Source organism: Drosophila tropicalis, unplaced genomic scaffold (genome assembly GCF_018151085.1).
Source record: "Drosophila tropicalis isolate 14030-0801.00 unplaced genomic scaffold, ASM1815108v1 contig_867, whole genome shotgun sequence".
Taxonomy (NCBI): domain Eukaryota; kingdom Metazoa; phylum Arthropoda; class Insecta; order Diptera; family Drosophilidae; genus Drosophila; species Drosophila tropicalis.
The window spans coordinates 84,218-206,113 of NW_027173362.1; the positions used below are offsets into that span (position 1 = coordinate 84,218).

Here is a 121,896-nt window from a genome sequence, read left to right on the forward strand (position 1 = left end):
TGTGGAGTCAGAACCGAAACCGCGGTGGGAGTCCTTTATTGAAAAAGCTGAGGATATCCTGGAGAAATGCTGGTTCGGACTAGCACACTTTGATGGCGAGACGACTCGGTACGTATTCGGATACATATTCGTACTCGGATTCGTATTTGCCTGGATCGTCTTTGAGATATATACGCAGTGGGTAAGTGCAAAGTGCAAAGAGAGAGAGATAGAGATAGTGAGAGACAGAGAGGGATGACACAAATTTGTTATTTGTTGCAGACAGGGAAGCAAATCAACATAAGGAGGAGCTTCTGGTTTCAGATGAACCGTATGTCCGTAGTGGAACTTGACGAGAACCAGGATGCCGTATCGGCCGGAAATCAACGCACGATTTCGGCCCAGACTTCAGTCTCATTGAAGGAGAAGCACTTTTCAATGTGCATTCACAACGATGCGCCACAGTCGGAGGAGCAGCTGGACGACACCGAATGGGAGACTCTGTCGGATACCACAACCAAGCCGACCTTTGCTAAAATGAAGACTGATTTTGATTTCTTTGATGCGAAGGGCAAGTCGAGCAACTCCATGGACAATCAGATCTCGCGTATTCCAGTCATGGTTCGTGAGGCTACTTTCCCCAAAATAAAATTGACGAAGAAGATCAAACGTCGTTTCTATTAAGAATTCACCAGAAGCCATCATCAACATTTTTCTTTTCTTTTGAAAAAAATTATTAATCACACTTGAGCAATGTAAAAAAAACGTAAAAAAAAAAAAATTTAAACTGAAACTAACTTGACTAACTTCAGATTTGGGTCGGAAGGGGAGAGAAAGAGTGTGTCTACGATCGTGAGGAGTTTGATTTCCTTCGAGATGACTCGAAAGATGCTCACTTCTAAGGGTTAATATAAACAAAGGCGAAGCTAAGTAAATTATTAATCGATGTGTTTGTCTGTCGATATTTTTATACCCTTGCAAAAAGGGTATATTAATTTTGGTCAGAAGTGTGCAACGCTAGATCAGCACGACGAGACGAGTTCAAATAGCCATGTCCGTCCGTCTGGATCAACGAAAACTCCTCCTAGACCCTAAGAGCTACAGAGCTGAAATTTAGCATGTAAGCTTGTATATCTCGGATTCAGCTATAGATATAGATTAATAACTTCGTTATTTTCAGAGCTATTGTCGGGAAACTTAATATTAGAGAGTTAATTTCGCCTATAAACTACTGTGCCAAATTTGATCAAGATCGGGTGACTATATCATATAGCTCTTATAGGAACGATCGGTCGCAAACAGTGACTTTTGTAAATAACTTCGTTACTTTTAACGCGATTGCTTTCAAATTAAACTTTTGTCAGTTTTTTGTATCTATATATCTAGATGTATATCTATATCTTATAGCTCCCATAGGAGCAATCGGTGGAAAACAGTGACTATGATCAATAACTTCGTTTTTTCGTATGTAAGCCGTTTCGCAAACATTAGACATTAAAGAAACCCTATTTTTCACTTTGAAGACCATTGGTAAGGATATGCAAGGGTATACAAACGTTGACGCGGTCGAAGTTAGCCCCCGCCCTCTGGTCATACTTTAATTAGCTACAATATTAAAAATCTGTCCAGACTTGGACACAGATTAAATTCGTTGAAAAAACATGGCATTGGCAAAAGACCCGGTGGGTCTTCTATCATCATCTGCTGAGACCGAGGAGACTAGCCCTACCAGCGAGGATCAGGCCTGAAAGGTAGATCCAGAGGATGCAATCTTTCTAGTCTGCGGGGATAGTTTTCATTTAGCAGGTCTGCGCCAGATCTTAAAATCAAATCTATATGTTTGGGATTATAATTTGAGCCATAAGAAGTTGGTGATTCCGTAAAATACATTTAAGGTGAAACTTGATAAGATGTATTCAATCATTTTGATTGGAATTTCGAAAGAAACATATTCCTTGGACTCACGAATGGCGTAAATATGAAGAGAGAGAGAAAAAAGGCATCTTTTAGATACTCCTGACAATGGGTTGAAAAATTGTTAAGTGTGAAGACACAAGGGAAAAGGAAGTATGCCAAGGCGAAGTCATGTGGACTTTCTTCGCCCTGTTATTCACCGAGTCTCTGCATCTCAACCTCCATTTCTCTCTGTCTCTCTGGTGACACCTTTTCTTGTGGGCATATCAAAGGGAACGGAACTATGCGGAACGAACGTGTGCAGCAGCAGCAACAGCAACAACAACCACACGAGGAGCAGCCAAAACATGCCAGACAATAACTTCTTCAACCTGAATGAGGAGCAGAAACAGGAGTTGGAGTTGGGGTTGGGGTTGGGGGCAGCAACTGAGGCACGAAGAACGCTGTATTTTGTAATTTGATGCCACAGGGTGCACAGGACTGGCAGGAGTGGAAAATGTGTGGGGAGTGTTGGTGTTGGATAAACCGGGGCCGGGGGGCGGGATAATAGGCGTAAACCGGAAGTTAAGTGTAAAAATAATAATAAAGGTGTATGTGTGTGTGTGTGTCTGTGTGGTGTTCCATTGTATTGAGACAAGACTTACCTGAGAACCGGCAACCTCCCAACCATCTCAACCTCCCTGCCCCGTAATTTCCCGCACTTTTGACTTTTCCTTTTCGACGCTTGGCTATTGAAATTTATATACATTTCTCTATGTGTGTTTTTTCTCTCTCTCTCTCTCTCTCTCTCTCTACGTGTGAGTGTGCTGCTTCGTTTAGGGTAAATGTCTCCCCAAGGATAATTCGGGCATGAAATTACAATCGAAGTGATGCAAAAGTGTTGGCGCCTTTTGTCTACCTCACAACACCAACAACGCCCATTAAGTTGAGCAACAAACAAAAAGGAACAAAAAATTGAACAATAGCATCGTTCCGGGCCTCTTTTTTTTCCTTGTCGTGATTGTCTATGTTGGTCGGGTGACGGGGGATGGATTCAGGGGAAATGGAGTTTGGGCCTTCACGCCCCCCATGATACAGGTAAGCAAGCGCCAAGACCCACCAGCCCCCACCTCCTCCATATCTGACTCACTGTAACTGCTTTCTCCTCCGTTCTCTATCGCTGATTTCTGTCTATCTGTCTGACTGAGCTTAGCGTTAAAAAAAACGCCGTAAATAAATACCATGGGTGCCAAAACGACAGGAGAGACAGGAAAAAAGAAAATTGGTAGCCCTTCTAGGTTGCTGTGTGCCTTTTTTCCCCCCTCAGCACTTCCGCCAAACACTGCGAAAAGGCTTGCGGGTAATGCGAATAGTTGAAGAAGTAAAAAAAAGTTTTGAGTTGTTCTTCTTTTATTATAGCCCGCTGTACTCGAAGGGGTCAGAGAGAGAGAGAGACAGAGTGAGAGAGAGAGAGAGAGAGCAAACTGATATGGTTTATTCCTCTAAGAGAATTCTTTAAAAAATTAAAAAATTTATTAAATTTTTACATTTTTTGCAATTTCAGTTGGGTTATACTTCTCTAAAATTTTAATTTCCACACGTGTTTCTATAGTACAAGGAGAGAACTCCGAGAATTTCCATACTTTGAAAGAGGAAGAGAGATATTTAAAGGGAATCTATACACATGGATAACAATATATAAGGTAGATTTAAAATTATACCTGGTTAGACATACCGTATATGAACTAATAGATCTTGAACTAAGAAGGAAGGAAGAAACTACACTAATTTTTCATAGCACAAAAGCCTGTGCCTACTTTTAGGCTTCGCCAATCTTTTTCGCTTCATTCAGTTACAATTCCCAACTAGTTTTAGCTTTGACGATGATAAAACTTGGTAGTGCTTGAAATAGGTATACAGACAACCTACTCACCTTTATCGTGTTCTTTTGTAAGATTGAACTCCAGCCGGTTTAAATGCAAGGATTGAGATATAGACTCCTTTAATAAAGCAACCTCCATGATGAAACGGTTGCCGGAGCTAACTTCTGCTAACTTCATATAGTGACCTGACTTGGCTGAGTTTGTGATATTTAACCGCTGCATATATAGAAGCCCTCATGACATTTCTGTGGCTCTTACGGTTTAGAAAGGACAGACGGGTCGACATGAATATGAACTCATCTCGCTGTGCTGGTCAAAAGTATATATACTTTATATGGTCGGAGATGTTTTCTTCCATGCGTTGCAAAGAAATCAATATACCCTTTTCTGAGGGTATAAAGACTAAAGGAATCAGTTCCGTAATTTTTGAGAATTTACGGTCACCGCTTTAAAAAACATGGCTTAAATAAAAAAGCTTAAAGTTTTACAGAATCCAGCTTTATCTCTAAGTGTATATAAATATATACATATATACATTCGTATATAAATATATACATATAAAATGGAAGATTGTCTTTCCTTAGGTAGGTACTTATCCCCTCAAAACAACTTTTCTGGGCAAACCCCTGCAACTTTTTTGGTAAGTCTTTCCTTACCTATTAGCCATCAATGTGGAAGAACGTTTTATCTAAAAAGGCTTATGTTTGCGAAAGAATCATAGGAAATAGCGAATCATAGTCACTGTTTTCCACCGATCGTTCTTATGTGAGCTCTAAGATACAGTCACCCGATCTTGATCAAATGGCACAGTAATTTATAGGCGTAATAAACTCTCTAATATTAAGTTTCACGACAATAGCACAGAAAATAACGAAGTTATTGAGAAAAGTCACTGTTCGTGACTTTGGGGTTTGTATGGGAGCTATATGATATAGTGGTCCGATCCGGCTGAATACAACCCCTGAGATATACAACCCCTGCAGTATATACAAGCCTACATGCAAAATTTCAGCTCTGTAGCTCTTACGGTCTAGGAGGAGTTTATGTTGATCCAGACGGACGGACATGGCTATTTGAACTCGTCTCGTCGTGCTGATCAAGAATATATACAGCTGTGTTCACGAAAATGCTTCCTTATATGCGTTGCACACTTCTGACCAAAATTAATATACCCTTTTTGCAAGGGTATAAAAATATATAGGTATATAATATAAACAAAACAAAGCTATATTGTCTGTCGATATTTTTGATCTTGTCCAATAAGTACATACGGATTCCATCCTTAATAGACAGGATTGGGCCAGGAGTTGCCCTTCCCTGCATGGACCAACTCATGGATCATGGGACCAACTCTGTATAATTTTGATCCGTCGGATCTCTTCTCTCTATGCATGAGCGTCAATAATGTGTGTCTGCATCTGTTCAAGTAGGCGGATGACTAGAGGGAAAAAACAATTTTAAAACCGAAAAAAAACCAAACATCATCCAAGTAGGCTGGTGTATGACCAAAAAGTGTTTCCCCCAAGGCATGCCAGAAAAAAATATTCATTCGTAGTCAAGGAACCAGCAGAGAAAAATCGGAAAAAGACAAACTAAAATATATATTTTATAAAATGTTTAACCTTTTCTCAGTTTTCCGAAGCGCTGTGGAGTCAGAACCGAAACCGCGGTGGGAGTCCTTTATTGAAAAAGCTGAGGATATCCTGGAGAAATGCTGGTTCGGACTAGCACACTTTGATGGCGAGACGACTCGGTACGTATTCGGATACATATTCGTATTCGGATTCGTATTTGCCTGGATCGTCTTTGAGATATATACGCAGTGGGTAAGTGCAAAGTGCTCTCGGTCACCAGAGAGAGAGAGAGAGAGCGAGAGCGAGCGAGAGAGACAGAGAGGGATGACACAAATTTGTTATTTGTTGCAGACAGGGAAGCAAATCAACATAAGAAGGAGCTTCTGGTTTCAGATGAACCGTATGTCCGTAGTGGAACTTGACGAGAACCAGGATGCCGTATCGGCCGGAAATCAACGCACGATTTCGGCCCAGACTTCAGTCTCATTGAAGGAGAAGCACTTTTCAATGTGCATTCACAACGATGCGCCACAGTCGGAGGAGCAGCTGGACGACACCGAATGGGAGACTCTGTCGGATACCACAACCAAGCCGACCTTTGCTAAAATGAAGACTGATTTTGATTTCTTTGATGCGAAGGGCAAGTCGAGCAACTCCATGGACAATCAGATCTCGCGTATTCCAGTCATGGTTCGTGAGGCTACTTTCCCCAAAATAAAATTGACGAAGAAGATCAAACGTCGTTTCTATTAAGAATTCACCAGAAGCCATCATCAACATTTTTCTTTTCTTTTGAAAAAAAATTATTAATCACACTTGAGCAATGTAAAAAAAACGTAAAAAAAAAAAAATTTAAACTGAAACTAACTTGACTAACTTCAGATTTGGGTCGGAAGGGGAGAGAAAGAGTGTGTCTACGATCGTGAGGAGTTTGATGTACACCAAGATGATTCGAAAGATGCTCACTTCTAAGGGTTAATATAAACAAAGGCGAAGCTAAGTAAATTATTAATCGATGTGTTTGTCTGTTGATATTTGTTGATTTTTATACCCTTCGCAAACATCAGACTTCAAAGAAACCCTTTAAAGCGTTTTTCCACTTTGAAGACCATTGGTAAGGAAAGAGTAACAAAAAACTTGCAAGGGTATACAAACTTCGACGCGGTTTTACCGCGACCTAAGGGCAAAGGCGTATTACATAAATTTAACTAAAGGAATAGAAAATATTAAATGTAATAAGATAATAGGTTACATATAAAAAAGAAAACAGGATAGGTTAAAATAAAGAAGGACCGGAACGCAGTTTTTATACCCGGAAGCGAAGTTTCGGAACCGATAACGTGCCACAGTCTGTTGTAGTCACTACATAGCGGGTCCTTATAGATGGAACATAAATGTTAATTTGGCTCAACAGCTCGGAAGAGTCAATCTCCGCATTCAAAAGTTTGTAAAGAAAAGTTACACCAAGCAAAGTTCTACGGTTAGTTAAAGAAGGAAGGTTAATTAACTGAATTCGACTAGAATAAGATGGAAGTTGTACAGTTGGATCCCAGTAAAAACTGTTTTTGTACAGATTCTAATTTGTTTTGATAAAACTCATATTGAGGAGGCCAAGATCCATACTCCAATATGGGGCGGACCAAAGAAGTATGAAGTATTTTGGTAGTATATGGATCCTTGAACTCCTTCGACCAACGCTTTATGAAGCCAAAAACACTCTTAGCCCCACTAACTTTAGTCGATATATGCTGATTAAAACTAAGTTTGCGGTCTATTAAGATCCCCAAATCTTTTACAACCAAAGAAGTATTATTAACTCCTTCTAACGGGAAATTATTTAAAAAGTAACTTGCTGATTAGAGAGAACCTCTATAAAAGAACATCATTTTGCACTTAGAACAGTTTAGCGTAAGCCCTACACCACCCCTGAAAAGCATTCAGGTCAGCTTGCAGGGTATGGCATAAAAGAGAGTCTACGATGCGATTAGCGATTTTTACATCATCGGCATACCAAAGGATTCTGGAGAGATCATTAATAACCAGAGGGCCGGGGCTAACTTCGACCGGGTCAAAGTTTGTATACCCTTGCAACTTTTTTGGTAACTCTTTCCTTACCCATTAGCCATCAATGTGGAAGAACGTTTTATCTAAAAAAGGCTTATGTTTGCGAAAGAATGGCCTACAATCATAGGAAATAACGAAGATATTGATCATTGTCACTGTTTTCCACCGATCGTTCCTATGGGAGCTATGTATATGATATAGTCACCCGATCTTGATCAAATTTGGCACAGTAGTTTATAGGCGTAATAAACTCTCTAATATTAAGTTTCACGACATTAGCACAGAAAATAACGGAGTTATTGAGAAAAGACACTGTTTGTGACTTTGCAGTTTGGGTGGGAGCTATATGATATAGTGGTCCGATCCGGCTGAATACAACCCCTGAGATATACAACCCCTGCTGTATATACAAGCCTAAATGCAAAATTTCAGCTCTGTAGCTCTTACGGTCTAGGAGGAGTTTATGTTGATCCAGACGGACGGACATGGCTATTTGAACTCGTCTCGTCGTGCTGATCAAGAATATATACAGCTGTGTTCACGAAAATGCTTCCTTATATGCGTTGCACACTTCTGACCAAAATTAATAAACCCTTTTTGCAAGGGTATAAAAATATATATATAATATAAACAAAAACAAAGCTATATTGTCTGTCGATATTTTTGATCTTGTCCAATAAGTACATACGGATTCCACCCTTAATAGACAGGATTGGGCCAGGAGTTGCCCTTCCCTGCATGGACCACCTCATGGATCATGGGACCAACTCTGTATAATTTTGTTCCGTCGGATCTCCCTCTATGCATGAGCGTCAATAATGTGTGTCTGCATCTGTTCAAGTAGGCGGATGACTAGAGGGAAAAACAATTTTAAAACCGAAAAAAAACCAAACATCATCCAAGTAGGCTGGTGTATGACCAAAAAGTGTTTACCCCAAGGCATGCCAGAAAAAAATATTCATTCTAAGTTAAGGAACCAGCAGAGAAAAATCGGAAAAAGACAAACTAAAATATATATTTTATAAAATGTTTAACCTTTTCTCAGTTTTCCGAAGCGCTGTGGAGTCAGAACCGAAACCGCGGTGGGAGTCCTTTATTGAAAAAGCTGAGGATATCCTGGAGAAATGCTGGTTCGGACTAGCACACTTTGATGGCGAGACGACTCGGTACGTATTCGGATACATATTCGTATTCGGATTCGTATTTGCCTGGATCGTCTTTGAGATATATACGCAGTGGGTAAGTGCAAAGTGCTCTCGGTCACCGAGAGAGAGAGAGAGAGAGAGAGAGAGAGAGAGAGAGAGAGAGCGAGAGCGAGCGAGAGAGACAGAGAGGGATGACACAAATTTGTTATTTGTTGCAGACAGGGAAGCAAATCAACATAAGAAGGAGCTTCTGGTTTCAGATGAACCGTATGTCCGTAGTGGAACTTGACGAGAACCAGGATGCCGTATCGGCCGGAAATCAACGCACGATTTCGGCCCAGACTTCAGTCTCATTGAAGGAGAAGCACTTTTCAATGTGCATTCACAACGATGCGCCACAGTCGGAGGAGCAGCTGGACGACACCGAATGGGAGACTCTGTCGGATACCACAACCAAGCCGACCTTTGCTAAAATGAAGACTGATTTTGATTTCTTTGATGCGAAGGGCAAGTCGAGCAACTCCATGGACAATCAGATCTCGCGTATTCCAGTCATGGTTCGTGAGGCTACTTTCCCCAAAATAAAATTGACGAAGAAGATCAAACGTCGTTTCTATTAAGAATTCACCAGAAGCCATCATCAACATTTTTCTTTTCTTTTGAAAAAAAATTATTAATCACACTTGAGCAATGTAAAAAAAACGTAAAAAAAAAAAATTTAAACTGAAACTAACTTGACTAACTTCAGATTTGGGTCGGAAGGGGAGAGAAAGAGTGTGTCTACGATCGTGAGGAGTTTGATGTACACCAAGATGATTCGAAAGATGCTCACTTCTAAGGGTTAATATAAACAAAGGCGAAGCTAAGTAAATTATTAATCGATGTGTTTGTCTGTTGATATTTGTTGATTTTTATACCCTTCGCAAACATCAGACTTCAAAGAAAGCCTTTAAAGCGTTTTTCCACTTTAAAGACCATTGGTAAGGAAAGAGTAACAAAAAACTTGCAAGGGTATACAAACTTCGACGCGGTTTTACCGCGACCTAAGGGCAAAGGCGTATTACATAAATTTAACTAAAGGAATAGAAAATATTAAATGTAATAAGATAATAGGTTACATATAAAAAGAAAACAGGATAGGTTAAAATAAAGAAGGACCGGAACGCAGTTTTTATACCCGGAAGCGAAGTTTCGGAACCGATAACGTGCCACAGTCTGTTGTAGTCACTACATAGCGGGTCCTTATAGATGGAACATAAATGTTAATTTGGCTCAACAGCTCGGAAGAGTCAATCTCCGCATTCAAAAGTTTGTAAAGAAAAGTTACACCAAGCAAAGTTCTACGGTTAGTTAAAGAAGGAAGGTTAATTAACTGAATTCGACTAGAATAAGATGGAAGTTGTACAGTTGGATCCCAGTAAAAACTGTTTTTGTACAGATTCTAATCTGTTTTGATAAAACTCATATTGAGGAGGCCAAGATCCATACTCCAATATGGGGCGGACTAAAAAAGTATAAATTATTTCGGTAGTATATGGATCCTTGAACTCCTTCGACCAACGCTTTATGAAGCCAAAAACACTCTTAGCCCCACTAACTTTAGTTGATATATGCTGATTAAAACTAAGTTTGCGGTCTATTAAGATCCCCAAATCTTTTACAACCAAAGAAGTATTATTAACTCCTTCTAACGGGAAATTATTTAAAAAGTAACTTGCTGATTAGAGAGAACCTCTATAAAAGAACATCATTTTGCACTTAGAACAGTTTAGCGTAAGCCCTACACCACCTCTGAAAAGCATTCAGGTCAGCTTGCAGGGTATGGCATAAAAGAGAGTCTACGATGCGATTAGCGATTTTTACATCATCGGCATACCAAAGGACACTGGAGAGATCATTAATAAAAATGGTCATGGGCCAAGGTGACTGCCCTGTGGGACACCCGATTCAACAGAAATGATCTTGGAAAGAGAGGACCTAAAAAGAACCCTCTGCCTCCTATTGCTTAGATATTGTGAAATCCAAGCAAGCAGAGCATCCGGAAAGCCATCTAAATTCAGCTTATGTAATAGTAAGGCATGGTTTTCCGAAACGAAAGCCTTACTGAAATCAGTTCGCTTTTGTTTCCGAAAACCTTGGATAACAAAGGATGTAGACTGAAAAAGGGTAGTTGTGGTAGACCTATTCTTGAAAAACTCATGTTGTGAAGAGGTAAAATAAATGAATCCTTCCATATAGTTGAAAAGCAGGACAGTGTAACGGACAACTCAAGGAGCTTAAGTAAAGGCGAGCACAATGACTCCGTACAGAACGGGAATACCGTCTGGGCCCGGTGAGTACAATGGCTTAATCGTCATTAGTTCCTTAGCTACCAAACCTTCCGTTATAATAGGATTAAGAATGCAGTTGGATTTCGGTATAGGATATGGATATATCTGACTAGAGTCGTACTATGTAAGTGCAAACGATGGAAGGGAGATAGAATTTCGCTTCGATTTAGCAACCAAGTAACGAGAAAGATCCGATGATAGACCCGTGACTTTATACTTTTTGTACTACCTAGACTTAAGATTCTTCAGTTTTGACAGTCCCGCGTAAACCATGGTGATTTTGGCGACACCACAGAAGACGCCACTAGGAATACACAGTCATTAAAGATTGAGTCAACAGTGGTATAAAATAAAACCAGAGGGCCGGGGCTAACTTCGACCGCGTCAAAGTTTGTATACCCTTGCAACTTTTTTGTTAACTCTTTCCTTACCCATTAGCCATCAATGTGGAATTCTTTTATCTAAAAAAGGCTTATGTTTGCGAAAGAATCATAGGAAATAGCGAAGATATTGATCATAGTCACTGTTTTCCACCGATCGTTCCTATGTGAGCTATAAGATACAGTCACCCGATCTTGATCAAATGGCACAGTAATTTATAGGCGTAATAAACTCTCTAATATTAAGTTTCACGACAATAGCACAGAAAATAACGAAGTTATTGAGAAAAGTCACTGTTCGTGACTTTGGGGTTTGTATGGAAGCTATATGATATAGTGGTCCGATCCGGCTGAATCCTGTGCACTATATACAAGCCTACATGCAAAATTTCAGCTCTGTAGCTCTTACGGTCTAGGAGGAGTTTGCGTTGATCCAGACGAACGGACGGACGGACATGGCTATTTGAACTCGTCTCGTCGTGCTGATCAAGAATATATATACTTTGTATTGTCGGAGATGCTTCTTTCTATACGTTGCACACTTCTGACCAAAATTTATATACCCTTTTTGCAAGGGTGTAAAAACATATATTAGCTCTACATACAAAAATGTTCAGGACTCTGTGGTATGTACCTATATTTGCCTTCGACTTGAACATACCCAGGTGAACCAGGTGCTCAAAGTTGTGTTCCTCCTTCTGTTGACAAAAAAATCGAAGATCACCTTCTGGATTCTTGTCCATCTTTCAAAAGAATGTGGATGTGGATTTTTCATCGAAAAAGCTAAGAAAGAGAGAGAAGAATGTTGCTTGTTCCTAGAGAACACTTTATATGGTTTAGATACTTTTACAAACGAAAATGTTTCTTCTTATTAAACTTTGTTTCCGCCAAAAAACGCCAAAAAAAAAAATGTATGAGGACCTTCTTAATGATTCTTGATTTCAACGTTTAAATGTGAGCTATATGATATACATGGGTAGAAGTCTGATCCAGGGCCGCAGATCTGATCTGTCTTATTCCGGATTATGCATTAAATCTTGTCCAATCGCCTATCGAGGGGTAATAATCCCTCCTTTAAACGCGCCATCTCGCTTCCTAACTAACTTAAGGAATAACGGCATGTTTATTAATGCTTATCCGTCCCAGATATACTGTAAAACCAAAAACTGAGATGTTTTTTATTGGACTTTGATTTGAAAATTGTGTGAATTGACTGGCAAACAACAAATTACACACTGAACCTTAATCAGCTAGCATCGACCAAAAACAAAGATCACTTCGAAAGCTTTTCTTGGAGAGCTAAAATGAATTTGTGTGTATACACAACTTAAGATATTTTGGAAACTCCGATCAATCATATACTTATATAGCCTACCATAACTTGACCTAGCCGTGTTAGCCCACAAGCCGAATAGCAACACCTTCTCCTAGTTAATTTAGGACTATGGTTATGCTATCCATCAATTTAGTTGATGGCTTCTAAAACGAACATTTAACGACATTTGATGGGCATTTATAATTAGCCACTGAGCACTTAGAACGAGTCACTACTTTGGTTGGTTATTTTTATCGGTGGCCAATGGCCCAATCTTGTCACAGTTTATGTGAATCTCTCCCTCTTCATACTTTCAAGGATTGATGTTACTGCCGTTGGCTAACGCAATCGATATTTACAAAACTTTTTGGCCATATACATAGACGTAGACATATAAATATCTGTCTGTGTGTGTGTGTGTGTGTGTATAAATAAAATGCAACAGACTTTTAGGCGCAGACATGTTTATGTACTTGTCAGACAAGTTCCGCATGTATCTGCCATTCCCATGCCCATTCGACATACCGCTCCAAACTCCCCCTGCTTGCCCCCCTTATTTCGGGTAAAGCCTTCTCTCGAACACACACAATGAGTGTGTGTGTGTGTGTGTGTGTGTAGATTCAGGTTGGTCATGCAACTTGTAGATATACAAGTTTTCGTGCAACATTTGCGCCCGTTTTCATCTTACTTTCGTTTCGGTTCACTTTTTTATATATGTATGTACAGACATACATACATATATGTATGTATGTATATACTTTGTCTATATATTTTTATATATAAAGTATATATATTATTGTACATAATTTGCACGTGCTACGAATATCTAAAATTTACGAGCAGCATAGACACAGCGAGAGCGAAAGTGCACAGGTCGTCGCTAAGATGAGAATCGAGGACGGAGCATGAAGGATACGGATGAATGGTGGAGGGGTGGTGGTTGCTGGGTGGTATGGCTGTAGGATGGGGGGAGTGGTGTAGCTGTCTGTGGGCTATGGGCTGTGGACGGGAAACCCTCGCTTTTGTCATGTACATTATTTTGCTTTCATCGGACTTTTGAGGTAAAAGTAAAAGTCCCTAAGCTTTAAATGACTACACAGAGCGAAAGAGGCGCATTGCGGTGGTCGAGTAAATCTTGTTCGTCTTGTAGCTTCACTCAACCTGCCCCCCGGGACGCTGGGCGCCCTCCTTTAGCACACTTTTACACGGTTTTATGTTGAAAATAAATGTGAACTAATGCATTTTTATTAATATATACAAGCGTGCTGGGAATAAACAAGAAACAAAAACAGAAGCCATAGGAAAAAAATAAGTAAAGTAGCACGCGGAGAATTAGATGAGCAAACAGAATGAGAGGGGGAAAACCTGGATGCTGCAGACAGACTCAGAGATGACCACCATCCGATGATGCCAATGACGATAATGATGCTCTGGATGATGATGATGATGATGGTGATGATGGCGATGATTAAGCATAAAAACCGCAAATGTTTTTTAAATGCAGTGCAAATGTTTTTGGGGTTCTGCCGGCTAAGTAGTTGAGTTGAATTGAGTTGAGTATGTATAGTGCCTGGACCTGCTTGTTGATATATGTATGTATATGTATTTTGCACATGGCGTACGTGTTAACATCCTTGTTGTTTGATTGGATTTTCAGACTTTGTCCGATGAGTCAGCAGCTGCTAATAGATCCCCCAGATGCCCTGATGTCCAGCGTGGGTTGAGGGGCGTTGACCCCAGTTGGATTGGCTTAGCTCGATTGACAAGACCCAATGAACCAGTAAGCAAAAGTAAAGAGTTACTAATCGAGCACTTGCAATTATACAATTAATTAAACTAACAGCAATTCCAACTGCTGTAAACCACTAATGGCAGAACCAGATGCAGGTGAATGGACACAGGTTATTGGGAGTGAACTTCTCCCCGCTTTTATACATCCATATGGACAGACATTCAGACAGAAGTTAATACATATTATCCACTTCTCTTTCAATGGCGATGAAAATGAAAAGAAAATGCAAACAAATAGAAAACAGAAAAATAGATGAACAGAAACAAAAAAAAAAAAAAAAATGGTTAAAAGAAAATGCAAAGGCGGCACTTTGCATACTAAGAAGTGTAAGAGCTTTGTCAAGGACCAGCAGGGGAGTGGTGGGCAGGAGGGCGAGGGGGGGGGAAAGAGAGGAAATAAATAGAAAAAGCAAATAGCGCGCCGCTTTCCATTGACATTTTTAGGGTTTCATTGTAAAGCAATTTAAATTATTGTATGTATATTTTATTTCCATTCTGTTTTTTCTTGTTCTCGCATCATCCATGGCTCCTTGTCCCCGCCCCCCTTCCTCTGCTATTGTTGGCCTCATTCGTTCCCTTTTCGCAACTTAAGCATTCAGGACAACGGCCCGCGATTCGTATCCCTCGCTTGTTCTGGGTGATTCTATGGCATGGGATCCTGGTCTTTGGATCGTCTTTTCTTTCGCCCCAGCAGCTTGATTTTATTTTGTGCAAATTTTTCAAATGTTATCCTTAATTTAGTTTATAAGTAGATGCCAGGCACGTACCAGGCAAATGACATTTTATTTGTGGATTTTTATAGACTTTGTGTTTGTGTGTGTGTGTGTATGTGTGTGGTGTATAGGCTAGCCGGGTGGTTGTGTGGGTGGTTGGATGTTTGGTTTGCTTGGGACAAAACCGAAAAATAGGTCGTAATTTGGTTTGTGTATTTTGTGTATATTTCTTTTCAAAGTCATTCTCTCTTTCATTCATTCAGCTCCCTTTTCAAACGACTTTCTTCCTTGCCTATGGTCACATGTGTCTTTGATGAGTCATTTGGGTGTCTATATGTATGTATGTATATGTGTATGTCTGTGTAACCGGAAGAATGGGATTGGGGTTGTCCATTTGGAGCATGGCGTAGAGTTTATCAAAAATAACATCAACTCTATAAATATATACATATTTCGTAGTTACAATTCAATGGAAGAATTGCTTTGATTACTTTCACCTATCCAGGACACTAGACAGAATTGGATTTTGTGCAAAACTCTATCATGCCTGGGGGGCTAGTACAAAGTACAAAGATTGGCCCACTCAACGGAAATCGTTACTCATAATCGCTTGAATTGGAAGTGTACAAGGGGATTCCCCTTCAATAGACAAGTCCAGAATTTGAACACGTTGGAACTATGCAAAAATAAGTTCAACAAAAGGGGGGAAGTGGGGAACCGTTGCTTACAAAGGATAGACAAGAAAACAACTGCAAATATCTGCCGTAATACCGCCCATAACTCCCCAAACAGCTCCTCCACACGACATGACCATGATAGATGAATGTAAGCGGAAAACGGGCAAAACAGAAATGAATGAAAACGGTCATATAAATGTATTAGAAAAGAGCAACAACAACAAGGAAAAGAAAATGAATTTAAGCTACCCTGTAGTCAAAGGGCTTATCGATGATGCCAAAATTTGGAAAACTGTTCAAAGCGAACATAGGCAACCATCTAACTTCTCGATTAACAAATTGAGATCCTTTTACCTTAGTGAAATGAATCAGTCCCTTACTTCCCGCTTATATACCCTCTTACTTCCAATAAGGAACAGGGTAAAAAAGGGACCACGATAAAAATGGCAAAGCATTCGCCACGGGAGCATTAGAATTGCGGAGAAGTGGGGGGATATCATGACCCGAGGGGCACTGACATGTTTTTGTTGCCAGCAGGTAACCGCACACACACACACCTGACTGTCTATATGTATGTGTGTGTGTGTGTGTGTATACAGGTTAGAAAATAACTTGCGCACAATAAAGCAAAAATTAAAAAGCGTAAACAAAATTCCTTTTTTTTTCTTCATTTTTGCTGTTGCTTTCGATGTGACTTCATGGTTGAAAGGAAACAAGAAGATGTTTTCCACTAACATCCCTCAAACTCTCTGGGAGCAGCACCCCCAACCACCCCAACATATATACATACATACATGCGTGTGTGTGTGTGTGTGTGTAACCCACTGATCCCTCGTCAACGCTTTATCCATTCGAATGTTTCAATTTGCTGCCCTGGAAGAAGCCTGGAAAAGGGGAGCAAAATAAATAATACATATGTACATAGATTAATGGATCGCTAAAAACAATATCTAATAATAAAATAATTCTGCGATCCAAGTTTTTGCTTACTTATTGTTAGATGGAAATATTTTGCCGACTTTCGGTCCATGTTAATGGGTGCTAACATATAGGCCATTAAGTATATTATGAAAGGAAGTCGTCTTACAGGCTGTTATGGTCCAAGTTTATATTTCGAAGTATGCCCATCGCTCACTCCGTTGGCAGGGGTAGACCCCTGCATCCGCCTAGTGGGCTCTGTACTCCGAACAGTCGTTCAAAGTGGGTGCTTATCATTATAAGCTCTTCCGACCAACGGGCGGCTTCAAATTGTATAATTGCTCTCATAATTCTGGGTCTGGGTTTCGGATGGCGTTTTGCATTTGGTACACGTTTCCATAACCATAACAAATTACTCAGGTCATCAATTATGAGTGTACGGGGCGGGCGACAGACCCGTCACCGTCACCGTCGCCGTCACCTGAAGCTTGCAGCTTCTTTCTTTAATACTCGGTGGGTTTTTTAATATATTTCGTTTGGTTGTTGCTTTGTTTTTTATTTTTGGGGGCAAACTTTTATTGCTTTCATTATGATTTCATATGGCATAAAAGACAGAGGTGTGAGAGCGGAAGGGGGGAATGAAGGCACGTTCTGGCATGGGAAGTTCAGAGATGGGGGCAAAGTTTTTCGCTTTTCGTTTTCCGTATTGGAGCTGACGCCCATTTGTCTAACTTGACTTGGGCTCTTGGGTGTTAATAATGTTATCTTTTATTTATACACAGTTCCGTTTTACAATTTCCCTCTGTTTGTGTTGACTTCAAACTTTTCTTTTACTTTTTCGGGTTCGGTTTCGGTTTCAGTTACAATACCCTGTATTCAATAAGTTGAGCTCAGCATTATCGGCACTTTCAGTGAACTTGCAGTGACAATAACAAACCTTTCCAAAATTAGCTTCAGCTCTCTTTCTTATTGGCGGCAATTTTAAACTAATAACAGCTAGTTTCTAGTGCAGCGGGCTTAGCAGGAAAATGTAGCCGATTTCAGAACAAGCTTATAGCTAATATGATCCGAGCTGGTCTTAAAAGATCTGGCAACACTTGCAGTTTCATTTCATCGCGAAAGTGCGTTCGCTTGTAAATTGGTTTTACATTTTGTGTTTTGTGCTTAAAACTTTATAAATCGGCATTAGGTAATTATCTGCATTGAATTAACAAATCAATCCGTATTGCAATCGGTTGATACTTTCGTCAAATGCACAAAGAAGTCGCATTCTTGGAAATACCCAAGTATAGGCCACAATCTGTGTGACTGTGTGTGTGCGTGAGTGAGCTTTTCATATTCCCATACTGCAATTTTTATATACATACATATGTAGATACATACATATCCAGATAGAAGTGAGTATTTACATGTAAAATAATACAAAAAATTTGCAAATTTAAGATAAAAATATTGAAACTTTAAACTTTTTCTATTCCCCCCTCTCAGGGTAAATATTTACTTAACGCGCTTAAACTACATAAATTTGGTATCAAACGAAAGAAAAAAATTCAACGAACACTTCCTCAGGGGCTTCTTGGCGATTTATTTCGTAGTTTTTGTGCAATTAACAAAAGAACATTTTTGTTTTTAGCGGGACTTTAGTTGGAAGTAGCTGTTCCCGGCTAAAAAAAACTGTCAAATTGTTGAGGTAGCCCGAGCAGCCGAATATTCCTCGAATTTATAATTTAGAGTAAAATATTTGGATACCAGGGCGGTCAAACAACGCGCCAAATAAAAAATAGCGCTTGGCAATACTGAAATCTAGTTTTAGCCAATTTTTCCACTTTTTAACACTGAAATCTCGAGTAGCTGAAGTAAATATTTACCAAAAATTCGTTTTGAAATTATTTTATATCAATTGAACGATCCGTTTTTTTAAATAATTCAATTTTATACTGAAAAATTTGAAACTACGCATAATTGAAAACCTACTGTTGCTCTGTTGATCATAGTTCATAACCTGTGGTAAAAAAATATTGTTAATTTTGCCTCTTTTGAGGTCCTACAGCTTAAAATTTAACTGAAATTTTTCACTAAGTACCCATGCCGACATTTTTGAGGTCATGAAAAAGTGTCCTATAGTAATTGAAGGGTGCTGATAGCGGCCCTATGCTTAGTTTTTGTCCATCACGTTAGGTTTTCGAGAAAAGCGTGTTGAAATTATTCAAATTGACCGCATTTGCAGTATTTTATTGTATAATATAAACACAATAAAATGCTCCAAACAGTTTTATTTTAACTTCTTAATATATTAAGTATAATTTATTGGCAATTTACAAAATATCAAAGAGATACTTCTTTGTTATATAATATCTTACACATGATATAGGTCTATAATGATTTAAATTTGAACCAAAAAGTATTCAAGAATTGTCTGCTTTTCAATTTTTAAGAATTATGGAAGTCTTATGCGTTTTAACAATTCTTTATTAGTAATATTTGCAAACAAGAGCTATTTTTCTTACACAGAATATTCTGAAATCTGCTAAAAAGTTAAAAAAAATGTTATGACTTTCCAACACCAGATCCCCTGATTTCAAAAAATCTGGACATAATAGACAAAAACCATGTATGCAGTCTGAATCAGGGTACCCGAATCAGTTAAAAGTTAGTTACTCAGATCGGTCAAAAGATGGAAAAAAAAAAGCAATAATGACTAGCTAATTTTACAAGCTGTAACAATTATGGCCTTGGCTTGGACGAAAACTACATCCATAGACTAGACTGGTAGAGATCTGAGGATAATTATTTCAGAAATCTGTTGTTTTGCTGAATAGATAGATTCTTCGTTTTATGTTCTTTGGGAAAGTAATTGCATTTTGTTTACCTTTCATGTTTCTGGGGGTGGAGGTGGGGAAAAGAAAACTCAAAGTCATCATAATGAATAATTTACGAAAACGATTCAATATGTATTTAGTTTCTTTTTTCTTTTTAAATTAAACAACAAAATAAATAATATTATAAAGATTTAAATAACAGATTTCTGTGGTGTGGTGTGTTATGGAGTTCCCTTTTAGGGTCTGTATATCAACTTGCCGCCGCAGTTCTTTTGGCAGAGATAGCTGGGACGAGTCCTCCACTTGCGGCAATAGCGGCGATAACAATTGTTGGGATTAGGACTGGGTGGACGGGTGGGTGGGGCATTGGTTGGTGGAGCATTGGTAGGTGGGGCGTTGGTAGGAGGTTGATTTGTGGGTGGTGCATTTGTGGGTGGTGCATTTGTTGGTGGAGCATTGGTTGGTGGTGCATTTGTAGGTGGAGCATTTGTTGGTGGAGCATTTGTTGGTGGAGCATTTGTTGGTGGTGCACTGGTTGGTGGTCCATATGGCGACTCTGTAGGAGGCTGTGTGGGTGGCTCAGTAGGTGGCTGAGTAGGAGGCTCAGTAGGGGGCTGAGTCGGTGGCTCTGTGGGTGTATCGGTAATTGGTTCTTCAGTGGGGCAATCATTTCCAACATTATTGATAATGGAATTCAATAGATCGACATTGGCCAATACATTCAAATCCAAATCGACCACTTTAACGATGCTATTATCATTTCCCACAATCTCTGTATCGGGTCCAGCTGAATAAAAGACAAATGCAACTCAATGGAATTAAAATCGATACTTTTTGGCGATTTGTTAACACTGAAACTTACATTTCTGGCGATTACCAATACAGGCAGCTCCACTACCTCTTATGGAGTTGAGCAAATCGACGTTGGCTAGGATATCGGCATCCACATTAACTAATTTCACAATGCGATTGTTGTTGCCCACAACGATTTGACGAGGACCCTCTGTAATTTCAACATGATTGATCCGCATTAGATGTCCGAATTTTCGTTATTTAAAGTTCTTGCTTACTTGTAAGTTTATTGCCGATCTGTGTACCAGATTTGCCGCTGCCAGATAGTCCAGTCAAGGCCATAACTTCCAGTAGAATATCACCGTCCACATTAACCAACTGTACAATATTGTTTGAATTACCCTTTATCACATCGCCTTTGGTTGTTAAAGAGTTTCCGAGTAAAGTGCCACCACCATTGCTACCCTTACTGACGATGTTATTAGCTGCCAAAACATCGGCTACAACTGGCAGATCAAGATTCAAAAGCTTCGTAATATCATTATTGTCGCCTGTAATCGTGGTGCCTCTTTCTACAGAGAGAAAATCGATATTAGTATGCTTCAAGAGAGTTTGTAAAAACCAAAGAAACTTACGATTAACATCATTGCCAATTAAGGTGCCTGAGGAGGAGGAGGATGATCCACCCTGTGAAGAAGTGCTACCCTTATTGACGATGTTATTAGCAGCCAAAACATTGGCTGCAATCGGCAGACCAACATCCAATAGCTTTGTAATAGCATTATTGTTGCCTGTGATTGTAGAACCTCGTTCTGAAAGGAATAAATCGATATTTGGTTAACCTCGAGAAAGTTTGTGATAACCGCAAAAACTTACGGGTAACATCATTGCCAATTAAGGTGCCTGAGGAGGAGGAGGATGATCCACTCGTCGAAGAAGTGCTACCCTTATTGAGGATGTTATTAGCAGCCAAAACATTGGCTGCAATCGGCAGACCAACATTCAATAGCTTTGTAATAGCATTATTGTTGCCTGTGATTGTAGAACCTCGTTCTGAAAGGAATAAATCGATATTTGGTTAACCTCGAGAAAGTTTGTGATAACCGCAAAAACTTACGGGTAACATCATTGCCAATTAAGGTGCCTGAGGAGGAGGAGGATGATCCACCCTGTGAAGAAGTACTACCTTTATTGACGATGTTATTAGCAGCCAAAACATTGGCTGCAATCGGAAGACCAGCATCCAAAAGCTTTGTAATAGCATTATTGTTGCCTGTGATTGTAGAACCTCGTTCTGAAAAGAGTAAAACAATATTTGGTGAGCCTCGAGAAAGTTTGTGATAACCGAAAAAAACTTACGGGTAACATCATTGCCAATTAAGGTGCCTGTAGAACCTGTTGAGGATGAGGAAGATGATCCACTAGTTGAAGAAGTGCTACCCGTGGAAGTGCTACCAGACGATGTTTTGCCACCAGAAGAAGTGCTGCCACTTGAACTGGTGCTTCCACTCGTCTTTGATTTGTTATTGACAACGCTGGTCACGCTATTAAGTGCTGCGACAAGGGCATTAACTGGTACTGTTCCCTTAACTCCAGTCAGAACCTTATTTCTATCGCCCTTAATGAATGTACTTGGACCGCCTAGGTGTAAAAAAGAAACACCATAAATTAGCTGAAATTTCAACATGCTTTAAGATTACTTACTTTTAATCTCATTGCCAATCACCGTGCCAGCACCGTCTCCAGTCACAGAGCTTACAATATTATTAAGAGCAAGTACGTTTGCATTGGCGGGAACAGCGAGATCGACCAAATTGCCTTCAGTATTGTCATTTCCAATAATGACTGATCTAGCAGAACCAACACCACTGGAACCAGTTGAGCTTGAGGAACTTCCGGAAGTGCTCGGTGTACCACTTGAACCGCTTGAAGAAGTTCCTGAAGAGCTTCCCGTTGAACTTCCTGCTCCCGTTCCAGAGGATCCAGAACTTTCTTTCACTACAATTGTCTGACTACTTGCTACGGGAATTCCAGCATTAAGGGGAACAAGAGCATTGACTAATCCGTTTTGTGAAACGTTGTTTCCTGTGGCCGAGTTGAGATCCCCTAGAATAGGTTAACATCAAAAATTAATGAATGGATCAGTCTCATATAACTGACTTAATCGCTTACCAATAACTGAAGAGCTTCCTGTTGAGGAACCAGAACTTCCTGACACTAAAGTTGTGCCGGTACTTGCTACGGGAATTCCAGCATTAAGGGGAACAAGAGCATTGACTAATCCCTTTTGTGAAACGTTGTTTCCTGTGGCCGAGTTGAGATCCCCTAGAATAGGTTAACATCAAAAATTAATAAATGGATCAGTCTCATTTAACTGACTTAATCGCTTACCAATAACTGAAGAGCTTCCTGTTGAGGAACCAGAATTTCCTGACACTAAAGTTGTGCCGGTACTTGCTACGGGAATTCCAGCATTAAGGGGAACAAGAGCATTGACTAATCCATTTTGTGAATCGTTGTTTCCTGTGGCCGAGTTGAGACTGCCTAGAACATTACCCACCGCTGGAAGACTCGAAGATGTACCGCCAGCCTTGTTTACAATACTGTCCAACAGGGATCCAGGCAAACTGGATCGTTTAAATGGCACCGATGTTTTGGCAAATTTTGCATCGTTGGCTGAAACATCACCACCATTGAGGCTATTGAGATCTGCTACATTGGCTACATTGTTGGCTGTGGGTGGTGGAGTGACTATGGTGCGGTCGAGAGCAGTCATCAGGCCCAGAAGGACCACCTTTCCAACGCCCATATTGAGAAAACGGACTAACCAACTATCCGGTGATGCCGCACAGAAGGCAGTTTGCTCGCCTCGGGCAATGGCTTCAAGACTATCCATTAGTGAGGTGGTCAACATACTGAAAGCTTTCATCTGCACGACATTCATGCCATTAGGAGCCACTGAAATGTACATACATAATGAGCAATGTGAATTTGATTAGTTAATAACTAGTTACTAGTTACTTTACTTACTTTCTGTTAGATTGTTAAGTATATTATTCGTCTCTCTGTTTGATGCGCCGCACACTTTCAAGAGTGTCATTAAAATGGCTCTCAACTCCGGTAGCTTTCTGGCCTGTAGGAAAGCCAAAACGGATTCACGGTCATCTCGGAAAGCGGCGTCATTTATGGATTGGCTATTCGTTGCCGTACGAATATTCCGGCTACCTCCGACACCTTCTTCTCGTAGCATTGCCGACAATTCGCTCTGCGCCGTCGTTGTCTTTATGATTTGGACCACTTCCTTCTGGCTACAAGTGATACTATTGAATGTACAGAGGGCCAAAAAGGATCTCAAGCTCAGTGTTAGGCTATTCTTGTCCATGGATTTCTCGATTTTCTTAATAATTCTGCCGCAGCTGGTTTCGGCTTGACCTCCTATCAGCTGATCGATTATCACATCCATGCCCACATGAAGCCACACAACTCCCGACTCTTTGGGTTCAATGCTGCGAAGTGTTTTCATGGTCGCTTCCTGGAATGGAGTCATTTTGGCATTCCGTGCCTGCACACTGGCCAATAGCAGATCAGCCAGATCTTTGGCCGCCAAACGACCAACATTCGTTACTTGGCGAACCCCAAACGAAGGTATCGCAGTCGGTGATATCGCAGCCGATGTCGATGTCGATGTCGATGAGGTGAATGGCGAACGCGTTGCGGGCTTTGCCTCATGCGGTATGAGAAAGCTGCTGGAGAGCACAAGGAATAGCTGAAGACGCCACATATTGTTGTCCCGTTTTGTGATTGCTCAACTATGCGTTTTATGAGCGATTGATATATCTAAGCTGTATGCCATTCGCTTTTATACCCCCAATCTCGGGCCGATGATTATCATCGACCTATGCGTTGTGTGAGTAAATGCAGGTCCAAAGCATTCGCTGATAACGAACTCTGGCCGAAACAGAGATAATCGTTTTTGGCTTTGTCTCTCCACTCCACATTATTGGCATGCCGCAAGACGTGCTCACAGATGGCTCGTTTGATTTTCAGATGCTGTCAACAGAGTCAACAACAAACATTTCAGCATTCTTTTGCCATGCATTGTCTCCCTCCAGCAGCATGTTTTGGTTTATCTGCCAATCTACACACATGCATTCAATTGATGCATTTGTGTTAGTCGCCCTGAGTTGGCCCAAAATGTTGAATGATAAATAGAATCAACACAGACTTACTAAGCTGATGAACACGACAATCATTAAGTTTTTGTTACCCAGATACTGCTGACGATTTTTTAGGAATATCTGTTATCCATACTTTGCGCCTTGTTTTCATTTTACACAAATTATATATACCTATTCAATATATTCTGTTCAGTTCCATAACAAGATTGGAAAATAGAAAAAACTGTGCAGATTCCTTAATTAACTTAAGAAACTAAATCATAGTACTTGGAAATTTCAACAAAAACTTTGAAAAGACAATTCGTTTTACCAGGTAAACAAATTATTTATATTATTTCTTACTCAAATTATTTAAATCCAAGTATGAGAACTATAAAATTTGCCTTACAGAACTTGGCCAAAAAATTACCTTATCTAACTAAATAGATGAGAATTTGTTGACTTGGTAAAGTCATGCCAAAACTATTTCAAGATGATAGCTGATTACTCATGCTTAGTCTTCATTCACTCTTAAATTTCGTTCACTTTGTGAATTTCATTCACTTTGAAATCATTCTGAAGTATTAGATAAACAATTTTGAAAAAAAAAGAATACCAAAAAAGTTGACTTATTACCATAACATAAGTAACTAACACGTAGTGCTTAATTTGACAAGAATATCTGCAAAGACATATGTATGTATGTATCTATGTATATATAAAGATATATATTTTTGGGGTTTTTTCGTCGCACGTGACTTGACGAGCTTCGTTTGAGTGATTTCCGCATAGAGATATGGGAAACATTTGGTCAGTTTTTTGGCACACATTTGGGCGTCTATATAAATGCAACAAATTGACCTTCAATTTGTCCAGTTAGAACATTTGACTAACAATGAAAGTTGCCGCCTCATCAATGCTGAATCAACACTACGTTCTCTTCTCCATAGTCGCCTTACTATGTAGTTGGTCTTTAATTGGCCCAACGGCATCAGCACAAACGTTTACCTCAGAAGATCGTGGTTCCATATTGAAATTCATGGATGTATTGATGAACTTTTTGGATTTGGAAACGGAGAACTCAACAACTAGTGCTCCAACAACAACAACAACCGCTGTAAATGGCACAACCATCGAGACTACAACATTGCCCATCAATGTAACCCAATCCACGACAACAGTTGCCACAACGACTGCCAATGGCACCACCGTCGATAGTTCCACCTCGAGTTCCTCATCATCATCATCGTCGTCTTCATCATCCTCCAGTTCGACGACTGCCAGCACATCCTCGACAACAGTAAGAACGCGAATTTGTTTTAAACGTTTCTGCTATAAATTCAAAAACGATAAGGGATACATTTACTAAGTCCCTAAAGCAACTATTGTCTTCCTACCAAAAAAAAAAAAAAAAACGGCTTTAGCTTTACCTGTGTGATAAAAGAAATACAAAGAATAAAGTCCTAAAAATATGTCCTCAAACGACTCTAGTGTTTGTACTTGGGATTAGCCCCCCAAACCCTCCAACAATCTTGAATGCTTCAAACCGAGGCCTAAACAAATTATTTCAATTAAAAGTTTTTGAGCCAAAAGCACTTAATGCTGACAACTTGGACGTTTATGTGAGCAAATCTTAATTGTGCCAAAAATACGAGCTATAAATTTTGTATTTGCCCTGATGTTTGTATGTGTAAACACCCACACACACACAGACACATGGAAACTGAAACTCTGACAGACAAAGCCCATTGGCAAAAGCTTTGTGGCTTTTCATTAAGTCGTAAACAAATGAAATTAAATTCGTAAAAAGATTTTCCACAATTTATTTTTGCAAATATGTATATACAATACAATTCCAAATACATATATGTATGTATGTATGTGTGAAGATATTTTGATGGCAGTTGTGGACATTAACGTTGACTGAAAAGCCCATGAAAATAGAATTTCTAACTGTGCGCCTAAAAGGCGGCAACAGAAAAAACAGCACAAACGCTTAGTTATTCAGTATTCTCTATGAGTGAGTGTGTGTATGTAGTTTACACAATTTTCAACCGTAATGAAGCCACAAATATGCATGGTCTGCCAATTGCCATTAGACGTGCTCAATTTTGTGAATTGAATATTGAAAATAAATTAGTTTAGTGCCGAGTGACGAAAAACTTTCCTAACCAACAATTCAGTAAGCAGGACTGCCAATGAGCTCAGAGTATTTACAAACGTAGGATGTAGTATGTATAATAATAATAACCAATAATTCCATAGAACTATACAGATATATATCTATAATTACATGTCAACCAAAATAACTTAGTTTGTAAACAAATTAATTTGTAGTTTGTTGTGGAAATCGAACGTCGGGGTCACCAAAATGTTATTGTTGTACGTGAAATGATGTTATATTGAGAATACTTGAAGTTGGGTGGACTTCAAAGAGATCATTTTATTGGAGTCCAAGAACAGATACAAAATTCCATATACAAAAAGCAGTCGATCTTTTTAATTGAAAAGTGAATTATCTCTTAAGAAGCTAAAGAAGAAAAAGCCTAAAAGTGGGTACATTTGAGTAAAACACTATGAGTAGTATATGCTATGTATATATACTTGTTTAGGCGAAAGAAAAACGACAATTTAAACACAATATGTCACCCATTCAGCTATTCGCTGACAATTTAATTGACTTGTCCTCTGACAGTTGATGAGTTTCTTTTTCCTTATATATATATGTTTTTTTTGGCTTCATTTTGACACGTGGCTCTGCCATTTAATTACTAACTATATTGTTTATTATTTGGCCTCCACATGCGTGTCAACAATAACAACAATAACAAGAACTTAACAAAGTTATCACACAGAGAGAGACGAAGAGGCGGAGACCGACGGCGGATTAAGCGACCGCCGCATGAAGCACTTTAAATTAGTTTCGTTGCATAAACAAGAAGGGCAGTCATGTCATCTCGTCGGAGAAGAGGTTGGTTGTTGCGTACTGGAGAAGATAGGAGTAAATGAGAGCGTGTCCACAACTTTAAAGCCATTCGCGGGATGAGCTGCTTATTAACAACCACCAACCAACACCAACAGCAACACCAAACACAACCGCCCAACCTCCTCTGACACGTGTCTCTAGCTCCTTCCAGAGTCACAATATGTGTGTGTGTGTGTGTGTGTGGGTTTAAGTGTGAGTAAAAGCGACATCACGCATTTTGTTTGTGGCAAAAGAAAAATCAACAAAAAAAAAATTAAGCACAAAAAGGAAAAGTATATCCAATTACAATTTAATTAAGTTGATTTTAATACGTCTTGCACGTTAGTTACAAAGAGAAGCATAAAACAGAGTCAAATTTTGAATACCCTTGTAAAGGTTTTCCAATGCATATAGTATAAGTTATTTAGCAGATAACTGGAAATGGATTAAGAATTAGTGGTAAAATTTTATATCAGCATTTGCGATTCTTTTGGGATAAAGCAAACTTTAATGTTTTTATGTAGTCGAAGATGCTTTCAAATATCTCACATTGACACAAAATACTCTACTCTCAAGGATAACAAAAGTAAATTAATATACTTATACAATGCACTATGGTCTGGATTTCGATTTTTTTGGCATAAACTACAGTTTGAATGCTAGAGAGTTGAAATTTTGCAAGCATGCTGGAAATACTTAAAGAAATTTTCAATTTTTTTTTTTTTTTGGAATTGCACCATGGCTTTACCGCGATTTGTCGAAAACTATAAAATTTGACCCGATTGCATACTTTCAGGCTGCATTTTTAAATATTCGGAACTGTTTTGACCAATTAATAATTATAAACATGCACAAAATAAATAGTTAAAAAATTTTATTTGTCTCATATTTGGTAGTGTAGAAAAGTGGTATGAAGAAAATAGATTTAAAAAATTTTTGTGGTGTTTCATTGGCATCGTCTTCTTCTTCTAGCTCTTTGTCGTGAATGTTCTCCTCAGAATTAGAATCACAATCAGATTGTAAGTCCGATTCATTTCCAGATAAATCTATATCTTCAGTAGACGGTAACTCCAGAAGACTTAAAACTTCTTTGGGAAGAGTTTTTTCGGGTTTTTCCTTTCCCTCTCCTTCAAACAGACACTCTATAGTAATGGATCCGAGGAATCCATGGCTCTATGAAAAATGTCACTCATTGTATTGACTCGACTATCTTTCCTTGAATGTGATCGTCTGTTTATTAAGTGAATTTTCTAGGAGCTAAGCTAAAGCTTCATCTGGAGTAAGTGGAATGGGTATTTGACGTCGGTTTCTCGTTTCAGTTGAGTATTCAGGTGTTGTTAAAGTTTTTTTAGAACAAACGCCGCATCCTTTCTGCATTCTTTGGTAGCAGAAACTGCAGCATGCACAAGAAGATACGTGTTGAGATTAGTCTCATTTGCAAGCTCACAAGCCAGTTTCCTTTTTAATCGTGCCCCTGCATTTGCATAAGATAAAGGTGGACGTCCTGTTGTCTTTGGTGTCTTACAATTTTCATTAACAACTATTGATATTTTAGATTCCAGCCAATTAGAATGCTTGGACATAAATCGTTCCAACATTTGGTTGCATTTCAATAGGTTATTTTAATGAATGATTCAAAATTACTTTTTTTTTATCTATTTCTTTTATTTTTTCGTATTCCAGATGGTTATTGTTGACTTTACTGTAGATCCATTCTGATACAGATTTTATTTCTCGATTGTTGCTGCACCAAATATCGATGAGTTCTTTATGACAAAATTCGAACTTGATGAATATTATCAAATTAATGGAAAAGGGGGAAAAACGGGGCGAAGGCATTAGTTTGCGATCAAAGACGACATATATAGGTACCAACTTGTGTCATTACTTTTTGTCAGCAGGTGTCAGCTCGTTAGTTCTATTCCACGAAACACAGAGAACGCAAAACAATTTTCTAAAAAAAATACACATTTATTGGACATTACACAACACTTAAATCCTAGTACTACACATAAAATAAATATATACATAAAAAACTACATACCTTGACGTATATTTTCCATATTTTAAATTATTTTTATGTGCAAAATTCCACAAATGGTGGCACTTTAAACTTTAGGTTTTTTTTTTACTTTCCAAATGTCGATTACGCACAAAGCACACGTCTGACTTTGAGACCCTGGTACGAACGCAGGGATGCCATTAAAAATTTTTTTTTTTTAACGGTATTTTATGCTCAGGGTATCTACTTTCATAATCAATTACCAAAACCACCGAATCTTTTCATGAAAATTTGGACTTTATGCCAAAAAAATCGACATCCAGACCATAGTGCAATGCTGCGGTGGGGCCAGAGTGGTGCGAGTCTTGGGGAATGGAGGAAATATTGGATTAGGCAAATGGAGTCGAAAGTTGGTTAAATTTAATTTGGTATGGCATACTTTTATGCTGGCAAGTGACCGAATGAAGCTGCATGAAGTACTAAGGCAAAATAATCCATAGCATGCTCCCAGGGGCCCTATGCAGGAGGAACATTGCCCTATCCCAAATGTAGGAAAATCTAGAACTTTTTCTTTAATTGATGTTTTAAAATTTAAGAATTAATCGACATAAAAGAAAGCATCCTTAGAATCGCGAACAAATAGGAATTTATTCTTTCGCATTATTTTTATACCCTTTTAAAAAGAAACATTTAATTTTGATAAATAGTAGGCAACGCATAGAAAAATGTACATTTATTCCTGATAAGCACGATGAGACGAGTTTGATTAGCCATGTCCGGCCATCTGAATCAGCGCAAACTTCTTCTTGACTGTTAAGGCTATAGAGCTGCTTGTATATAGTGCACAGGTTTTATATCTCGGATTCACCGGATCGGGTCACTATACCATCACGAACGCCTTTATACTTTTTAGACAAAACCTTTTTTTTTCTTTGACGGCTATAAGTATAATAGGAAGAGTAACACAAAAAAACTTGCAAGGGTATACAAACTTCGGCGCGATCGAGGTTAGCTTTAAATAGAATTGGTTTCATATTCGAATTACCTTTAAATTTCTTTACATTTGGACCAGGAAATTTTCGTAAATGTAATTTTTAGTCTTTAAACTTTTACTTTTCCATGACCTCTGCGAGAAAAAGTGAAATGCTTAAGGAACGACAAACAATTAAAAGAGAAAAAAATATTGAGCCACACAAAGCACTTTAGAAAACAAACAAATACAATTCATGGATTCAACAATTTAAATATCAAATTCGTCGTCAAGATAAACACAACCAAAAAAAAAAAACATACTAAACCGGACGTGCAGTTAATGTCGAAAATGTTATACTTGAAAAGATGTTGGTTTGGCCGTCTTGCATGGGAATGCAGCCAATGAAAATCATTTATTATTATTTTGTTCTTTGCATTACAAAATAATGTTTCATTTAAGGAGAGGCAACCCTTCTGCTTGTTCGATGAGCGAATGTGCTGAAATTATTATTTACGAGCACTTCCCTTCTGCTTGGAAAGCACCCCTCACTTTAAGCGATCCCTTTCACAGAGAAAGGGCTGAAAAATTTAATCATTTTCGATGTTCCCGCTGCGTTTTATGATGCCACGCGCGACGCACTTGCTTATGCTTCTGCATGGATGTGGACAAAGGACAAAGGACTGAGGACTGAGGGGCAGGCGGGCACACACATAAAAAGCTTTTATCACCAAATGACCCTCATCATTATCAATCGATGACATGGTCGGTCATGGCAAAGTGTTGTGCTCTGGTTTTTCGTGTGTCTTTCCCCGTTTTTATCCCAAGTAGTCGTAGTCGTTTCAATTTGATGGGCAGTGGCAGATGCTGTTCGCTGTGGCGCTGTAAAGTAGACTATGCTTATTAAATTGTTGCAGACTGTACTCACAATTTGATGGAAACATGCTTCTGCATGCCTCAGAGCACTTTTGATAGTGGCTCTTGAGACAGAACAGAGTAAAGCATTTCGGGAAGCATTTGTCTTCTGGTCTATGGAATATCCAAGTGGCTAACGAAATAAGCCTAATGAGTGCATCCAAAAACCGAAAGAGACAGAGAGATAGCGAAATTCAAAAGACTCAAGCAAAAAACTTAAGTTACATTTAACTAACGTCTCGTTATTCCTAGAAAATTAATCAAAATCGCATTGACAATGACCTGATGCAATTTTTATGTATCCGAATGGGCTGTCCCTTATTGTTTTGTAACAAGGATTACAAGCTGCAAATCCACTTGGCACATGACGCTCAAAACCGCCACCGGCTCTTGTCACGCCCTCTCACAGCTGACAATGAACTGAGCCGCCCCGTGTACCTTAGTGTCTTCCCTGTTCCCTTTTTATTTTTTTGTTACGTTAGCCTATTGTGTTGTTGAACTGTGTGTTCTCAACCACTGAACCACTGGCGCATTGCTTCCTTTTTTTTGTCCTTTACACGTTCATTGTAACCTAATCCGCTTAAGCTGTGAAAAGTGGGGAATGAGCGAATTGCAGGGAGTTGTAGGATGTTAGGAAAGGTACAAGTGTTTGATCGATTTGATCCCTCTCCTTCCCCCTCTCGCTCGAACCTTTAAATAGCTGGGCATACTGTCCTCTATGATTGATCTTTAATCTAACCACTTTTCTCTTTAATAAAAATTAATATTTGGAATATACAAACTGGTCAATTGGTCGTCTCCATTAGGAAATGAGCAAAATTGGGAGGCAAACCCAAGTAGCGTGTGAAATGCTGGCCAACGTAATCCGATCGCTAGAACCTAATCTAACAATAAGTAAAACCCAAAAAGCACACAACAGCTATGAGTGGTTCTATTGATGATGATTGTGATGATGATCCAGAGGGGCACAGAGCGTGGCCATTGTTCGATTCACTCAATTTTTGGGAATGGTATAAAGTTACCTATGTACATACCTTTCTCTATTTACACACACACACACGCGCATATGCATACACAGAACCATGAATGTGTCGTTCATATAGGCAACTGACGACCAGGCCCAGATCCGTGCTTTCTCTTTTTGCTGTCTTGGTTTCGGTCTGAAAAGGAAATGTCAATATTTGTAATTACCACGTGGCGGCTTTTTGTTTTATTTTCTGTGCGTTTTCTAGCGAATTTCACGAGGGTCGGTCTGTCTGTGGTTGGTTGGTTGAAAGGTCTGCCGGTCGGTTGGTGGGTATGTCTTCTTTTGTCGGGTCATAAAAAAAATAAGAAAACATATATGTATGGAAGGAATAGAGAACAATCAACATGGTAGAGAAACACAAAGTGGTTTTCCTTCTCTCTATCTTTCTCGCTCTGTCTCTGATTATTATGTAATGCCGAATGAAATTAAGACGCAGCTGAAATTGAGGCTTTTATTTGCTTAAACAAAAGAAAATTATTTACTTTTACAGTTCTCTGTTGCAGCAGTCTTCCGTTTCCGAATAATCGGATGTAAACCCAACCGTGGGAGTGAAAACTTCCCTTCAATTTATTTACATCAACGTGCGATTCATGAGATTATGTTAATTTTTTTGGAAAACCCGAAAATGCCATTCTTTGCAAATATTTGAAAACCGCTTCTTAGTGTTTTGAAATCCTTTGAAGGAATATCTCTATTGGCACCATTGAGATATTGTCACTCATTTAAGTTTGATCAAAAAGTAAATGGCCAAGTTCTATGTTATTAAAGACAGCGCAGTCTGTTGTCTGTTGTCGTGCCATGTCATCCATGATTCCCCATTCCAGCGCCGTGTTGACCACACGCCCAAATTCTTCCCTTCTCTCACATTTTGTCCTATTAAATTCCTTTTGCTCAACCAACTGCCGTCCATTCGGTACCCACATGCGTTTAATGTTGGCGCAATATCCGACACATTCCTGGTTGAATTTTTCCACAAGGGGTTTTCCTTTTTGTTTCCTGTCTGGTCGCCTAGGTCGAAAACTTTTAAGGTTGAAGAAAGGGTATTCAGCTGCTTGTGTGTCATTTTGCCAACGAATCGATAGCTATAAGCTCTCTATTGTATCGTTTGTTCGCCGCTTTATAGAATTTACTTATAATTATAATTCGCGTACGCTTGGCCAGGTATTTCTGTTGCCTCTGTCAACTTCTGATGGGCTAAGCTGATTTTAGAAACTCATTTCATAATGAATATGGTCCAGGTAAGACGTTTCCCTTACCTAATCAAACGGCTCGTACCGAAGCAACTTTCCATCAGGGTGTAGTTCAGGCAGACATACGACATCCGACATACTTTGTGTGTGACCACATGCTATAATGAGTGTGTGCACCAGGCACAATAAGGTTGCATTGGTCAGTCAGGTGTACTCGCCTGTGTTCGTGTGTGGGTGTGTGTGTGTGTGTGTGGATTTGCCTGTGTTTGTGGGTGTCAGGGTGTGTAGTCACTATTAATGTCGTAGTTATCGTTGCCTTCATTGCCAGCAGGATGCTTGCGGTTTGGCAACTGAAATTACCTTCACATTTGCTTGAGTAGGTGTAAAATTGGTTTATTATATATACAAGGAGAGAAATGCTGCAATTAATCCTCCTTCAATTTAGTAAGTACTCATCTACTAAGGCCTTAGATGTGTCAACAGTAATCGAGTTAAACTTGAAAGATTGACCCAATTAGCAAGAGCAAAGATCACAAAGACTTTCTGTTTTTTTTCTCTCAGTGTAACATTCTGTAATCAACAGCAGTTGTCAAAGGAAATTGAAGGTGTTCCAGAATCACTCATGATATTTGTGTAGATGTAAGCGGGCAGTTTCACTTTTGATCAGCCACCAGCGCCATCAGAGAAGGACCATAGATGTTGGCGTTTTCACTTTCCATGCATAAGGACGATGATTTGGATGAGAATGATGATGATGATGGTGGAAGAGCACGCGACATGGCAACCAAAGAACTTAAACACACACACACACAAAACGTGTGACATGGGAGAGGGACATAGTAGATGACGTCCTTCTCGTATTATGTACTCCCAATTTGGGATTCCTTTTGTTTGTGTGGGTTTCTGGCTTTTTCCTTCTCAAATGTCCCTGTGCCCAGCACAGCTCACATTGCACAACAACACAACCACAGCAACAACAACAACGGCAACAATGAAAACAAACAAAACGCAGTTGTCCTGGATTAGTGGGTTCTCTTTTTCGCCTTGGTCTTGGGTCCATCCTGGCACAATATTTGCACCCGAAAGTTAATTAAGGGTTTCACAACGCCTCCTTCACCATCCCCATTCCTACACTCGCCCCCCGCCTGCTCTCCTCTCCTCTCTCCACTATGCGAAAAATGTCAACGTGGAGAAAAAAAGGAAAAGTGAAATTCGGTCCGTGGTGCATTGAACCGCAAGTGAGCCGGGATGATGCCAAGGCTACCATTACCACCACCATCAGTCAGTCTATGGCAGCATCCAAACACATACTAAAGGTACATACATAGTAGTCCTTGGTCCATGGGGTCGTGGTCATTGGCCACCACCCGCGGCTACATGGCCATAATTAGCTGCGGCCGACGCTAATTGTCCTCTACCTCTAGCTAGACCCTCAGTTGAGGGGGCGGGGCGTCCGTCCCTGGCATCTGTGACGCTTGGCCGGTACCTTGACATCGTCCTCATCCGCATACACCCGACACGCCATTGCCAGCCTCGGCATCATCTTGCAGGCTGTCTGTCCTGTCCAATGTCGCCTTCAAATCGCAGCCCAAATGTGTCTGAATGTCAAGATTTGTCGGTTGGCCCAGTTGTGCATTGTTTACTTGAAGTGATTTGAAAAGTGAGCGCTAAACTTTTGGCCGTTTGCTCATTGACCAGGAACGCTTTTAAAAGGGCAGATTTTTTGTTTATTTTTTCTCATCTCAGAGAAGGGCTTGACTAGATCGCCTTTTGATTATTGATGGAGATGGACAAACTAGACAAACCTTCAATAGAAAAGTAATCAATTACCTAAATTCTAGGAAGTTAATGAAAATAAGAAGATACTGAATACAAATCCATGCAAATTTCTGCGCGATTTTATGTTGCCTACAGAGGGGTTTTACTGTACTGACTTTTTATTTGCCTTAATCTGGTTTACAGACTTATTTACATATATTTTGGCGACTTTAATTTGCGTTATTTTCAGCGTTCTTTCAGTTCGGTTTCAGCTTATCTCTGAATTATCAGCAATCATTTCTAAGAAAGCAAACAGATGTATGGATGTCTGTCTCAATATTTGTCTACGACTTTGTTTGTTCTATATAGACCCCAAGACGGCAAAAGATAGGGTACTAAACTGCCTCCAAGAACAATTTTTCGAATCGATCCAATCAGATGATATACGAATCAAAAAGACTAAGAACTCATTAGGCAGCTATAAGAGTGAGGGAGGTAGAAAGAGATACGAATTGCGATCTTTTGTTATTAAAGCAGGACCAAAGATTATTGGGTCATTTAGTTATACAGTAGAATCCGGTTATAATGACGCTCGTTATATTCGAAAGACGTACTAACCGAAGGCCCTTTCATATAAGCTTGTATCGGGACCAACCAATCACTCATCGAACGGACGGACGTTATAAGCGGAGTCTTTATAACCGGATTCTATATTGAGAGATCTGAAATATTTGTGCCTTGGCATCAGTTAACTTGAATCCTCATGTAATCTCATTTTGAAAAGTAAAGTATGGACATCGAGATCGGATGCAGGAAAAAGGAATCGATATATACATATAAGTCATCTGACAAACTGAAAACTATGCCAACTTTCAAATGAAAATGTTCCAGTGTGGCTTAACTTCGACAATCTTCAATTTGTCGCACATTCGCATCGGAACAATTACTCTAATAGGACATCATTTCCGAATATGTATATACGTTAAACAATAACAATTCAAACTGCGTGTTTTCATAAATGAAAGGAAACCAGTATCAGTCTAATATATGTATCTCTCGAATAGGTCTTATCAGTTTGTGACAAACTTGCTCCTACCCAGCATTATCGACTAGGTATTCCGGCATCACTTGACCCGCTCAGGGATTGGGTTTAATCTATCTATGGCAGAAAAGAAATGTTGCTAAACAATTTTTGAATATTTTCACCATAAACAATGTTAGGGGATTGAGGTCTGGAATTCAGTTTGGATCAGTTAAAGTCATTGCAAACTGTCACAACAGTTGTAAACTCTGCGACGCGGCGAACGAGGCGGGGCATAGTTGAACTGTTGACCTTTAATGAGTTGATTAGCCCAAGGGTTTAGGTTCACCCTCATGCCTGCCTGTCTGTCTGTCCGTCCATCTGTCTGACTGCCTCCTGGCATCGACCGCAACCGGAACAGAAATTCACAGCGGCAACAGCATCCGCTTCGTTCCTGTCCCGGTTCTGTTTCGACTTCCGCTGTCCGAGGCGCTGAGGGCGGGGCGCAATGAGGTGACCGCAAAAATTAAAAACTATGCAATTGTTGGGTGCGAATTTTCCTTTTGATTTGTTTTGCCAGCACACACACACGCACACGCACACCCAAGCCCGCAAAAGTAATGACCATTTCGTTAGATTTTGGAATCTAAAGCGAAGAGAAAAGCGACCCTCATCACAGTCTGTGCTGTTTGTCTGTTGACCTTTTGGCTGGCGCGTGACTATGTCCATTTGTCCACTTTTCTGTTTGTTTCTTCTCTCGGGTGTGTGTACGCGTGGCCAAGGCACCAGCAGGAGGTCCTTATAGCCTGCCCCGCCCACCATTTGTGCATTGTTTTAAAACATTTGCCACGAATTGCGCAAAATGGGTCAAAGACGAGGAGGACTACGACTCGACGGCGACATCATCCCTTGGTTACGTTGCCATTTTAGTTTTCAATTAAATTGCCAAAAATTATTGCGCGTTCAACTTTGTTTTAGAGCGGGTGTAAGGGGCAGGAGGGGAAGGCCCGAATGGTATTTCTTTGGATGGGGTTAAACCGGGGAATGGTCTGAAGAACTGTGACCGGGTAAACGTTTCCTGTTGCTTTGCTTATGAATCGATTTAATTAAATGAAATTAACTTGGGTAGTTAAAGTTTTACTTTGTCCTCCATCCACCTCCCACCCTCTGTATCACAGGGAATGAGAATATATCTAACAAATATCAACCAGTCGAACTGTACTTAATTAGCGTCCAAAGAGAATATACTTAAGTAGGACTTTATTTGATGAAACTCCTTTTTCAGTTATATGAAAAGCTTTTTGATCTCGACCGACATGTGGACAATGGAATGGCCATTGGAACAATTGAAAAATCAACTTATAAATTGCATATTTAAAAATCAATTTATTTCTTCTATTCTTTGGCTTGGCACTTTTTCACACATCTCTATATAGGATAATGGATGCTGCATCCTATATAATATGTATTCCTTCCATTGTGTTCAATTCGAAAACAATAATTCATCATTGCTTCCATCCATTTCGTTGGCTCGTTTTTTTGTTGTATTTTTGTTTCCAAATGGAGTTTTATCTGTCGGCATCATTAGTCAGTCAGTCGATGGATGCTCTTCTCGGTCATCATTCCTCCCCGTCCCCTCCATCGTGCTGCTAGATGGAATTGCATTTGTGTGAAGTTAGGATTCCTGGCGCAGACAAAACCTGTCAGTCAGTCAGTCGCTTTTGTGGCTTTTGTGTCCCGAATTCAGATTTTGAACGGATGCAGAAGGAGAACAGAGCAGAGCGGAGCAGCATGGTTTCTTGGCTTCGTTGGTTTTTCTTCATCTTTTTTGCCCACTGAGAAGGTAACTGAGACTACCTACTACACATAGAATATAATGGATGAAATGCGATGAGTGGAGGAACAATAAAGGGAGAGAGAAAGAATCGACATGCCTTAAATTGCTTATAGAGTTATTAACCATTTTATAATCATTAGGCTGATACGACCTCAAAAGGGTCTGTGTAATTTGAGAGTATTTGTCTTTTCACTGATAATGATGATGATGCACCAGCATCATCGTCTTCATCATCATCGTCTCCCTGGACTGACTATGTATGCAGGTGTATTAGATCGCCGCAATCTGTCCAATCACAAATTGGATCAAATATAGAGATACTTTCTGAGCAGTAATTACTGTATGGAGAACACAAACCATAGCCAAGCCGCACCGTACTGTATCGGGGACCACCCGTACTATAATTTTCTGGCTTTAGGCAGGAAGTTCATTTCTTAAAAGCCCGCAGGTGGTCAAGGGTCAAGTTGATTTAAGCTTAAATGATCTCTCAGTTGAGTATATAGGATATATTCCAGCCTAGCAGAGCCCTAACATTTTCCCATCACATTATCTTAACTGAAGTTGGAGCGGGCAAATCTATTAGCAAATTGGGCATGCAGAATTGACAGTGAGGGATAAAAATTGTATTGGATTTTAAGATAAGAAGAATACATTTCCCACACACACACACACACACACGCACTGTTTCGGTTCATCAGGTTTGGGAAATTCGCTACACAAAAAAATTGAAATAAAATTAACACACTTCAGAATCGCGATGGCTAGTCATTTGGCTAGGTTTTCGGCGATGGCAATAAATAAAAGCGCAGCGAAAGTGCGACATGAACGACAAAATAACAATTCTATAAATCACTTATTGCTCATCGAAGGGAAGGCAGGAGGGTGGCGGCGCCGTCAGCGGCGGCGGGGGTGTGAGGATGCGACCGTTGATAAATTGCTTGGCAATGCCTCGAAAATAAAAACAAAACAAAACAACAATGATAACTGCAGATACAGATTCGGATACAGATACACAGAGTTTCTAGCTGCTGTTCCCTCCGTGTGTATCCTTTCTATCCTTGTATGTATCTTCGGGCATCTGTCAGCTCTACGCAATTGCATTTAGTAAATTGCAGTCGAACGCATTCAAACGTAACGCTCCATTTTCCACACACACACACACACACACACAAGATAGCATTTTCCCCATTTAGCCAAAGTTGTTTTTAGTTCTGTACGATCCGTACCCTTAATTGACATGGACGACGATGCCAGCAATTAAACCAGCCGACTGAAATGTTGCCAATGTCGAAATGTTGCTTGATCCACAATTTCGAAAATGGGCAACAAGTGGCGGCCAGAATCATGTGGATAAGTTCTTCATTGCCCAACAAAAACGAGCTCAATAAAAAAAAAAAAAAACAAGACAAAGAAAATCATATTCATCAAGTTAGGAAACTTACTTGCTCATAAAACAAGTAAATACTCGTAATAATTAAAGTGGAGAGACTCTCTCACACACACAAACACACACAGACATCTCACGTAAAGTCAAGAATGTTGCTTAGCAACATGTTGCTAAGGCCACTCAAACAGTTGAAAAAACAATGTACCGTGGTACGAGAACATTCCAAAATGGTGTTCAATTTTAACAAAGCGTCAATACTTAGGCGAAAGTGAAAGACTCTCTGGGGGCTCTTTCTTCTCTAGAAAGATACTTCAATCGTATGTTTCGATCAAGGCTCTATAGTTAATATCCCAAAGTTCTACTCCACCAAGATGGGTTCACCTATATTTCATGATGATTTCAACATTTTGACAAATGTCAAAACGTGAAATAAAGAAATGATATTAAACAACCGCTTGCCAAATGGAATACACTTCTTAGCCTTTCAACTTGCGACCAGTTTAGTTAAAGTTAACAAAACGAAGAGCGGGCCTTTGTTGCGCTAACGGTAAAACACCACCATGCAATGCACCGTGACAATGAATCGTCAGAGCCCCGGCTCTCACACACTCTCATGCTCGCTCACCCACTCTCCGCCCTCAGACACCCCCTTGCCATGTTGTCGGCTTAGTGCTGCGAGCACTGGCAACATGCTTAGCAACATTTTCGAACGTCGTCTCCGGCCATCACCATCATCTGGCGGCATTTCCATTTCCATCGCACGACGCCAACGCGGGCCGCTTTCAGTTGTATTTCAACGGCGAACGTGTCGAGTTGTAGAGCCTCGCATTATCTCTGGCTCACACAGTCTGTGCTGTGTGTGTTTTTGTTGACTCTCTCGCTGGCTCTCCGTTCTGTGGCCGCTCGCTCTCACAGTAGTGTTCAGTTCGCCCGTTCTCGGAGTCACTGTTGCTGGCTAACTTTGGAGTGTTAGTTGTTTGTTAACTTTTAACGGGCGCGCGCGTTCCTCCAACTGCAGTTGTGTGCGGCGCGTATCTCAGTGCCTCGTACTGTACGTGTGTCTCTTTGTCTTCTTGTGTATGTGCGTCTATACGTACGTGTGTGCCAGTTAGACAATTCACAAAATTGGTAATAATTATACTACTACTAAAGAACAACAACAACAGAAACAGATTCTTAATTTTCGCCCCCGTTTTGTTGACACATTAGACAACAAATTTTTTGTCTAAAAATAAGAGACGACAAAAACCAAATACCAAATTCCTGAGATCTATGAAAACCTATGAGGCGAATTACTCATCTATATTTTGTCCCCACTGGGCTAACATTTTTTTTTTTCCTGTTTTTTTTATTGTTATTTCCTCTGTCTGAGTCACGTGCTGGTCGAAAAAAACTCGATCAATTTGTTAGCAATAAAAAACTACACAAAAACAGAATGCAGAAACAGAAAAGTGCAGAGTTCTTTTTAAAAAGCAAACAAAGATGGAAAAATAGAAATACAATTTTTTTTTATACATACATACATTTATAAACAAAGTTAACAAAAGAAAGAAAAATAAAAAAATTAAGTGACGTTGCAAACAGGTTTTTGGACCCCACTCTGAAATGACGCCCAAGTTGCGCCGCTGCTGCGTCTGCTGCTGCTGCTGTGCCGTGTTGTAGTGTTGCCTCTCTGTGCGTTATTAACGTGTTCGACATGCTTAACCCACAGTGAGCCACAAAAAACTATAGACATAATTAACAAAACAAAAATACGACAAAACAATAAACAAAAAAAAAAGCAAATTAGAAAAGGCAACAAAACATTCAAGAGAATTCCGCCGACCGCCCCCCTTGTCGACATCAACAAAATGAAAAATTGTTCGGGGGAAAAACTTTGAAATGAAGTGAAAAGCCAGCCAAAGCGCATGATGACAGTGAATTGATCATTTTTTGTTCTTCCAACTTTTCTTTCTCTTAAATCTTAATGTGCACCCTTTTGGCCCACATTGATTGGCAATCATTCAGTCATTCTTTTTTTTACAGTTTTGTGTGGTTTCAATATTTCTTCTTCGTCTTTTCGAAGAATAGCTGTATGAGAAATTGTCTGTCTTAAGTTTTCTATTAAATATTTTTGAAAAGTTTGCATGGTAATAAAACTAAAAACATGTTCGAAATTTCCCAAGCCTTTTGAGTATGTACTTCCTGAACAGTGTGAACAATTTTTGCCATTAGTTTGGCATTTTTTGCTTTTTAAAATATTTTCGAAAAGTTAATTATGGGAACGACAGACGACACACCTGAATTTCCATGAACATTTTGCCAATGGTTAAAAAATATTTCACATTTGTTTTCTGAATAGTTTTTTTTACTTTTATTTAATTTGAACTAGTTTTCAGTTTTTTCCCCCACCGCCACATGCATATTTCATATTTTTTTCCTCCTGAGGCTGACCACAAAATTTTTCTCACCCATCACACAGAGAGGTGGAAAGTTTTCCCTAACCCAAGACCAATTGTTATTTGTATAAGGCATATTTGGGAAGGTTTTCATTTCCAAGTAATTTTATATAATTTTCTTGACATAAAATGGAAATGAGGAAAAGTGGAAAATGTCAAGGCCTCCAGTGAAATATTGATTAAATTTTTATGGCCAATGATAAACGGGGTAATTGGACGGTTGAGCCACCCAATTGTTGGCCAAGTCAAGGACACTCGCCAAATGAATTTAGATCCAATATACCGATAGTGAGTCACGAAGACGGAGAGCCACAGACTGATAGATTGTATGTAAAGAGCGGGAGAGCCCTTATCGCAGTGGTTCGCTATCTGATAAATACATAAAACAAAATACATATTGAGAAATCATAAAGAATGAAAATATGTTGGAAGAATGCCATCATGTTTTATTTCATTTTCTTCTGTATACATATCTATTTAAGTATGCGTACAGGCACACTTCGATTGCCGGCTCCCTCTGTGTCTCTTAGTATTAGTACTCTCTCTCTCTCTCTATATATATCTCTCTGACACTCTCCAACTTTACCTGTACCTTTGTCTGTGTGCTACTACAACGTGTTTCCGATTGCCAGTCAGTAAGAGAGTCAAGCCAATTTCCGTTACAAAAACTGGCCAAGAAGTGGTAGCATGGCATCAGGTTTTTGGCTTTAGTTCTACTGCCAACTTAAGAATGCAAAGAGTCAAGACAAAGGCAATACCATGCCACAGACATTCATTCATACACACACAGACACACAGAGTCACTAAGACAAGTCGTCACACTCTCGCCACCAAAATCGTTCGAGTGTGACGCAGAGGAACTACAACAACAACAACAACAACTTCTCCACTGCAATGACGCTCCCCAGACAATGCCTGCCTTCTCTGCCACTCTTCAGAGACATAATGCAAAAGGCCAACATTTGCCATTTGTAGTAATTGACTTAAGGTCAACTTCATATGTAAATATGTGCATATGTGAGCTAAAGGCAAACTTTATTGCCCAAGACGAGCCCCTTAACATATGCTTGCATTTCATTTGGACTCATTAACGAGATATCTCGTTGAACATTTACTCGTTCGCCATTTTTTGGCAAGTCATTCAAAGATTGAAATCTATTTTACTTTGTCTTATACCCCTATTAGCTAAATAATATGTATTTCTTGGTTCGACTCGCTAACGAGATATCTCGTTCAACATATTGTACTCGTTACAATGAAACTAGCAATCTCGTTAGGTTTTGGCAACTCATTGAACTCTCTTTTTTGCAATCTATGCCAATCATTTAAATAGTCTTTACTCGTTAGATTAGAAACGTACTAACACCGTTATTTTCTTTTCTCTCAATTGATTCTTGCAGATCGACACGCCACCAACTGAAAACAAAGAAGAACGGAACCAAACATATGGAATTAAAATCATATTAAAGCCAAACTCGACCACAAAATAATTGTTTAAATATTTTTTCCACAACATTTTTTTTTTTCGTGTGCTTCTGTGTAACTGAATTTAATTGTGCAAATAAGAAGGAACAAACACAAGAAACAAAACTAAAACACAAAAAACTCAAAATGGGACAAACACCAAAGCAGCGTGTGAGTCCACTCGCTTTCATCGCCTTTGTGATGTTGTGCGGCAGCTCGTTTATAGGTGAGTAACTCAATAACGTTCTTCTCTAATGCATTTTGCCATTTTTTGCCCATTTTGTTTTGCTCGAGTTTATGCGTTTATAATTAGACACGAACGACGCGTACTACAATGAGATAGGGTTGTAAAGTGTGGCATGGACATGGTGGAGATTGGGACGGGGGGATAATTAGTGGAGAACATTCCTGTTTCATTCGGCGCATAAATTCAAAATTAACAACAAATTGGTCAAGTAGAGCAGCCATATAGACACGATCAAGCCATTTTACACGCCTAAACATATATCAAAAAAGAAATTTAATGAATCCCACCAAAGGGGAAGCCAATAGCTGCCAATACTGAGAATCAGGCCACGCAATGAGTTAGCAGAAAAACAACGACTGCGGGACTTTCATATCTGAAGACCAGAGTGATGATATGTGATGTTCCTTCTCTCTACTACCAACACTACCTGTGTGACCATGAAACGGCCGCCTATTCACGTACTTGGTGCCTGGCACAAAGTAAATACATCCGAAAAAATAACATCCCAAAACAAAAATTACTTATCACACAAACAGAGCCTCGTTGTTGTTGTCGCTGTCGTCGTCGTCGTCTTGTGAACTCTTGTGTCAATATTTATTCCCAAACTCGCCATTATCGTCATCACACCGACGCTTCGTTAGTGTCCAGACAAACGTAGTTTAGATAGAGCCTAGCTAACTAGGCAAATATCATAAATATGTATATGGGTCTCATTAATTTGTAGAGCGATTAGTAGGGCCCTGGGGTAAAAGATATTATACCAAAACAGGAGACAGAGACAACGGCAGACACGACAAGTTGGTACATAATTGTGACATTTGTTGAAAGTCATTTTGTTTGAACTAAACGATGCCATTGAATATGAATACATAAGTAACTCCTACTACCATTTGGGGCAACTACTACCACCTGACTCTTCTCTCAGAAGAGGGCCATAAAAGCAAAAAGTTGTGCAAATATTTATAATCTTCTGGTGCTGGGGCTGGTGCTGGTGCTGGTGCTTAGTGACAAAAATTATGAAACGGCAAAAAGTTTCTAGATAAAGGTTAATGGTGAATCTATGTTACAACAGCGAGATTTCTATCATGGCCAAAAGATTTGACAGATGACTGATTGTGAGAGGTGTCGCAAATACTTGTTATAAACTGGGTTAATTACTAAATAAAAGTTGCCAAAGGTTATTTTGTATCTTCTTTCTGTTCTTTTTGTATATATTGTATAGGGAATAAGACAAGGTACCTACAACACACGTACATATACATACATATATAAAAGTCTTTAATAAATATCAGACCTCTCTGCTCTCTTCTTGCTGCCTCTATGTCTCTCTCGGTCTCTTGGTCTGTCTAATTCACTGCTTATTGTTGACTAATCCAAGACCAAGCCAATGCCTAAAAGAAAATTATCCGTCACCTGATTCATTTTAGCAGCAACCACCCACAACATTGGAAATGGCTCCAAACGCTTCTCCCACAACCCGCTAATCACTCCACGCGTATCGATGCAACCACGAAAATTGAATTGAGCCTTCGGTAAAGTGCAATGATAGGCTAAACGTCCAACCGCCTGACGTTTCAGTATATCCGCCTGCATTTCCACACTGGCACGCAAGCATTTGCCATATGTCTGAGAATAGCACAATTCCAATGAATTGAGACTAATCGATCCCGACCATTGCTTATTGCCTTTCTGATAGCGAGCCACAGCGGATACAACGGCCGCCTGACCGCCCGGCACTGTTTCATCAGTTTGATAGATAAGCTCCACACCGACTGATAGTGGTGGCATCCATTCCTGCAGGTATGAGGCCACTATCACACCGGTACGTTGCCTCAAGTCCACATTGCTCAGTATCAACGAAAAGGTGAAATCGTTGCCCAAGTAATCCGTGGTCAGTTGACTCTGCACTATTTCTGAATCGACCAAGGTGGCATTGAATTTACTGCGTATGCGCGCCGACAAATAGTTGGTAATCGTGGCCGTCAGATTCCCCTTGGCATCGATTTCGCCCGTGAGCACGGGAAAGTTCTCTCCGGTCACAATGTGGTGATGGTCGCCAGTGTAACTGACATTGAGCTGATACGACGAGTAGCCGGGCTGCGACAATGTTACGGCATGTCCTACGCCGAAATTGTCATTCAAAGGATTGTTTTTGATTATCTTCACACCGTCGAATGGTACCGGTTGGATATCACGACAGAGTCGATGTAAATCGGCCACTGTACCAGGATTACCCTTCACTGATTTGTCACTCAATTGATCTGCCCAACGTCTCCAAATCACTGGCTCATCAGATGTGGTAGTAGTCGTCGAAGAAGTTGGTGCTGGTGGCGGTGGTGGTGGTGGTGCTGGTGGTGGTATTGCTGCTGATGGTGGCGCTTTGGTGAAGGACGAACCATAGATACGCAATTCATAGTCATCGCTATCATTGGCCGTACGTATGCCAAGGATGCTTAAGAGGTTATATTTCTTTCCATCGCCGCCGCCCTCAGTCTTCTCGTTAAAGGGATAACTTCCAAATGCATTGCCCATTGCTGGATTGACTCTCTAACTGAAAGATAGATGAAAGAAAGCGTTTTGTTAGTCATTGACCTCTGCACACACACATAGAAAAAGAGAGAAACGGAGAGAGAGAGAAAACCGGCCGACAATTACCACATCCGCTTAATTTGTCGAATCATTTTTTTGTGTGTCTCTCTGTCTTTCTCTAAAAAACACTGAAAAAATTAAGCAGAATTAATTAACGCAAGCGGATTTTGAACAAGAAGAAACTCCCATCGTTGACCTTTTTCACTTCTTTTTGCTGTTTGAATGTTGTTCTTGTGCCTTTGTTGCATTAAACGCGGCCCGCCGTTCCATATATCTCTTTTTTATGGCCGCTATGTGAAAACAGTTTGTTTCAGATTCGACAGCGGAATGTGTCCGTCAGTCCGTCCGTCTGTCCGTCAGAAGGGCAAGTGTAGTAGATGGTTCTAATTAGCTGCCTGCGCCTCAAACTAGCCTAATTGGGCGAAGCTTTTCCCCTCTCCCTCCTCTGTGTGTAGGTTCGTCGTTTGTGCTGGGAAACGGGCAAAACTGACAATTGAAATGCGGGTTCGTTTCACTTAGTTTTAAATGTAGGCTGAATGTATGCATAATTCTAACGACTTGAAAACGCTCCGTCCCCCTCTTCTTCAAAATAGTTGTTAAATCTCAAAATTTTAACTTGGTTTTAAATGGAACTTTCTCTTTTCTGCTCTTATTGACGGTTGTTTCTAAGATTTTACCATTTGTTTCGTCAACTAAAGCTTGGAAAATTCTTCTAGTGACACAGAGGGACAAACGATTTGTACGGGTAAGCCGGGACAGACACTGAGTGATCTGTTGAAAGAGGGAAGTCGACTTTTGACGAAAAAAAATCAACTTGGTTTTCGTTTTTTGTATCTTGACTGCATTTAAATTTTTGTTCTTGGAATTTTGTGCATAACTTTGCCAATTTTTCCTTTCGTTTGGCCCGTTTCTCTTCCTGTCTCTACGTCTCCATTCTCTCAGTTAGGGAGTCTGATAAAGTCAGCGGCCCTTGGGCCACATCAGGTTGCTTGGCTGGGCTTGGCATGGCTCTTCGCTCATTGTATAGAGATGAAGAAGCTTATGGTCAAGCGCCAGTCTTTTGAAGCTCTTAAAGCAGAAACACACACACACATCCAGAGTTTAAACACAGATACCGACAGACAGACAGACAGACGGACACTAAGAGGAAAAAGGAAATTCCAATTATGTTGCAAGTCTGGCCTGGCCGTGCGTAGAAAAGAATTGTTGCTTGTCTCTTTTATAGTCTCCCATCTCAGTCTCTGTCTCTGTCTCTGTATCCACTCCCCCTCCTGCTAAGACTTCTCTCTCAACTCTTTCTGTCGCCTGCAGTTGTTCTTTCTTTTTCTATGCCTGCCACGATTTTCTCTCGTTTTAATTTTAATCCAGTAAAGAAAAAAGGGGCATTTTTCTTTAGAGTCTTTTTTCCCCTCCCCCGCCCCGCCCCACCCCACTCAACCGGCAACAACAAGAAGAGCCACTTGCCGTCGAAGCAAAGGCACAATTGTCTTTTGTAGTAGGTACACATTATTGTTAAGGTTTTTCGTTGTTATTGTTGTTCCTTTTTTACTCTCGGCTCGATTTAAGCAAAGCATTTTGCTTTAATTAAAAGAAAAGTATAACATTATGGATTAAGTTGCTGCTTATTGTTGTGTGGCCAAAAACAAAAGCGAAGCAGAGAGAGAGAGAGAGAGTGAAAGGAGGGGGGTAGTGCCCCCAAGGATTCCCATGATTAACTCACAAATAATGGGAGCCTGCCTGCCTGCCTGCCTGCTGCTACTGTTGCACATGTCTGTGAAGAAAAGAGTTGATCCAAAAGAAATGGAAGGAAAAATTAAACACACAATACACATAAAAACACGAAAGAAGCGCAAAAAAAGTAAAAATAAAAGGAAATACTTGCGCATAATTAGTTAGCATTGTTTCATGCAAATGAACCCAAGCCGAAAATGTTATAATTACAGGGGCAGCACAAATTGGCGGCCAACGTGGCCCTCCACGGCGTCGCCACCGAAGCACTGTGCACCACCTCGAAGTCAAGCGTGTTGGGCTGTTAAAGTTTTCACTGCAAAACTTATTATTATATGTGCCACAGAGAGAGAGAGAGAGGAGAGAAGTGTGGGGGGAGGTAATGAAAGATTTTTAAATGGAAGAAACAGATGTATATAGTTATATGTCCAATGATAGCCCGCCCTCTTTCCCCACACACTCAATCCTTTTGAAACCCGCATAAGCACCAGCCCTCTTCTACGTTCTCCGTTCCCCCCCTTTGCCCCATATCCCGCAGTTTAGTTTTCAATTCAAATTTAAGATGACTTACCCAAAAACTGCTTAGAAACACAAGTCAAACATATACAAATATTCGATTAATGCACACAGCAAAAGAATCGAATCGAATGGATGCGAGACCCGGAGCACGAGGATTAGAAGGGGCCGTATCCAGAGTTGATGAAGAAAGTCAGAGAGAGCTTCGTTGTTCCTTTACTACCACTCGGATAAAATTGAGCCCAAAATTTGCACAAAGAGAAAACAAAACAATTGCAAAAGCCGAAAAATATAATTTTTGTTTTCCTATTTGATTTCCAAATATACGTGTGTTTGTTTTAGTTTAAGATATGCACTGAGTACAAATTTTATAGACGTGTGTATATGAACATGTATTTTGATTGTAGAATCAAAAGCCTACTAAAAAATGTGGGAAATCAGGAGAGTGGGGGAGAGAAAGACAGAGACAGAGAGGGATCTCCACAGGACAGGAAGTTGCCACTGTGACGTGCCAGGCCTTACAAGTGCGGGCTGCATCCCGTGGCATACGAAATTGAGTTATTAGACAACTTCTTGTCTACCCCCTCCCCATCCGATTGTTCGACCCATCGCCTCTGATTGGCATTCATGGCACACAGACACAGACCCATACCCATCGTCCAGACATCGTCCCAGTCCCAGACAAAGGGACTCTACCTGGACAAGTATATGCCGCCTGGCTGCCTATCTATTGAGCCATCTAAAAGACAGTAGTATATGTGTCTGTGTCGTGTGTGTGTGTGTGTGTGTGCGTATGTGTTCAGGTGCAGGTAGGGTAACCTGATGACGCCTGGCATACACAACTAATTGCTAATTGGATTATGTCTTACTCTCTCGCCTCTCCGTCGCTTTGGTGGCTCTTCCTTACTAGCGTTTAGTCTCCGAGTTCGTAAGGTCAATGATATCCGTCGCCAACCATGCAGTCAGCCAGCCATATGTACTAACCATTACACCCATCTATGCCTTTGGCCTTAATCCAAATGGGGTTGCATGTTTTTAATTGACTTGCATTTTGCAATTGCATAACAATGAGATCGACTGCCACCAACCAGCAGTATCTACATTTGCCTACACTTAAACCAAAAGCAGAGAAAGCTAAGCAATTGCGCAACTAAGCAACTAGGTAGAACCTTTAGAGAGTGCGAGGTGAGCCTCGCCGATACCTATGAGATACACATACATACATAAGTATATATGTATGTGCATATGAATTTCGATCAGGTTGAATCCACAGAAAAAAAGAAACCAAACCCTAGGACAAATCTAATTTTTATTCGCCCCGTATTTGCCCTGTCCGGATCTACCTTCCTTCCTCTTGATTGCGGCGTCAATTGTCATACCTATTGACGTTTGGTTTGTTTTGTTCTCTTGGCTCCGAAGGGTTTTCATTTTGTTACGTTTTGGTTTTTGTATTTCCTTTTTGCGCTTCTGTAATTGGTAATGCAAAGTGCATGAGGTAAGGTATCAGATACTACAGGTACGAGGTCAATTGTTTGCCAGGTCCTGCTCCGTCTGCCACCCTCGATTCATTTAATTTTTCCCATCCCCATCTCTATCCCCTTTCGCCTCCATTCTTTTACTCTTTTAATCAATTCTTCTTCTATTTCGCATTTTTGAAGTGTACTTTTGTGCATTGTCCGGCAATTGTCGATTCAGTGTGTGTGTGTGTGTGTAGACTATGGCCACATACTTTTCCATGGATGCACCGCAACTCCAAAAGTTCTTCACACAGCTATCATGGCTATCGCTGGGTTATAGACACAGGGAGAGAGAGGTGATAGGTGACAGGGGTTGTGGGGGGGCTGGTGAGATGGACGGACAGGCAATTCAACTGTTGGCAAAAGAATTTTTCTGTTCTGTCAGGTCAATTGTTTTCATTGGATTTCATTTTGGCTTGCTTGGAAATTGAAATTGCTCTGTGCTCGACTTTGCATAATCCTCCTTCTGACCAAAATAAAATATAAAAAAAAAATAATACAAAAAACTATACACATCGAGAATCTACCTATTCACCAACCCATCCACCTACGTATGTACATGTGCATATGTATATACATATAATTTCTGTGCTTGGATGGGAAAAAAAGGAAAGGAAAAACTTTTGTCCCACTCATTAACTCTCCTAGCTACTCACTGCCACTCACGCCCCGAAATCCAAACTCAAGCATTTACCTTACATTATTCCCACTCCCCCTCATTCTCTTTCTGCTCCTGGTGCAGCTCTTCCTCATTTTGTGTTTTGTTCCCACCATTAAGCTCCAACTATCAGCTGCATCTCATCACAGTCCCCCCACACACACACACACACACACACACACACACCACACACACATACAAATGGAGAGGAGGAAAAAACGAAAAGTGCATCATCCTCCTCTTTACCTCTTCCTCTCGTTCCGCTGCTTATGGCAATTTTCAGCATTTAACCAAATAAACCTCTTCGCCAAGAGTTGCCGGTGCCGTTGCTCACTCTGCGTCCTCTGTTCCTCCCCTCCCTCCACCTTCTATGGCCATATTCTGGCATCCAGGCATTCAACCCACCACTGCCACATAACATTCCCATTCCCATTCACATGACGTGCTCAGTGCTCGGAAACGTCATTATCAACGTTTTTGGCCTCCTCCTGTTGCTCGAATTTGTTGCGTTGCATCTTTTCATACCCTTGCATAAATTTTGGCAGAGCATATTCAAGGCATTCTCAACAATTGAACTCTCCAAACCTTTCCGGCACTGATTCAACAGTTTTTGTTTACCATCAAAAGGAATTTTAGCTAGAGTGTAGAATAGTCCGGCTAGACAGTCTCAGAGTAACCTTGGCTTGATGGAAGTCATCTGACCGACTTCGGTATACCATGCACCAAGTGAAGCAACAGTATATATAAGACCGAACTCGACTCGCTCCGACTGATCAAGAGTATATAAACTTTATGTGGTCGGAAAAGCTTAGTTTTGACGACCTTAATATACCCTATCACCATATTAGTTCATGGTATAAAATCTAGCTACGTGAGCTCACATTTTGTGTGTGTGTGTGGGAGTGGGAACGAGCTACAGGACAGCTTTAAATTTAATAATGAAAACAAGTTGCAAACGTTTTTAAGCAAGGAATCACTCAAACTAGGAACCAGTAGAGAGATTCGTAAAACTAGTTCCAATAATTACGATTACCAGCAGGAACAAGTGTTACTTTGCTTTTGAAGTGCTCCAAACTTGGGCAATTGAAACATTCAAGTTAGCAAATTGAACTCATCGTGTCGTTTAGTCGTTTATTTTGCTTCTTCTGTTTTTTGACTAATCTAGTTTCATTTACTTCATAAACTAGTTTCGGGAACTTTTTTATTCAATTTAATGAACTAGTTCTTTAACTTTATGTCGAACTTTCCTCACTTACTTTCCCATGGCCCTGAGATGCTGCTACATTTGACTGTCGAACTAACCAACCATCCAACCAACCAAGCAAGAAACTCCAAGCAACCAAAAAAAAAAAAAAAAAAAAACTATCCCATGGTAAAACTTTGAGAACTTTTAGTCAAAGCCAAAGCCCAACGCCAACGCCAACGTCAACGAGGAGGCCGACGCCACTATGGCTGACTGAATGAGTGGTCGACTGGTTGGTTGTGCGAATTGTTACCCACTATCCAGCACCTCCAGCACTTTGTGCCCGCTTGTCCACACCATCCTTGGCCATAGTTGGAGCGTACATTTTCATAATTTTATGGCAATTTTTCACATGCGCCTTTCGCAAAATGACGCTAAACTTGTTCGAAGGCATCCCATTCTCCCAGAGTCTTAAACAATCCTGTAAATGTGGTGCCCGCTATCCCGGTTAGCCCTTCCCCTTCATCAATTCCATCAACTCTCTCGTTGTCGTCGTCGTCGTCGTTGTCGTCATCATCATTGCTGTCCGTTTTCTGCTCTTCTCTGCTCTTTGTTTGCATTTTAGTCATGAACTTTTAAACATTTGTCATGCATAATTTGCGCACCAAATGTATTGGAAAGAATTTTAAATTGATTGTTATTGTTGTTGTTCTTGTTGGAAGATAAAACGGAGCTCAGCCTCCCATCCCAACTCCGTCCAGTCCAGTCATAGTGTTCTGTGTAAGAGTAAGAGTCAGACATTAGTCAGATCTCCATTCCAGTGCCATCCAGGCAGGCAGCACCCATCACTGTCAATAATTAGCTTAACCCATTAATAACCCTCAACATGCATTTTTGGTGGGATAAACTGAGTCAGCTCGCCATCATGATATGCTGCGGGCGGCAGCGAACCTAAGGGTTTGCCCTTAGGATGGCCAGTGCCAAAGATTAATGGTTTGACTCGACTTCCTCCTTAACTCTTCTTTGGGTACCTGTAGCTGCAGAATTCATTCAAATGCTGGCACAAAAGTGAAATTTCATTTACATTTTCAGATGCCTGAGATTCTTTCGTTCCCGTTGCTGGACGAGAGAGGTAACTTATGGTTGGCAAAGATTGTTCTTCTGAATTGCTCATCATCATCGTTGTTGTTGTCGTTGTTGTTTTCGGGTTTTATGTTTTTAAGCTCTTTGCAGCAAACCGTAAATGGGAGACAGTCCCTGACAATGGGTAAGATGATTAAATTTTGCTGATTCAGTTTTATTTTTTTCTTCTTGCTTGCTTGCGTTTCGACTGACGGCGGTTTTGTGCAGAATTCTGTATCTTTTGAATGTTCTTTCTTAAGGATTTGATTACAGTTTGTGTGTTTCCCCTTACCTTCAACTCTCCCCAATTGCTACACTCTTAACTAGATACATTTTTTCGTAAGAGAATCTTTCCCACTTCGGAATAATTAGTCTGGGCTAGGCTAGTTGGAGAATATTTCATAATCAGATATCTTTAATTTAGTTTTATTAATTCGGCTCTAACAATGTTCCATGACAAACGAATAAAAGTAATTGTTAATGCACAATGCCTTCAACACACACACACACAAACGGGGATAGAATTGAGGGGAATATATCGAAAATTGCTTAAGTGTGCGCCAAGCAATTGGCTACAAAAGGCGTCTAGGGATGCGGATGCGGATGAGGGATCTCCCTGTTCCCTGGTCCCCATCAATACTTGGCTCTAGGTTTTTGACATTTGATTTCTGACGCGTGTCGCTTTAACGGCTTCCATTGAATCATTTGTCGGAGGGTTGGTTCGTTGGTCTGTTGGTCGTTTGGTCGCTTGGTTGATGACCAAAAAGGAGTGGCCCTCCTCCATTCATTCCTGTTCCCTGTGCTTGTTGTTTCCCTCTCACTTTTATTTTTATGATTGTTTTAATTTTGTTTGTTGCAAACAAATAGGCGGAAAATGTTGAAATGATGTCGATGCAACCATTTGCAGGGTCTTCATCCATCTGTCGATCCGTCCGTCCGGCCCTCTAGTGAACGGACGTACGCGTGCGCGTGTTGCGGCCTAATAAATTTTTTGATTTATTAATTATTCAATTCGAGAATCGAGGGAAGCGTGTACTCTGGTCGTTACTTTTTCGGTTATCGACTAACCAATTAGCCGTAGAACTTATTAAGGGTATTCCCAAACGATGAAATGATGTACTGCATTAAAGAAGAAGAAGAAGAAGTAGGGAGACTTTGTTTCTATCGAAGCTGTCAAACAACAATTTGGCAAACTGTAAATTAAATTATTTTGGCTAGGAACTTTCATTTTGACAACCTCTTGACTTCACTTTTTTTTGTTTTTGTTCACCGTCAAGAGGCTGCCTAATGACTTCCTTTGTCCCCAGTGCCAGTCCCCATCCCGCAGTGCCGGGGCACTTAGGTTTTTCTTTTCCCGCCGCAATTTGTCAACACAAAAAACACAACAAACATTTGAAGTTGAAGTCCTCCTTCTCTCTCTCTCTCTCTGTCTCTTCTTTACCAAGAGGAAAAATGAGAAAGACAAAACGCCTCACGGCTGTTTCAATACAATTTTTTATTTATTTTTATATATTTTTTTTGTATTTTTTGTTGTACTTTGTGCGGAAGTTGTATGGCTGCTCTCTTACCATTTGGCACTCAATGAATCATAAAAGCATTTGTGTTGTTTGTTGTTTCCTTCGACTTTTTTTCTACTACATTTCACATATTTTTTTGTGGAGCTCTGTGTTTTTTGTTGGTATTATTTTCTTAATTCAATTTCTCAGTTTAATGCAGCCAAACGAAGCGTGCAAAGTTTGGCTGCTTCTGATGGACTCAACCGACAACAACAGGTGTTTCTGACTCCGTCTCCGCCTCATCCTCTGTCTGCGCCTCCATCTGCCTGTACCCTGATATGGGTTTAGCGATGCGTAACACTGTATTCATCGATAATGACGAAATATTGAGAAAAAAAATAAAAAATAAACATTTACCTCGACATGTTATGTAGGTAAGAGCAGAGAGAACAGGTGATTTGATCTCCCACAGGAAGTTGAGAGGAAAAAGTTTGCTCATTTAATGTTTTTTTTTGTGTTCTCCCTTACAGGAAGTTAAAAACAAGGTCCATGGTAAATAGTTAAGTTCTTTTTTAAGCGGCTAACTAAGCTGAACTAATGAACAGAACAAAAAACACAACTGGACACCCCTTTCAAAGGCGAGTCCATCATCATTTTGATGTAGAAAAGATAACTCAATTCAATGGAATTTTCAAATTTTCTATGTGAGCTTAGATTTCGTTATCAAGAAACCGATTTCAATTTAGTTATTCCTAATTTTTATCAAATTTACAGAATAATAATCTTAATAGCAAGCCAAAAAAAAAAAAAAACAGAAAATGCAACGTAGACAATCAGAAATCTTTTCATATCTAAACAGACCCATCTCTAAGCCAGGCAAACATTTTAGCCCGTCATGTGACGACGACCCTATCTTTGTGGTAATCCGAAAAAATTGAATTGTAAACAATAATTATGAGACTTCAGCGAGAGAGAGGGGGAGAGGGAAAGGGAAAGCACTAAGAAAGTGACAAAATGACAACAAATGTGCTTAATGTGGCAAAGAGACTTTAGTTTTTTAGATCCCGTACTTAGTGGGTTGACAAGAGGGTTGAGGGGTCTTCCACCAACCACCGCGGTGGCAGCAGAAAAACTTAGAGATTAATGCTAATTGAAATGCATGGGCAGGAAAGAGAGCGAGAACGAGACTGAGAAAGACCGAACTGGCTAGCTGATCTATGGGATATTTCATCTTAAATGAAGTGTTAACAATGCTGCCAGAAATGGAAATGCCTTTTGCCATAAATCAGATTCGCAATTTGGCAAAGTGCTAAGACCAAAAAGACAAAGACATAAAAGGAGCAAGGCTAGATTACAAGTGAGATAGATTTTGAATTAGGAACAATAGAAAGATGCCAAGTACTGTTGGAGGTGGACAAAACTGCACACTGATGACTGATTGACTCATCCAAAAAATCCACTTCAGAGTGACTTCAGATTGCAGATTCGAGACGACTCTCCACTCACGACTCACAGTGTCATCTCTAATCTGGCTCTGACTTGGCTCAAGCAAAGTCGTATGACATTTTATATATTTCTTGGCTGGCTCTCTGATTTATGCGGCTGCAAAAATCAAATTAATATTTTCTTATTTTTGTATCTAGTAAACATCCCTCGCTCTCACTCTATCCCACCCCATTTGAGTAGTGAAGTCATGCCGTGAAGCAACCCCCCGCCTGGAATCGATAATGTTGTTTAGGCGTAGCGCCATTAAAACTATGCCAAGATTGAATCTCTAAAAAGGCAGCGGGTGATGGCAAAACATAAATTGTTATGCCCAATTTATTCTCCACCTCCTCGTCTCCCTCTCTGTCTCCCTGTCTCTCTCTCTGCACTCTCTATTCATTTGTCTCTTTTTCTCGCAATGTTCAACATTAATTGACATATTATGTAAACAGAATAGTTAACATTTTCATTTCATTTGATTGCATTTAATGTCCTTGTGCCTTGTGCTTCCATTTATCCTAGGGAAAGCTCACAGCTGTATTTAGACAGCCGTAAAGCTAAAGTGCCTATGGTTCAGAATAGCTATTGGTGGTATAGGGTGGGATGAGGCGGTGGTTGTGGTGGTCTCTGGGTCTCTGGGTCTACGGGTTCTGTGACTGACAGCCGCTCCCTGTCATTTCTAATTGGAAAAATATGTTTGACTCGACTTGAAATATTTAGATTTCGGCTTTTTCCATTACCAAAAAATATTTCTACTGAATAAATCTTGTAATTTTTGTTGTTGTTGTCTTCTTTTATCGGAAACTGATTAGTTGCAGATGGTTTGAATAAACAAAGTTGAATCAAATCAAATCATACTTCGTATATACTGATTTGCCAACTTAGAGTAGATGACAACAACAACAACAACAAGAGAAGAACCTTTATAGTTCCTTTGTGCTAAATATAGCTAATAAGTGCCACCTATTCTCCCTTCTCTTTGCTATTTTTAACACTAATTGCATCTATAAGTTGCATTTTTGTTGTTGTTGTTGTTGTTGCTGTTGTTTCCCCTATGCCTTCTCATTATGGGTTTATTTAAGCGTTTTGTTGTCGTCTAGGGAACAGCATACTCTAGCATTTATATGCATGGGATGCTGCTGCACCACTCGAAGTACTTCTATTTTTATAAACTGCTTGGGAAATTTATTGCAACCCGAAAAACTCATTCCCTCACTAGGGAGGGATTGGCCCTTTGCCGAGAACGGCAACGGCAACAGCAACGACTTAAGTGGTTGGGGCTGGATCTCAGTTTCGGTTACAATTTCGGTTTCCCTTTCCGTTTCTCTAGGCTTCTGTGGACAAAGACAAAGCCACTTGCCACAATATATCAAAGTGGGTGGAGGAGGGGAAAAAGTCAGCTTGGCTTTGTGTTCGTCGACTGTGGGAAATAATTTAACTAAATTATTTTGGCTGGCATGTGTGTGCCTAGTTTGGTTGACTGGAGCCTCAATTAACTAAACCCAAATAATTGAAATAAACATTTCAGCATTCAGCAAAGAGGAGATAGGGATGCCACAATTCCAATGGCTACATAACATTCAAATATTTTGACTTTGTTTTTGTGCTCCGACTAAAATTAATTGAGGCAAAGGCAAGTGAAACTTATCAAGCGTATGTTAGTTAGTTAATGGAACCAGTTTTTCATTACTAAAACTTAGACAAACTTTCTAAGAAAACATCTCTGAAAAAAGTGAACGAATCAAGTTAATTGTTGAGTTGGACTTGTTTTAACTTTTTTTTTTTTTGCCTAGCTTTAGTCTGTTTACCTATTTATAGAACTTTTGACTAATTTCTTCCATATGTTCTGCTCTATATCGTTCTAGGTAAGTGTCATACATCAAATTCGAAGAATGTTCGCACCTTAAATCACTCGACAGCGAAATGTCTTGGGTATTCGATTCGAGTCCTTCAAAATGAATGGTAATCGACACGATTGTTGGATATTTTTATGGTCTGTTTATGTTCAAATGCCGTCAAGTCATTAGGAGGTGACAATGCAATGTGACAAACATCCAATCTCCCCGCCACATCCTCACCATGTCCCGGTAGCCCCATGTCTTTGGGTCCCATCTAAAGTTCCTCCCACTAATTGCAGGCCATAAATTTTAATATATGTAGAAGACAGCAAAGGCTCAGAAAGAGACACACACACACACGCATAGGCATAAATTTACATACCTACATGCCAAATGGAGGACTCTCATCAAAGCTGGGAAGTGGCATCCTTTTTCCTGATGTGTATGTGTGTGTTGTTTGAGGTGTGAACATGCCAAAAGAGGCAATCAAATTTGACACGCGTGTCTCTCCCTCCTCTTGTGGGTATGCATGTATGTTTGTGTGTAGGAGTCGGAGTCAATGTCTTCCCCTCGAGCATTTACATAAACACACATGCACGAGGGGCAATAGAGGAGCAGAAGACAGGGTGCGGAGGAGTAGCAACAATTGTCTGTGTCGATGGCTTGTTTTTTGTCAAACTAAACAGCTGCATTGACATTGAATATATTAGGAAACATGTCTCTCTCTCTCTCTTTCTCTCTCTCTGTGTCTGTTTTTGTCTCTATGTTATTGGTGTCAAAGGTCAATTGATGACAAAAATACACATATGTACATATTGGAGACAAGAAAGCCAAGATATCCATATATAAACACAATTTACATAGAAGCCAACGACAAATAGATTCGTCATACTATTGAAATGAGCAATTATTGTTATTGTTCCATTGAACTAACTATCAAGTAATTCTCATCAATTAGCATTACAGAGTTGAACTTAACACATAATTGCTCGGCTTAACCATGAAACATGAAAAGGAAATCGAGTTCAGTCAGATGAAAACTATTTAATTTACCCATTTAAGGGCCAAAACGTAAAAACATGCCAATGGCCATTGTCATTTACAAATTTACGAATTAATAAACATTTATTAAATGCTTACCTGTTTGTAGTTGGTTGACATGAACTAAACCCAATTAGCCCCAAAACAGAATTCAATCTAGCTTAACAACAACGCTGCGAACGAAGCAATCTAGACTAGACCAGGTCAGGCGGGAACGAGCCATTCGATGGCCCATTCCTGATTTCCATTCACAAGTTTCTTTCATTCGCTCGGTCGGTCGGTCGGTCCGTCGGTTCTTTCTTCACTATCCTATTCTGTTCCAAATGGTTGCCCAGTCTTTTAGAAAATGAATTCGGGTCAAATACTAACCCACAGGATTGAAAGTTTCCCCAAGACTAACAAAGCGTCTCCCCTTTCTCTAAGAAGAAAAAAAGGAGGAGAGAAAAGCATTTTTCCGCCATTTTCCCCTTCTAACTTTCTATGTTCAGGTTCATGTGGCGCCTGTTTCCAGCTAGAGAGCATTTTATAGTTTTGTTTATGCACCTACAACAAAAACATTACCGAAACAGATTTAGACATGAATGAAAATTTGTGCGTTTGTGGCCCTAGGTAGAATCAGTGGTAGGGGGGCTGAGGTAGAGGTAGACAGTTGGCTTATTCTCAACTCGCTACACTTCAAAGTGCTTTTTTTTTTAGGGGACACACGGCTCCTTTCTCTTTCTCTCTGCCTCTCCCTCTCTCTCTCTCTCTCTCTCATTTCGCCTCATTCTGGAATTGATTTTTATGAAATTTTTATCGGTTGCCTAAAAATATCCCACGAAATGTGTCGCCAAAATAAAAACGAACACCAAAATATGTACAAGTATCTCTCGGAACTTGTATCTACGCATCTGCAAAGATATTTTTAACATCCATATAGTTTGGGGAATGGGAAGAAGATGGCAGAGCAGCTGCTGCGACTCATGAATGGATTTCTGGGTCAGCAGAATCAGTCGATGGGGCTATGACCAAAAATACGTTGCGTACATACAAACAAATTATTATGTTGGTTTTTCTTCCCCTCGAACTCCCTTCCTCCTTCAGCCTTACCCGAGGAATTTGAATCCGTTTTAAATCTTCAAAAAGGTTATGCTTGTTATTCTCTTTGCCATTCGGTTTAGTAATTAAAATCAAATTGAAAATATTCCCAAGTTTCTAATAGTTTTTAAAGCTGCCTTTCCCCCATTTTCACTTCTCTGAAAAGCCTTTAAGAACACTTTAGGGGAAACTTCCTCTATTTGCACAAGCATCATAAACCACAAAAAACGATTCGCCAATTCATCTGAAAGTGAGCAGAGAACTAACAAAAAAAAAAAAGGAAGAAAAACTGCGATTTGTGCTAGCCAAATATCTAAATACTTCGGACGCAACCAAACGGATTTCACAAAATTTGCACAACACAAACTATTCTAAGCGGGATGAGGGACGAGGGGATGGAGAAGTTGCTAGGGCGGATGAGGACGACTATTCGAACTATACGCTTCAAAAAGTTTACTCTAGTGGGGGTGTGCCAATATGTGTGTGTGCGTGTGCGTGTGTGTGGGTATTCGTGAATAATTGCTAAAGAAAAAAGCATTTTCGAGGTGCATTTCGAGCGGAGAAAATGCAAACGCCAATAAAAAAACGCATTCAATACTCTAAAACTGTAACCCCGACTTCTAGATACACTCTATTTTTGTACTATTTATTTCTATATATATATCAACAATTTCAAATACTTCATATGCCCCGAACAACACCCTTCCATTGGCCAGTTGTGATTTGGCAATATTCAAATCTTTGTGATTTTTTCCTTTTTCGTACTTTCCGGCATACTAAATGCCTGTAAAGTAACACAAACACAATCAAAACCAAAATTAAATGCAAAAAACTGCACTCGCTTGTTGTTTTTAACGATGTGCCAATTGATTTGATGCACCAACAAACTACTTCAGATGGACACAGTGCATCAGAATGCCATTTGGGCGCCAACGAAATAAATGGCCAAATGCGATACAAAACACAGTCTTACCAGATGCTTTGAAAAAAATGCTATTTAAAAAAGAAATAAACAAACAATAGAGAGAGGGAGAGAGAGAAAGAACTAAGCAAATACATGTAGAGGAAAAAAACGAAAAACCAATCAGCCATATTAGTCAAATTGATTTGTAAACACACACAAACTGAAATGAAATTTCAATGGGAATATGAAAACGAAGAAAATGAATTGTGTTCGACAGAGGAATACCGTGTAACAAATCATTCGATGAGTTATTCAATTCACTTTCTTTCGTAGAAGTTTGTGTCTTTAAACGGATTTGGCCAAAACATCAAAAATTACATACAAAGGGGAAATTTCCTGTGAGATGACCATATTAACGGCAGACAGACTGACTTTTTGTAAAGCTATAATTCTCCGTCTATGACAATATGAGAATGAGAATTCAAATTGAAGTTGAACATTGTGAGTGCACCTATCATCCTTTGAAAACTAGAAAACTACAGGGTATAAATAGAACAACAAACAGTTTGGCCTCATAAAAATCAAACAGTTCCAGCCTTGTCATCGTCTGTCCAAATAAACCGACTCAGCAACTTAAAATCATCATCTTTCCATCAACATCTTCATCATGGTCATCATCATAATCATCATCATCATCATCATTATCCCAGCATGCGCAAAAGTTATTAAAACTCTCGATGGCTCTGGCCCGGTTCGGACTGTTGATTGCAAAAATCTGAATGACCTGTGGCTGCTGCTGCCTGCCGCTGCTTCCCAATTGTCCAAAAGGGGTCGGAAGGGGCGAAAGGGGCAGAAGGAGGCAAAGAGCTAAACGAATATCCATGGCTTTGTTTGCCTTGTCTTTCCGTTTCGATATGATCGTGATGAGGATGTTGATATATGTATCTAAACCCCACCATTTCCTCTCTCGTATCCGTTCAGAACATGTGTGTGTGTGTGTGTGTGTGTGTGTGTGTGTAAGAGACTTGTCTAAAATTGACACATAAATTGCATTGTTTAGCCAACGGAATTGTTTTCAACAATTTTGCTTATTTGTTTGTCCCTATTGTTTCATCCAATTTTGAGTGTTTGTCCATTGGCTACGCTGGGAATCTATATAGAATTTTTGCCAATGGACTCTTATAAACAAATTATAAACAAAGTTGCCAAAACTACACAAAAATATACAATTTTCTTTCATCTTTTGAAATAGTTGCTGAGACAATTTCTTATGGGATATGAAGAAAGTTGTGTCGCCAAAACCAATTTAAAACAAAGTATCCACTATTAGTTTTTGACAACAACATTTCATGTGAAAATGCATTTTATATTATAAATTACCCTAACTTAATTGAGAGACCATGCAAAGCATTATGAAAGATGCCACCTAATATCTGCAGCCAGCTGTTTAAAAGGCGAATAAGAGTAACTTAAATTAAATATGTATCTACATATGTATGTATCTAATATACTTATTAGTTTTGACACTAAAGATTCGCTCAACTGCAAAGAGAAATTTAATGAGAGTAAAGGGTATTCTGCGACCTTATTTATACAAATTTAAGAATTTTTCTCGAAAGTTGTATCATCGATATGAAAAGTTGCCAAGACTTTTTGTTTCATTCTGTCATTTCTTTGGCACAAAGTCCTTGTGTGCCATCCCATCCCAGCCATGGAGTCGCATTGTGATGAAGAAACTCAGAGCTAGAGGATAAGATGCAGTACATTTCGACAGACATTTGCCACATCGGTCAAAATGTTTTGCTCTCTCCCCCTGCTCCCAGCTCCACAAAGACACACACGAGAAAATTATATTTATGGGCAATAATATTTCAACAGCATAGAATTTATATAAACTTTCTCATATAGAGAAGAGAGGCAGATAGACAGAAATTATGACAAACCATGAGTTGGTAAGATTTCATAATGATTCTCTGTCTCTGGTTCAGCTTCGGCTGCTTCAGCTGCTTCTGGTTTATGCATATTTAATGATATGACAAAATGCCCGATGGCAGACATCAGCATTATTTCGCTCCATTGTTTTGGGATCTTCAGTTAGAGTATGTATGTATGTACATATGTGCGTGTATTTGTGATTTATATGTATCTGGGTAAGTGTGAAATCAATTTGTCGAAATTCTAGCCCAATTGCGGATATTGTGTGGCGCCGCCAACATCGACCAAAAGTTTAATATTTCATTAAATCCAGACAGACAGACATAACACAGAGACTCATCTATCATGATAGCATTTCATGGGAACCAAGTGGATTATGAACAGCATTTGAAGAGCGGGAACGGGTGGGGAAAGGGAACCTTCTCTCACACTCTCTATCTAAATCTCGCTTAATAACTCAATCTTCATAGTTTGATAGTCAGAGCAAAGCATCCACTTTGGAGTCGGTCAATTAAAAGACCATAAGTATCCAGAAAGATACACACACAGGTGCCTCACACTCAATTGAGTTATAAGATCAAAGTCGAACGGGAACCATTTGTATCTGACAGACACGCCTCCTAGAGTTCCAACTCTGTCTCTTTCGCTCTTTAACTTCCCTTCCACTTTCACTCTAATTGCATTTTAATTGCAATGTTGCATCGACCGCATCAAACCCCCGAAAAAGGAAGAAAGCAAGGAATAGAAAAGAAAACCCATAAGCGCGTTGTAAGTACCTACCCGAAACGTGTTGTTAGATTTTTGGTTGGATTTCTTTTTTTTTTTTTTTTTCGGTTTTTGTGTGTTCCTCTCCTTCAGTTTTGTGTTTTTCTTTTTCGGGGGGTTTTTATGTCCTGATTGCCCTCGATTTTGTCATTAGAGTTGATTCCATTTCATTGCTGTTGTTGTTGCTCTTACTGTTGCTCTGTAGTCGTTTGGCTGTTGATGTTGCACTTGGGTTTAATTGTTGCCGGGTATTAGACGGACTAGAGGAAATTAGATAGAGATACCAAGATAGAAAGCGAGAACAAAATAAATATGGGTTTATTCTTGGTTGCAGCTGTCTGCAAAATGAAATTAAAGAAATTCAGGGGCTTAAAGTCTTTACGAATTTAATTTACTTGTTAACCAACACTCAATTAAAGTGAAACCATTTAAACACTGAAATCTAACTATCTAGGACGTAGGACGTGATGCCTTGAACTATTGTTAGGTAGTTTATGAAACTCAAGGATCAATTTCACTCACTGGTTAACCAACACTCCATAAAAGTGTGACCATATATTAGCAGAAACAAGTCATCCAATTCATTTTGCGTACTTAGTCGTTCAATAAAGCGTTAAACTCTCTTATTCTATGAATTATATCGTATATAGTTGTATGTTTGTCCCAATTTGTGAGTTTTGTCAGAGTTTTCTTTCATATGCGTGACCTGAACCTGGTTTGGTTCTACGAATAGAAACTTATTGCACAGTCAGCTGAAACAGCAACTGCAGCAGCTACTACAATGACTTGCAATTGTTGCTATTTTTAACCATTTTCAGCACAATTATTAAGCGCCAACCGCAAATTGACCTCGTGCCAGTTTCTTATGGTTTTGCTCATGTCAGCATTAAAAATTGTCGCTGCTTCTGCTGCTGGTGTTGTTGTTTTGTGGCTGTTGTTATTGTTCAATTTCTGGAACATTGTGACATTTCCACAGGCGCACAACCACAACAACAATAGCACAACACAACAACAAACATGTCCCCAGCCACCATCCGTGGAAGCCTGGCAACAATTTGAGACCTGCAAAATGCCATGGCAACGATAGACATCTTACATGCACGCTCCTTGACTTGGCTTGGCTTGGCTTGGCTCGGCTTGACTTGACTTAGATGGTTGGCTGGCAAAAAAGCAAACGAAACAGAAAAGAAGATGTCACAAGAGTCATCTCTGACTCAGAGATGATGCTGACTGCTACTCAAACAACTTTCTGAATGCCAAGACGAGAAACGAGACGAAGAAGCTGCATAATTTTTATGCACGCTTGACATTTCTCCATCTTCAACTTCAGCTCCAACTCCCTCCTTCCTCCACTCCTCCTCTCTTGACAATAGCCAACGCCAAAGGCTAACCGTGGCTAAAATGGGAATGCATCAACATAAGGTTATTTTTTTCACTCACCAAGTGACTGACTGACTGACTAACAGATGATTCGGAGAATGTAAAAGGATTGCAAAACACAAAGAATAACCAGAATTTCAAATGAAATTAAAATTTGCAAATGTAAAAAGGATAGCGAAATGCCATCCGCTAATTAGATATCAATCAACATCGAGAGCTTTTCCCTGAAAGAGGAGGGGAAATGAATGAGCCATATCGGAACAATCGATTGTCTCTTAGCCCACCCCCCAACCAGGCAAAATGACCCAAAATGACATTCAGACTGGATGATATGAGGTGGCCCACTGATAGTGGTCCGCATCACTCATATTGCCGCACACATTTCACTTGGCAAACAAACTTTGTCCAATGCAAATGCCATGGCCCATATCATTTTCATCATAATGTGTAGGACCCACATCTACATTGAGGATTTTCGAATTGTTGCATTGATTCGAATGAGAAGGGAAAAGCAGATGAGTAAGAGATGTGAGTGTGTGTGTGTGTGTGTGTGTGTGTCCACTCCACTCGACATGTCACTGTGTCACATATTTTCAACGTTAGTACGCTCCGGCATTTCAGTTGGCCAGTTGAAAAACTGTCGCTGTCAGCGGAAACAGGAAGCTGACAGAGTTGCCAACGCTTACCATTTTCCGATCTCTCTATGTGTGTGTGTTTGTGTGTCAGCAGGGATACTATCGCACCAGAGAGAGAGCAGCTAACCCAACCTAACCTTACCCATTTAACAGTCAGAAAAGTTTTTAATGTTGTTTATGGGTTTCATTCGCTTACAAAGTCAGTGATTAAATTATTTATGACAGCTTTAAAATGCACTGAACTTTTGTAGTTGTGCCACTTTTCAGTATCATAAAAGAGAGCAAGAAAAAAACAAAACACTCCCAGTGTTGCCAATGTGGTCGGTGGCGACAATAACAATAACACCAACAGCAGCAGCAGCAGCAACAGCAGCAACAATGCAATGCAATAAACATTTACGCTGCAAGGAAATTAAGAAAATGAGCTCACAAAATGGAGAACAACAAACCGAGAGAATCGTGGAAAAGGAAAAAGAAAATAAAGCAAATATAGAGCCACAGGAGCGCACCAAGAGATATTCAACACTTTGTGGTTAAATGGGGTTGGCAACTCTGGGCCTGTATGGAGGCAGCCTGTTGGCCACATTGTTGTCATTGTTGTCATTTACAGTTATAATCATGCGGCTCTTTTGTAGCTGTAAACTCCTTCTTTGGCCTTCATTCGAATTGGATGAAACGGAATGATGGAACTGCAAATGAAATGGACTAACCCATAGCCTTTGGGCCCCAAAACTAACTTTAATCACTGCAAAAGGGTGAAATGAAAAAAAAAACGTACCATTGGCATGCATAACCCAAAGAGTACAATAAACCCAACAACAAGTTCTTTCATTATGCGAGAATATTAACTAAACCTTCTACTACATATTAACTAATAAGACACATTCAGGTAGTTAACTGTCGTTTGGCTTCTCTCATCTCCAGAGTCTAATTAAACTTCACCCACATGACAGCAAAAGCATCAGTAGCAGCAGCAGCAGAAGCAACAATAAGCCTGGCAACATTGCACTTCAAAGCATTTTCCGACAATTGTGACAATTTTCGAGCTACAATTTCGTTTCTCATCATCAATTGACTTTGTCTTCCATTTAATTTGACAAGTCTGGGGTCTCTCTTCGCTTAGGCTTCATCTCCACAACTGTATCACCATCATCATAATCATCAACATCATCAAGATTATTATTACCACCTGCAGCTGCTGTTTGCTGCTAATGATTAAATCATATATGAATTAAGTACAGTTGCTGTTACTGTAACAGCTGCTCAGAGTCTTTACTATCGTTTGCAAACTAGCATAATTAAAAGTTCATTTTGGCCAATTTAAAATAGATTAATGTTCAAAGTTAAAAATGTTTAACAAATTTGAGTTTTCTTCTTATGCAAAAAGTGTCATTAAAAGCAGAACGAGAGAGAGAGAGAGAGAGAGAGGAATTTAAGAAGACGAAGACGTTAAGTAGCTGCCACTTCCACTCCCACCCAACCACTTCTAAGACTCTCGTAGTCAATGCAGTGACAATTGTCCCATTTGTATAGCTCTAAAGTAGACAAGTTGACCCATTTAATGTGCACCAAAGTTGGCAGATAGATAGACCAGAGACCATACCAGACCAGACCACACCACTACTCCATCTTAGCCCCCGCAGTTGAGTTTGTTCGTTCGGTTCCTGCAGTGGCAGTAGTACTTAACTTCTTTTGGTCTTCTACATCATTTTACTGTAACGGCTGTGCGAAATCGATGCGGCTTCAATCGACATACTACTGCAACAGAAAGTGCAGCGCAAGTTGACTAAAGACTGAAACATCATCAGAACCATGAGGAAGAGTGGAATGCTTCTGCTCGGAAGGGTGGGAGTGGGAGTGGGAGTGCAAATGTAAATGCGAATGAGTTGAGAATGCCGTTGACATCGATGGCTGCAGCCAATGAGGAAGTAAATCGTTGATAAAGGTGCAGCAGCAGCAGCAGCAGGGACAGAGACAGCAGTTGCTCTCTTATTGCAATTGCAAAAATAAAAGTATTTCTTATTTTTATTACAAAAGAGCCCAGCAAATGGCGCAGGCAAATGAAGAAGGCGGAAATGGAGACTTTAATGGCAGATCCATGGATATTTTAATAAGATGCAAATCCGATGAACTGTTTAAGTCTTTTGGCGACAACAAGAAGTAGTCGTCAAGGCAGGAGCCGGAGAAGATGTGTAACCATGGTTTTAGCCATCAACAACGTTAACAAGACTTCTGCCTGGAATGGCTTTCCTGCCTAAGCTTCATTATGCCAGTGAGCCATTTCTGAAGGAGAAAGCATTTATGTCTGAATTCGACTTGAAATAATTCACTTTATCTTGAGATAAAGATTACAGCTCTTACAGAGTATAGAATATTCGCCGTTTCATATCATTTGATTTAAATAACTTTCTCTCGCACTTTTGTTTTTAATACTCATCACTTAGTGCCTTATCATTAAGCTGATAAGGCAATAAGCGTGAATACTTTAGGGGGACGAAAGAGAAAAAAAAAGAAAAACAAGAAACCAAAAACTGCAAAAACTTTTCCCCTTAATAGAATTTAATTTTGGTGAATTACAGTAAAAGAAGAGCAAGACAGAAGAACAAACTTTCGCTAGTGAGGGGGAAAAGCGAATTGGGGGACCAAAAATTTTCAATTTTCATAAGCCAAAATAGCGAACGATGTGTGTGGTGTGGTGTGGTGTGGAGGGTCGCGGGCACAAGAGAACAGTGTTAGAAGTGATGTATGGCGTATCGGGAGAGGGAGGGTAGATGAAAAAGGGATGGCTTCTCTTTATGTCTTGATTGTTTTTGTAGATGCGTTCAAGTTTTTTTATCTTTGCCACTGCATCTGAATCACGAATGTCAATTACTTTTTGTTGAGTTTTGTCGAGGACAAAGAGGGAACGAGAGCGAGGCAAAAATCAGAGCATACATTAGGGCGCATTGTTAGCAAGCGGGGCAATGGGAAAAGAGATGGTGTTGATGATGGAGGACAACACAGTGCTTGGCATTTTAAGTGAAAGGAAAAGTTTGTCCTGGTTCTTGGTTGCTGTCGATGACATCATCCGATCAGCCTGGCTGCCTGCTTTTCGCACATTTTTAATGCTGAGTAATTGCAAATTCATATACGCATATGGCAACCCTGAGCAGTAGCAACTGTACCATTGTATATTTTTCATTCTCTCTCATTCATGACTTGTATTCATTGATTTTTCTTTCTTTCTTTGCAGGTATGTGGCACTCTGTTTATCATATTCTTCCCCTCCAAAGTCTACTAACAAGCTAAGTAACCACTTGACTTTCCCCTGTCTCCATTCTACTTATAATTAATTGATTTTCAATTTTCACACACAAACACACACACACACACACCGTAGCAGATTTATCGATACATGCAAGCGTCAAGAAAGAATGCTGCAGCAATTCACTTGAGTGCAAAATTGTTTTCCAGACCCTAGACCCAAATCTCCTCCATCATCTTAACCCAATCTCCTCCACGACTTCGACAGAGGCGGACTCTGCAGCACTTTACGCATCATTAAATGTGCTGCGAAATATTTTGCTGTCGTCGACAGCTTGCAAGCAAACAAACAAATAAGCAAAATGCGAAGAGCAAAAACAAAAGCCGAAACCAAAATGGAAAAACAGAAAAATCTTTTAATGTCTTCCAGACTTTGATTATTAATTATGTTTGACAACTCTGGCATCACAAACACAGTAAGAAGGAAAGAGAATGCTTTCCTGTGTGTGTGTGTTGGTGTGTGTGCCATTTAATAGATCAACATTTTCCACTTAATTCAATTTCAGTTAGTTTCATTTCATTGCGGTAAACAAAAATTCCATCAGACTAAACCTGTCAAACCCCTCAAAAAAAATCAAATGAAACAAAATGAAATGGAATGAAATGAAATTTCAAACCGCATAGAAAAACAATATTCCCTCGTTTCTGTCGTCTGATTTTTGTTGCATTTATTGTGTGGCAAATCCTAAAAATACAAAATCATCAGCAGAAGCAGATCCGTTAGAAGAAGAAGATGCGGTGGGCGGGGGTCATAAGTGGTGCATGGGGCAAGCTTGCCACTGTTGCAATTGCAGCGTAAATAGACTTTTCCAATGCACTTGACACATCCTATTAAATGCCAGACCCCGGCTACTAGTACATAGACTAAAAAAAGGCTCCGGGCGGGAGGTGGAAAACAGACAGAAATGGAGAGGGACACACATCTGTATGCGTGTGTGTACATTGCTTTTTTCCAATATTTATATGCTGTAAATTGCCAACCGATTCCCCCTCCCACACCATGGTCCTCAACCACAATGGGAGCCATTAGATTCGGCTATATGGTACTTCAGATGGTACTATACAAATAGATGTAATAATCACCGCCTATTGAATCGAATCGGGTCCTCACTTTCGTTTCCTCGGATTTCAAACTTTTTCCATGTACTATAGTGTTGGTTTGGCAGTAGCAAAAAAAAAAAGAAAAAAGTGTTGTGTTAACGTATTTACGATACATCGATGCAACGAACTTTGCTTCCGGCACTTTATTGGTTAGAATACGGCAAAAGCGTATGGTCTAGCCATTATGGCTGACGATTTTTTTTGCATATGGAAAACATAGAAGAGAGGAGGCAAACAGGCCAAAAAAAAAAAAAAAAATAACAAAAAGGGAAATATAGGAAGCTCTGTCTGTTGCACTGTTGTTGTTGTTGTTGTTGTTGTTGTCGTCGTCCGTTGTCCGTACTATATCGGCCGTACGTGGCATGTGGAAGCCTTTTTAGTGACATGAAAAATGTGCAACAGCAATGGCAATGGAAAAACTACGAGATACAATACAAAAAAAAAAAACCAAAGTCTAAATAATAAAATCAAAATGAAAAGTTATTGGAAAAATATGGCCCTCATACTTGAAATTCACATACATATATCCTTATGCAGATACGTACGGAAATGCAGACAGACCTAACTTATGTCTTTGCCTATACTCTTTCACTTGAAATGTGTTCTTAGTAAATAAATATGTGCTATTATATTAAATAGAAGATTAATAAGATGCATATCCTTGAGAAGTTTGTCTCTGTCAGATGAAAATCCTTAAATATGTTGAAGAATGTGATAAAGATCCTTCAGTATACAGAAATATCCTTTGTGTACAGAATAATTTTATTTCACATTTAAACATTTTGGAAATTCTTTTCACTTAGTTGTGATTCGCAACTAGTTTTAGCGTTGAAATTCTCAGTAATATGGCAATACAATTTTAGAGACCTTAATCCAGTGTGTTGATAGTTCAGACTATATCATAGAGACTTTGATTTAAAGTTTAATTAAACTAAAATTTTGGATTATTGTGATTCATTGACTTTATTTGCTTTCAGAAAGTCGTTTAAGTAGTAGATGAAGATGGGGTTAGGGGATTTATTCACCCATGTTTAAATATTTAGGTATTGGCGCATGACTTGCCAAAACTTAAGCATCCACTAAATAAGAGTATAAACTGAAGCAAAACCAAAATAAAAACACTAAAGAAGATAATAAAACCAACATTTAACCACAGAGAGAAACAAATTTTATCTTCAAATAGCCTGCAGTTTTATTGAGGGAGACGAGAGAATTCAGAACGTGGTTATGAATTGAATACGGTGACACGCACAACCAAACACAGAGAGGGACACACACACACACACACGCATGCATGACTACACCTATTAAATAACTACCAATATATATGGAGTATTTTTACCGATTTCAGTTTTTTTAACAGCCAGAATATTTTGCTGTAAGCCAAAGTGGTTTCTGATTTGATTGCCGACTGTGATTTTTGATAGCTCTTCTGTCTCTTTTGGTTATGTTTGAATACCCTTGCCAAAGGATGAGGGACATGCATTTTGCAGAGCCATTCACACGACATTGTAGGGAATCGAAATTGGCAGGCGAATGCTAGAGGAAGCCTACTTAAAAGTGAAAACGAAATCAATCGATTAGTAAATACAGAACTAAAAGAAAATCAAGAGAAAAGTGCATAGAATCTTCGTCAGAGTATTAACAAATGCCACTGCCATCATATCTGGTTACTTTTTTCCTTTTTTGTTGTTAATTGCTTGAATGTCGTTTGCAATTTGCAATGCAATTGATGATAAGCCGCAAATGGATATGGATCAAAGTGAGAAATTTGTCCAATGATTCAGGGGTAAACAATTAGAATCGATTTGTTTTGAAAACAATTTAAGTATTTGAGTATTAGTTGCCATCCAGTTGCCATTCGACCACAAGAAAGAAAACAAAAGAAACCAAACTTGGTTAGTTGAGAAATCTTGGGAAATAAACCAAAAGAGAAAACATTTTTTTTTCCATCTTTGAACCCAAAAGAGAGTGAGGCTTAGTCACTGTGCAACTGCTCCATCAGGCCAAATGCAATAAAGAATTATCGAAATGCTTCACGAGCATGTATATATGTAGGTATATATATCTCTGGTTCTGTCATCGGTCGCATTATCCAATATTACACAGTTAAATGGCATTCAACCAAAATGTTGCCATTGCTTCGCCGCTTTGCCCTGCCCTGCTCTGCTCTGCTCATAAATGGCACGCAGAGTTTGGTCGGTCTGCAATGAAATTGAAGTTTATCGACATCGTTAAAATTATCTTTACGGGGCATCGTCATCGCCATTCTCATCCTCATCCTCTTCATCATCATCATCATCCGTGTTGGCAAGGATGCGGGCCAGGCCAGTTTTTTCCTTCTCTTTCTTTTTCTTCACTTTTTATTACTTATGCCGCGACGTACTACTACATCCTTGTGTCCATATAAATTCACATTTTCCACTTCATCTCATCAGCGCCAGGACAACGATGACAACGTCGACGTCGACGACGACGACGGCAATCTCTAGCCACTTTGCGTGCCCACACTCACACCCACACACCCTCACCCACACACACATAGTAAGGATGAACAAGGTGAATGGATTGGGGATTGACGGAGAAAATTGACACACAAATTCATTGCATAAATCTTAAGGCTGGCGTCAGATAATTCTCACGTAAAAAAGTCAAAAATGAATTACAATATGTCCAGACAGCTATGTATATCTCCATATGTATGGGATCTGGAGTAGGGGGAGGCCTCCATGCATATGGATTATCAATTGTGCGTGAACTGCTTCGGTTTGGTTTTGGCCCCATCAATAGCCGTGCTGGGCATACCATTACCCCGTGCCATGAACCGAAACGATATCGGCGACGAAAAGAAAGGGAAAATCGATAAATAATTCATTTTTCTTTCTCATTTCGTTTGGCTGTTGTGATGCAAATGCGGAAGTGGTCATTTGTATGTATATCGGATATCGATATGCATCTTGTATCGAGGCAACAAATGCAAATTGCAGTCTGCGATTGCGTTTCGCGATTACAGCAGTTCAAAGTTGGTTAGGTGAGGTTGTATTTTGGGAATAGATAATCAATAACTAAGTATAGATACTCGTTGTTTACAATATTGAATGTATGTTTATATTGGAAATATACCTATCGATAACGTTTGAAGCGAATTCTTATTGAATTTACATGGCTAGAATTTCAAATCTTTATTTGCCTGCATCGCTGTCATCGACATCAGCTAAAGCACTCGATGAAAAGTAACCTAAATTTTCCATTGAGAGTTCATTCCCGTTCTCCCAGAAATGTCCTTCTAGTGCTGACTCCACCCAACCGTTTAGACGTGCGTACATACATACATACATACATGTATATGAATGTATCTATATGTGTGTGTGGGATAATAAAAGCACTTGTACACGTCATGTCATTCGGGTCCATTGTGTGGTGTATGGCAACCCTAATCAGCGGACACACCCAGGATCTGGAAAGCCCCCAGCATGCTCCAAATTTGAAATGACACTTCAACTTGCTTACACTTGAATACGCATGCCAGGTCCAGGATCTGACTGCCTGCCGCCTAGCAGCCGCCTCTCCAATGCACATTATATGTAAAATGGGACCGCCAGCATTTATATCGGAATGGCTTCATCAGCAACGGGAAAGGGGGAGATGCTAGGTGGCATGGGGAACGGTAGAGATGGCAAACGGAAGTTGAGACTTCCGTTTTTCGTAGCTGGTGTCCTCCCTGTGGACGGGCAGACGGCCGAAGGAGAGTTACATACATATATGTACCTGGCAATGGTTAAGCGGACCACCATCTATATCGCTCTTTGTCTCTCTCTCTGCTTCGCTTACTTCCTCCTCACTCTGGTCCCCCTTGAGCCCGATAATGACAAAAGTGTTAATAGCGCCACACGCTCGTTGCATGGGGCACTGAATGCACTTGCAAAATTATGCTGGCTCTGTTGATGAAATACAACAAAAAACCAGAGGGTCGGGACTGGCATTGGCTGTGCTGAAGTTTGTGTACTCTTCTGAAAGATCCAACTTCTTCTGTACAGAACGTCCCATAAACTCGACCAATCGTTCCGGAATAGTGATCTGATTGAATTGATTCCAATCCAGACGAACAAATCTGCTGAACGAGAATATACATACATATGTATACACTTGTTTCCTTCTATGCTTTGCACACTTATTAGTTAATATACCCTTTTTGGCAAGGGTATAAAAATGTATAAGACGATGAAGGGAATATATAGTGTGAGATGAAAAGAAAACACAAGAAGCATACATATATACCCATGGTACCTACCTACACATACATACATGCATACATACGGACGTACATACATAGTGTTTGCGTCACTAAAAAGGATGCTGGCCCCTGCAAGCGTGACGATGACGATGACGACTACACCGACGAGGACTCCCTCACATATCGCCGCCTTGCACTTTGTTTCCTCTTACTTTGCACACTACTTCACTTTTCATGCGCCATGTGATGTTCAGAGTTGCATTGCACAACGCGTCGGTGGCACAACTTAGGGAGTGTGTGGGTGAGTGTGTGATGGAAGTCGTCGTCAGCTTGGTCGTTTCGCTTTTCCCCAAATCCCTTTCATTTCAATGCATTGACAGCGTTATCTCTCTATCTATTGCCATTTGCTAGAAAAGAAGTACTGTCGAAGTAGAAGTGCAGTGCCGCATGTGCTTACCTTAAGCAAGCCGGTGGAACGTCTTAAGTAGCACTCCCATTGCTGCTTATGCTATTAAGACATGCATCGTTGTCGTCGACAACGACATCGTCTGCATTCAGATGGAAGCTTTTCAATAGCTGCAGGCACATCTGCCTCCTGCCTCCCACCCACCCCTTGGTCCAATTAATGGTCTTAGGATTTGCACTCCACATATTGTGGGGCTTGAACGGTTTCATCCTAAATTACATTCAATTGCCAGCATTGCCAGCAGTTCCAACACAAAAAATTCAAAATGATTCCGGATTGCATAACTTTCATCAATCAAATTGAATAACATTTCCATATTGGTCATAGTGGTGGTGCCCCCAATTGAGAGTCATCATCACATCTCAAGATCAAGCTGACTTCTGTTTACGCCATTTGGAACTTTCGACTGCTTCACATCTTTCAATTTTCATTTCATTTTCAACTGAGTTCAATTAGCTTTTTCATTTGAATTTCATTGCCCATGGTCTACACAGTTTGTTTTGTCTGTCTGTCTGTCTGTCTGTCTCCTCTCCCTCTCTCTCTATTACTCTGTCTGTTGGCTGACTGACAACGAAATGTGCCATAAAAATGTCTTGTCACTTTTGGAGTTTGGAGCCTGCCCACAACTCCCCAACTGCCGTGAGTGGTAGGCGTGACCCGAGGGCAGATGAGCACCGACAGAAAGACAGTGGGAAAATGCCAACAAGTTGTTTTGCTGTCTGTTTAGCATTTCATTGCCAGACAGCCACACATAACCCCGTCCAAAAACAACAGACTTTGGCTCCAACTCCTCTGTCTTTGGCATAACTTAAGTATGTGGCAAATTTATTACAATTAAAGTTTTTTTCGACCGAAAGGAGACCGACCGAGCAACCGAGCAACCGAAAACAACGGTATAATATGCCAGTGGTGGCTGTGTGGCAGTGGGAGTTGCCGCATTTAAATGAGGCATGAACAAAAGAATTTAAAACGAGGGAACAGCAGCAGCTACACTCGAACCCAAAGTGGTCCATTGAAGTCGAACTTCATATACTCTTTTAACATGCAACTTTCCAAATGGAATTTCCCTACAAGCGCCTGTAAGCCAAGTTAACAGTCTTTATGGCCTTAAAGAAGTTTCATCTAAACAGAGTAACTAGCAAAAACCAAAGTCTTTTTTATTAGAGAGTATAATTAGCAAAAGGCGGAGTCGACAGGAGACAGAAGGGATCTGTTCCAGTCTCATCTGTTATCTCTCTCTCTCTCTCGAGCTGTTTCCCCTTGGCCTCTTTCGCATTGCAGTTTGTCTCCGGAGAGAGATCAGGACCACGGCAAACCAGACGCCGCGCACATTTTGCCAAGTGATTTATGAGCCGCGCGGCAGCATTTGAGAACATGAATATATATACATACATATATATATACTGCGTATTCAGATATATGTTTTTTATATGTATATGAATATGTTTTTTTGTCCTCTCCCTCCTCTGGCTCTAAAAAATCTTGACTTGACTGGGGAATCGCCTGACACATGTCTGTTGGGGCCACATCTTTGGCTCAAGGAGGAACAGCAGTGCAGTGGGGGAGGGGGAGATAAAAGCAAAGCGGAGACAACAGAGTAAAAGATATTTTTGCAATAAAAGTATAAACAGCATGCAAATATTTTCCCTACACTGTCCGACTACGACTGTCGGAGTTCAGCAGCAGCAACAACAACAACAACAATGGGTACATAAATTTCTGCTATAAATTTTCTTTGGTTGTCAGTGGCATTTTCAAGTGCCTAGGCACTTCCACCACCCCCTTACATCCTCCTCCGACTGCTGATGCTGCTGCTTCTGCTCTTCGCTCATTTCGTTTATTTCAATGCCAGAACCACAAAAAGCATTTCATTTTGTTACTTTCTTGACCCCCAAATCTCCATCATCTCCACCATCTGCAGCATCCACCCACCCCCTGTCTTCTGCCTCCCTCCCACCCTCCACAATCTTATGTTCCTTAAGTTGAACCAAATGCGGTTGCTGTGTGAATTTTAATTAAATATTTAACAAGTCGAATGGCAGCAAGGGAAGGGGGGAAGGGATGGTAATGGGTGGGGAGGGGAGGGCAGGAGAAGAAAGGGTTACAAATAGCTTTAAACCTAAACGCCTGCAATAATGTTGAAATAGCAAATTTTTATGCATCAGTTTTTGCTGTTTGTGTCTTTTTTCACTTTTTCTCGAATTTTTTTTACTCTATCAATCATCAAACCATCCAATTTTCAATTTACATTGTTAAAGGCTTAAAGAGAACAATGATTGGCATTCCCTCAATATTTCAATTAAATTATTTCAAGCAAAATTGATAAAATAAAATCAATTCCTAAACAATATCCATTAGCAAAAACATTCAGCAACAAACGCAATTCAATTTCAATATAACATTTTCATTACCTACTCAATTTCCGTAGAAAAATGTCAACCCATTTTCATTTCCCACTTCCATCCCCCATCCAGCAACCAGCATCCCTTCCTTCCTTCTATCCTTCCAGTGAAAACCAAGTAGAAAATGAAACCCCATAAGTAAAATTGTTAATTATAGTGCCAATTGAAAATATACTCCCACACATTTTAATTGACGATGGATAGAAAGAGATAGGCATACTGATAGGGCTAGAAGCGTTCTCATTTACATGCATAAACACGTTCACACATATTGCACTAATTCTACATACAAAGCGATCCGCGTTTCCATTTTGCATATTTGAAATGTTTTTTAATCTGCCAGAACAAATTAAATGAATTTCATAAAATGAATCAACCAATTGCCGTTATTTCGCGCAAAATTACAATTTCGTATATGTTATCGTTTTTTTCTCTAAACATCACACTCTCTTGGCAATAGAGAGAGGAGCCTTTGTGTTTTACAAAGCATTTCCGGCACTTTTAACAATAAGTAAATATTCAAATTCCCTTTATTAACAGTCGATTTGTTTCAAAAATTGTAATTTGTATGTAAACCTAGTTAGAACTACCAATTCTCCGACACATTTACAATATTTGAAACGTTTACTCAAATATAAGTCACTTTATTGTCAAAATTAGTATAGGAGATGATCTAACCAATATCTAGGAGACTAGCAAATTTCATAAAGATTGCCATCAAAATAAACGAGTTATAGACGCAAACGTTTTGGCCTCTAGTGGCGCTAGTGTGCATTTGCTCTTGAGACATGTTCGAGGAATTTATTTTGAAATATATTTTCCATTTGCTGCAGAGTAAATACAAGTCAATGCGACGAATAACATTTTCTTTTTTTGTATTTAAATGTACATTTAGTTGGATTGGAGTGAGGAAAAAAACTGTGAATTATTTATTTATTTATTTACATATATTGTTTTGTACTACATATATGTATAAATATATATATATGACTATTATTTGGTTGAAGAGAGCAGTTTGGTCTGAGCTATTGTGTGTGGAATGGAATAATATTTTAATTGAAGTCAATTACTTTGTGTGATGATGTTAATTGAGAGCTATTCCTCTCCTATTCTCTCTGGCCCCCAGTCTCTCTTTGTGTTTTATTTTCAAAAACAATTGAAATATATAGAGAAGTACTTTTTTCTCATTTTCCATTTCTCTTCAAGTCACTTAACCTTCTTCAGTGCATTCCATTTTCAGCATTGATAATGATCACAAAGACAATAATCTTCTTCTGCTCGACGATGCTGATGATGATGATGATGATGCTGATGATGATGAGTAGAAGTTAAGTTCCTAGACCATTTTGACAATAATGCAAATTGATCAACGTTCCATCGACAATTGATGTCAGCAGCATTCAATTGATGCAACCCATTAGAATGAGTTGAAAACTATTAATTTGTACTGTTTGAGGCTTTCTAAGTTGCATAAGCATAAGTTACAGTTTGCTGGGCATTAGTCAGACAAATGGTTGAATAACCTTAATAGTGTCAATTTTCAATTGAATGCCTGACAAATCGATGCCAAAAAGTGAATTCCCCTCAGGTGTGATAGGCATCCCATCTGTCATGTTGGACACCCTCCGATTGTTGTCGTCCACGTGCTTTAGAGAAATTCTTTATCGTTGAAGAGGAACTCAACAGAGTTCAATATGTTTTAAGTAAGTATGTAGTATCTAACAATTCAGGCCTCGCCTGCCTAGCCTGTCCATCTATCCATCTATCCGGCAAGTCCTGAATGCATCCCTATCCATCGATCCATCCATCATCATTGGGTGGGTAAAGGCAATGACAGCTCAATTGTCCTGGGCCCACGCCAAAAGCCACGCCACAGCAAATCCCAAATGCAAACGTTGCAGAAAAAGGGCAAGAATTAAAAACGGGAAAAGAAATAAACAAACGAGCCAAATCAAAGACCAAATTGATGACGGAGAAACAACAACAACAACAAAAAACAAGACGTAACAAAAAAAAAATGTTTGAGGACAAGAGCGGATGGAATAGATGGATGGATGGATGGATGGACAGCTGCCGCTTGGGCTGCCGTTGCCGCTGATGTTGCTAGAAAATTGTTGATCGATGTGCTCGCCCGTCGCGTAGCTGCATAATTTGGAACTGGCCTCCAGGGGTAGATGCGGCTGCCGAGCGAATGTGGGTGTGGACATAGGATAGAAATAGGTTTACGGACTTTAAGCAGGTAGCCGAGAAGGAAAACCATTCGATGATAGACAGAGTGAGAGTGAGCGAAAAGGAGGTAGGGAGGGCAGTAAATTTTGATTGATAACCCGATTGATAGACACTGTGAGTTGAGCCTGAAGTTGAGATTGAGTGGTGAACGAATCCATTCCAAGACTCAATTGAGCAACAACTTGAACATGAAACAAACTAATTGAAACTACGCCCATTCCGAACCGAGGCCGAACCTCGTCTCGAGAGATTCTAGGTGCCTAGTGCCAGAGAGAGAGAGCTTTCAAAGTATTGGTTTATTTTTTTACCATCACTAAGAGAAGAATTGTAGTTTTACTCGTTAATGGAATGATTGAAGACCGAGTCGTTGTCATCATCCTCATCGTCGTCGTCGTTGTAGTCGTTGGATGATGTGATATCCAATGTTGATTATAATGCAGCCTGCACTCGGTTGATGTTTAATGAGCGGGCAGCAATGCACAGACAGAACAGACAGAATCCCCAATGCCGGAGCCCCTTTGAATGAATGAATCAATCGACCCTCTCCCGAATGCATCTCCCCCCTCCCCGTGTCCCAGAGTCCACCACAACAATTAGAAAAGCGCGTTGAATTATAGCATTTGGTTGGCTTCTCCGTCTCTGTCATCGCCGTGGTCTGGTCGTCGCTGTGATGATTAATTAAATGGCATTTTAATGAGTTCACTGGCGAGCGAGAGCGCACTCTGCCCACTATCCATCCATTCTCTCTCCCACCCCGTGCCCCCCTCCTCCCTTCTGAGTTGTCATTGAATGGCATCAATAATGAATGAACCATCACCAGAGAGAAATGTGGAATATGTGCTTTTGGTTAATTTATGCAATTGAACTTTCGGGCAGAGGCAAAAACAAAAATGGAAATATTAAAAATAATGAAGCAAGTAAGTCGACTCGTCGACTTGGGTATACCATACACCAGGCGAAACAAATATTTCAAATTTCGAAAACCAAATGTATGTCTATTAAATTGTTTTTACATGTTTCATAGTATGTGCTATCTCGCTCACTCTACGAACATACGAGCACTCTAGCGCCGCCACTAGCCAACGGCCAATTCTGGCCTTGTGGACTGCTTTGTAAAATACGTTCATACGCATATTTTGCATGTTTCTAGTCCGATTTCAATAAAATTCGGTAGTTTTGTAGAAATAGATAAGAATAATTAGTCTGCCGAATTTGAATGCGATAGTCAAAAATCTACAGGAGAAAATCGGTTTTTTCTTAAATATGGAGGCGGAAGTGGGCGTGGCAAAATATGAAAATAGATGTACCCTGCGCGCATACTAAGCCAGTGTACATACTAAATTTGGTGACTTTAGCTTTGTTAGTTTTTGAGAAAATCAGTTTTGTTTAATTTGCGGGGGCGGAAGTGGGCGTGGCAAAATTTTTAAATAGCCAATATCTGCGCGTCTATCAAGCTAATCTGCATACCAAATTTGATGTCTCTAGCTGTTATACTTTTTAAGAAAAACAGTTTTATGTGATTCCTGGGGGCGTAAGGGGGCGTGGCAAAAAGTTTGAACAATCAGTTTTTGCGCGCTAACTAAACAAAATAAATTTGATGTCTCTAGCTGTTATACTTTTTAAGAAAAATAGTTTTATGTGATTCCTGGGGGCGTAAGGGGGCGTGGCCGAAATTCCAATTAACTCTGTACGCGTGCATAATACACGAGTATACATACCAAATTTGGTGGCTCTAGCTCTTATAGTCTCCGAGATCTGCGTGTTCATACGGACGGACGGACGGACGGACGGACGGACGGACGGACGGACGGACGGACGGACGGACGGACGGACAGACGGACATGGCTAGATCGACTCGGCTGTTCATCCTGATCAAGAATATATATACTTTATAGGGTCGGAGAAGCTTCCTTCTGCCTGTTACATACATTTTGGCGACTTTAATATACCATTTCACCCTATGGGTGTATGGTATAAAAAACGACAAAAACAAAAAACAAAACCTAGAGAAAGGCAAATGACAGCAGCAGAAAAGCAAAGAATGGGCAAAAACTGCAGGTTACAGGTCACTCGGTGATTATCAAAATATGCATCCATATGAAATCATTCCATAGAACTGATTTCATCATAAACCATCAGCCGCAAGTCCGCAAAGAAAGTCCTTTTGTCGGATCAAAAGGCCAACTATACGGAAAAGTTTTTCAATCACGTTTCTTAGTCTCACATCTGCAACGAAAGCAAATCTGGTCAGAAAAATATGAAAAACGAATTTCCCAGACATGAGTAAGGTGAGGGATATTTGATTTTTGTTTGCAGACATTTTTCATTGTTTTCGAAAAAAAAGAATATGAAAAACATAAAAGGGCAGAAAGAAGCCATCCATAGGTAGTCACAGAAACTGAAAGTTGGCCAAAAACCAAAAGTAAAAAATAAAACTTAAGCTTATTATGCGCGTAAAACTTTCAGAGGACCTCACAAACCCTTCGTCGCGTCTGATTTTTTTTTGTATTTAAGTTGTGTGTGTGTGTGTGTGTGTGTATGTTTTTAGTGTTGCTTTTTTTCTGTTACATTTTTGCATATTCAGTTAACTTGGCTCTGATAAAGTTCTTCTGTGTGTGTGTGTGTGTGTGTGTGAGTGTGTGGCCACCCAAATTCAAGCCAACTCAAGCTGTTCCTGGGCCTGTGCCATGCCAGAGATTCTGCGATATGTACAAAATGGCGTGTTAAGGCCCGATAGAGTTTGGGTCTTTTGCACAAAATGGCAAAGAGATGTCCTGTCCCGCTGCTGGTGCTGTTTGTTCCTGATGCAAGCAAGACGAGAAGAAACATGGAGCCTAGTGCTCTTCATCTAGTCGCTTTTTATTTTGCTTTTAAGTGCTTGAATATGTCTTGTTAAGTAAGCAGTTAGTTTTATTTCTTATTCTTCTTTGGTGTCAAAAAGGGGCCAGGGGGAAAGGGAAAGGGGAGTCCTGCTAGAGGCACCCACTCTTCTATGTAGGACCAAAGTTTTGCCTCCGCTGTTGGCACAAAGTTACAGCGAAAAGTTATTTTTCGGTTGCTTCTTATATATATTTTTGTTCATTTCTTTTTTTTAGTCTTAATGTTTTTACTCTTCCACAAGGTATTCTAATTGTAGCTCAATGTTTGCAACACTCACACACACACAGAGAGAAGAAAGAGTCTCCTTTCAGGGTATGAGAAAGTCTCATCGCGAAATATCACTTCGCGGATCTTTGCTGGGGGAAAAACAAAATAAAAATACATACAGAAAGTTTCTTTAAGTAAGTGAAAGGATATAAAAAGTTCGGGATGCCTTTTTTTAATTTTTTTCCCCCATGTTTTTTGGTTGGAAACTTTATCCAAACCCAAGGCGGAATAAAAAAAAAAATTAAAAGTACCAAGTCTCTCCGCCTTGCCAGGCCAATAGACGGGTTTTTGGCTTACAAGCATCCGAGGTGTCGCTCCCTCGCCCTGCGCTCCCTTTTGGTTTGCCTGTAACTTTAAGAAAACTACTTTTGGCGGCATGTGTGACATAAGTAAGTCCAAGCAAAGTGCGAAATCTACCAAGATTAAAGATGAAGCTTTCATTCTGACCAATAAGCTCCTTTAAAGGAAAAACTTTTGCTGCGAACGAGAAAAACTCCGCCTCGAAAAGCAGGTGATTTCCCAAGAAATCCGCTCTTATATTTGGTTGGTAGTGGATCGCTTTTCGCTTTTGTCGTGGCGCTCTCTCATCACTTGTTATCGATGTTAAGGAAAGAAATCAAATGCTTGGCAAATGTTTCATCTTCAGTTGCCCTTTGCCCTCCATCTTTTCGATGGGATGCCAGTTCTTCAATGCTCATTAAGTTTTCATTTGCCATTTCATAGAGGCGGGGTTTTCTTCATTTTCTTTTGTTTTTGTTCTTTTTTTCTGTTCTTGTTGTGTGTTTTGAGCCAAGCTAGCAAAATAAGAAGAAGTTGTAGCAGCGAACAAAGAGATAAAAACTTTAACTACTTTGTCGCCACTTGGTTGGCATTAACCCCCCGGCCTGACACCGCGTTCCCTCATCTCTCTGTCTCTTTCTCTCTAGCCCTTCTTGGTCGACTGCTATTGCTGACTAAACTCTCATAATGACCTCATTTGTATTAGCATCGGTTGGCGATTGAGAGATGTTTGTAACACTTTTCCGGGTTTCTGGGTCGCCAAACTTTTCAAGTGCAAACCGGCAAAGTAACAGCAACAACAATAACAACATCAATGTGAACAACCAATTGTTCAGTTGTAGTTGTTTTCCTTCAGTTTTTCGTTTCTTTCTTTCTCTCTGTTTTTGTGTCAATTAGACATTATAAATTGCCTGTCAAAGTCATTTTGTGTGTGTGTGTGTGTGTGAGTCTCTTCCAAACTTTGGTACATGAAAAATGAGCAATCGTTTGAAGTCAACAAGGATATTCTATTTAATGCTTTTCATTTTAGTTTAGTTAAAAGTCAAAGGCTAATTAAATACAAATTTTCACACTATGGATGAAAAATCAGTCGGTTGGAAAGATTTGTCTAATCAAAATAAGTATGCTATGCTCTCCATGCCCAGCAATTACTATAGCATACGTTTAGGAATTTTTCAACAGAAATGCCATTCCGATGTCTTAGATCTAAACGCTAGCAATTACCACGTGCCAAGTGTTGGTATGATAGCAATGGCACACACACACACACATACACTCAGACAGGCGACATTCAGGCGCCCGACAATCATAAAATCCTCTTGACGCAACACTTGAGTCCTTGCCGAACCAAATCATACGACAAAAAAGGCGAAAATTGTCAGTGGCAAATGTCGCCTTGTCGAGCGTTGGCTGGCTGGATGGCTGGCTGGCTGGCTGGCTGGCCTATTTAAAAATTCAAAGGGCATAGAAATACGTGGGTGGGGGTGAAAACAGAAATGTTTTGGTGGGTGTTAAGTCTGGCCACTTGAGGCAGTTGCCTGTTCCAGTTTCCTTCCGTCGGCAACGCACAAAACATGTCTGCCGCAAAAGGATACCAAAAAATATTATAACGAGTGCAAATAAAACACGAATTTTTGTTTTTCCAAAGGAAATATGCACAAATGGAGCGAGAGATGGTAGATGGAGGAGGGGAGGGGGTTAAGAGCATTCATTTTTGGCACGCATGCATGGCTAAAAAGTATGCCATCAAATATGCCAAACATGTTTGCCATGTCAGCCGCCTTTAATGTGTTTTACTGTGCAAATAAATTTGTCCTTGAATAGGTTTTTCTTTCTACTCTCTACTCTTGTACATTGTTGGATTTTCATTTTTGCTTTTCTTCTGGTTTGTTGGCTAAGTGGCATGCCAAGTTGGCTAACCTGCTGCTGTTGCCTACGTGGACGAGGACGAGGACGAGGATGAGAGCAAGGGCGATAATCTGGCAACGCCAGACGCCATTTGCCTTTGATCTTGCTCAAGTGCAGCCAGTGCACGTTCAATTCCATAAGAGTTAAATTTAGCTGGGGCCATCTATCTATCGTTAGATAGTTGTTGTATTTTCGGACCACTCTTTCCCACCAAACGAGGACCGACCGCACTGCAAGGTTAACACTTAAGCACGTCTCGAGTGAAATTACAAAATGGCCACAAAGAAAGTGTGTCAAAAGGAAATTGTCGAAATCGTTGATTGGCAGTAATCGAATGGAATGAAATCATTTCGGTCCGCCTGCTAGTCATTATCTCTCCATATGAGCGTAGGTCATCCATTGCCAAAACCATATTGGACATTATTATTGGTCAACTTTGCGTTGTTACATTTTTACGCAACATTTCCACATTTTCGAGGATTTTTTTACCCGCCATAATTCAAAACTAACTTCTATTTCGCTATGTAAGGAAGCACCGGGTCAGAGGCGGAACGGAACGGACGGTGGGCGGAGCGCGGAGGTAGATTACATAAATCAACAATTTTTGGTGGTAGAGCTTTTGCGCAAAACTTTGCGCAAACAAATATTAATTTTAACTTTATGCTGGCCAAGCAATAAAAATATTCAAAAATAAAAAAAAGGAACCACATGCGAGAGAGGGAGAGAAAATAAACAAAAAACTAGCATTTAACATTAAAGTCGAAAATTTCGCAGTTTATATGGCGCGTATTTATAATTTGCCATTTTAATTGTTTTCCAACAATATTTTCACTGGCCTGGTGGTGCAATGAATTAATTGTGCAGTCCGCAAGGAAATGGAGAAGTGGAACAGCGGCAGTTGCATCAGCATCTGCCAGGATGGAGTCTCGACTTTTTCCCATCCCCCACTTACCTCCCTCCCTCCCTCCCTCCTTCCTCCTGCCTTTTTGGTGGGAAAGGAGCTCGCTTGCTGGCTCATCTCTCGTGATAATTCTTAACCGCCGGTTTTATTTATGCGGCGCGGCGGCGCGGCCAAAAAAAAGCATCCCACACACAAAGATAATATATATAAGTATATATGTATGCGTGCGTGCGTGTGTGTGTATTTATATTTATGCAACATGCATTTAAAATAAAATAAATACAAATTAAGCATACGTCCCATCGCAAGGACAACCAACAGCAGTTTTCTATCATATCAAAAAGTGTTGCATACTTTTGGTTGCTCTACAAAAGCAACGGCAACCAATGAAATAATGTCTTGAAACTTGACTTGAGAATAGCTACGGAGAGCAAAGAAGTGAAATCAATTCTGAATTGATTTTCGAATTCAATTTCATTTCATTAAATGAACTCACATTATTTCCCCTTTCAATTGATATGGAATTATTTCAGACATTACAGAGCAGCAAACACATTGGGGAAGTTTCTATTCATATGAGTTTGGAATCCTTTGAAGCTGTCTTTGCATATAAGATGCTTACGATATAGCAAAGGACATCGGCTAGTCGTTATTAGTGAAAGATTTCGAGCACTTTATAGTATTTGTAGCTTTTGTTGGTTTTATAGTTGACGTAGCCATTTGGCATGGGCATGGGCATGGGGCATGGGCATGGGCATTAATTGCAATGCAAAAAGGCCATGCCGCATAAATTTCTCATATTTAATTTTTCTCTGGCAGCAAACGCAAAAGAAGAGGGCCACTTGCTTTCAGTTTAATGCACTTGGTTGGTTCGTCGCCAACCACCACCACCACCAACAAAAAAGAGAGAGAAAAAAAGCAAAAATTAATATATAAAAAGAGTGTGGGAGTATTTGCATTTTTGTTTTTCATTTATATTAAAATGAATAATGCACTTAGCAAGTAGAGGAAAATTCCTAAAAAAGAAAAATAGGAACGAGGGAGGAGAGAGGAGAGCAGCAAGTAGTGGAGAGGAAAAAAAAAATGTGATCGCAGCTGCAGCATCCTTAACCCTCCATAAAAATGCCAAAGAAATGTGGTCCATATTTGCCCTGGCGAACATAAATTTTGCTTGTTTAAGTGCCAAGGAGATGGGCACAAAAAGGCAAACGAAAACTTTGACTTTAGAGAGCGACACAAACACACAAAGCGAAAGAGAAGATGAGAGGCGAAGATGTGGTGCGAGAGAGACAGAGACAAACGCTGCTGCCAACAAGTGGAGTTGAAGTTGGAGTTTTTGTCCAATAAAATGTCAAACAAATAGCCCAAAGGCATTTCATTGTAAATGGTCATGAAAATTAAAATGCTAGTTCTACTCCCGCCACTGACTCATCCCCTTCCTCCATCTCTCTCTCTCTCTCTCTCTCTGTGTCTTTTGTCTAACTTTTTGCTTTTGGTTGTTCGTCTTTGACCCTCAGAACAATGGGGGTTTCATGAGCATTTAATTGGCGGTAATTAGCCAGCTAAGTGCAATGAACAATGCGAGAGCGGCTCCTCCAAGGGGACCAGCAACAAAAGCAACAACTCCATTTTAGTTTAAATGAACTGAAACTGAATATAAACTTCACATCAGACTAGCTAACAGCCATAGGCGATAATGTGTTTAAATAGTTTTAGTTTAAAGTAAATGCAAATTGTCTCGAAAAAAAAAGAAACTAATCGATATCGATAATTACGATAAATATTTGAAAGGGAATTAGCAAATGAGCAAAAAGTTGGCCATATGGAAACGGAAATGTGAAATTTGTATAGAGCCGCCTTAACCTTCCCAAATAAGTATGCTATGTATTTGCGTATGAAACGGAAACGTATACGTAATATGTATGCCCTAAAAAGTATGCTACGTTTTTGTAGAAGCCAATTATAAATGTAAAAACTTTAATAAATATTTTCCACACTTTTAGTTAATTTCGCATAAAAAGAAAAATGCATTAAAAATACCATACTGACATGGTTGATTGTTTGCTTTGCCTCTCTCTCTCTCTCTCTCTCTCTCATCTCTTACCTCTCCCACAGCCAACACTACTGCCACTCCCACACTCTCTTGTTCTCTCTCTCTTTCTGTTGCTCTTCTACCACCCTGGCCTTTGTAAGCATATGGCAATTAAAATTAATTTAAATTACTTTTCGCTGTGAAAATGAGTCACTTGGAAAAATTACGAACCGCAAAACTTACTCTTTATTCATTTCCCATTTTCTCTCTTCTTTTTTTGCACATTATTTGCAGAACTGACCCAGGCTGAACTGAAACCCACTTTGGAGATATATCCCATGCAGGAAGTCCAACGTAAACCAGTTGGCAAACCACTCATACTCACCTGTCGTCCCACTGTTCCCGAACCGGCCTTGGTCGCTGATCTCCAATGGAAGGATAATCTAAATAACACCATTTTGCCCAAACCGTAAGTTGAAAAGAAATAGAGAAATACTTTTCCTACACACATTCTGTGTGTTTCTCTCTCATACGACTCTTTCAGTTTTCTTTTATGTTTATATATATATATATATTTTCTTTAATTTTATTATTATACCGTACCGAATACACACACACACACACACACACACCATACACATGCAAATAAACACAAACGTACACACAAACCTACATGTAGGCACAATTATGATCCACTTTATGATTCCAAGGGGAATAGAAAAAATGTGTAAGTGTAAATTTTATGTCCAGGCTCATACAATTGGTCAATGGCCACTCATGGCCATTGGTCAAGAGCTTAAAGCAGAAAGCCGAACTGTTGCTAAAACCTACCTGCATATACTTATACTATATAAAGTACAATAGTTATTACTCGTACATGCATAGTAGCCCACTTCTATTCCCTACTATTTACCATAATAGCCCATTTCCTGCCCAATTTTTATTGCTGGCATGTGTTCCCTTAATTTGTTCCGTTTTGTTATTCTTTTAATTTTATGTGTTTTTTTGCATTTGCATTTTGCGGCCTCAACTCACACACACACACACACACACACACACACACACACCGTCAATCCATCCATCTACACATACAAGCATACATCATTTATATACTTAAATAAAGATCATTAAATGCCTCCGACTAATTTGAATAGTTCAAGCAAGCGATCTCATATCGATCTCTAGATGAAAATGCTTTAATCGTTGTATATTTGTGTAAACTAACTAACTGACTCATTAACGAGTTGAACTTACTTTCGAATAAGGCATGAATACATTAGTACAATCAGCAACAACAACCACAACAACAACATCATTCAATTGACAATCATATAGAATTAATTTTCAAATCAGATGATCATTGAGTTTCTTCAAACATTTCCAACAGGCAGTAGAAAATTCCCAATGGTTTCGAGTAAGAGGAAATACAAAGTTGGTGAAAAATCTTTGCATACGAATTTCCTTCACACATACATACATACATATGTACATAAGTATGTCGTGTAGAGTTGTTGTTGTGCTTGTTCTTTGACCAAAATCAAATCAAACATTGCACAATTGCTATCCCTTTTGCCTTCCATCTGAGAGACTATACAAACTCGACTACTCTCACGCTTGTGTACGTAAAAGGGAAATCGTGTTAATTAATTTACCTGGAGACTTGCAAAAGTCACCGAACGGCCCTCAAGCAGACCCACACACACACACTCACACGCTCACACACCCAGCCCCCACATTCCTGACTCGGACTATTGGCCCCCAATAGGCTCTTCCGCTCTTCCCTCTGTAGGTAGGTAGGTGCAGGTGCGTGTTATAGTACAGTAGCAACCAAACTGAAACTTACTATTTTGCGTGCCAATTAGCCTCGTTTCCTTGCTTAAAGTCAAACTTCTTCTTCGGTGTGGCCTTGTGTCACTTTTAATTATGGCTCCGAATTCTACGGCGTTGTGAGATTTAGTGGTGGCTACTTTTCAATTTACCTACATAACCACAAAATGAAATACTTAATTCAGCTCCAATGAGACCGGGTGGCAACTCTGGCGATGCTCCCTACCCATGAGCTGCACATTTGATTGCTTTGCGTGGGCATCGGCATGGATTGTGGTTGAGGAGAGTTTGGTGTGGTCTAGGTGGGAGGAAATTGGTGTGCAGGCCACGCCCACACAATACACAATAGCCTTTTTTGGATTCGCAATGCATACTTACAGGCGCGAAATGTAATTAAGTTCGCCAAAAACCGACAAAGCCTGTTATTCCCTCCCCTCGCCATCTGTCCCTGTATACCAGCAAAACTGGCCCATTGCCTAGCCACCAATTCCGCCCAGTCACTACATCCAGCCACTAGTGTATAGGAGGGTCTCCATAGGTTCTTTTTTTATTTTCTTTTCGGTGGTGGTTCCAGTTCTCGCTGTTTGATACTCACCACTCGAGTTAATTAAAGCGATTAAGTGGCATAGTTCTGCGGCCATGGGCACTGTTGGCATTCTGGCAACAACTACTCCTGGTTGAAGCTTGTAGTTCGGATTTGAGCATCATGACAGCCCCGGAGTTTTCATTTCATGTACAATTCCTGTCGGAAATAGAGTTTTGCTTCAAAATTGTATGCCTTTCTCTTTTCTAGTTGATGAATTATCAAAGGGTTGATGGAATTTTCTTTAAAAGACTCTCTCTTTATTCCAAACTGAATTTTATGTTCCAGAAGTTTGCTATAATCGATTAATCAAGTTTAGTTTCAAATATGTCGCCTTCAGTTCTGATTGGTTGAGAAACTCATTCCCCAGGTTATACTAACTTGAATTTAGTTTTTTTTTCAACTTTGAATCGGTTTTTTTTTGGTTTTAGCCATTCAAATGCCTTCGAATTGTTGCTACGAGTTTGGCTCTCGTGACTATATTATCTTTTGCAAATGGATTGCCAGTTGTTTGTTATCTTTTGTCGGCTTTGGCAATATTTGGCTTGTCTTGCCTTCGAGTGACTGAAAACATTCTACCACCATATGACGCGAGTTGGCCTACTCCTTAACCTCAGCTCATTGCGTATTCAATAACAACAACAACAACACCAAAAGCATCAGGCGTCATCATCAGGAGCAGCGGCAGCAGCGCAAATAACGCGACACAAATAGGGAAAATGCAATAAAAAGAAAAAAAGTATAAAAATTCCATAGCATACCCCAAGGGGGTGGAGGAGGAGCAAAGCCAAGGACAACGTCAACGTATTGTACCCAAGAGACAATCAAAAATTTGATTTTTACGTATGCGTAACGGGGTTTTCTTCCTCTTCATCAGCGGCTTCTGCTCCTCCCTTATCCTCCTAGGCTATGTTCTTCTGCTTACTTACTTTGGCGTTCTTCCCTTTTCATGTGTGTCCTTTTTTTTTTCTTATTTTTTAGATGCACGCCGTTTGGCGCAATATTAAAAATCCAACGCAAATATGCAGCGAATTTTTTTCTTCCAGCTTTTGTGTGTGTGTGTGTGGGTTTTTTTTTATATTTTTTTTGGAATTTGTTTTTGTTGCCCTTGCACAATGTCTTCATTCTTTCTGGCTGGCTGGCTCGACGTGGTCGTATTTCTCTCGTCGACAGCTTTTGTTAGCATAATTTTTGGAGAGTTTTCTATTCGCATGGGTTTTACCTCCTGCTCCTTTCCCATTTCCCTTCTCCTTCTCTTTGCCTTCCCTCTCGCTCTGTGTATGTGTGTGCGTGTGTATGCGCCAAGCAAATAAACAGAGGCAACGTTTTTGCATTTTATTTTTTGGTGTGTATTTTTTTTGGCAACAAATCGAACGCAGGTTGCGCACACACCGTCAGACACACACACCCACAACCACACGCCCACACACCCACACACGTACACTTTCAATATACAAAACCAATTACAATCGTAAAAACAAAAGTTGGCAAGAGACAAACAGCCAACTCGAGCAACGCTCCCTCATTTTCGGCAAAACCAAAGTTTCTATACTCTATAATCAAAGGGAAGAGAGATTTTGTCCGAATCTCATCTAGATAGTAAACAGGATTTGTTCCTTCATCAGTTGGACAAAAGCGATTGCTTCACAATGAATCAATCTTGTGGTTGATTTCAGGAACTAATCTTCATTAATTAGAGCAATCTACGAGGACTATGCCAAATAGCATTCCAGGCTATTCAAACAAGACCTTCCTTGATCGTGAATGCTTTGCAGAAAAAGTATAGATTAAAAACGCTTTAAAAGTTTAGTTTTTAGGATCACAAAATTTGAAGTTATTCTTTCATCTTAGTAGAGATTCCTATTGCAATGAAAGGTCAAACGAACAAGTATGAAAAGCTGCAATTTTTAGCACATTTTGTGCTCATCTTAATATTATATAGGTTCCTGTATCTATTAATACGGAAGTTTGCTTTAATTAGTTCTTTTGATAGTGACAAACATTTGGCCAAAAGTAAGGGAATCCACTTGGTGTAAGTGAGGTAGAGACAGCATAACGAAAAGCAGAGACGACAGGAAAATTGAAATCAACAACGACAGCGGCAAACTACGCTGAAAATATGCCAAGGCATTGCCTTATCCTGTTACCAAATCCTGCCAATCTTCCCCCCACCACACCCAACCCTTCGCTGCCCCCGGATGCCTCGGCCCGTTTTTGCCGTAACCAGCTGGACAAGTTTGGTATTTTCCAAAATAAACGAAAACGCAGAGAGAAAAATGGGAGAAAAAATAAAACAACTGTTCATTTGTGGAAAGTTTTCCATTTTGTTGACTCGTTTTTGTTTCTATTTTGGGTTTTCGTGCGCCTCTCTCACACGGACGGACCAACAACTGAAATCATAATCGTAACCGCTATGCATAATTAGTTTTCCATATTTTAGGTCCTTTTTTTCGGTTGCTCCTCGTTCGATGTTCGTTCTCGGACGATCAACAGAAAAAGTTTTTTAATTAATTAGTAGTTGGGGCAATATTTCGTCTTCTCTTTGTTTTATCTTTTAAGGCGAATGTTTTGTGCGTGTTTGTGACTCGAATTGAAAAGTTGCGAATTATTCAAAGCAAATTTATTTATCAGCTGATGCCATCTCAAGAAGATGATGATGACCTCATGTTTACCCTTAGAGTACCAACACACCAAGCAACACCACCCAACCACCTCCATTGCCGCCATCGAATGAAAGGAAAACCCTGAATGCAAATGCAATTTCCTTTTTAATTTTCTGTAATTGTTATGGTAAATTTCACGGCAAGGAATGTGCGTAGAAGAAGAATAGAAGGAAAAGTAAAATTTACATGCAAATAAGCAAAGCAACAAACACTTGTATACACACCCATACACACACAGACACACACACATACACATACAATTACATAGATACATACTTACTTACTAACAGCGACAATGCTCATAACAATTGTTATAAACATTATAATTATAGCAACAAAAACACGTACCAAGTTACTAATGCATTCGCTTACCCTTACCCTTCTCCTGCTCTCTCTCTTTCTCCATCTCTCTTTCTCTTTGGTTTATTTTGGCCAAAAATGTATTTAGAACGGGACGGAACCAACCACCAATGTACACGGAGACTTTGCCCGGCGAAAGTTTAGCTTTAATGATTACCTCATTGTCGGTGGAAATGGGTGGCAAATATTATTGTACAGCATCGTATGCAAATACCGAAATACTCGAGACAAGCGTTACAATTAAAACTTATGGTAAGTTTCAAAAATTATTCATATATGTATAAATTGTATTATTATTTCTAAGCACCGGCAACAGCTGCTGTTGCACACTCTAGAGAAATTGTGTCCAACAGTGAGGAATTTAATGGTTAGATCCAGTTAAGACCAGATTCTGTTTTCATTCAGAATCGACAACCAAAGTAAAACTTCACTGGAATCATAATGGTGATAATACCTTGCATACCTTGGGGAGCTTTAGTATGTTTTTTAACATTTTCAAGTGCTTGAATTGAATTCAATCAGTTGATCAATGCATCTGCTGATAAGAGTGTTTCTCGACAGTGTACCGGACACTTATAATCAGTAATGAGTCGCATGGTGTTCCTGTATGCTTCCTGTATGATCTTCGCAATATACTATGTAGACTACGCAGATTGGTGTAGCGTTACGCCCTCTAACTATGTCGATGGGGAGTAGTTATGGAGTCATTTTCTGGATATCCATTGCCGTCTCAGAGAGGCATTGAGAGCTGTAGAGTATTGCAATATCGTTGGTGTAGGAAGCTAGAATAACCTTTCTGGGACCCTCCAAGTGAAGCACATTTGGGTAGGGAAATTCTGCTACATCAGGGCAGTCACTTTAGGACGCTAGCCTATGGAACTCCAGCTCTCCTTTGGTATTAAGTCAAGGAGACGTTTCTGACCATAAGCTGACGTTCTTCGTTTGAACCTGGCGTCAGGTGATGATCTTTTTGCCAGGTGATGATTTGTTTAGCCATTAATTGGATCGGACTCTGGATAGCCAGGTTTTTGAGGAATTATAGGTTCAGTCTTAAACCTTGCTTTCTTTTGGGAACTGTAATTTGAAATTTTCTTTTAAACTAAGTAATAAAAATTGTAGAAAAATGATTCATTCGGTCCATTCGCATTTCTCAAGTGCTCACTGCTCTTGAGCTGCATTTCGAGTATATTTGTATGAGAAGGAGAGTATTGTAAACATATATAAACACAAAATTGATGCGCCATACACAAAGCAAAAGGATATCAAGAGCACGTTGCTCAATAAGCAGCAGGCACACCATACACACACACACACACACACATACAGTTAGCTGGCTCGTTGACTTTGCTGTTTCGAGCTGTGTGTGGTCCAAGTCCACAGAAGTGGCGCCCGACTAGAGACTTGGCTGGGGCAGGAAAAACTTTTACGAGATTGATTTTTCTAAGCAATTTAAAGTTGGAACTCCGCTGCACACACTCATTGGACTCTCTCGTTGTCGGTCCTGCCGTCTATTGGCGTGCACACGTATCCGCTAACAACTATGCTGCTTCTGCTCCTACACACATATGTACTTGTACCTGATCCTATTCCTCTTTTTGTTCATGGCTTTCTGACCATTTGCTTGCCTGTGCTAGTGTGCAAACAGCCAGGAACTTGGACAAGTGGTAACTCGGCCTCGGCACTGGCGCCAGGCTCGGCCTGCTGGACACCAAAGTAAACTCCATTGAGAGACATTCAATTGAAATCAAATATTTTGCTGCTTTACAATTTTGTTCCTGATATGAGGACAAAGTGCGAATTTCATACGGTGAATGAAAGGGGAAATGGAGAGATCAGCCCGATGTGTCTACCATGTCCTTTACCTTTGTTTGAGTTGGTTTGGTTCAATTTTTTTGAAGCAGGTCGAGCACGAAATCCGTATCGACCAGAAGACAATACCAGTGAAGAATGAAAACGAATTGGGGTTATGATTTCAATTGCAGTGTTGGACAATGCAATTATTGACATCAAGCTAATTAGTTCTTACGGCCAGTGTTGGGCGATTCTTTTTGAAACCGGAAACGAACTAACCTTTTCAATCCAATCCAATCGAATTCCCCGATTAGTTGGATTTAAAATGAAATCGCATTCCTCGTCTTCAGAGTCTCTTTTGCACCACAGAAACCAAACTGACCGAACTTTCAACAACACACAAAACCCCGAACACATAATATAGCAGTAGTTCGTTATCAACACCAATGCCGTTACGCCCCCTTCATCTTCCAGCTCAGTCAAGCTCAGCTCTCCTAGCTCAGTGGAACCTAACCAACCCGCAAGAACACCAACAACAACTAAGTTGTTTCAACGTTGACAAACTTACACAAGTTGCATTTAGTTAAGCAAATAAGCAGAGTAGAACTGTTGCCAGAGCCAGGAATGAAGAAACACTGAGACGAGGAGGCAAGAGTTGTAGGCGAATTGCAAGGATTTACTTTTGCAACAAAACCAAACACTTATGAACTGTTTGGGGGATATTTACAATGTATAAATATATTCACAGTCAAACAATAAAATTTTCGTACAGTCATCAGAGTTTAATTGCTGCACCGAAAGATCACTGAAAGCAACTTGGAAAGGTTTTTCTTACCAATTCCCAAATGATAAGACAGATTTAACTTTGATTTCCAACCCATCAACGAGAGACAAGATTAGACAATTGGACACTTGGACAGTTGATGTGAATGAAGTCCTGCGAGAATCGACAGTAAATGTAGTCAATCAATTAACATAGCTCTGTGCGAAGACTTCAATGAAGCACTGTATATCTGTGTATCTACTACTACTACCACTGTCTGTCTGTCTGTCTCCCAGTGGTTTACTTACATGTCGTTGTTGTTTGTGCCAGTTACAGCTTAATATTTCAATATTTATGCTTTTAATAAATGCATATGCTGAAAACAAACATCCGGTTGGTTGCCTGCCTGGTTGCCTGCATTTGTTTGCCTTGTCGAAAGCTCTTAAAGTCCTTTTGGCCAGCGGCAGGAGTAAACCGATCCGTGCCAACACGCCCTTATTGCCCAAGTGGTCCTTGGCTTGGCGCTTAGTCCTTGTGTTCTTGTCTATTAAATGTGAACGTTCATTAAAGACATTAGACCAAATTAGTGCAAATTCCGATTGTTGAACGGCATGCCAAATGTGAACATAAATAAATGATATTCCTGAAATATTTTCATCACAAAACAAACTAAATATGCATGCACAATACACAGGCATTTCTTTTGGCCAACTAATTCGAATAATTAATGCTAATTGAAGCTTTTTGTGTAACACACAAAGTCCAATGCATAGCCTTAAGTGGCAAAATCACCGAGACACTGGACACTGAGACACAAAAAGCAAACAAAATCCATATTAATTATTAACAAACAATCATTTGTTCGTGTAGATTGGCGTGTTTTACTTGAAAAGCCATTAAAACGAATGCAAAATCTTTGAAAATTCTTTTGGGTATATTGAATAATTGAAACGTCATGTACATATCGATGACTGATCGACAAGAAATCCGAATAGATCCGCCAGCACAGAGTCGGTGTGTGTGTCTCCTTGTGAACTTTAATTTTGGTTTTCATCATCCCTTCTGGCTATCCTTTTAGTGCAATCAAGCATCATGAGCGTCATCGTCTATCAAGGGGCAAGGCAATGCTCTGATACTTTTTTCCATGCTCTGCCGATGCTGCTTTTTTAATAACTTTTCCTCTGTTCTCGGTGTGGAGCAGCAGCATCCCCGAGACAACTTTTTCAATAAGTTGTTAGTGATGTCGTTTTTTGTCTTTCTTTTTCCCTCCCCGGTATATACGTATTTATGTATATATGTATCTGTATCTGTGTATGTATGTATGTATATACATTTTTGGAGCAAGTATTTCCGAGTATCCGGGCGCTCCTGACCAGCTTCGGTTGTGTCCTTGTTCAAACTAATAATGAAATCGTAAACTAGTTCATCGTTTTTTCTTTTTCTATATTTTTATCCTTTGTGTGTGTGTGTCTCTGTTGTTGGTGTTAGTGTTGCTGCCCATCAGACGTCACAGGGAAAAACCGAAAAGAAAAGCAGCGACTAGTGTTTGAACAACAAAATCTCACACGCTACGACAATGCAACAACAACAACAACAACATGCACATTGTGAGCTTTTTGGCTCAACTGAAAAATAAGGCAAAGAGTAAAGGGAAAAAAACAACGATAGAAGGAGAAATGACAGCAGCAGCAGCAACTTTTATTTATTTTATAGCATACGAAAGGGGGCAAAAGACAGAGGGAGACAGACAGAGCTACACAGGATAAGGCAGAAGGGGCAATACAAGGCAAGACTTACACTGCCAATAAAATTGGAAATAGAAAATGTTTTCATACAAACTTTCCATTTTTTTATTCTCCTCTTTCTCCTTGTTTATTTCATCCTTCTATACGAATTGGTAAATGCGGGTATACTTTATTTTGAAACTTAAATGTTTTGGTCATAAATCTAAGAAGCCAACCATTTCTCACAGGGTACAACAGCTTCTATACGCCAAGCAGAGTTGGCTTAGTCCTTTGGCCTCTCGTTTTTATTTCTATTTTCCTTCTTTCACCCTCTCTATATGCTTTGGGCAAACCAAAATGTCGGACATCAAGCATTTTGGCTCAAAAGATTCGATAGTCAACATGCAGACAGACAAACAGATGGCTTGTTATTACACTGATTTATAAATAAACTGCAAATATTTGAACTCCACACACACACACACACACACACACATTCACACACGGCCACGCCTTAAACGCCCATTAAACAATTTCCGTTTCTAACCATATTCGATCGCCTTCAAATCGTTTGAGTCCTAGAGAGTTATTTTAAGCAATTAACACCTTAAGGGCTAAGAACCCACACATTCTGACCATTAAAGGACCACACTAATTAAATTATGAGTTGACTTTGGTTAGCCAAAAATAATGCTAATTAATTAACTTGTCCGAAAACAAAGGCAGAGACAAACTTCTTGACCATTCAGTTTGCAACTTTTCAGTTAAACGTCTTTTGCCTTGATTTCCCTGCTTACTTGGCCAACTGCTTGTGTTCTATGTCCGGCTTCGACTTAAGCTACATCCAACTGGCCTGGCCCTGGCATCTGTTGGATGCTGTTTACATATTTGTATTTGTATTTCTATTTCTATTTGTATTTGTATTTGTCTTTGTGTGTGCAAGTATTTGATTTTGGAATTTTCAGTTTTGCAATTTTTATTCTACCCCATTTTTCTATGCCATGTAGCTACATCAATGTATATGTATGTCTGAGATTTGTTGGCATGCCGACTGGCTAACTGGCCATTGGGTAACGCCTCGTTAAAGGTTTTAACGGGAAAAATTTAATGTCCAAGTTATGCGCTTGAATTGTTGTTTACTCGTCCGGAATGTTGTCACCATTGTTTCTCATTGGCTGTTCTATTTTACAGTTGCCATTACCTGGACAAATGCACCGGAGAACCAATACCCCATCCTAGGTGAGGATTATGTTGTCAAGTGCGAGGTTAAGGCTGATCCCAATCCAACAATCGATTGGTTGCGCAATGGCGATCCGGTAAGTACAGTTTCTCCCAACCCTCGCACATAAGTAACTCGAACTCATTACGATATTCGATATGCCTTAGATCCGCACTGGAGACAAATATGTGGTGCAGACTCATGGTCTACTCATACGCGATGTCCAGGAAACGGACGATGGCATCTACACTTGCCGTGCCGCTGTCATCGAGACGGGTGAACTGCTGGAACGAACCATTCGCGTGGAGGTCTACATCAGTCCGGTGATCACACACTTGCCAACCACCTTGGAGGCCGTGGAGGGTAAACCATTTGCGGCCAATTGCACTGCGACCGGTAAGCCAGTGCCGGAGATAAGCTGGATAAAGGATGCCGCCCAACAGAATGTGGCCACAGCCGATCGTTTCCAAGTGAACCCGCAGACGGGTCTGCTGACAGTGAACTCGGTGAGCCAGGATGATTATGGTACCTACACGTGCATAGCCAAGAATGCCGCCGGTGTGGTTGATCAGAAGACCAAGCTGAATGTCCTGGTGCGTCCATCTATCTATGAACTGTACAATGTGACGGGCGAGAGTAAGAAGGAAGTTGCCATCACCTGCCGTTCGAAGGGTCGTCCGGCCCCGGCCATTACATTCCGTCGTTGGGGCACCGAAGAGGAGTATGCACCCGGCATTCAAGACGACGACGATCGCATTGTCCTGGAGACCTATTACAATGAGGAGCGTGGCGAGAGCTCCGGCACCCTGCGCATTGCCCGCTCCCAGCGTTCAGACGACGGCCTGTATCAGTGCATTGCCCGGAATAAGGGTGACACTGCCTACAAGACGGGACACATCACAGTGCAATTCGCCCCCGACTTTACCCACATGAAGGAACTGCCCCCCGTTTTCAGCTGGGAGCAGCGCAAGGCGAACTTGAGTTGTCTGGCCATGGGCATACCGAATGCCACCATCGAATGGCGCTGGAATGGACGCAATATCAAGGATCTGTATGACACGAATCTACAAATAGTTGGCACTGGCCCACGCAGCGATCTCATTGTGCATCCCGTGACACGGCAATATTACTCGGCCTACAAGTGCATTGCGACGAACATCCATGGCTTTGCCGAGCATGACATGCAACTGAAGGAGGCACGCGTTCCCGACTTTGTTTCGGCAGCAGTTCCCCGTCAATTGACAGCCACGACCATCACCTGGGACATTCGTGGTCCTCCGACTGAATTGGGCTTGCCCATTTTGGCGTTCAGTGTGCAATACAAAGAGGCCTTGAATCCGGATTGGTCGACGGCCTTGAATCGCAGCTGGTCGCCGGACTCACCGTACATTGTGGAAGGACTGAGGCCACAAACCTTGTACAGCTTCCGTTTCGCTGCACGCAATCAAGTGGGACTCGGAAATTGGGGTGTCAATCAGCAGCAGTCGACGCCGCGTCGATCGGCCCCAGAGGAGCCGAAGCCATTGCACAGTCCCGTCCAGAACGACAAGGAGGAGCCGGTGGTTGTCTCAGCCTATTCCGATCATTTCGAGTTGCGTTGGGGTGTCCCGGCCGATAATGGTGAACCAATCGATAGTTACCAGATCAAATATTGTCCGGTAAGTAGACATTTCATGGTCATGATCGAGATCAAGTTTACATTTTGCATCATATCGTATCATATCATAGGGCAACAAAATGGCAGGCACTTGGACCGAACTGGAGAATCGATGCCACACTGTCGATGTGGTCGAGACGACATCATACGAGATGACCAATCTGAATGGCAACACCTATTATCGCATCGAGCTGAAGGCCCACAATGCCATTGGGTATTCATCGCCAGCTTCTATTATTATGAAGACGACACGAGGTGAGTCTGATTCTGCTAATAATAATCTTGGCACATTGCTGTACTCGGCCGGCTTCAATTCCGGCGTCAGTTCGCTACACAAACATCTCACAACAACAACAACAACAACATCAACAATTACAACATCAACAATTACAACCATCACAACGCTGGCCACAACAATAAGCATAACATTACTTAGTGTCCTAGCCACCTCGATGTTAGTCTAAAAAACAACAACAAAAACACATACCACAACCAATCAAATCAAATCAAATCAATCAAATCAATCAAATCAATCAAACCAATCAAATCAAATCAATCACCATAATCAAAAAGAAACAAATATCCTGCAATCGATTGATCGATTCGATGCGACTCGATTTACTTATCATACATATAGAATCAGTTCTATCTATCTACCTATCTCTCTCTCTCTCTCTCTCTTTTTACTTGCAAATACATCATGCACATGCATACATATATGATGTTATATGTATGTGTGTGTGTGTATACATATAACAAGATATATATCGTCTAACTGTTTTATAGCCCAGCATATATAAGATATATATATAAATATTAATATATATATATTTAAAAGAAAAACCAAAATGAACTATCATACATTTTTTGCATACATTTTGTGTAGTGTTTTTCTTTTTGCTTTTCATCGGGAAACCTTTTTCTCCCAAGTACTCAGTGTAAGAGAATTTTTCAGTTTTGAAAATTTAATTTACATTTTGGAGCAAGAATAACATATATAATTATTGTTTCTTAATTTGTTTAGTTTTCTTTTTCACTTTCATTTGTTTTTGCCAAAAATTCAAAATCCTTATAATTTGTGCTGCATGCTTTTGGGTTTTTTTTTTCTCTCTTGTGTTTAGTTGAGTTGATAAGAAACAATTTTCATTTTGCTCAATAATATACATACATACGTATATAATCTTAGAGTTAAGTACATTCCAAGCGAGTTAATTCAAGAAATCAAAGAAAAAAATATATATAAATAAAACTCACTCACCAAAATCACCTGAAAAAACAACACTGAGACAAAAGAAAAACCACACAGAGAAAACTGAATTACCAAAAGTATTTACATGTCTCTCAAAAGGCATTCTACATGATTGGAATTTAGAAGTTCCTTCATAAGGATCAAAGAGGCGATTGTCGAGGGAACTCTTTGCATTGCCAGGATATATAGATTTAATATATTTTCCATTAAAGATTTGAACGATCATTTAAATATATGTATGAGATCTATTGATCGAAAGTAACTCGAATTGCAAATGCATTGTCCTCGTCCTTAACTCTCATGCGTCTCATTCACACCTTGTGTTGTTGTCCCCCTCTCACAGACACACGCCCACCACCCACCCACCCACCCACCCACACACACACACACACACATACATACATGTGTCTTGCTCATTTGCTTGTATCCTTAAAGTTAATCTCATTAGTTTATTCCGATATGTTTGTGGCGGGGTGTGTGTGTGTGTGTGAGCGTGTGGGCGTGTGTGTACACGAGATACGAGAGATATGAATCAAGAATCTATAGTAGAATCTAATTTTTCCCCTGAAAAGTAACTGAAACACACAAAAACACAAAATCAATGAAGATGATGACAAAATAATCACAAAACAAGTTTTTTTTTTTTGCTCTTAAATCTAATTTAGTTTAATTCTTAAAATTTTATTTTATATTTTTGTGTGTGCATATTCATGAGAAAAACATGTAACGATATATTGTAATTACTTTAAAATCTAAATATATATATATATATGAACATATATATGTATATGGACTTATATATCAAACGAAATGAACGAAATGTAAACTTTAGTTTTTAATAATATCTACTTAAAAATTATCATCATGCCCAGTCTACTACTACTTATATTTTCTTTATTAATAATTTAATTTTTACTGAATTGAATGATTCATCGTTTAATTTTCTTTTTGTTTGTTCCATTTCCCTTACTTTTTTTTTTTTTTTTTTTTGATTTTCATATTTTGATTTTCCTTGTAACTTGTATATGCAACTTTTTTTTTCTTTTAATTAAGCGATAATGAAAAAAAAAAATTAAGAAAAAAACAAAACAAAAAAACAAATTGAAATAAAAAAATTTACAAAATCAATGTAATTCTTTTTTTATTGCAATAGTGAGATTTCTCGCGCTATCTCTGTCTTTCTCTCTTTTATACTATCTCTATCTCTCTCTCTGCTACTCTCTGTGCGTGTTTTGCTGTGACTGTACTTGTGTCCTTTATTAGTATTTATTAGTATCTACTTGCTGTCTCACTCACTCATATTTACGTAGTGTAGTGTGAATTTTCGTTTGTTTGTCTGTGTCTCTTTCTATTTTGTGTTTCTTTGTCTCTGTCTGTGTGTTGTTGTTGTCTCTTTTACTTATTTAACTTAAATTAATCTACTACTTAACTTATAACCTAAACTTACTTTTAGTAACCGGCTACACTAATTAGCTTTAGTAATACCAAACATATTAATGACATATTACATACACACACACACACACACACACACACACATACACACATTAAGCAGAACCGATATCGAAACCCAAACTAACCCAGATACTAATCAAAACATTTTACCAACCACAACAACAACAACAACAACCAAATGTCCAAAATGTGCAATAATTCCTGTCTACGTTGTCTTCACCCAATCACCAACGGCGCAATTATTCTCCCCACTGTCCCTTACGTAATGCCGTTACGTCATTTGTGAGAGAACACTCTCCTTTGCCCCGTTCAGCGAGGTGAGATCATCTGACACTTTCAATGATGACTTCAAATGAAAGTGTTGTAAAATTTCTTACGGCATTGCGTAACGGCATAATCAGAATAAGCCCGTTAGTCTCGTCGTCTCTGTCTCTCTCGCTCTCCCTCCCCCAATCTCTCTCACTCTCTCTCTCTCTCTGTTTTAACGAATGAAGAACAAATATTCTTTTGTGTGTTTCCTTTTCTTCCTTTTTTCTTCTACTACTTTTCTTTGTTTTTCTCTCTTTTATGCTGTGGGCAAAATCAAAAAAAAAAAAAAAAAACCCAAAATTTGAACACTGAAAAAAAAAAAAAAAACACAGACAATCCGTATCCCTATACATTATCCAGTTCAACAATGCTTCGAATTCCAATGGCTCTGCAACTGTTGGCGTCGCCGCTGCTGCTCCTTTTCCTGCTCTCCAACATGAACAACGGAGGATCCTGCTGGTTGTCCTTTTTCTCTTACAGTTTTTGTGTGTAAACAAACGAATCAAAGCAATGAAACGAAACGATAAATGATTTATTAACAAACATTAACAGAAAAACAACAACAACAACATTATTAGCACTTGGGTGGGGTCTAAACGTATTATTATTTCTATTCTTTTTCTAATGTGCTAAGATATTCCAAGTAAATGTACAAAAATGCATTCAAATATTTCACATATAAAATGTATACATAGATCAAATGCCAAAAACAAAAAATATTAATAATAACGTATCAACAGCAAAGAAAACTGAAAAGAAAAACCCCAAAACCAAAAGCAAAAACCAAAAACAAAGAACAATTATTACTCCAATTTAGCAAAATATACTTTTGTTAATTTGTTATTTAGTTTTCTAACATAATCAAAAGGGAACTTCGGATCTTCAATCGAAGAATTAGGCGATACTTTCCGGTTTGCTTCCATAAGTAAATTAATTAATAGTTAATAGACAAAAGTTTTAGAATTATGCTTAAACGTTATACAGAGAATATCCTTGGGGGAAGTGAGCTTTGCCATCTTCTGATGACCCCTCGTCCATGTGGACACTAACCAATTTCCAAAGTCATTGTGAATCTGAAGAAAACACTGCCAAAAAAAAAAGAAGAAAATTCCATTTGTTAACACTGTGCAACACACAATTGCACTTGAATGCAAGTGTTCCTGTCATGAATGCCTTTCACCGATATCCAATTATATAGAAACATTTCACACACGATTCTCACTGTGATTTGAGATCTACATACATATATGCAATTCTTATACAAATATTTACAAAGATCGGATTCATGGCATTACTCTGTTGCACAGTGTAAATGATGCATATATATTAGCCTAAATTTGTTGTTGTTTAGTTTTTAATCCTTTCGTTTTATTTTCTCTGTTTTTTTTTTTTTCTTACCCTAAAATCAAAAATCTCCACCGTTGAAAAATGATTTGTTTTCGTATACGTTAAGGGGACAATAAATAACTAAGTAATATATATACATATATATAAATATAAAATAAATAAAGAAAATACAACAAAAAAGATCATATTTATAACCACACACACTCACACATTTCCAAACTACGAATTTTTTCACATGGTGTAAGCTTAAATGAAATTTTTATGAAAAATGAAAACCAAAAAAATGGAAAACTTACTAAAACTTCACTTAGCCAGCGAAAGAGAAAGAAAACTCAAATGAAAATGAAAAGCGATCGACAAAGTAATTCATAATGTCTATGAAATTGTTTTTTGTTTTTTTTTTTTTAGCCAAATATAAGTATACAAATATATATATAAAACTACATATATATATATGTCTCTATATAGAGCCATAAAAAGTGCATAGAGTAATGAAATGGATGTTTAATACGACATTTATATACCCTATATACAAGATACAAACACAAACACACACACATACACATGCATATAGTGAATAATTTTAGTTAGTAAACGAATAATGAGAAATATTCAAGTCAAATCGAGCCGCCGAATTCTATTTAGATTTGATTTTGCTTGAGAATTGCGCCGAATCATATATGTATATGTATATGTATGAGACATGTATACACACACACTCCACACACACACACACGAATACATATACTTATATAGATATAAATAGAATTGCATAAGTGTCAGTGTCATTGAAAAACTTTTTAACTAGTAAGGCATTAATTGTTTTCATTTTCATTTTGGGTAAATAAAAAGAAACCAACAAAAACAACAACAACAAATAAGTGTGAGCATGTGTGTGTGTGTGTGTGAGTGTGTGTGTGTGTGCCTGGTTGGTTCTCTGTGGGTTGGCAAAGGTACAGGATACGGATTCTTACAGGTAATATGACACACACACACACACACACACAGCAGATTTAGAGGGGGGCGGTGGGGGGCGTGGATAAACATTCTTCGTATTCTATCGAATAGCCAATTCGCCGTCTCAATTTTCCTTATTACTGGCCAATTGACAATTTGTGGTTAATCGGTTTGCGGTTCGCTAGTTAGTATTATTGTTAGTCTTAAGTACAATTACTAATTACTTAAATATTTTCAAGTTAGTTTAAGCAAGACTAAACTTTACAATTACCTTATAACATTTGTACAAAAACAAAAGTAAATTGTTTCAACAACAAATGAAATGAAACAACAACAAAAAAAGACACAATCATGCACTCACTCTCTCACTCTCACTCTCTCTCTTTCTCACACAAAATGTAAACTTTCAATGTTAATTACTTAAAAATTTCAAAAAACGCTTCTACACACACACACACTCACACACACACACTCTTAAGTATTGTACAAAAACAAAGAATACAAAAAACGCAGAATCCGAAATTTTTAGCTTTTGTGTTTCAAACTCTTATTGCTTTATTGCTTTTGGCTTGTATTTAACACATATACATATGTACATATATGTATGTATATGTATATATATATTTTGCATATTGGCATCTGACTCCTTATTTTTAGTTATTAACTTAGTTTAATTTGTGGCTTAATTGTGGCTTTTAACTGAACAAGAATTCTTCTCATCTAACACAACTCAATATTAAATATAATTTAATTATTATGGCATTAAATGTCAGCCCAACTATCACTATCTCTCTCTCTCTTATTCTGTCCCTCCCTTTTCAATCACTCTCTCTCTCTCTCCTCTGTCTTTCTCCCCCCTTTAAAAATTTGCTAAAAATTGCATGTTAAGAAATCACAAAAAACAAAAAAAAAACTCAAAATTTTATTGCTTTCGTTTAAATTTATTTATGTGCAAATTTGTGCTATTTATTTTTATTTTGATTTATTTATATTTTGTTTCATTTCTCACTTGTTTTTATTTTGTTTTTATTTATTGAAAATACACACACAAAAATGTAAAATATGTTTATACAAACAAAAAAAAAAAAAAAAAACAAATGATAGTAAAAGAATTTAAGTTACTACAATAAAAAACAAAAAACTGGATAAGGTGATCGCAATTTGAAAGCCGAAACTCGGTGGCGGAATTGGGACTGTAAAATGGCGATTGCTTGCCCCCTAAAGTATGCAATAGTCAGTTGAAAACATTGCATTTTGCCTACTTTTGGGGATAGAATATTCCCCATTTTCTAACATTCCCCAGTTTCGCCTTGGCCAGGGCTGCAAAATGCATTGAGCTCTAGCCACAGGACATGAAAACAATAACAACAAACAATGCATTTTGCAGCAGTTACATAAAGCAAAGCAGTGTCGAAACTGCTTTATATGTGTAGAACGGATTTTGAATTAAGACAATAATAATATATCAAACTAAGCATTAAAATACACACTATATATATATATATATAGATGGAAATTCAATTAATGACAATTTACTAATCCAATTTTACCTCACACACTTTCTGCATCATCCCACCACCCACTCTCTCTCTCTTTCTCTCTCGCTCTGCTTTCCTCTCTTTTTCTCACATTGATCATCCATATATGTATATGTACATTTCACTGATGTGGTCTAGGAGTCGATGTCATCCAAGTGGCAGAGCGCCAAGTTCTATCGTCCGCCGCCATTGTGGGCATTGCTGTCGGCGGAGTCCTTCTGCTGCTCTTCATTGTGGATCTGCTGTGCTGCATAACTGTGCACATGGGCGTCATGGCCACCATGTGCCGCAAGGCGAAGCGTTCGCCCTCGGAAATCGATGATGAAGCCAAATTGGGAAGGTAAGCGACAACAGCAACAAACAATCTAAACAAAAACCAAGCCAAATACCTATTAAAACCAAAACCATTCGAAAAACAATCTAATATTGCACTAAACTGATGAGTGATATTCGGCCTTTCTTTCTCTACCCCCCTTTTTTAAACGAATTTTCCAAACTAAGCCAAAATTCTCAACGTCCGGACTTCGAATACAACTGGGTCTATGCGCGTCCCAAATCTTTGCTATTCAATCGAAATTCGAGTTCCTTTTATATTCGTTTAACACACACACACACACAAATAAACTCTTTAACACAAAAATATGTTTAGTGCAATATTAAAAATGTTTTCACACACACACACATAGACATACATACGAAAATACTCTTTAGATTTAATTTTCAATGTCCCCATTTTTTTAGTTGCTTAATTACAATTATAAATCTTAACTATTTGGCAGTTGGGCAGCAGAATTAAATATACAAATTAGGTCATTAGGCTTTATCTTAATATATATTGTTTAGACGAATATTAGTGTTGGGTAGCCATTTATGAGTTGTTTTCTTGACTCAACTTTTTAATGACTTTACTTCTGGGTTTGATGTACAGTTTAAAGTTTCCAAGATCAGTTTTCTTTTACTACTCGCCTCTAAAATAATTTGAAACTGATTAAAAGAAGTGATCGAACTCATCAGAAATCAGATAGATAGATAGATAGATAGAAATCTCAAAACTGCATTAGACGAGTGTAAGTAAGTTTTTCCTTTCATTTTGTGATTAGCTTAGACTAAACTAAGCTGAAAACTCCTAAAGTCATATAACTTTGAGATTGTTTAAACAGAAATTATCCGAATTAGTTTATGTTAAGAACTTTTGTTGATCTAAAAGATCATTATTTGTATATTTCGAGTCGAAATTGATTGAAAAAAAGGAATCAAAATCATTTTTGACTATTTAAATAGAAGAAGCTTTAAAGATCAGAAATTTGATAAAATACTGAATGAGGATTTGCAGGAAACATTCGTTGAAACATTTATTTTAGACAGTCAAACAGTTGTTATAGAATAGATACATTTTGTAGTTGCCACAAAGTGCCTAGACAGTACGCTCTTCCTGCGATCTGAAGCCTGCCACTTGAGATGTCCTGCCCAGCTGCTAGATGGCAAAGTATAGTGTTTCCTTTTAGTCGTTTGATTTCACACATTATTCATTGAAAACATTCATTAAACATCACTTGGCTCTCACCATAGACCTATATCGATCTCATTACCACATTTATATCCACATTATCCATTATCTATCTATTATATACTCTCTCTTCAAATCTCCCTAATCCAAACACACAAAAAAACCTCAATATGTATTGTATCAACCAACCAATCCAACACAATACCCCCCAAAAAAAACCAATACCAAAACCAAAACCAATACCACCACCAAATTTAACCAAGCAGTCTTTATGGTTGGCGTTTTCCGCTACCTTATTGCAGTGGACAGCTGGTTAAGGAGCCACCACCGTCACCGCTACCACTGCCGCCGCCAGTTAAACTGGGCGGATCACCAATGACATCGCCATTGTACGTACCTCTTCGCATATCCTTTCTTCTTTCGTTCTTTATGAGTTCTCTCTAAGCTTTGCCTTGCCTTGCCTAGCTGCTCCCTAATCTGTCTTCTCCTATTTCCTAATTTCTTGTAGTTATTATCACTGTCAACTTTCATTCATTTTATATATTAAGTATACGCATAGTCATCACTTTATCATGTAGCAATTAGCCTTAGAATTCTATAATTAGCCTTGTTCTTGTTGTGGTAAGTACTAGTAAATACTCATTCTTTTGATGAGTCCTATTTGAATTTCGAGTATGTATTTGCAGATTTAAGATAAAACTGAACACTAAGTTCATATCTGTAAATACATAAGCGGATACCTCTCTTAGAGTTGGACTTATCTTGTATCCTTTCACTTGTTCTCTTTCTTCTTGCCTTGGCATTTATTAGTAGTAGATTATTAGATGTGTTGAATATATTTTCAATTTATTAACTCCGTTCGTCTCCATTGTTTCCTTTCCCCTTTCGCAGAGATGAAAAGGAGCCGCTACGTACACCAACTGGCAGCATTAAGCAGAACTCAACAATCGAATTCGATGGACGATTTGTTCACTCTCGAAGTGGTGAAATAATAGGCAAAAATTCAGCGGTGTAAATGACGCACACACACACACATACACACAGACATACACACGCACACACACAATCACACATACGCCTAGGAAGATCGCTATGGAAAAACTACTCACTCACCTAACTAAATACCTAAAGCCACCTACAAAAACAAAACGAGTATATATATATATAAATAAAGATATATACAATCGATGGAAAAATCATTATTCACAACAACAACAACAACAACACAACATGAACAAATGACGAAAACGATAAGCCAAAGCCCCAAAAACCAAGAATTTTTTTGTTCTTTTTGGGAAAGCAAAACGATTATAAGAATATGATTAATTTTTAATTTTCTAAACCTGTGTATTCTTTAGTTAGCTCTTGATCTATATACTTAATGTCTTACTAATACACACATACAAATACTTATTATACATACAAACAAAGTACATACTCGTGCATACATTACGGATATCGAGAAACTCAATGTAAGCCAGAGTTTATACATATATTTATATGTAATACATAATATTAAGCTAAGAACAACAACAACAAATACGAAAGAAAAAAGTTCATGTTTCCATATCGCTTCATCTAAGTTCAAATCTTAATTATATATTCGCGCTGCATCGCTTTTTCTTGATTTAGTCCTTACTTTCCTCAGACTTTTCACAAACTTCTTAGCCTAAGTTAAAGGATAAAAACGGATATATATGTATGTAGATACATACATATGTATATGTGTTTATTCACTTAAATTAATGCCTTACGAAAAACAAAACAAAAAAACAAAATGAAAACGCAAAATTGCAGTTATTTAGCATTTAAATGAAAACAAAATAAAAATCATTAAACAACTAGTATAACTAACTTAAAAACATGCCATAATTAAGTTATTACTCTTAAGTTTTCGTCTGCATTATTGGGAGAAAATACCGATATCAATATCGGTTTTGGCATTATATTGCACATTATCTTTCATTTGGTACTTAAACACACAAAAACAAAATCAATGAACTAAAGACTTTTTAGACAAAAAAGGAAGGAAGAGCTCATTTCAGAGAAGAACTCATTTCCTTTGCATCTTTCATTTTTCGTTTCCTATTTGGTATACTTAAATAATTTATAAAAAACAAAACAAAACGAAAACCGAACGAACAAATGCTCAACGTGTGTGTGTGCATACAATGTGTATTATGAGATGAGATATAATGGTATTACAACAACAAAACAAAAACAAAAGTAGACCCTAAACAAATGAATACACTTACTACAATATATAATGCTTAGCGTTTTTTTTTCTTTGTTGAGAAACACTGCTTTAACACTCAAAACACAAAAAATGTTCCCAGACAAATTGATTTGACTTCAAAATCCCTTCAAGATGAATCAAAGTTTGAGAGATCGAAATAATGAAAACTTATAAAAATTGAAAACAAACTTTAGATAACAAATTGCCCATAAAAAATTGCAATCAGCTAATAGTTAATTCTTTGACTGCAAAAGCGTGTTGCATACTTTAGGGCGAAACGAATCAGCCATTTTCACATCTTCAAATCCACTTTGGATCGATCTAAATATATTCTAACAGATCTTCTGTGCTATTTTTTAATCAGCATCATGTCTTTTTATATTCTGAATTGGAAATTTTTCCTTTGCTTTTTTAAATGTTAACTCAACGGGAATATTCAATTTGTCTGGGATCTTTTGATATAGACAAAAAAAAACAAATATGAAATTAAAGTTCAAAATTGAAAAACAAAAACAAAAGAGATCAATGGAAATAAACATTTTAATATTAAATACATAATTGTAAGTCTCTATAAAAGAAAAATGCCAAATTATCCACATTATTTTTATTCATTTTAAGTTTATAATTTTTCTTTTGAGTTTTTAGTTTTTGTAAAAATTAACAAGAATTGTAAGTAATTTAAGCGAAAAACAAAACTGAAGTAATAAAAACAGAAATATTCACTTAATATACATAATTAAATATATTATATATATATATATGTATGTATGTAAAATGTAATGAAATTTATTCTCTAAGTACATTTTTTTTCCAACCAACAACAACAATATATATAACTGTATATGTTTATGTATATTGATAATAAAAATGCATTTTAATTTTGTAAATCGAATTTCATTTCTTAACCTGATTTCACTTACAATTAGAGCTTTTGTAGCCGTTGCCTCTGTTGCCAGTTAAGTAAAGCGCCTTGTCAGAGCTTTTTCTACCTTAAATACCTTGAGAAATGAAAACAAAGAACCTAAAACGAAACTACAAAAACAAAAGATACAAATTATAAAACCAAGACCTAAGAATATTAAAAAATAACTTTTTTTTTGAAAGCTTCTTGAAAATAAGAAAGAGAAAGAAAGCAAAATTATAAATGTAATTGTGTGTATATGGAAAAAAAGAAAAAGAAAGATAATTTGGAGTGCAACATATAAAATATGGCAAAGTCAAAAAACAAAACCAATACAAAATTTTGCAAAAACCAAAAAAAAATAAATTAAATGGAAAAAATACAAAAAAAAAAGAGAAAGAAAACCAATTTTGTTTGGGTTAGGGGTTAAAGGGTAGCTTTTTATATATATACATAAACCTAAAGGAAAAAAATATCTAATAAAATGAAAAACGTGGAAAATAAAATCGTATTTACTGTACCATTTCACGTGTCTTTATCCATTATCTTTCAGATATCGAAGAATGATAGAAAAACCAGAGGGCCGGGGCTAACTTCGACCGGGTCAAAGTTTGTATACCCTTGCAACTTTTTTGGTAACTCTTTCCTTACCCATTAGCCATCAATGTGGAAGAACGTTTTATCTAAAAAGGGTTATGTTTGCGAAAGAGTGGCCTACAATCTTAGAGTAGAAAATAACGAAGATATAGATCAAAGTCACTGTTTTCCAACGATCGTTCCTATTGGAGCTATGATATAGTCACGCGCTCTTTATCAAATTTGGCACAGTCGTTTATAGGCGTAATAAACTGTATTTTAGCACAGAAAATAACGAAGTTATTGAGGAAAGTCACTGTTCGTGACTTTGGCGTTTGTATGGGAGCTATATGATATAGTGGTCCGATCCGGCTGAATCCGAGATATACAAGCTTACATGCTAAATTTCAGCTCTGTAGCTCTTAGGGTCTAGGAGGAGTTTGCGTTGATCCAGACGGACGGACGGACGGACGGAAATGGCTATTTGAACTCGTCTCGTCGTGCTGATCTAGCGTTGCACACTTCTGACCAAAATTAATATACCCTTTTTGCAAGGGTATAAAAATATCGACAGACTAACACATCGATTAATAATTTACTTAGCTTCGCCTTTGTTTATATTTACCCTTAGAAGTGAGCATCTTTCGAATCATCTTGGTGTACATCAAACTCCTTACGATCGTAAACACACTCCTCTCCCCTTCCGACCCAAATCTGAAGTTAGTCAAGTTAGTTTCAGTTTAAATTTTTTTTTGCGATTTTTATACCCTTGCAAAAAGGGTATATTAATTTTGGTCAGAAGTGTGCAACGCATATAAGGAAGCATTTTCGTGAACACAGCTGTATATATTCTTGATCAGCACGACGAGACGAGTTCAACTAGCCATGTCCGTCCGTCCGTCCGTCCGTCCGTCTGGATCAACGCAAACTCCTCCTAGACCGTAAGAGCTACAGAGCTGAAATTTTGCACGTAGGCTTGTATATACTGCAGGCGTTGTATATCTCGGATTCAGCCGGATCGGACCACTATATCATATAGCTCCCATACAAACAGTGACTTTTCTCAATAACTTCGTTATTTTCTATGCAATTATCGTGAAACTTAATATTAGAGAGTTTACTACGCCTATAAGCGACTATGCCAAATTTGATCAAGATCGGGTGACTATATCATATAGCTCCCATACAAACGGCCAAGTCACGAACAGTGACTTTCTCAATAACTTCGTTATTTTCTGAGCTATTGTCGTGAAACTTAATATTAGAGAGTTTACTACGCCTATAAGCGACTATGCCAAATTTGATCAAGATCAGGTGACTATATCATATAGCTCCCATAGGAACGATTGGTCGAAAACAGTGACTTTTGTAAATAACTTCGTTACTTTTAACGCGATTGCTTTTAAATTAAACATTTCTTAATTTAATATATATGTTAATGACTGTGCCGAATTTGATAAAGATCGGGTGACTATATCATATAGCTCCCATAGGAACGATCGGTGGAAAACAGTGACTTTGATCAATATCTTCGTTATTTCCTATGATTGTAGGCCTTTCTTTCGCAAGCATAAGCCTTTTTAGATAAAACGTTCTTCCACATTGATGGCTAATAGGTAAGGAAAGAGTTACCAAAAAAGTTGCAAGGGTATACAAACTTTGACGCGGTCGAAGTTAGCCCCGGCCCTCTGGTTTTACATTGTGTTAAAAAAGTAACGTTCAAGAACTTTCCAGAGCAATGCACACATGTATTCTAATTGCGTATGTATTTGAACGCATACATCTATCTCTTTTTTGTATTTGAATACTGCGCTTGCCCGACTGAATTACTGGCACGCGCAATTAGTCTCTAATAAACTTCTGAGTTGTACGGACGTGTTACTATTCTTTTATTCTGCCTGCGTTATTCGGGTTGTGCGTCCCCTCCCCCTCAACAGGTTATGGGCCCAGGACACGGTTTTGAATAGTAAAGTAATGAAGCGATATATTTAACGATTTATATCAGAGAGCATTAAAGCTACGAATAAGTTACGAACTTTATTCTGGAGAAGAGACTCAAAAGACAACATGAGTAATCTGTACCACATCGAGAAGTTGGACGAAAAGAATTATGATTCTTGGAATATACAAATGCGCAGCGTGTTGGTGCATTCAGACCTGTGGGATGTAACGTCTGGAAATTTGCCCACGGTGGAAGGTGTCGATCTCGGAGGATTGGATCGGAAGGCCCTAGCAAGTATTACGTTGAGCGTAAAACCATCGCAATTGGCATACATAAAAAATTGTTTAACGGCATTTGAGGCGTGGACAAGACTACGAGATGTCCATCAGCCAAAGGGACCGGTGCGGAAGGTATCGCTGTACAATAAGTTGCTAAGCTTACGCATGACAGACGGTCAAGATATGCCCAGTTATATAAATGGTTTCTCTGATGTGTTAGATCAGCTTGCAGGCGCCGGTGTACAAATAAATGAGGAGTTACGAACTATCATTTTGTTATCGAGTTTACCATCAGTGTATGAGAATTTCGTTGTCGCCATCGAGACGCGCGACGATTTGCCCAGTTTTGAAATTCTCTGCATAAAATTAAAGGAGGAAGCAGAACGAAAACGTCTAACTGTAACGAAAGAGAATGGGCAAGAGGCATTTGTTGCTATGCAGAACAGAAACAGAAATCAAAATGCACGCACACAGAGAAATCGTTCGCAAATTACTTGTTACAAATGCGGCAGGCAAGGGCATGTCAAAGCACAGTGCGGCAAAGAGAGAGTCGATAAAAAAGAGAAAGAGTACAAATACACTGAGAAAATGAAGAACAAGCAATGTAACTTGATAAATGCTTTGGAAGCAGAGAATATGAAAAGAGAGAAGTGGTGCTTGGATTCTGGTGCGACGAGTCATATGTGTTGCGATAAGAGTATGTTTTCAGATTTCTCTGTACATGATGAGAAGATCAGTCTGGCAGATGCGGGGTATTTACGTGCAGAAGGCAAAGGAAAAGTCACTATTCGGACTGGAATATGTAAATTAACAATGAACAACGTGCTTTATGTACCAGGGCTGGCAGGAAACTTTATGTCAGTGGCGCGTGTTATTGAATATAACAGTGTTGTACATTTCGAAAAACATATGGCCAAGATCATACAAAATGGTGAATGTATTTTAGAAGCAAAAAAGATAGGCAACTTGTTTGTTTTTGAAGCTGAATCGGAAAATCTTTTTGCTGCTGTCGGAGAAGATGTATCATTGTGGCACAAACGCTTTGGTCATCTTAATTATAAAAGTCTGACGCAAATCGCAAGTAAGGGCTTGGTACGTGGGCTAAGTGTGACCAACTTCGCGCCCAATACTCCATGTAAGACATGCATGGTGAGTAAAATACATGTTCAACCATTTCCCAAGATGACAGAAAGTCGGTCCAGTGAACTTTTACAATTGGTTCATAGTGATGTCTGCGGACCTTTTGGAACAAATTTCCTAACATTTATTGATGACAAATCTAGGCGAATTTTTGTGTATTTCCTCAAGGGCAAAGATGAGGTTTTTGGCAAGTTTCTGGAGTTCAAGAGTCTAGTGGAGAGGCAGACAGGGAAGAAGCTAAAATGTATCCGCAGTGACAATGGACGAGAATATGTGAACAAAGCATTCGATGACTACCTGAAGAAAAACGGGATAGTACGCCAGTTGACCATAGCGTACACTCCACAACAGAACGGCGTTGCGGAACGAGCTAACCGCACTCTGGTGGAAATGTCTAGGTGTTTGTTGGCACAGTCTGGATTATGTGAGGCATTGTGGGCAGAGGCTATATTTACAGCTGTATATCTAAGGAACCGTTCGCCTACAAGCGCACTGACAAACCAAACGCCAATGGAAGCGTGGACTGGCAAGAAGCCATGTATTAATCATCTTAAAGTTTTTGGTTCTGTTGCAGTTGCGCTATCCAAGGGTCACCAGGAAAGTAAATTCCGACCAAAAGGAAAGGAATATCGCATGGTGGGATATTCAAGAGAAGCAAAAGGATACCGATTATATGATGGAGAAACTCGCAAAGTGGTTGAACGAAGAGATGTTCTCTTTGATGAAAGAGATCCCATAGAGCAAACTAATTGTACGACGGTTATGTTTGATTTGCCTGGACGCTATAGGCAAAATGAGATAGCAGATACAAATCCAGAAATAAATGAAAGCGAGAGCGACGCATCAGAGGGACAGTCTGCTGAATCAGATGCTGACGAGGAATCGTTTCATAGTGCACCTGAAGAAAAGCTTGCACAAGATGAGAGCGAAATGCGGGTAGGACCTGGCAGACCACGAGTAATCAGAACGGGAAAACCTGGACGGCCGAGAAAACAATATAATATACTTGCTTCGATTGTGGCTGGTGAGGTACCAATTCCATCGACCTACGAGGATGCCATAAGTGGACCATATGCATCGCAGTGGCAAGAGGCAATGGACAAAGAGTTTGGAGCTCTGGTAAAAATCAAACTTGGGAGCTGATAGACCTAACAAACAAACAACGAACAATAGGCTGCAAATGGGTTTTTAGTCTGAAAAAGAATGCGCAGGGAGACATTGAACGTTTTAAGGCGCGATTGGTTGCGAAAGGATGCTCGCAGCAGTTCGGTGTAAACTACACCGATACATATGCACCTGTATGTCGATTAGAAAGCGTAAGGTTTGTTTTGGCGGTGGCAGCAGAGTTGGATCTTTATTTACATCAAATGGACGTATGCACAGCATACCTCAATAGCGATCTGGAGGACACGGTGTATATGAGGCAACCCATGGGGTACACAGACAAAAATCGTCCAAAGGCTGCATTACATTTGAAGAAGGCAATCTACGGTTTGAAACAATCAGGAAGGGCATGGAACTCTAAGCTGGACGCTGTATTACGAGATTTGGGTTTTAAACCATGTAGTAGTGAGCCGTGTCTATACCAAAACCATGGTGAAGAAGACTTAACATTAATTCTTGTTTATGTTGATGATCTCCTTATAGCTTGTCGTTCAAAACAGAAGATGGATGCCATCAAAGCAGCGATATCAAACGCGTTCGATTGCACAGACAAGGGTGCAACTGAGCTATTCCTGGGTATGGAGATTCATCGAGACGGTGAGCTTGGGCCTATTACTCTAGGCCATTCCCAATATATCAACGATATGTTGGTTCGATACGGTATCGAAAACTGCAGACCGGCGGTTACTCCTCTTGACGCAGGGCATCAAGTGGCATGCGACAATAAGCAGTGCAAGAAGGTTGACATAGGGTCGTACCAGACTCAAATAGGCGAACTGATGTGGCTGGCTCTAACCACCAGACCGGATATATTGCATTCAGTTGCAAAGTTGGCTCAGCGAAATCAAGATCCGCATTCAGAGCATGAAGCAGGTGTGAAGCACATCCTGCGGTATTTGGCATCAACGATGGATAAAAGGCTACGCTATAAAAGGACCGGCCAAGCTTTTTCTGGATATGTAGATGCCGATTGGGGTGGTGACAAAACTGACCGGAAGTCCTATACCGGCTATGTTTTCTTTTTGGCCGGAGGCCCAATATCTTGGAAATCTAAGAAACAGCGCAGTGTGGCGCTAAGCAGCACTGAAGCTGAGTATATAGCTTTGTCGACCGCATGCAAAGAAGCTATCGTTTTGCGACGCTTAATCATTGAGCTGGGATGTGGAAATGCCGAGACCCCAACAGTTGTATATGGAGATAACTTGAGTGCCCAACAGTTGGCGAAGAATCCAGTTCATCATTCTAGGACAAAACATATAGATATAAGATATCATTTTGTACGACAAACTGTATCTGAAGGTTTTGTTGAGTTGAAGTATGTTTCGACTGATTTAATGATAGCGGATATTTTAACTAAGAATTTGCCAAAGAAAAAGCATAATGACTTTGTGAATATGTTAAATTTGAGTTAACTTTGTAAACATGGTTGCATTGAGGAAGGGTGTTAAAAAAGTAACGTTCAAGAACTTTCCAGAGCAATGCACACATGTATTCTAATTGCGTATGTATTTGAACGCATACATCTATCTCTTTTTTGTATTTGAATACTGCGCTTGCCCGACTGAATTACTGGCACGCGCAATTAGTCTCTAATAAACTTCTGACACTAACCATAGAACACATAGATGGGACAAACTCATGTTTTTTTGATTGCAAACGCTAGCCTAGTCATGGAACCCCAGAGAACTTCGGGAAAACCCGAACGCTCGTACTCTCAATGAGAGCGTAAAATGGGGGAGAGGGCCAAGCAGCAACGAAAATAATTTAGTGTAGCACAGACTACAGAACGACGAGGGCAGGCCTATGTCGCTTGTGATTTCGTTCTGGCAATGTATGTGTACACTCGTCGGTACATGCTCAGGCTTCGTAGTGTGTGTGTGACGTGAAGTTGTACAACATCGCATTTCAATAGCTCGCTCGACCAAAATTTTTAATTTTCGACAAAACAGCGACAATGCGAATAGGATATGCCCCTGTCGAAAGAATATCAAGAAATATTGGCCTCAGCTTCGTATGTATCCCGGTGGCTGTGCCGATAAAGTGCTCGCTTGGCGATCGGAATGTCCCTGGTTCGAATCCCAACTCGTACTCGTTAAAAGGTTTTTCTTCGCCTATTTTTTTATTTATATAAAAATATTTAAAAAAAAACAAACCAAAAAGAAACAAAATAGAAAAAAAAACCTTCGTCAACGATAATCGAGTTTATTTCTATTTTGTTTTTTTTCCCTTTTGTTTATTTTTATTTTTTTTATTTTTATATAAATAAAAAAATAGGCGAAGAAAAACCTTTTTAACGAGTACGAGTTGGGATTCGAACCAGGGACATTCCGATCGCCAAGCGAGCACTTTATCGGCACAGCCACCGGGATACATACGAAGCTGAGGCCAATATTTCTTGATATTCTTTCGACAGGGGCATATCCTATTCGCATTGTCGCTGTTTTGTCGAAAATTAAAAATTTTGGTCGAGCGAGCTATTGAAATGCGATGTTGTACAACTTCACGTCACACACACACTACGAAGCCTGAGCATGTACCGACGAGTGTACACATACATTGCCAGAACGAAATCATAACCCCTGCAGTACCGGTCCCCGGGGATTCCCCGGGGACATGTCGCTTGTCCCCTGGGACAAAGCGGCGACACTCCCATTTAAATTGCGGCGACATTTAACATTGCATGTCCTAGCTTTTAAGACTGGAACGACAACCCGGCGACAGTTGTCGCTCCAGTCGCCAAGACAAATGTCGAAATGTCTTGCCGAACGCCGGGACAAACAAGCATTGTGTCGCCGCTTTGTCGCTTTTGTCCCTCTAGTCGCGGTGACAAGAGGGACAATTGTCGCCCAATCGTCCCGTGCACAAGACCATTGAGCGACATTTGTCCCTCCAGTCGCCGGCGACCAAAGCGACTAATAAACAGCCCGGCGACCAGAGGGACAAATGTCGCTCAATGGTCTTGTGAACGGGACGATTGAGCGACAATTGTCCCTCTAGTCGCCGGTACTGTGAAATTTTTCGCTCTGGTCGCCGGCGACTGGAGAGACAATGTCGCTAGGTTGTCCTAGGGACCACAGGGACAAAATAGATAGATTGTCGTAGGGACGATAGGGACAATATCGATAGTTCGTCCTAGGGACTAGAAGGACAATTTCCATAGTTTGTCCTAGGGACTAGAGGGACATAAATTACATTAAAAAAAAAAAAATTCAATTAATTTTTTTTAATTTATTTTTTATTTAGATAATGCTGCTTCAATTTTCTGCTTTTTGGGTTGTTGTCCTTATTTTTCACTCAGGCCATCGAATTCTAAAGCCGACTCTGGCTGCCCCGAGGAAGTGTTTTAAACTGCTTCTGGAATAGAAAAGTGGAGATATTATTAGAAATGAATGAATTATAATATGAAAACTAACGCTTTAGCTCTCAACAATTAATCTACTTACCGAGTAAAACCTTTAGATAGGTTCTAAGGCTCAACTTTTGGTTTTTCGTATCCGGGTTGTGACTCTTCAGAAGAGAGGGTTATTCGTTATCCACAATCGTTTCCACTATATCCCCGACGGAACTACCTTTCAGAATTGCTAGGGGGGAAAAAGTCCACCTATATCCGGGTTCGAACTCGAGCACAACAGAATTGTAGTTTTAGTAGGTCACCATTGAGCCACCGACTAGGCTATCAGAAGAGAGAGCCATTTGAGCCATTTGAGATGTCTGTAAATATAAAAAAAAGTATTTAAATTTTTTTTGATTTTCATATAACAGTTGAATACTTACATGGCTTTTTTGACTTTCCCGACGTAATGCTGTTCTTCAAGTCAATTATATCCCAATCAGTTGTTAATGGTTTTTTATTTTAAGAAAAAAAAAATTAAAATTTTACAAAATAAAAAAAAAGTATTCTTTTGGCACGGCCCGGGGTCGAACTCGCATTTAATTTTGTTGGCAAAATACTTTGTTTTCCTTTCACTCTATGTTCTCATATGTCTTACTCATTTTCTCGAGTGAGAGTTATTTACTTGCATTCAATTGCACTTTGCCAACAAAATTAATATTCACTATTTGGTATTTTAAACATCATATTAAATAGCACTTACCTTTAATTGTATCTAAAATTAATCAGAAAACACTAATATAATATATTATCACTGCGTGCTCCGAAAAACGCAAAGTATAAAACGACTCGAACAGAAATATAAAACAACAACACAGCCTCGAATGAGAAATATTTCTTTTCGGCAGCCGATTGAGTTTCGAAAAACGAAATTATTCCGTTCGGGTGCCCTCGGCTAGCCTCAGTATAAAAACGCCGGCAGAATTTTTTCTGCCGACGTCGGTGGCTCGGACAATGCGTCGACATTGTCGGCGGCGACAATCTGGTACTGAAGGGAAGCGACATAGGCCTGCCCTCGTCGTTCTGTAGTCTGTGCTACACTAAATTATTTTCGTAGCTGCTTGGCCCTCTCCCCATTTTACGCTCTCATTGAGAGTACGAGCGTTCGGGTTTTCCCGAAGTTCTCTGGGGTTCCATGACTAGGCTAGCGTTTGCAATCAAAAAAACTTGAGTTTGTCCCATCTATGTGTTCTATGGTTAGTGCTTCTGAGTTGTACGGACGTGTTACTATTCTTTTATTCTGCCTGCGTTATTCGGGTTGTGCGTCCCCTCCCCCCCTCAACACATTGCTCAAGTGTGATTAATAATTTTGAATGGATTCCAAATATATCATTTGTGTAAAATGAAAATTACATAATTACATACATCATTTACATACTTAATTTACTTTACATAATTTCAAAAGAAAAGAAAAATGTTGATGGCTTCTGGTGAATTCTTAATAGAAACGACGTTTGATCTTCTTCGTCAATTTTATTTTGGGGAAAGTAGCCTCACGAACCATGACTGGAATACGCGAGATCTGATCGTCCATGGAGTTGCTCGACTTGCCCTTCGCATCAAAGAAATCAAAATCAGTCTTCATTTTAGCAAAGGTCGACTTGGTTGTGGTATCCGACAGAGTCTCCCATTCGGTGTCGTCCAGCTGCTCCTCCGACTGTGGCGCATCGTTGTGAATGCACATTGAAAAGTGCTTCTCCTTCAATGAGACTGAAGTCTGGGCCGAAATCGTGCGTTGATTTCCGGCCGATACGGCATCCTGGTTCTCGTCAAGTTCCACTACGGACATACGGTTCA

At 39.4% G+C, this 121,896-nt stretch overlaps 4 protein-coding genes across 9 annotated transcripts; 2 read left to right on the forward strand and 2 right to left on the reverse strand.

The window, feature by feature from the left end:
- Positions 1-19,589: 19,589 nt before the first annotated feature.
- LOC137583542 (apomucin) lies at positions 19,590-24,101 on the reverse strand. Its single transcript, XM_068298612.1, has 11 exons — positions 23,304-24,101; positions 22,665-23,231; positions 22,446-22,598; positions 21,978-22,379; positions 21,633-21,914; positions 21,391-21,567; positions 21,150-21,326; positions 20,909-21,085; positions 20,552-20,845; positions 20,344-20,484; positions 19,590-20,268 (listed from the first exon to the last, which is right to left on the reverse strand). Exons 1-11 carry the CDS (start codon positions 24,052-24,054, stop codon positions 19,718-19,720), a joined length of 3,672 nt encoding a protein of 1,223 aa, XP_068154713.1. The 5' UTR covers positions 24,055-24,101; the 3' UTR covers positions 19,590-19,717.
- Positions 24,102-25,296: 1,195 nt separating this feature from the next.
- Positions 25,297-25,912, forward strand: LOC137583533 (uncharacterized protein DDB_G0271670). Its single transcript, XM_068298600.1, has one exon. It carries the CDS (start codon positions 25,326-25,328, stop codon positions 25,797-25,799), a length of 474 nt encoding a protein of 157 aa, XP_068154701.1. The 5' UTR covers positions 25,297-25,325; the 3' UTR covers positions 25,800-25,912.
- A 14,396-nt stretch (positions 25,913-40,308) lies between these two features.
- Fas2 (fasciclin 2) lies at positions 40,309-111,296 on the forward strand. Of its 5 annotated transcripts, XM_068298375.1 has the most exons (11): positions 40,309-40,630; positions 43,341-43,630; positions 87,817-87,991; positions 88,202-88,249; positions 93,044-93,207; positions 98,425-98,549; positions 98,620-100,110; positions 100,181-100,364; positions 107,103-107,304; positions 108,774-108,860; positions 109,363-111,296. In XM_068298375.1, exons 2-11 carry the CDS (start codon positions 43,552-43,554, stop codon positions 109,484-109,486), a joined length of 2,679 nt encoding a protein of 892 aa, XP_068154476.1. In that variant the 5' UTR covers positions 40,309-40,630; positions 43,341-43,551; the 3' UTR covers positions 109,487-111,296. The 5 variants fall into 5 exon arrangements, with proteins under 5 accessions (XP_068154476.1, XP_068154481.1, XP_068154478.1 ...); XM_068298377.1 differs by lacking the exon at positions 108,774-108,860 and having other exon boundaries at positions 40,311-40,630; XM_068298376.1 differs by lacking the exon at positions 88,202-88,249 and having other exon boundaries at positions 40,312-40,630.
- On the reverse strand, positions 44,836-48,827 carry LOC137583558 (mitochondrial import receptor subunit TOM40 homolog 1-like). Of its 2 annotated transcripts, none has more exons than XM_068298636.1 (2): positions 48,540-48,827; positions 44,836-46,198 (listed from the first exon to the last, which is right to left on the reverse strand). In XM_068298636.1, exon 2 carries the CDS (start codon positions 46,181-46,183, stop codon positions 45,020-45,022), a length of 1,164 nt encoding a protein of 387 aa, XP_068154737.1. In that variant the 5' UTR covers positions 46,184-46,198; positions 48,540-48,827; the 3' UTR covers positions 44,836-45,019. The 2 variants fall into 2 exon arrangements, with proteins under 2 accessions (XP_068154737.1, XP_068154736.1); XM_068298635.1 differs by having other exon boundaries at positions 44,836-46,202.
- Positions 111,297-121,896: the final 10,600 nt, after the last annotated feature.

Excerpts from the sequence above, each read along its gene's own strand:
- LOC137583542 (XM_068298612.1), bottom strand. The coding sequence starts at position 24,054 with ATGTGGCGTCTTCAGCTATTCCTTGTGCTCTCCAGCAGCTTTCTCATA. Across the intron at positions 23,232-23,303 it reads ACTTAACAATCTAACAGAAA|TGGCTCCTAATGGCATGAAT; the intron begins GTAAGTAAAGTA and ends TGTACATTTCAG. Across the intron at positions 22,380-22,445 it reads AGGAAGCTCTTCAGTTATTG|GGGATCTCAACTCGGCCACA; the intron begins GTAAGCGATTAA and ends AACCTATTCTAG.
- LOC137583533 (XM_068298600.1), top strand. The coding sequence starts at position 25,326 with ATGAAAGTTGCCGCCTCATCAATGCTGAATCAACACTACGTTCTCTTC.
- Fas2 (XM_068298375.1), top strand. The coding sequence starts at position 43,552 with ATGGGACAAACACCAAAGCAGCGTGTGAGTCCACTCGCTTTCATCGCC. Across the intron at positions 88,250-93,043 it reads AAGGGGAATAGAAAAAATGT|AACGGGACGGAACCAACCAC; the intron begins GTAAGTGTAAAT and ends AAATGTATTTAG. Across the intron at positions 107,305-108,773 it reads GATGAAGCCAAATTGGGAAG|TGGACAGCTGGTTAAGGAGC; the intron begins GTAAGCGACAAC and ends ACCTTATTGCAG.
- LOC137583558 (XM_068298636.1), bottom strand. The coding sequence starts at position 46,183 with ATGGGCAATGCATTTGGAAGTTATCCCTTTAACGAGAAGACTGAGGGC.